At 45.4% G+C, this 143,293-nt stretch overlaps 2 protein-coding genes and 2 non-coding genes across 4 annotated transcripts; all 4 read right to left on the bottom strand.

Annotated features, from left to right (window-relative positions):
- Window positions 1-42,148: 42,148 nt before the first annotated feature.
- BMS1 (BMS1 ribosome biogenesis factor) lies at window positions 42,149-104,672 on the bottom strand. Its single transcript, XM_088456351.1, has 23 exons — window positions 104,509-104,672; window positions 96,079-96,274; window positions 88,119-88,309; window positions 78,444-78,523; window positions 77,618-77,806; window positions 74,450-74,592; window positions 69,238-69,359; window positions 68,815-69,011; window positions 68,298-68,437; window positions 67,424-68,094; window positions 66,947-67,048; window positions 66,051-66,208; window positions 64,628-64,709; window positions 62,585-62,658; window positions 62,293-62,466; window positions 61,861-62,049; window positions 60,528-60,708; window positions 44,548-44,606; window positions 44,234-44,356; window positions 43,800-43,947; window positions 43,084-43,259; window positions 42,829-42,990; window positions 42,149-42,678 (listed from the first exon to the last, which is right to left on the bottom strand). The coding sequence occupies exons 2-23, from the start codon at window positions 96,252-96,254 to the stop codon at window positions 42,451-42,453; spliced, it is 3,765 nt and encodes a 1,254-aa protein (XP_088312477.1). The 5' UTR covers window positions 96,255-96,274; window positions 104,509-104,672; the 3' UTR covers window positions 42,149-42,450.
- LOC148477699 (U6 spliceosomal RNA) lies at window positions 55,652-55,757 on the bottom strand. Its single transcript, XR_015872487.1, has one exon. It is a non-coding gene; the product is annotated as a U6 spliceosomal RNA (small nuclear RNA).
- Window positions 56,226-56,388, bottom strand: LOC148477698 (U1 spliceosomal RNA). The gene has a single exon (XR_015872486.1). It is a non-coding gene; the product is annotated as a U1 spliceosomal RNA (small nuclear RNA).
- Window positions 104,673-134,047: 29,375 nt separating the features above from the next.
- On the bottom strand, window positions 134,048-139,521 carry LOC148477696 (uncharacterized). Its single transcript, XM_088456347.1, has 3 exons — window positions 139,516-139,521; window positions 134,262-134,761; window positions 134,048-134,219 (listed from the first exon to the last, which is right to left on the bottom strand). The coding sequence occupies exons 1-3, from the start codon at window positions 139,519-139,521 to the stop codon at window positions 134,048-134,050; spliced, it is 678 nt and encodes a 225-aa protein (XP_088312473.1).
- Between the last annotated feature and the right edge of the window lie 3,772 nt (window positions 139,522-143,293).

Raw genomic sequence — 143,293 nt, 5'->3', positions numbered from 1 at the left:
TCAGTAGCTTGTGTTAGCTGTATAGCTATTCCCTGTCTGATGACCCAGCTACATCACAGTCCCTAGATATTCTACATCTGAGATCATAACCATCTATCGCTGCTAGAATACTGTGTCTTGTACCTGTAGTTCCACCTTCGTGATTTGTGATTTTCTGTCCATGCGGTTTATACTAGATCGGTAAAACCGAATGTCAATTTAATATCTGCATGGCACAGCACCAGTCTGCTATTATGACTGCCCTACAGACCGGGGTTAGTGAACAACCAGTTGCCAGACATTTTGTTGCGTGTCGCCATACATTGGCAACTGTAAAATATAGGGGGGTATTCAATTAGGCTGTGAAAATGTCATTTTTGCCTATTTCAATTATCCCCGTATTCATTTACAAAGACTTTTGCAGGTTCGAAAAGTATTTGAAAAAAAAATGGGGATAACTTTACACCATGTTTTACATGGTAAAAAAAAAGTGCAGAATTGGGGTTTAGGGGTGCAGGCTTTAAAAAAAAGTAGCCTGCATCCCTGGGAATAGACCCTAAAAACAAACTGTGTCAAGAAAAGTAAAAAAAAAAAAATAGGGACACCCCAAAAAAATTATTTGAGTTTTGGGGTAAAAAAATATAAAAATGGGGAACAGTGTTTAACAATAGGGAAATAGGTTCAGGGGTATTCTGTATGCGGCAGGTGTTTTCTAGAATAGGCTATTAGCTGCAGATGCTTTTTTGCAGAATTAAAAAATTTGTTTAGAGACTTAAAAACATGCTAGTACCCATTTTCATGTACCCCAAATTTGATGGGACCACTTAAAAAACAAAAAAAAAGAACTTCCGGTTGGCGGACCTTGAAGACGGCCGCTTTTTAGTGAGCTTTCGCTCCCTCTCCACAACAGCGCTGCGCCGGGAGCAGTGACGCGCAAACACCTACGCGGTCACCGGAGATAACGGTGGGCAAGAGGGTCTAATCCCCGCCTCTCTACCGCGCACAAACTTCCGTAATCTAGGTGCGTAACATAGCACCATTGCCCGCTGCCGCCATCTTGGATTCGGCCGGGCCGCATCTCTGCCTTCCCTGCAATCCCTCCTCACAAGGTGCTACCCTTAAGGTGTTGCAGTTAAGAAGCCCCTTACCATTCTGGCTTCACCAGTTCCCCACAGTGCAAGTGCCGCCGAAGTTTAGAGTGGGCAGTACAGTAACACTACCAGCGGCTGCCATCTTTGGTTTGGCAAGGTGCCGTTTCTACCCTCCCGGTAATCCCCTTTCATACGGGGCTATAGTTGAGAGAATTTTGAACCTCTAGAAGTTATCTGCACATAAAAAGGGCTACTGCAGCAATAGATGTCCAAGGATTGAATTTTCCATTACTTGAGCTTCAGTTATCTATATTTGCTCCCCCTGCTGGTCGGGATTGCTCAGTACTTGTCACATTAAATATAAACAGCTCTCCCAGCAAAGTCTGCTGTCTGCGATTTATACATGGATAGACACGTGACTAAAAAACAGAAAGGTAGTAGGGGAGGTTCACATGTCAGAAATAGAGAGACCAGACCCACAGCATCTACCACCTCTAGTCCTCCTTCTTCCCCGGCTGGGGATGATGTTATGGATGGTGTGCCTGATCCCTCCAAATACAGTGCTGCGTCTGTGGCCAAAGCACGGGAAGTCTCTGAACTTCTTTTGCCATTGCTTGATAAAAAGTTGGCTGGCTTGAAAGAGGCGATAGACTCGGCTATAACTCAGCTCCGCGAGCACAGTGTGCGGTTTGATGAAGCAGAGCAACGCATTTCAAATCTTGAAGATGACCTTACCACTGCCAAGTCATTAATTGATACTCAAGAAGCTTCCATTGCCACTATGCAAATAAAGCTGGAAGACTTGGAGAATCACAATCGCCGCAATAATTGACGTCTGATTGGCTTGCCTGAATCTGTCAAACAAAGGGAACTTATGGACTTTCCACCTGGCTTCCTCAAGAATTGGGCTGCAACCCTGCGTCAGGCTCTATATTGATCGAACGTGCACACAGAATTGGTCCGGATCGTCAGGCAGACCGCCGCAGACCTAGGCCTGTCATCTTCAAATTTCTCAATTTTATGGATAAAGTCAGAATGATGGAGGCCTATCGCAAATCTCAAAATCTATCCTATCAAGGGGACAGGTTACTCCTATTTCAAGATTCTTCTTATCAGGTGGCCATGAAACGAAAAGAATTCTCACCGATATGCAAGCTGCTCTTTGATGCTGGAATCTGATTTGCTCTCATTTATCCAGCCAAGCTTCGAGTACAACATGATGGGAAGTAGTATTTCTTTGACTCTGTGTCTTTGGCAAAGACATTTGTTACCTCTCTTTCAGAATCGAATGTAATTTCATCTGCTGATGGACATTGAGCCAATACTTGAATCGCAAGTATTATATCATTCACGTGATATTCATCATGCCACTGTTATTCGTTAATGTGAGATTGATTACTGTATGTTTTTCTGTACTCTGTGCACTTTTCTTTATTGATTACATTTTTCTTTTTACTATTTTTCTGGCAGTTTTTTTTCTCTCTAATCCGTTCCCCTTCTTTATTTGTTTTGCTCCTATTTTTTCACTTCTGGAATAATTATGTTGGTTGCTACTGGCCACATGTTTGGGTTCTTATGAAAACACAAAATGGTAGAACTGCATAATTCTGGTGTAAACAATTTTGTTAAATGTAATGTCAATGGGGTTGAGAGACAGCACGTTTATATTAACAGTAGCGTCCCTACTCGCTTGGATATGGGGTGCTATGTTAAATGTATTTCAGCGATTTAGTATCTTTATGAAACAGGGTATTGGTTGATAAATTAAATTCCTCGGCTACATCCATTAACTATAAAGAACGTATAAAATTCCTTACTTGGAATGTAGAGGGTCTTAAAACGCCGCTCAAACGGCAGAAAGTTTCACATCACCTTTAAAGGCTCAAACCAGATGTGGCTGTGCTTCAAGAAACGCACTGGAGGGAGGGGGATTCGAATACGTTTAGGAGCACTTGGTTGAATGAATACATAGCAGCTTCATATACATCCAAACGTAGAGGGGTGGTTTTTCTTCTACACAAGTCTCTTAACTACACGATCCTTGGTAAATTGTGTGATCCTGAGGGTCGCTTTTTATTTGTTAAGTTACAATTGGAAGGGGTATAATAGTGTTTTTTTTACTGATTTATATGTTCAAATACAGGAATGGGTCAAAGGGACTATTATTTTGGGGGGAGATTTCAATACTACGCTCAACCCTTTATTAGATAGGTCAGGTGATGGGGGGCGGAGCAACACACCCTCGGCCTTGAATTTTCTCATATCCTCTCTTCAACTCTCAGATCCCTGGAGGTAGCAGCATCCTGTGGAGCGTGATTACACATTCTATTCATACCCACATCACATGTCCTCTAGAACTGATTACTGGCTTCTTCCCACAAATCTCATTTCTAAAGTTTATGATTCCAAGGTGGAAAATATAGCCATCTCTGACCACGCCCCAACATGGTTATCCTCATCTATTCCTACTCCAAAACCCTCCTCCTTTAACTGGAGATTTCCCTCCTATCTATGTAATTGTCCTGATTTCAAACAATATTTGGAACAACATTATGTGAATTATGCTCATGACAATAGCCAACATATAGCAGATATTAATTTATTTTGGGCAGCATCAAAGCCAGTTTTACGTGGTTCTATAGCTTATGTTGCCGGAAAAAGGAAGAAACTCTCTTAAAAATTTCAAGATATTAGTCTAGCACTTTCTACATCTTATACAAATTTATTAAGGTTTAATACCCCAGAAAATTACCAGATTTATACTGACACCAAAAATCTATATGATACCTTATGCACAGAAAAGGCCCAATGCTCTTTAGACTACCAAAAATACCATTATTTTAAGTGGGTTAATAAGGCAGGGAAATTATTAGCTAATGTGGTTCGGAATCAGCTCCCTCAGGTTAATATCTCAAAAATTATCTCGGAAAACCATGTCCGGACCTCTACCTCTGATATAACTATTTCCTTTTTGGAATATTTCAAAGATTTATACACTGCGCCGCCAGATAATCTGATTCTAGGCATGGAATTTCTTCAGGTCAGCAGGTTCTCCTATATTGACTGAGGAGGAACGTGATTCACTGACTGAATTGATCTCTGAGCAAGAAATCTTAGCAGCTATTGGACGTTCGGCTATTGGCAAGGCCCTGGGCCCAGATGGGCTTAGCGCAGAATATTATAAATGATTAGCTCCATCTTTAACCCCTCATCTTTTAAATTTGTTTAATTATATTCTTTCCGGCACAGCCACCCTATCTGCTTTTAATGAGGCTCGTATAATAATGTTACCCAAACCAGGCAAAGATCCAACATTGGTAAAATCTTACTGTCCTATATCCTTAATAAATCAGGATTTAAAGTTATTATCCTCTATTATGGCACAAAGATTACAGAACCTCTTACCTAAATTACTTCATACCTCACAAACTGGTTTTGTGAAAAACAGATCGTCTGTACACAACATTTGTCAGGTAATAGCAGCTATAACTCATTCTTCAAAATATTCAGGGGGTACATCTCTCCTGGTCAGTTGTGATGCTGATAAAGCATTTCACGGAGTGTCTTGGGCACATTTGTTACGCGTTTTTCAATTTCAAAATTCTGGTCCAAGTTTTACACAATTTTTTTGCTCATTATACAATACCCCTACTGCGTTCCTCACTATTAATGGATTAAATACAGAGAGTTTTCATCTACAGTATATCGTGGTACTAGACAGGGGTGTCCTTTATTACCCCTCTTTTTTAATTTAGCAATAGACCCCCTTATTCAACACTTCTATTTGCTAAAGGAATAGAGTGGGATTCAAATAGGTGACCAAGTATTAAAAGTGTCAGCTTACGCTGGCGACTTGCTACTGTATTTTAATAACCCACAAGCTGCTTTCCCAGGTTTTCTACAACTCCACCAAGAATTTGAAATTATATCAGGATTTATGATTAATAAATCCAAGACAGAAGCTTTAGCCCTACATGGTGGTGCTCAGGCTGACATGGTCTTTTTCCTTTTAGATGGGCGAATATTTCATTGACTTATTTAGAATTACATATCCATTTTAATCCCTCTGATCTTTACATGGCTAATTTCCCCGCTGTTATTTCCCGCATTATTGCTGATTTTCAAGCTCGGAAACACCTACCATTATCTTATATAGGCAGATGTCATCTGATAAAAATGATTTCTTTTCTCAGGTTGTTATACCCAATACAAATGCTGCCCTTACTTTTAAAAGATTCAGATTTTAAAGCTATTATATAAAGCCATTAGCAAATTCATCTGAGCGGATAAAAAACCTAGAATATCTTTATTTAAACTAAGTCAATCTCCAGATTTGGGAGGCATTAATCTTCCTTTTATAAAAAGTTATTCCTTAGCTGCAAATTATCGTTATGCAGTTGCCTGGCTACAGAGTTCTGAAGAATTTGCTAATACTAGTCTAGAACAAGCTTTTTGACCTGACATTTCACTCCCCAGTTTATTGCATATGAGGCCAACAACATTTCCCTCTTCGGCTGCTGATAACTTGTTAATAACTACCACATGCACAGCCTGGTGTTTATCCCGACACAAGATGGGTATATCGACACATAACACCATTTTCCTCCCTATATATCATAATATTGGATCTCAAAGACTCCCTATTTTACACTCAAATTTAACACGCTCCTGAGGCTCGAAGGGTCCCAGATTGGTTTATCAAGTTTTAGATGAACAGACACTTAAAATTCTTCCATATGAAAGGTTACATGAGGTGTTTCCTCAGATAACTATTCCTTTATTTGCATATTATTAACTCCGGAGTTATGTGAATAACATACTCTCCAAACTAACAGAATCTGACAAAATGCATATGCTAGATGGTGTGTTGCGTCGTTGCCCAGGAAGAAGTTGCTCTACTTCATATCTGTATTCTCAAATGAAACGCTCTGTAGATTTGGAATAATTACAAACTGGTATCACTAAGTGGAAGATCGATTTTCCTAATATTTCGCTCAAAGACATTCTTCTTACCTTTACTCATCTTAAAAAAATACTTATTTCTGCATCTTATACAGAGATGCATTATAAGCTTTTACGCAGTGCGTATTATACACCCAAATTACACTCTCTGATGGGAGCCTCCACTGGTTCTAACTGCTTTAAGTGTCATGCACCAGAAGCGGATCTTTATCACTGTATGTGGAACTGTCCTTAAGTTTTGTGTGGAATAGGATGCCAACGCTGGTCATATAATGTGTGGCATTATAGGTATATTTTCATTAACATGAGGCATTTTGGGCAAAGGACAACCACATTTGCAAAAAATCCCACACCGTAATGCACTTATATGTATTTACACGTATAATGCCACACATTATATGCCCAGCTTTGGCATCTTATTCCACACAATACTGCACTAAACAACAACATGTCACACAAAATAAGATGTGATTCTAAAATACCTTTTGCATCATCAGTTTAACTGACCTACTTGCTATTTATTTTTAAATATATGAATGTGTCAAGTATGAGACTGCAAATGTGTTTTATCACTTAAATCATGTAATTTTTTACATTTGCAGACTCATATGTAACACATTCATATATTTAAAATAAATCGCAAGTAGGTCAGATAAACTGGTGATGCAAAAGGTATTTTAGAATCACATCTTATTTTGTGTGACATGTTGTTGTTGAGTGCAGTATTGTGTGGAATAAGATGCCAAAGCTGGGCATATAATGTGTGGCATTATACATATAAGTGTATTACGGTGTGGAATTTTGGACAAAGGTGGTTGTCCTTCGCCCAAAATGCCTCACAATATTGCACTTACAGTGTGGCATTTTGAGCAAAGAAAATATGTATAATGCCACACATTATATGCTCAGCTTTGGCATCTTACTTCACACAATACTCAAATGGGAGATTTTTTTAAAGGGACACCTCTAATGGAGGCACTGGATAAGGGATCTCCCTATTTGGGACACTAACTAAGGGACACCACTACTGAGGACAATTTTTAAACGCCACTAACATATGAACATCTAAGGGTTGATACCCTACTGGGAGCATTATTTAAAATTCCTCAAATACTGAGGACACTGTATAAGGGCTCTACCTATTAGAAAATACTATCTAAGGACCGTCCCTAAAGGGAAAACAGTTTAAGTGGGCACAAACAGTAGCACTGCTAAGGGGTGATACCCTACTCCCATAACTCCGCTCCCCTTGTTATCTATCTTGTAGGGGCCCAGCTTATTTTGTCTATCTTTGCCCCCTAAATATTAGAATGCACCCCTGGCCTAGTGATGTCTAGTGAGAGTAATATATGTGAAAATGTATTTGTGTGTGTAAAAATACAGTACCTCTGATGGTTGACCTCCACGGTCCTGTGTAGAAGATGCCCCCACCGCACTCTACTCCCCCCCATCGTGACCCCTCTTCCTGTGACGCCTGCCACTCGTCACCGGTGTCTAGAGACAGATCAGAGGATGAGGGCGAACGAGGTGGTTGGGGTCTCTTCTCCCTAGGCATTTCTTCTTATTAAACCTAAAAAGAAAAAGTATTAAAATAAATTTTAATTAAAAAAAAAAGATTGAGGTGTTGCGATGCATAAGTGAGTACATTTGAAAAGGCGCTCTTAGCGTGCAACCTTAAAAAGGGTTACATGGACCTATAGAGATGCATAACTCCTTATTTGATAGCATTCGTCAGTGTATTAAGGGTGGGATGTACTAAAGGTAAAAATGCGATAAGACCCACAAAAATTCAGTTTTCAGGGATTTTTCAGCATTCCCAGAATGAACTACGTTCTGGTGTTTCGTCCCGTTAGGTAACGCCACATCCAGGTTGGCGTTACCCAATATAAGCCTGCAGGCTTCTTATCGGGATGCTCCTGACTGGGAGGGATCCGATCAGATCCCTCCCTTGAGCCGCTGAGGCCCACGTCCTTCTGCGCATGCACAGAGGGACTTCTGGGTGTTAAATCCGGAAATCCTTCCTCCCTGCAGCATCACAAAGGACATCTCATATCGGCAGAGGTGTGCTTTGAAAATTCTTGTTACATACCGCGGTAAGGAGCCATGGTAAGTACCTGAAGTCTGGCCGGATGTACCGCATCGCAGAACTGATGCTTAGTGCATCCCACCCTAATAATGTGAATGTTTTTTACAAAGGGAAAAAAAATATATGTTATTTACATTTTGCCTATGTATGCATGATTTAGGATCTGGATGCTGTTAGTCTGCATGTATTTACAGGCGATATGGCATTATAGGTGTTCTGCACTTGCTATGTGAGTGTATGGGGCAAGTGCTTACAGGGAAGAGGGCATTATAGGTAAGTGGCGTAACTTCATCCCAGGTGCCCGGAAGCAAGATAAATGTTGGTGCCCCGCCCCCCAATTAAAATTAACCACCCACCCCCCAGCACCTATGCCAGCCCCAGCTGCCGCCGCCCCCCTGTCCGGTTCCCCCAGTAGTGGTACCCCTGTGCAGTGCCCTCTGTAGAGGTCCCCCTATGCAGTGCCTGCCTATGTAGAGTCCCCCAGTAATGGTCCCCCTATGCAGTACCTCCAGTAGTTGTCCCCCCCTGTAGTGCCCCCAGTTGTAATGCCCTTGTAGTGCCCCCAATAGTAATGCTCCCTGCAGTGCCCCAGTAGTAATGCCCCTTGAAGTGACCCCCAGTAGTAAGGGCCCCCAGTAGTAAGCCCCCTGTAATGTCCCCAGTAGTAAGCCCCTGTAGCGCCCCCAGTAGTAAGCTCCCTGTAATGCCCCTTGTAGTGCCCCCAGTAGTAAGCCCCTGTAATTCCCTCAGTAGTAAGCCCCCTGTAGTGCCCCCAGTAGTAAGCCCCCTGTAATTCCCTCAGTAGTAAGCCCCCTGTAGTGCCCCCAGTAATGCCCCCTATAGTGCCCCAAGTAGTAAGCTCCCATAGTGCCCGCAGTAGTAAGCCCCGGTAGGGCCCCCAGTAGTAAGCCCCCGTAGTGCCCACAGTAGTAAGCCCCCTGTAGGGCCCCCAGTAGTAAGCCCTCTGTAGGGCCCCCAGTAATGCCCCCTCTAGTAAGCACCGCGCACGCACACAAACACACAAAAATACTTACCTTAATCCCCGCTCCAGTGCTGCTGCATTCCGGCCCAGACGCCCGCTCCTCGGAACTATGGGAGTGACATCATGACGTCACTCCCATAGTGCATTGTGGGACCAGAGCTCAGGAGTGAGCTCTGGCTGGCGCCGGGGGGAGGGGAGAAGGAGCCGGCGCCCGCTGGTAACAGATTCAGCGGGTGCCCGGCAAATGGAGGGTACAGGGGGTGCAACTGTACTGCCTGCACCACCCGTAGTTATGCCACTGGAGGTGGAGCACCAATCAGCGGCGCTCCTTCTCCATGCAGTACCCGGAGAGCAATGGAGCCAGGTGCCCCCCTTCAGGGCGGCAAATGACTCCATTGTCTCCGAGAGTTCCGCCACTGTTATAGGTGTTCTGCACTTGCTATGTGATTGTATGGGGCAAGTGCTTACAGGGGAGAGGGCATTATAGGTGTTTTGCACTTGCTATGTGAGTGTATGGGGCAAGTGCTTACAGGGGAGAGGGCATTATAGGTGTTCTGCACTTGCTATGTGAGTGTATGGGGCAAGGGCATTATAGGTGTTCTGCACTTGCTATGTGTTGGTATGGGGCAAGTGCTTACAGGGGAGAGGGAGGGCATTATAGGTGTTCTGCACTTGCTATGTGAGTGTATGGGGCAAGTGCTAACAGGGGAGAGGGCAATACCGGTGTTCTGCACTTGATATGTGAGTGCATGGGGCAGGTTGATGTTACTGTGCAATGTGCTTACGGGGGACAAGGGCACAATAGGTGTTTAGCACTGGCTATGTAAGTGCATGGGGCAGGATGGGCTTACAGGGGAGGGGGCTCTATTGGTTTTCAGTATTTGTTATGTGAGGGCATGGGTCAGGGTGGTGTTATTGTGCATGGGCTTACAGAGTGGGGTGTGGTTGGGCGCTATAATAGTGCAGGAGGTGTATGGGTCAGGGGAGGAAATGTAAGAAGCTCAGAAGCGGTATCAGCGCACATTATGTACTACAAGAAAGCGTCGATAGCCTGGGCCATGTATGAATGGTCAGATCGCCTGACCATTCGGCCTTCTGTAGCTGTCACTATCGACAGCTACAGCCTGGCGCTGCCGTATCCCCACAGCAGGGACAGTGCTGTCCCTGCTGCAGCGGCTGCCGGCTCCAGGTTGCACGCGGGGATCTTGCGATACTTGCAAGATCCCTCACAAGCTCAGTGGAGCCGACCGGGACTGAGACATAGCGCATCAGCCTATGGTCTGTAGCGGGTAGCGCCGGAGGGGGTAGTTATCGCTCCCCCGCTCCGGCTGATGAGATGTTTATACATCTCAGCAGTAGTGCTTCCTGCTTCACCTCGATAAAGAGGCGAAGCAGGAAGCGATATAGCAGCACATTAAGTGCTGCTATATTACATCTACTCCAGGGTCTGGGCGAGGGTAGGGTACAGGGACAGATTGCACTTACCTGGAAAAATAGAATTAGGACCAGATATCTTCCCCCACAGGCTGGATCCTCTTGCTGGAATACATACGATTTACCGCCGGCCGCATGCAGAGGAGGAAATCTAAATTGTCTGAGGTAAGTATTTTCTAACCTAACCCCCCCTAACCATCCCCCCCCTTTCCCGCCGCCCAAACCTAAGTCTCCCGGAGGGTGCCTAACCTCCCCCTGGGTGTTCCTAACCCTCCCTTCCCCTAGCCTAACCCTAAACTCCTGGGGGGGCCTGACCCTAACCTCTCCCCCGGGGGTGCCTAACCCTCCCTTCACCTAGCCTAAACCTAATCTCCCGGGGGGGGGGGTGCCTAACCCTAAGTCCCCCCCCGGGAACCCTAAATCTAACCCTCCCCCCGCGCGGTTGTCCGCGCCCGGCATCCCTTCGATCGGGCGTAGGTAGAATTACAGGCTTCGAGATTTTGATGACTGTCATTTAACCCTTGCCGGGATTAGACAGTCGGGAAGCCGGCGGTCGGGATTCCCTCCGTCAACTTCTCGACTGCATCCCCTCTTGCTGACCTTATTCACCAAAAGGTGCCCTTGCCAGCAAGCCAAAATGATCAGGGAAACTGCACTCTCTCCACACTGTAGGTTGATCAAAATGGTGGATGACCAACAGCCAATCACAGCCTTATATACCCAGGAGAAAAGAGCGCCAATCTGCCGATAAGTTTCCGAACCTTTCAAAATCCCCACCTCCGGAATCGTGTCATTGGACAGTTTACGCATGTTTCGGAGTTTCGCCTATTTCAAATTGAAATAGGCGGAAACAGACATGGGGAAAGGTTTTTGCGAGATGCGATGACGGCAAAAACGGGACTTCGCCGTCATTGGCGAATACATCTCACCTAATTGAATACAGCCCTAAGTCCCTGAGGTTACTATTTGTATGGAAGTTGCCTCAATGTTTTACACGCTCCCGCTGCTGCTATGCCGGCTCCTGCAGTCTGACAATGTGCTGCCTGTCTGATAATACAATGGGGCAGCATCGGTGAGGCAACTGCACAGACATCGATGGCTTCTCCTTGCTCCTGCCAGCGGGTCACTTCCTCGGACAGACATACCTCCCAACTTTTAAGTCTATCTATTCGGGACATTCAGGCGCCATAGGAGAGTGGGCCCAAAAAAGGGGTGGAGCTTCATGTAAAGGGGACAGCTGCAATGAAAAGAGGCGGAGCCTCAGAGCACCCCTCGCTGGCGTCACTATGGGGGGGGGTTCCCACCACTCTCCAAGATGCTGAGCAACCCCCAGGATCTCACTACACTAGTGAATAGATGCCATGCACATATGCACAGCATCTATTCTACGTCTTCCTGCCTACTGCTCTGCTCCCCCCAACTTCCCTCACACCGCAGGACACTGCAGCCCGCGGCAGGACAGCAGGATAGTCCCCGAAAAACAGGACTGTTCCCTGGATGTGGACAGGCAGCACATAGCTCACCAATAAGAGCATGCATCAGCGAGAGGGGCAGATGCAGTGTGTTAGGTGACTGGCAGGAGAAACAGTGTGACAGCCCACAGAAAGTAAGCTCTGGGGATGAGGTTACAGGTAGGGAATTATCCTGTTAGCTTTCTGTAAAAGCTGGAAATATTCCCATGGCCAACTCTGCCTCTGACTTCTGGGGAAGCCGATATTTGTACAGCACAGTATGTGGACAGATCACCACAGCTTTATCTCCGTTTTTAATGTATGTATGCACCAGCGCTCTAAGAGCAAACAATCTTGTGGTGGGGGCAGCTGTAGGTATATGAGGTAACCACCCTCGATTTACACGTGGATCTTTGATTTTGATATTTTGATCCGCGACGCCAAAAGAGAGACCGGAGTCTCTGCAGCCCTGGAAGGGTAAGTCACCCACGGGGCTAACAATGGCCGGACCCCAGCGGCTTTACTAACTTTCAAATAAGCCATTATTTCACTGCTTCAGCAACGACCATCCCGGGTCCCCATACAGGACAATTTTTTGGTCCAAGTTCATTGGACACCATCGGGACATCATACAGACCCATCCCTCCCCCCCTAATACCCCCATTACCCACACATAGCACTATTGTATTTGTCTATCACATTCCCACACACTCACCCATCCCAATGTCAGTTTGTGTTGTATACGTACTGTGATGTTTTATGTGGACGTCCTAAAATTGCTCAGTGCCAGCAGATTTTGTAGTATCAATTATATGTTATGCAACAATTAGCTTATATTCTGATACAATTATTCAATCATTTACATGTTAACAGTATATTTATATCCTGTGTATAGCATAGAATTGTCACTTTACTTACCTGCCAATAGACACTGTAGGTGTCTGATAAACAGTTTATATTAACTTTTGATAGTGGTAACACATATTGATAAATAAAAGATTTTAAAGAAACAAAAGATAAACATCTATTCATTTATTTAGACCAATATATTACATACAGGTTGAGCGCTGAGGTATTAATATCAAAATCAAAGATCACCACAGGTGCAACATTGTGCTCTCAGCAACCTGGCACCGAGTCCTGACAATGGGCCTGATTCAGCAAGGATCGGCAGATTGTTGCGTACTGCACATGCATTAGTGTGTGTGCGTGAACCAGCCACTATGATCAAGACTGCGATCGCAGAGACTACACAGACCCATTGCAGAGTGATTGACAAGAAGTGCCGTTTGTGAGTGGTCGGCCGAACGCAGGCGTGCCAGTGTGTTCACATGCCTTTTTAGGGGCGTGCATAAATTATCCACTGTGATCCCATAAGCAGTATGAAGTCTCTTAGAGCGTGCGTGGCTGTTAGCAATTTCTAAGTAGGGTCAGGGCTTGTGCAACTGTGTGTAAGGGCTGCGATGGTACTCCATTGTACTGATGGTTTCACTATTCTGCTAAGTATTATTATTGAGCACAGGGGCGTATCTATAATGGGTGCAGGATGTGCGGGGCACGCGGGCCCCCAGGTCCAGGCTCACACCCATAGGTAATTATACTTACCTCTCTAACAATTCCCGAAGTGCTGCTCCGCAGTGCCGGACCGGCGCTGTAGTGTACAATAGGTCCTCCGTATGTTGGGAAAGGCAACTCGCACCCCTGACATGAGCGGGGAGTGTAATATTACTGCTGCACATTTGTAGCGGGTGGCCAGGTCAACTGCAGCTACAGTCCCAATACTCTGCCCATACAGGATGATATTTTCTGCAGGGACTCCGTATCTGTACAGATAAAGCGGATAATGTAGAACAATCTAATTGCATCACTTCTAATGTAGTTCCTTACAAGATACTACTATATAAAGGCTTTATATATGAACTAGATATGTGAATGGGTCACTAATAAGAACCTGCCAGTGATACACCGTATATGTGTGGAACAATACAAGACTACATAGGTTATGCACATGTACCTAGTTACAGCCAGCAAGGACCTCTAAGGAGCTGGGGGCAGCGTGTGTCCATTCACATCGGGAGGAAAACTCCCAAACGTTGGGTGCCAGCAGCATGTTTTACATACAAAGGCAGAAAACAGAATGGGGCAGGGTCTGCTTGGGATTAGGTGGGAAGAAGTTATAGTATTATTGTGAGACTGATGACTAGTGAAATAATATGACAAGGAGAGGAAAACATCCCAGTAATACAGGGCTTGGCAGAAGCCACAACCCGGCCACAGCTACTTTTGGGCATATTTTTCACATAATGACAAATGTCTGCTCACTGAGGAAACCAGTACTGTGTATTTGTCTGAAGACCCTATAAATGGTGTCAGACCCTAAGTAAACTCAACATCTTATCACAATAGTCAGGAAAAGTAGCAAAGTACATTTTGTGGTATAGTTCCAGGCCTGTACACATTGTGTTACTGGCAGTAGATTTCCTATTGTGACTGTATTTACCTTGTACCAGGGCTGCACAAAACCCACTCACAGCCCGGATCCAGGCGTCCTGGTGATTTTACCCATAACCCCTTTATGCTGCTAGATAGAGGGGGGAGCCAATGATGCAACATTTTTCTACAATACAATACAATACATATAGCGCTTCACATTAGGCAGGAGAGCAGCTCCTCAGAGATAAAATGCTGGAGTCTCTTTAGGTATTGCCCGTATTCCTCTAAGTCATTGTGCCCTCCTCCTACCACCCAGAGTGGCCACACAGCCTGTGGGCAGCGTTCGTAGAGTGCCAGTCCATGGGAGAAGCCCACAATGTTGTCATCAGTGCCGTGTATGATGAGCACAGGACAGGTCACCTTGGCGATTTTGTCAATGCTGCAAAGGACATGGTACAAAGGAATTATACAACAGAAACAACATGTAATAGGGCCACTAAATATATAGACTGGAAAATTGCCAAAATACATCATATAACATTCAAAGCTGCTCATGTAGAAGATCACAAAAGATCCCAACAATAGGTCCTCCGTATGTTGGGAAAGGCAACTCGCACCCCTGACATGAGCGGGGAGTGTAATATTACTGCTGCACATTTGTAGCGGGTGGCCAGGTCAACTGCAGCTACAGTCCCAATATTCTGCCCATACAGGATAATATTTTCTGCAGGGGCTCCATATCTGTACAGATAAAGCAGATAACATAGGACAATTTAATTGCATCACTTCTAATGTAGTTCCTTACAAGATACTACTATATAAAGGCTTTATATATGAACTAGATAAGTGAATGGGTCACTTATAAGAACCTGCAAGTGATACACCGTATATGTGTGGAACAATATAAGACTACATAGTGTGACTAGGTCACTGGCATCATAGTGGAAGGCAGGTATATTGACCCTAGATTCCTGCTCTATGGGCCTGATTCAGACCCGTACACTATTTGCGGCCGCTCACAGGTTAAAAGGGGCCGGCTATTTAAATCATGCTTTCACACTGAGTCGCTTAAAGTCGCCCACTAAGTAACAGCGAGTGGCCGCACTATGCGCTCGTACCTGTATAAAGACGTCCCTTTGCCACTCGCAACACACGTCATCTCTGGCAGTGCAAGGATTAATCGGGAACATCGAGAGCCATCGCAGCTGCTCGCAGCGCTTGTGGTAGCCTTTTCCCACCACAACACTGCGAGCAGTACAGGCTAAAATACAACCCAGTCACGTGTGTAATGACGCTACTTTGCTAATTATGCACACCCATTAAACGCCGTTCTGAAGGTCAGGCACGCCTGCATTCGCAGGTCCACACCCCCGTTTACAAGCACCTTCCCCTGTTACCACCCACAAACGGCGCAATCTGTCACTCAAAATAGTGGCCAGGATGTGTACTACAAGCGGACGATTTCACATCGCAGACGCTAGTTTGCGCACTGCGACTTATATGCATGCGCAGTTGTTCGAAAATCGCTCAGAGCAAGCGAGCGCAGCTTTGAATCTGAGTCTGTAGCAGGCCCTATGTCTTTTGAAACCTTAGGAAGCTGTTTTGTGTAAGGAGCTTTTTGGGCTATTAACTTAACAGGAGGCTAATTAGGGCTTTCAGCTGTGTGACTGTTTTTTAGGGCTGTGAGGCTGATCATTACAGAGACACTGCCTGTGGAAAGTAGAGTCTTTTGTGTGTCTATGAGAGAAACAGGTTGCTGAAACCAGGTAACCCAAGCCTAGTAAAAACTTCTTGTACTTTGTTTATTAGTGAGCTAGGAACACTTCTGCGTTTAGTTAGTGCCAGATAGCAAGGAGTTTATTTCTGTTTATTTTGTTTTGCTGCATAATAATAAAACTGTCTGAGGCCAGTTGCATCAGACCAACAGACTTTGTGTGATTTCTCAGCTGCTGCACAGTGCCATCTACCCAAGGAGATGGTACCAGTTCCTCGACCCTGTTACAATAGGTTATGCACAAGTACCTAGTTACAGCCAGCAAGGACCTCTAAGGAGCTGGGGGGTAGTGTGTGTCCATTCACATCGGGATGGAAACTCCCAAACATTGGGTGCCAGCAGAATTACATGGCTCCTGGGGTTTTGCCAGCCCAGATTAATCAGCAACATGGAGCACAGAAAACAAAATGAGGCAGGGTCTGCATGGGATTAGATGGCAAGAAGTTATTATGAGACTGAATGACTAATGAAATAATATGACAATTAAGAAGAGGAAAACCTCCAAGTAATACAGGGCTTGGCAGAAACAAGACAAAAATGAGTGGGAGCGCTGTCCCTCCTATATCCAGTCTTCTCTTATTCAATCATGGATAGTACAGTGATCTCAACATGAGGAGAGAAGATAATATATAGTTATATTCCAAACGATGAATAATATTTCCAATGGTCAACAATCGGTAATGACGCCACTCACCTAAAATAGGTGGGATGCGTTCACATAAAGGTATCTTTTGACACTCTTACTCTGGTTATAGATAGAACACTTCTCAGCACTTGTTCCCCTCTGGGAATACACTCACCTGAAATCAGGTATAGGTGTTCACACAAAGGTATCTTTTCCCAGAAGACAATTAAAACTCCATCCTCAGCGAAGATAACATTTATAATAATCAGAACCAAAAAATAGTCCAACTTCCAAGGGATAAAATAGTACTTGTTTTTAATCCAAGAATAAAAATATACGTCCTTGGGTTACATGAAACCCAATAGGAGCCCCAAACATAAAAATTACATACAAAAATCTACATAAAAACTAAAGAGGGCTACACGGTGAAAGGCAAAAGTACCAACCCGACAGACACCAAAATTATCCGGAATAATTAGGGATCTTGGTAAGGTGCACCCAGCTGTCTAAAGTGCCAAGGTAAGTTCCAATTCAACCGAGGAATGACCCTCAATTAACCACCAACGCGTTTCTGACTTTCAAGTCCTTCCTCAGGGTGTACTGGAACTAAAACACATCCATCTTTTTATACCCCTCCACATCCATATGGGGCAGGGCTATATCCTACCTCAACAATCAGCAATAGGTAAAACCTGGCACGGAAGTGGAGGTGTTACATATACAAAACCTATCGTTATCTATACATGAAATCACTAGACCCCCTACATAACAAGCCTATATATACATACATGTAGTAATAATGGAAAATCCGGTATAGTCACTAAGCTGAATGTGACTTCCGGTGGGCGGGCCTCGTATGTGGCCGCATTTTATTAGGGCTCCTCAGCTTTGACTCCCGTTAGACCCTTAAGAGGCAAGATATCTGGAGGCCCATCTACCCTGACTGGCGCAGGAGGCTTTGGTGGCCCGGCGGGGAGTGGGATGCAGGCCATTTCACTCACCCAGCTGTTACTTATCCCCGGAGTCGGCTCACGCTGTTGAGCGCTCAGCTTATCCGCCATCTTGTTGACGTGGGAGCTCCTGCGCGGGAGTTGGAGAACCCATAGAACTGCGCCTGTTTCCTGCAAGCGGGCTGGTCGGAGACTGGACGGGTCGTCTTCAGCTTGGTCTCAGCCCTGGGGAATACTCCCCACGAAATTCTAGCGGAGGAGTGACTAACCAACGCCTGCGGTAGCGGCCCCTGTGGTGTGGACTTACCTGGCTTGCCTGGATCGTGGGCGAGGAGGCTGAATTCTTCCTGACCTCGCAGACGGGACCCGGAGACTGGGACATTCTTACTGCCCCATTGAGCGGAACGGCCTTCTCCTCCTGTCGGGGAGCTGTCGGCGGCCGTGGAGACGCGGAGGGGATCTGCCTGTGAATTTGGCGGCCATTTTTGACCACACCTGGTCTCCCTCAGTGGTGCTTGATTGCCTGAACTGCTGGAGGTCTGCTGTCGGCTGTGCCGCTGGAGGGTTCAGTGTCTGCTGTGCCTGGCGTTCTGTGAAGGGGCTGTCCGGGGTGACCGCTCCTGGGTCCAGAGTCCCACAGAATTGAGATCTGCATACTCGGCCTCGTGACTTTAGCTGAGGTTGAGCTGTTAGGCTGCACCTGATTGTGGATGTCCTGCCTGCCCTGATCGAAGTGCTTGACACCTATCTAAGCGGTGGAGGAGGGAGATTTCCTCTGGGACACATACAGGCGGACTTGTTATCCCTCTGTCAATTTGTCCTGATACACCGCTAAAATAAGCAAGTGTTTATTCTGTGGTTGTTGACCTCATGCCTCTCCCTTGTCTGTGATTTTTCTCCCCCCTATACCCCTTTCTTTCCTCAATCTTGGGCCCACTTTTCCCTAAATCTGCCAATCCTATGTCTCCTTCTTAATATCTCTATATAGTGGATTATACTTCCACAGTTTAGGAGGCTTATTTTATTGATTTATGTGATCTTACTGCCATCTAGTGGCGAATGTTGCAATTCACGTTATAATGCATATTGTGTATTATCTGTATTTTTGAGATATTTCTCTATTCTCAAGATACATCATGTCATGATGTATGATTTTTGATTATATGTAGTAGTCCCTCTACAACCAATATATATATACACGTGTGTATAAGTAGATATAGGAATATATACGTTACTATCTTTCATTTTTACTGTGGCTGTTTTGGGTATGCAAAAATATTTTACAATGACCAGGAAGTCAGCGAAGGGTACTATGTCTCAGGCGAAGCCATCTGCTTCCACGGTGTCTTCCCCCTCTAATTCCCCTGGTCCTTCTATCACTCCCCCATCGTCACCTATTTTGGCCTTAGAGGGAGATACACAGCACTCAGTGCTTTTGGCAGCTCCTACTGCTACAGCAGCGGCTCAGGAGATGCTTTTGGTCATTAAGCCCCTAATGGAACAACAATTTAAGGAATTCAGTTCCACTTTGGTGTCCATGACTTCACAAATAGAGTCTCATGAAAAGAGACTTGACGCAGTGGAACAACGCACAAGCTATGTGGAGGACACTATGTCGGCTCTACAATCGTCTTCTACCTCACAGGGAGATACTATTAAGGCTCTCCTAGATAAGATAGATGATTTGGAGAATAGAAATCGAAGGAATAACCTCAGGTTTCTGGGAATTCCGGAAACGGTGAAATGGTTCGCCTTAATTGAATATCTGCAAAATGATCTCAATAATGCCTTAGGTATAACCCAGATGTCTCCTCCCATGAACGTGCACATCGACTGGGACCAGAGAGATCTACCAACGTTTCTAGACCCCGCCCTGTACTAGCTAAATATTTAAATTTCAGAGACAGGGAGTTAGCGCTTCCTTCCTATAGACGACAGGGGTCTCTGGTTATTGAGGGTCACAGACTCTTGATGGTCCAGGATTTCTCGGCCGCAGTGTCTCAAAAAAGAAAAGAATTCACTCCACTTTGCAAAATACTGATAACCATATCCAATTTGCTCTGTTATTCCCTGCGAAACTGAAAGTTACTGTGGACGGAGTATGAGTATGATGACCTAGATAAGGCCAAAACATACGTGAATCCCTACCTATTAGATTTGCTAACTCAACGGGACCTAATGCTTGATACCCTGATATTTCTGTGTCTTTATTTACAAAAGAGGGACACACATAGTGTACTGTTCTATTTCATACAAAATATGTTATGGGAGGTTGGGTTCCCTCGGTTTTGGGTTCTGACTTTTCTCATTTCTGTTGTATTATTTTTATGTGCCATGGAAATATGTAATGTAATACATGTTTCCTTGTTTATATGTTTGGAGGAAAATAGAAAATGGAGTTTGTCAGAGCAAAATGATGTTCTAATGGTAATATATGGAATTCTTCTCATCCTGAGTAGTTTGGGCGTGGCAAACGGCACCCCCCTTTTTTGTTTTTCTAGTTTGGCTCCCCACTCGCTGGGATGGGGGGCGGACATGGTGGTTCATAATATCTGCATGGGTTCAGTCTCTAGACTGGGGTTAGATAATATAAATGTCTTCAGCTGCTAATCCTACTTTAGTTTCCACAGTACATAATTCTATCCGTATGGTCTCTTGGAACGTGAGGGGATTAAACTCTCCAATTAAACGTAGACGAGTGGCTACACACTTTAAACAATTAGGATCGGATATAGCATTTTTGCAGGAGACACATTGGGCGCATTCGGATGATATGTGTCTGCGTAGCTCCTAGATTAAGGAATGCATTTAGTCTTCCTTTGTCACTAAGAAAAGAGGTGTGGCCGTAGTGTTTCACAAACGCTTAGATTATTCTATAATTAGCTCAGAATGTGACCCGGAGGACCGATATATTTTACTAGATGTGCTTTTGCGGGGGGAACCCTATACTCTCCTGAATATTTATGCTCCCAACTCTCCTATAACTTGGAATTTTTTCGAACAATTTCTAATTTGCTTTTGGGTCGATCCACTCCGAACCTGCTGGTGGGGGGAGACTTTAATGGGGTGGCTGATGAGACACTCGATAGACTTGGATCTTCAGCCTCTTTATCATCATCGGGACCAGGGGGTGTGGGGCTATTACTTTCGCTTCACAATCTATGTGACGTGTGGCGACTTTTTAATCCCACTGACAGGACACACTCTTATCACTCTCGAGTACACAGATCATTCTCCCGAATTGATTACATATTAGTGGATGATCAATTGATTCCTTCTGTACGTTCTAGTGATATCCATAGCATAGTCATATCAGATCATGCTCCGGTTTCTTTAGATATCCGAACTAAGTCGTCTGAGGTGTCACGTAAATTTTGGAGGCTCCCATTTTTTCTTAGCCGGTCATATCACTTTAAACAATATCTCCAATCCAAATGGATGGACTTCGTTGATGACAATATAGAGCATTGGGAGGACTCAGTCCTTTTTTGGGAAACTTCCAAGGCGGTCATTAGAGGTCATATATTGGCTTATCAGGCTGGGAGGAAGCGGGAATATCGGAGTAAATATGGCGTATTACATGATGCTGTGCATACGGCTTATATTAAATATGAGGCTGACCCCTCTGATGACAATATTGAGGTCTACAAACAACATCGTCAATTATTAGAGGGTTTTCTGTTGACCAATGCTCGGACTCAGATAGATTATGCAAAAAATCGTTATTATAGATGGGGCAATAGATCGGGACGCCTATTAGCTAATATGGTGAAGGTGCACAATACTCGACACACTATTAAAACAATAAGACACCCTATTATAACTGCTCGTTTGATATCTACACCTGAAATAGTATCCACATTCCAAGATTATTATAAGTCTCTATATACAGCTCCCCCAGAATTCCCTGAGGTACGTAGAGATCTGCTGAATGAAGCGGAGCTTCCAAAACTCACTTCAACCCAAAGGGATATTTTACTTCAAGATATTACAGAAACAGAGATTTCAGAGGTTATTTCTCACCTTCATAATAACAAATCTCCAGGCCCTGATGGTTTTGCAGGGGAATATTACAAGATGTTGCAACCCCAACTAGTTCCATTTCTTACTACCTTATTCAAGGGAATATTGGAAGGTCAATTTCATTATCCAAATTTTAATGATGCATTTACCATAGTCATACCTAAGCCTTCTAAAAACCCGGAATTAGTTACATCCTATAGACCTATTACACTTCTGAACCAAGACTTCAAAATACTGACCAAAATTATGGCCAATCGTCTTCAATTAATTTTGCCTGACATCCTAACACACCATCAATTGGGTTTCACAAGAGGTAGGTTTTCGGTAAAGGGGGTTAGAACGGCCTTAGCAGCTATAGTGTCTCACTCTAGCTCCCGATCCCATTTGGAAGAAATGCTTTTGAGCTTAGATGCTGAAAAGGCATTTGATACAGTGTCGTGGAATCACTTGCTTAAAATTTTTGAACTACGAGATTTTGGTAGATCCTTTTCGGATTTATTTAGATTTCTATATCATGAACCGACCACTACATTGATGATCAATGGCACTTGTAGCTCCTCCTTTACAATGATGAGGGGCACTAGACAAGGATGCCCTTTGTCACCAGTGTTATTTAACATTGCCCTAGACCCAATGTTGCGTGTTCTCCAGTCTTGGCCAGATTTTACAGGTATTCGGATGGGTTCTCACGAACTTAAAGTTCAGGCTTTTGCTGATGATTTATTACTCTATATCTCGGATCCAGAACAAACTCTACCAAAAATTTTTGATAAAATGTCAGATTTTGCCAAGGTTTCAGGTTTTAGTATTAACTCAGACAAATCAGAAGCACTGTTCTTGGGTCCTATAGTGAGACCGCATTGGGGGGATTTATACACGGTAGTATGGGTCCCTATTTCACTTAGATATTTGGGAATTGAATTACCTCGAAATATGGGGGATTTATATGATCTTAATATGAAATCACTTATTCGGGAGGTGGTGGGGGATTTGTCTAAATGGCGACACCTCATGCTATCATACTTGGGTAGAATCCATTTACCAAAAATGATATCTTTCCCGAAATTGTTATATCCCTTACAGATGTTGCCAATTTTGCTTTCCAAGGAAGATGAAAAATCCCTGTATAAAACATTTAGGGAATTTATCTGGAAGAACAAACGACCTCGTATTGGCTTAGTGAAACTTCAGCAAACTAGGGCCAACGGAGGGGTTAATTTACCTAACCTAAAATTATATAGTCATGCTGGAATTATGAGATACATACGAGATTGGATACACAAGACTGATCTATATACTGACTCACAGATGGTCAGGTAAAAAAAATTGGTCCAACACATAATGGCATTCCTTCATTTCAATAGACAGGAGATTTCTGAGGATATTATTAATAATCCCTTACTGATGGTTACATGGAGAGTTTGGCAATACACTAGAAAACAAAGAAATTTAAAATTCTCACCATTCTCTTTTCCTCCCACTACTACTAAATCCCGAGTTTCAAAACAGAGGCTTCCGCGCCTTTCTCGTCATGGCCAGATAGGGGAATACCTTTCCCATTGAGAACCATAGACCCTATGGAGTGGCAGAACTGGTGAATACATATAATTTGCCTCATTCCCACTCTTTGGCAATGTATCAGGCGCAGCATTATGTGCGCTCTATGATACGCGTCTTTTCTCCAGTAGACTGGTCCAACTCTTTGGACCTGCTATTAAATAGACCTATGGGGGGCAGGGGAGTAATTTCCCTCCATTACAAAATTCTTCAGATTCCTTTAGATCATTTAAAAATTTCTACAGGATTATCTACTTGGTGTAGGGTCTTTCCCCATATCACTGTGGAGGGTCTATTGCGCTCATTCCTCTATTCTCAATCAGTACTCTCATCAAGCATGTACAAAGAAATGTTTTACAACATTTATCATAATGGGTATTTCTCCCCTCATCGCAGGTTCTTGATGGGATTGTCTGATGATAGTAACTGTGCTAAATGTGGGGCCTCTGAAGCAACTTTCACTCACTGTATGTGGGAATGTCCCCTTATACATAGATTCTGGTCATCGGTTAATAGATTTGCATCAAGATGTCTGGTTAGTTACCTCCCATTGTCGGCGGAGTGGGCGATTTTGGGTATTTTACCACCATATGTTTCGGGCACGAGAGATAGTAAAAAATTAATAATGATTGTATCAGCGGTGGCTCGTAAATGTATATTACAGAGGTGGACACATGCAGATCCCCCATCGGTTTCTTTATTTAGGGCTAAATTATTTTTTGCTTTTCAAATGGATTGGCTAGAGACTACCTTACGGTGGAACTACGTAGCCAAATATATTTATGCTTTAGACATACCTCTTGGTATGAAACAAGAATTTTACAAGACGATCCGCCTATTGTGCTTCCTATCACGGGTTAAGAGGAAACCTGTCTCTGGTTGGATTTCGGATATCTTGTTATTTTTGAGGGGTGTGCCGGCCGGGTCTAGATTATTTAAGGAATATATGTTAATTCTGGTTCTACTCAACGAAGAAAATGTTATACATATTATTGATTTTACATTATTTGTATGTTACTGCCATTAATGACTCTTTATTCCATGTATTGCTTGCTAATACTGTCAACAGTCGTACCTTTGTTGTATTATTGCTCTGATGAATAAAAGAAATTTAAAACACTAAGCTGAAAGAAATATAGGAACAAATATAATCATAATCCAGTCCTCTGTTTACATAAGTCCCCTTAGCGCTCTGATGAACTATGTGAATTGGCGCCAATCCTCTCAGGCGTCAGCCACCGCACGCCTCAGAATAGAGCAAGACTTCCGGCTTGCGGGTCACCGGAAAGTCTGGAGCTTCCGGCGTGTGAAACGCTGACGATGTAAGTAGGCGCCAATCTTCTCATGCTTCAGCCGCCGCTTGCCTCAGGAGACAACAAGACTTCCGGCTTGCGGGGCGCCAAACCATATCGGGCTTCCGCAATTTGGAGCGCGAACCACTTTCGGTTTGCGGCTTCTAGGAATATACGATATTTCCGCTGTTTGGAACTCAACCCGGAAGTCAGAATTTCAATCCATCAGAGCTGCCCAATCTGCCCCAATGGGTGGCTTCCCATAAAAATAAATCCTTACAGTGGGAAGGTCACAAGCCACATCTGTTTCAGGATTACTCGGCAGAAGTCACCAGAGCGAGGAAGGAATTTTTGACGATTTGCAGCAAGTTGATCAGGAATAACAAGAGATATGGTAAGAACTTACCTTTATCATCTCTGTTTCTACGAAGTCCATAGGGTCCACAGGGTTGACCTTGGGGTATAGGTTGGGAACCAAATCCGGGCACCACGCAGTTAAAGCTTTTAGCTCCCAGGATGCACTTGGGTCCACTCTCCCTATAACAACACCCCCAAGCCAGAGGCGCCTCAGTTTGTAAGTAGCCAAAGGCCGGAGGAGAGAAAAAGAGAGAAAACTGGAGCACTCAATAACCATACTCACAGAAATGGGAGATGGAAAACCGGTAACCAGCCACACAGCCCATATGAAGCCAGGTGCGTCAGGGCGGGCGCCCTGTGGACCCTATGGACTTCATAGAAACAGAGATAACAAAGGTAAGTTCTTACCATATCTCTTGTTTTCTACTTCAAGGTCCACAGGGTTGACCTTGGGGATGTCCCAAAGCAGTTCAACCAAGGGTGGGGACGCTCCTGTGCTGAGAGGAGAATCAGTCGCCAAAAAGGAAGCATCCTGAGAGGCAAAGGAAACCAATGCCTAGAACCTTAAAAAGGTGTGGACAGAAGACGACGTGGTCACCTAGGAAGGCAAAACAGCCAAGGCTCCACAGCGAGCCGCCCAGGAGGGTTACATGGCCCGAGAAAAAACAAGCCGCAACGACAGAAAGGCCTACCCATGGGTAGGCCCCCGAGGAAGACATATGAGGCCATCCAGCCAACATTTGGTTATATGCCGGCCATCCTTTCCTGTGAAAACCAGAAATCGCAGACCACCAATAAGGAGTCCGATTTCCGTAAGAAACTTGAACGGATCACATAAATCCAAAGAGGCCGGACCACAGTCAATGAGGCCACACCAGCCGAGAGGACTGGGGACTGAATGGCCGTACTAGAAGTTCCAGAATAATATGGAACCTAAAAACCACTTTAAGAAGAAACACAGGGCGAGAGCAACTCACACCCTGACATGATGTCCTCCAGAAGAGGGAGCCACATGAGAACGCTCCCAATTCAGACACTCTCCTGGGTGATATAAACACCCTCGGACAAAGAGAGAGCCTAAGCAATAGACCATGTAATGGCTATCACCACCAGCAGTTCCATTGACTGTCCCCGGAGGGAACGAAGAACCACTACTAACTCCCAAGGAGTCCCTAGGAAGGACAAATGGAGGCATAAACCAGAAAAACGCTCTAAAGGATGAACTGGATACCAGAGTGGAGCAATTCCATATCTTAATCATACTGACAGTGTATAGATCCGCACAGTCAGGAAGGCCAGGCCGAGGGTGAAACCCAAGCCAGCCGGAAGGAATGCCAGAATATCTGGAAATCCTGGACACTGGAGGATCGTATTGACAGGTACAATACCATAAGAATGATGGCTGCCACAGTTTGTGGTAGGTCCCAGCAAAAGCTGATCCATGTGCTCTAATCATTCCAACGATGACAAAGCCAGGGAAGCCGTAAGACCACTGTAGGGACACAGTCAAAGACAAACGACCCAGGTCCAAGGCAAAACCAAGGACCCCGAGACAACAGGTCTGGGCAGTGAAGCATCGGGAATGGAGTATCGATGGAGAGACTCCGAAAACCCAAGTACCCATGCCATGAGGGTCACCTCAGGGGAGCCCCCCCTGCTCACCAGGAGATGAAACCTCTCTTGGGGAAGAGACTAGTCCCCGAGATGCACGTCGTGACGGCTGAGGACTCCCGCCTCCCCATGAAGAGCTCCTGAAATGAACGCTGCCGAGATGGTCGGGAGGAGACCCTCGGACTACGTCCGAATGTGTGACATACCTGTCATTGCCACCCAACGAACAGTGTTGCTAAAAAGGAAGCCACTGTCCTGACCCTGTCGGACTGAACTTTTTCAGGTTCACCGGGAAACGAGAGTTATGCCAGAGTGAAGGCCCAAGACAGGCTAAAGTTCCAACAAGTTAATTGACAGGGTGGAATCGACAGACGTCCAACTGCACTGAAATGGATGCGAACCAGACACTGTCCATAGCAAAGAATACCCTGGACGAGGAGGCCATAGCCACCCGGAAAGGGACCGACTTGCCTCCAGAGAGAGCATCATCGTTTGAACAGTGATCCGATAGAAAAAAACTCGTTCCATCTGGAGATAAGCCAATTATGGAAAGGCCTGGAAAGGAACTGAGCCCATTCCACCCTTCCAAAGGCAGACACTGAATATTTGACCATGCATCCCAGAGTGTAAAGACATGTGTCGACTGCGCAGACATCCATGTACTCTTAATGGAAGAGCAGAGATTCCGTCTTACGCCAGAAGAATTCTCAGCTTCTGAGAATCCAGCAGGGCTCCTAGATGAAGAATACCCAGATAGGGATGCAGGGAGGACTTTTTTTTTTTACCCGTAGATTAAACGTCTGCACCCCGAAGAAGCCACGGTCATCCTGACCTGGCTGTAAAATACCCCAGTGATCCTGCTAAGAGCAGGAGGCTGTCCAGGTACAGGAGCATTGGGATATACTGAACAGGAGAACTGTCAGAAAATCCAAAATGCTGAAAAACCCCTGTGGGGCTGAGGACAGTCCCAACAGGCAGAGCCCGAAAAATTGTAAGTGTTGCTGTGATACAGCAAACCGCAGTCCCTGCTGAGGAAAGGTCTCTGTAAGTACCCGTAGGCACGCGTCCTGTATAACCAGTGATACCATAAAGTCCCCAGGTTCCAAACATAGTATGATGGAGCATAGGGATTGCCCCCTGAGCCCAGGTAGCTTTAGGAACTGGTTCAGGGAATTGAGACAGAGAATAGGCCAAAGAGGACCATTCAGCCACCGCACCAGAAAGAAAGCAGAACAACCAGTCCCTCGCTGAGAAAGTGGGGATGGCCCAATTAGCTCCGCTTATCGCAACAACTGTATAGCTTTCTGGATTTGTAAGGCTCTGTTCGGGTCTGAATAAGGGCCCACGTACCATCACATGTAAAGAGGCCGCCTGAGCAAAGAGAGGGCGTACCCTCCTACCCACGTAGCAGCGCAACTTGACACTAGTACCGGGCGAACTGAGAAAATCGCTATCTCCCAGTGGTAGGCCTGTCTCGTCAGGCTGAAGATATATCCGTAGGTTCAGAAGCAGGATCGGCTGGCAGTCCAGGCCTGCTTGGTACTGGATATGTCGGCCCTTGTAGAGGCCAATAGTCTACGAAGAAACAGACCTTTAGGCTGACCCAGAGGACAAAAAGACTTAACAGACTTAGTCTGAAGCCTTGTAGTGGGCATAGCTGAAGGCGGTAAACTTGTCGTTAGTAATACTGCCAATGTAACTACAATCTTGTCAAGGTCAGGACCAAACAAGATCTACCCTATAGACGGTATCTGCACCTCTGCATTCCCAGAGCGCCGCCATAGGGTATTACGGAGGATACAGTCGCAGCCGGAACTCTGAAAGTTAGGAGACTGGTATCCAATATAGGCATTTCCACCTATGACAACTGCATATATTACGTGAGTAACCAAATACATTTAAACCCCAGACGTGTTGGAGGGGAAAAAACATTATAAATGCATCAGCTCAGTATGCAATAGTATTAACCAACCATGCTATAGCCATGGTATGATGACAACAACCCCTGAAAGCGAGTATACTGATTTAAGGCAGAGTTACCACCTACGGATCCGAAGAATCCGACCACGCAGGAATGGGAGGCGTAGTAACGTCTGTAATCAGATGAGTAACACGCCCATCCACCCCAGGAGGGGATCGTAATGACCCTCAGGGAATTTGGGACAGGTGGCCAAACACTGTTGTAATACCTCGTATCTGGCAACAGCCAGAGTCCCGCCATGCGATCCACCCGCTAGCCAGCAACAGGGAACCCGAAGGCACGTAAGACTGAGGGTGTATGATACAGGTGCAGGTCAACATTCACTCTAACCAGAATGGACCTGCTACCAGCCCTAAAGCAGGGATAATAATACCTGAAATAGGCTTCCCCCCCGTGTAAGAGGGAAAGAGCCCAAAACAGCATCCAGTTCACGGCAGAGCCAACTAGGAAGTAACCACAGGGAGTATACCACGCCATTTTGCGTTTTGTAGAAAAAACTACATCCACCCAGGGTGGCAGTTGCGGTAATCCCTGCAAGGGGAATGACAGACCGTTGTGGCACCTGTAAGGAGCAATAGTCTGTGTCACAGGAGTAGAGTGCAAGGAACTGCAAGATACCCTGAGATGAAAAGGGCAGTATGGTAAAGTAACCCCAAGTGAGGTACAACAAAGGGGCCCGCCCGGCGATCCGCAATCGAGAGGATCCCAAGAAACAAACCGCCCAAGGGGGTTGTGTAAGGGGCCCGGCACAAGATGGCGCCGCATACATAACCCTTTATGAGTCATATCCTCTGCACTAACACCTGCAGCACATGACTTGCAGAATCGCAAAAATGGGTGCAGTACAACGCTCTATCTCCTGGTCAGACCTATCTGACCATGGCGGAAATATCAAGCAGCGCTATACTGGTCCTGACAGATGCTAAAATTAGCTGCAGGGACCCATTTTCCGCGTATGCAACACACAGTTCCACCTAAAAACAGGATTTTGGTACTTACCGATAAATCCCTTTCACCGATTCCACAGGGGACACTGGAGTTCAAGACAGTGGGGTATAGACGGTGGTAGAGCAGAGCCTGGCACTTTAAATAATTTAGAAGTGTGACTGGCTCCTCCCCCTCTATGCCCCATCAGCCCCAGTTTAAGAACTGAGCCCGAGAGGAGACGGAAGACAACAGAAAAAATGAGAAGGAGAAGACCACAGAACGGAACAAGACCGACTGAAAGAGAACAGAGGAACCCATTGAAGGGATCCCATGCAGTCACACAACCATAGAAGGAGCCCAACAAAACGGCAGATACACAGCGCTGGGCGGGCATCCAGTGTCCCCTGTGGAATCGGAGAAAGGGATTTATCAGTAAGTACCAAAAACAAGAGATATGGTAAGAACTTACCTTTGTTATCTCTGTTTCTACGAAGTCCATAGGGTCCACAGGGTTGACCTTGGGGTATAGGTTGGGAACCAAATCCGGGCACCACGCAGTTAAAGCTTTTAGCTCCCAGGATGCACTTGGGTCCACTCTCATTATAACCCCACCCCCCAAGCCAGGGGCACCTCAGTTTGTAAGTAGCCAAAGGCCGGAGGAGGAGAGAAAATGAGAGAGAAAACTGGAACACTGAATAACCATACTCACAGAAATGGGAGACGGAAAACCGGTGACCAGCCACACAGCCCATATGAAGCAAGGTGCGTCAGGGCGGGCGCCCTGTGGACCCTATGGACTTCGTAGAAACAGAGATAAAGGTAAGTTCTTACCATATCTCTTGTTTTCTACTTCAGGGTCCATAGGGGGTCCACAGGGTTGACCTTGGGAATGTCCCAAAGCAGTTCAACCAAGGGTGGGGACGCTCCTATGCTGAGAGGAGAATCCGTAGCCAAAAAGGAAGCATCCTGAGAGGCAAAGGAAACCGATGCCTAGAACCTTAAAAAGGTGTGGACAGAAGACCACGTGGCCGCCTAGTAAGGCAACACAGCCAAGGCGCCACTGCGAGCCGCCCACGAGGGTTACATGGCCCGAGAAAAAACAAGCATCAACAACAGAAAGGCCTACCCCTGGGTAGGCCCCTGAAGAAGACATACGAGGCCATCCAGCCAACATCTGGCTATAGTCTGGCCATCCTTTCCTGTTAAAACCAGAAATCTCAGACCACCAATAAGGAGTCCGATTTCCGTAAGGAACCTGAACGGATCACATAAATCCACAGAGTCCGGACTACAGTCAATGAGGCCACACCAGTCGAGAGGACTGGGGACTGAATGGCCGTACCATAAGTTCCAGAATAATATGGAACCTAAAAATCACTAAGAAGAAACACAGGGTGAGAGCAACTCACACCCTGACATGATGCCCTCCAGAAGAGGGAGCCACATGAGAACGCTCCCAATTCCGACATTCACCTGGTTGATATAAACACCCTGAGAGAAAGAGAGAGAGCCAAAGCAATAGACCCTGTAATGGCTATCACAACCAGCGGTACCATGGACTGTCCCCGGAGGGAACGAAGAACCACTACTAACTCCCAAGGAGTCCCTAGGGAGGACAAATGGAGGCATAATCCAGAAAACACTCCAAAGGATGAACTGGATACCAGAGCGGAGCAATTCCATATCTTAATCATACTGACAGTGTAGAGATCTGCACTGTCAGGAAGGCCAGGCCGAGGGTGCAGCCCAAGCCAGCCGGAAGGAATGCCAGAATATCAGGAAATCATGGACACCGGAGGATTGTATCGACAGGTACAATACCATAAAAATTATGGCTGCCACAGTTTGTGGTAGGTCCCAGCAAAAGCTGATCCATGTGCTCTAATCATTTCAACGATGACAAAGCCAGGGAAGCAGTAAGACCACTATAGGGACGCAGTCAAAGACAAACGACCCAGGTCCAAGGCAAAACCAAGGACCCTGAGATAACAGGTCCGGGCAGTGAAGCATCAGGAATGGAGTATCGATGGAGAGACTCCGAAAATCCAAGTACCCCTGACATCTGGGGCAATCAGGAGCCACCAGCAGGAAAGCATCTCCGTCACGATTGAAACACAGCCCTCGAGGAAGAAGGGAGACCGGAGAACACAGGTACTCAAATTGGAAGGACCACTTCACCGACAAAGAGTCACTGAAGGTTGCTTCAGAATCCCCAGAGTTGGACTGTAACACCATAGTGTGATAAAGTTAGAAGGCCAGGAGGGTCACCTCAGGGGGTCCCCCCTGCTCACCAGGAGATGAAACCTCTCTTGGGGAAGAGACTAGTCCCCGGGATGCACGTCGTGACGGCTGAGGACTTGAAATGAACGCTGCCGAGATGGTCGGGAGGAGACCCTCAGACTATGTCCGAATGTGTGACATACCTGTCATTGCCACCCAACGAACAGTGTTGCTAAAAAGGAAGCCACTGCCCTGACCCTGTTGGACTGAACTTTTTCAGGTTCACCGGGAAACAAGAGTTATGCCAGAGTGAAGGCCCAAGACAGGCTAAAGTTCCAACAAGTTAATTGACAGGGTGGAATCGACAGACGTCCAACTGCACTGAAATGGATGCGAACCAGACACTGTCCATAGCAAAGAATACCCTGAACGAGATTACCATAGCCACCCGGAAAGGGACCGACTTGCCTCCGGAGAGAGCATCATCGTTTGAACAGTGATCCGACAGAAAAAAACTCGTTCCATCTGGAGATAAGCCAATTATGGAAAGGCCTGGAAAGGAACTGAGCCCATTCCACCCTTCCAAAGGCAGACACTGAATAGTGGACCATGCATCCCAGAGTGTAAAGACATATGTCGACTGCGTAGACATCCATGTACTCCTAATGGAAGAGTGGAGATGCCGTCTTACGCCAGAAGAATTCTCAGATTCTGAGAATCCAGCAGGGCTCCTAGGTGAAGAATACCCAGAGAGGGATGCAGGGAGGACTTTTTCCCCGTTGATTAAACGTCTGCACCATGAAGAAGCCATGGTCATCTTGACCTGGCTGTAAAGTACCCGGCGATCCTGCTAAGAGCAGGAGGCCGTCCAGGTACAGGAGCATTGGGATATACTGAACAGGAGAACTGTCAGAAAATCCAAAACGCTGGTAAACCCCTGTGGGGCTGAGGACAGTCCCAACAGGCAGAGCCCGAAAAATTGTAAGTGCTGTGATACAGCAAACCTCAGTCCATGCTGAGGCATGGTCTCTGTAAGTACCCGTAGGCACGCGTCCTGTATATCCAGTGATACAATAAAGTCCCCAGGTTCCAAACATAGTATGATGGAGCCTAGGGATTGCCCCCTGAGCCCAGGTAGCTTTAGGAACTGGTTCAGGGAATTGAGACAGAGAATAGGCCAAAGAGGACCATTCAGCCACCGCACCAGAAAGAAAGTAGAACAACCAGTCCTTCGCTGAGAAAATGGGGATGGCCTAATGAGCTCCGCTTACCGCAACAACTGTATAGCTTTCTGGATTTGTTTGGCCCTGTTCGGGTCTGAATAAGGGCCTGCGTACCATCACCTGGAAAGAGGCCGCCTGAGCAAAGAGAGGGCGTACCCTCCTACCACATAGCCGTGGCAACTTGACACTAGTACCGGGCGAACTGAGAAAATCGCCATCTCCCAGTGGTAGGCATGTCTCGTCAGGCTGAAGATATATCCATAGGCTCAGAAGCAGGATCAGCTGGCAGTCCAGGCCTGCTCGGTACTGGATATGTCGGCCCTTGTAGAGGCTGACAGTCTATGAAGAAACAGACCTTTAGGCTGACCCAGAGGACAAAAAGACTTAACAGACTTAGTCTGAAGCCTTGTAGTGGGCATAGCTGAAGGCGGTAAACTTGTACTGCCAATGTTACTATAATCCTGTCAAGGTCAGGACCGAACAAGATCTACCCTATAGATGGTATCTGCACCTCTGCATTCCCAGAGCGCAGCCATAGGGTATTACGGAGGATACAGTCGCAGCCGGAACTCTGAAAGTTAGGAGACTGATATCCAATATAGGCATTTCCACCTATGACAACTGCATATATTACGTGAGCGACCAAATACATTTGAACCCCAGACGTGTTGGAGGGGAAAAACATTACAAATGCATCAGCTCAGTATGCAATAGTATTAACCAACAATGCTATAACCATGGTAGGATGGGTAACAAGCCCTGAAAGCGAGTATACTGATTTCAGGCAGAGTTACCCCCTACGGATCCGAAAAATCCGACCACGCAGGAATGGGAGGCGTCAACGTCTGTAATCAGACGAGTAACACGCCCATCCACCCCAGGAGGGACTCCCTCAGGGAAATTGGGACAGGAGGCCAAACACTTTGCAATACCTCGAATCTGGCAACAGCCAGAGTCCCGCCATGCGATCCACCCGCTAGTCAGCAACAGGGAACCCGAAGGCACGTAAGACTGAGGGTGTATGATACAGGTGCAGGTCAACATTCACTCTAACCAGAATGGACCTGCTACCAGCCCCAAAGCAGGGATAATAATACCTGAAATAGGCTTCCCCCCGTGTAAGAGGGAAAGAGCCCAAAACAGTATCCAGTTCACGGCAGAGCCAACTGGGAAGTAACCACAGGGCGTCAACCACGCCACTTTGCGTTTCGTAGAAAACGACATCCACCCAGGGTGGCTGTGGTAATCCCTGTAAGGGGAATGACAGACTATGGTGGCACCAGGGGGAATTCATATACTGCGGAAAAATCCCTGCCGGGAGCGGTAGTCTGTGTCACAGGGGAAGAGTGCAAGAAACTGCAAGATACCCTGAGATGAAAAAGGGTAGCATGGTGAAGTAACCCCAACTGAGGTACAACAATGGGGCCCGCCCGGCGATCCGCAATTGAGAGGATCCCGAGAAAACAAACCGCCCAAGGGGGTCGTGAAAGGGGCCGGCACCAGATGACGCCACACACAGAACCCTTTATGAAACAAATCCTCCGCACTAACACCTGCAGCACATGACTTGCAGGATAGTAAAAAATGGGTGTAGTATAATGCTCTATCTCCTGGTTAGACATATCTGACCAATCTTGCGGAAATATCTAGCAGCTCTATACTGGTCCTGACTGATGCCAAAATTAGCCGCAGGGACCCATTTTCAGCTTATGCAACACACAGTTCCATCTAAAATGTGGCAACGTGCAGCACGCAACAGTATATGACAAACCTCACAAATATTAACGAGTATATAAATGTGAGGTCTCAGAACCACCCTAAGTACAGCTGTATCAGGGCAGATAAAGAAAAGGGATAGATATATACTGACAGGTGAGAGAATTAAGTACAGACAGTCAGCACTAGCATAAGTCACATACAATGCAGATTATATATATATATATACACATATACACACACACACACACACACACACACACACATAAGCATGACATACAATATACTGCATCATGTCACTGCATTCAACTTACCCAGATTCGGTGTCTGGGAAGGCTACAGCGCTGTGTACACTGACCTGATGGTGAGGTACGCAGGGGGACTGGACCAACTACCAACTCCGGAGATTTCTGCTGCACCACAGAGAAGATGGCCGCCAGGAGACCTCAGAGGAAGCGTGGCCCGCGGAGGAAGCAGCTCAGCGACGCCAGACAATAGTTACTGAAAGGCGCGCTGAGCTGAGGGGAGGAGCCGCTGTAACAGGGAAAGCTTCCTCCCCTGGCCGGCTATTAACCCCCCGGGACGCCGGCTCCCAGCGCCGATCAGTAAGTCCCTGGTGGTCTAGTGGACACACGGGGTATGGGGGGGCCCGCCGCCACTGCCGGCGCCTCCGGTCTGTCCCCAGAGACCAGAGGCACAGGACTGCATATTAAATGCGCGGATCACCGCTCCCCGTGGATCCGGCAGCAGTCGTGGGCGCCCGCAGAGTCCGGCTAGTACAGACTCTGGGGTCCCGCTGAGATCCCCAGATCTGTACTGGCGTCTCAGCGCCGGCGGGGTGACGGAGCGGCAGCTTAGACGTCCTATGGACAGTCCGACGCTGCCGCTCTAAAAGTCCAAAGTAAAAATAAAAAACTCTGTTCCTACAAAAAAATATAAAGCTTAGGGGCTGTTAATCAGCTCCCCACTGCACTAAACGGTGACCCGACTCCGGCCGGGCACCAACTTAAACTGAGGTGCCTCTGGCTTGGGGGTGGGGTTATAGGGAGAGTGGACCCAAGTGCATCCTGGGAGCTAAAAGCTTTAACTGCGTGGTGCCCGGATTTGGTTCCCAACCTATACCCCAAGGTCAACCCTGTGGACCCCCTATGGACCCTGAAGTAGAAAACCGAAAATTTGTGATTTGCAGCAAGATGATCAGGAATAACCATAATTTTGCACTCCTATATCCCGCGAGATTACGCATTTTTGAAGGGGACTCCCTATAAGGATTTCTCGACGTTAGATGATGGCAGGCCACTTTGCAGATGGACACTGGTTTGTCTTCAGTTTCTGATTGACTCTAATGTTATATAGCTACATCTTTTATTACCAGAGATTTTTTTATGGTGTTTCATAAATCTGAACGTTTATGGTTTGTACACAATTGCCGTTAGGCCTATGATGCTGATTAAGAATTTATAAAATTAGAATAGCTCTGTTATTTCAATGTCTTTACTATGGGATGATTGGTTCATATTTACCATTTCATCAACACTAATAGGGCATAGTTATGTCTTTCGCCAATATTTTCTGTTTTTGATAATAATATGGAAGTACTTAGGACTGCATTTAGTTGCTACACAAGGTGTTTCCTTCTGTTTTTCTGTCTTCTTTGTTTATTCTTATTTTTCTTTTTTCCTTTTTGTTTTCTCTTTGTTGTTGATTCAACTCATGTTTATGCTCAGGTCATAAAGACTGTTTTCTGGCTGTGTCCTACTATGTATGTCTCCGATTTAGAAGTTGAACTAGTTTGTAAAGAGGTTCTGAGTCTCGGTGATATATGTGAATATTGTTATGCCAGAATGATATTATGTCATCGTTGAAAGTTTGTTCCTGGAATGTGAGAGGGATTAACTTGCCCATAAAATGTAAAAAGCTTCTTTTATTTCTTAGAAAGCAACAGATAGAAATACCTTTATTGCAATAGACACATTTGACTGATCAAGAGAATGACAAACTGGGCTTAATGGGTTATTTTATAGCAGATTATGGCTCATATACTTCTAAAGCAAAAGGGATGGCGATATTGGTGAAAAAAAATTCTAGATCCTAAAAGTTTACCTATTAACAGAAATTTTGATTTTAAAAGAAAAATGCATTGTTTGCAATTTATATGCACCGGCATTATCCCAATGTTTTTTAATTAAAAAATTGTTAACCAAGTTGTATATTTATATGGATTCTCAATTATTAGTTGGGGTAATTTAATATAGTCGCTATGCCTTCTATGGATAAACCAGCTTGCCCCAAACGAAAACCCTCTATAACTGCGATAGGAATCAAATATTTGACAGAACAATTAGATCTGAAAGATTGCTGGAGAGTTTTACATCCTACTGGCAGAGAGTATGTATACGTGACTTTCAGCAGCGCACGGTACACTTTCCAGAAAAGATTTACTCCGCTCTAACATTATTTTTACTAAGCTATTAGATTCTGGAATTGGTTCTGTTTCCATTTCAGATCATGCACAAATGTGGTGTACCATAGCTACTGCAGTAGATGTAGGAACTTATTGCGTTTTCCTTACTATTTTGCTTTTTCTATAAATTTTATACACGTCTTAGAGGGAAAATGGATGGAATATTTACATAGTAGTCAGGATCACTCGTCAGACAGCCAAAACTGTTGAGAGGGGAAATAATATCTTTTGTAAGTAAATACCATAGACAGCTTTATTTTTATAGGCCCAAGCTTATTTGGCCACTACTTATGCTACTTTTAAATCATCCCCCACCCCAAATAATAAACTGCTTTATCTTCAAGCTAAGGCACATTTCCAAGCTATTTTAGATCCACAATCTACTGAGTATCGCTAATGCAGAGACTGGTCGCCTGTTGTCCAATCTAATTCGAGGCATCAGATCGGCCATGCATGTTACGACAATTAACAAACCCTCAGGTGAGAAAGCACATAAGGTAGAAGATATTATTGCAGTATATCGTGATTTTTATGCACAAGAACCCATAGATCAAGCACAAAAATACATTTTAGGGACAATCTTTTGTGTCATCCTGGCTAAGGATTATGGGAAGAATCTGTGCTATCTTGTGACAGAGCTCTGAACAGGTTAGGAATAACTAGCTCTGGATATTCGGAATAACGAGAGAGAGAGAGAAAGAGAGATGATATTATCAACCTAAACTGTAAAGATGAACGTGAACTGTTATTGCAGATGAGCCAATAAACATAGTGGAAAATTATTATACTGAATTACTTATACCAGGTTAATGCTCAGAGGTGTTTCTTATTAATCATGTATTATTACAACCAATAGAGAACCACTGTGTATTACTGCTAATGTTATAACTTTACCAACTATTTATTTGCAACTAAATGTTGTGTATTATTCCTATCTATGATTGTCCACATCAATAAATATATTCAATTATTCCTGCATTTCCTAACAAACACATTATATTCACAACATGCCCTTCTGCCCCGTTATATATGGGATATACCTGGTGTCTATGACAAATTATACACGTACTATATATGGGGCCTAACTAAGAGGTGTCAGTATAGGTAAAGGCACATGTTATGTTTTGTGTCTGGTTTGCTGGAAGATTACATCTCTACAGCCTGCAGCCAGGTGAACAGCAATGGTCCTCACATGGCAGGATATCCCTGCCATATCCAGCTATATGTCCCTGGACAACGTCGTTCATAGACATATTGCATCGACTGTGCTGCACAGCTGATGCCCAATATATCTGTAGACGACTGCCCGTATGTACACTTACTGCATGGGGCGGTGGTGATCGACAGCTCAACAAGGCGGGCACATTTAAATGCCCGCCCAGTTGTGACGTCCATTGTGATGAATCGGGCAGTCTGTATGCAGAACATATGTTCTGCACAGACCACAGATATATTTGCAGATCAGTTAATCTGTAGATATATCGTTGTGGTGTGTACCCAGCTTTAGCTAGGAAAGCCAGTGAAAGGGAAACCCAATTTACATACCACAAAAAGATAGTCAGGAGGAGCAGGAGATAACGACAATAATAACAATATAAAAAAAAAAAGTATAAATAAAATACAATGTAAAAAAAATTAAGGCCCTCATTCAGAGCCGTACGCTCTGAGCAGAGCGCACGCTCTGAATGAGGGCCGGGCTCCATTTTCATGGAGCGTCCTCCTGGACGCTCGTATAGCTGTGGGTCACCACCCACAGGCTATACGAGCGTGCTTTGTGATGGCCGCGATGGTCGAGACCATCGCGACCATCGAAATTGCGAGCCGGAGCCTGCGGTTGAGGTTTTCAACCGCAAGCTCCGAAGTAATTTTGGCTCTATCAGAGCCAAAATCACTCCCACTGACATCACTAGTGATGTCAGTGGGCCGGCTTCTGACGGGAGGCGTTCCCGTGGGAACGCCCCCGTCAGGGAGGCACGCCCCCGGCACGCCCACCAAAGGGGGCGTGCTGTCAATCAACATTGACAGCACGCCCCCTTTGATCGGACACAACGAGCGAAGGACTTTCCTTCGCTCGTCGCGTCTGGCGCATGCGCACGACGGAGCTCCCTCCGTCGTGCGCATGCTCAGTGCATAACATCGACCCACTTGCGAGCGGACAGCCGCTCGCGAGTGGGTCTGAATCAGGCCCTAAGTGTGAGGTAATAACGTATATAAGAAAAGTATAAAATCACAGAGTAACCTGTTCTGTGCAGCTGTAGATCCAAAGGCTCATCCTGTATCCGATATACAGCTAGTAACTATGAGGAAAGACACACGGTGCAGACAGTCCTTAATAAATTGCTTCCAACTACATGACCTACAAATATCCCCTCATAGTACTGATAGCAAAACATTTGTGCCTCCCCTGTAATCTTGAAGTGTTATTTTTCAATAAAACTATTGCCATGTTGGAGTTTCATTTCAGTATTAAAATACACATGGTGACATGTGGGAGTGATTCAATTCAGCGCGATGTTGAAGAGCCCCGGGAAGGAATTCCCGAAGTTAATCAACTAACCGCGCTGTTAAGTCCGACTAGAGGATTTCTATCTGCACCCTCCTGAGGTGTGAGCAGAAATCCGACTTAAGTGCCGCAGCAATGCTGTTTTTCAGCTTAGCGCAGCGCTAATAGTCTCACGGCCAGCACTTTAGAATGCCGGTTAGTGCAACTAAACACCCAGCTTAATGCACGGTAACCGGCATTCTATACTTAAATGGTTCTAGTTGGACTTAACAGCGGTCAATTGAAAAGATACGGGACCCTGAAATGTAAAATTTCAAAATGATATGAAAATGAGACTGTAAACATCACACAGGCCACAAAACTCGCAAAGAATCTAGCTACACCATTCGTGACAGTTCCTACATTAATCCCAAATGAGCCAACTAAATTTTTGCTCTACACTGTACGCCACTGCTTACAACTGTTAAGTCAGATCTTGCTAGATAAGATCTCCCGTTCTATCTGGGCTGCATGCTTGCTATATACTTTCAAAATAGCCAGCATTAATGTACTGTACTTTCTACCCCTTACTGTCATTATCAAACTGCTAAAATAGTAGCATGGGATGTTAATAGTCAAAGCAAGCTCTGTGTCCCCATCATGCACAGATTTACATTTCCCTTTGCACATACACCTCTGTTTTTACTTTGACTTATACAGTAAAAAGTTATACTATGCTTGCTAAATGCTGCCATGATTTTGACACAGCAAACTGGAGTTCTGCTGATGTCGTAGCCTCGAAAGTAGCTAATGTCTATCCTGGAATTGAGGTTTATGGAAAATATAACAATAGAAATTAATGGAAAATATAACCAACAGGTCAGGGGGAGTGAGTGATCAAAGTCCCTGTAGTTTTTAACCTTGCAGTGTTAAGACCAGAATTCCATTACACTTTGTATAATGAAAACATGTACCCAATCTAAAATGTTCTACCTATTATGTTAAATTTCGGTATACCTATGCACTTTTCTAGTTTCAATGTGGCCTTACCAATCATGCTGTGTTTCTTGTATCCCCTTTTTACTTCCGTATCCCCATCGTGCTTACAAAAAATAATGAATTAAAAAATACCTGGCAAAAGATGGGTGGTAATCTGTGTCGAGTCCATAGCTATACTAGTGCCAAACCATGAAGTGTACAGCTGCATACACACGGGACGATTTTCCTGAACGATAAAGGTATCATTCATTTTTATGCAGTGAACGATCGACCAAGGATGCGCGTTCCCGCATGAAAGATAACGATATCTATGGTCTTTCATGCATGCAGGCCAAGTTGGACGAGTTTGTAATGATTTGCCTGTAAAAAGATAGCTTCACTGTGTACAACCAAAATTGTTTGCCCTGCACTACAGAAAGTTGGAGAGAAATATATCAACAATATCTATGGTTGTTCAGGTTGTACCGTGTATATGCACCATACTAAAACTTGTGATTTATCTCCAACCTTTAGTAATGTCTGAAAGAACCAACCACTAAGAACAGTAATGATTAATGATGTACACTGACACGCTGCCCTCAGACTTTACATGGTCTGTTTAAACTCAAGTTGCACAACTTCTCCAATAATGTACTCTCTTCTCCAACTTCTCCAATGGGTGATCAACAGTCTAATGCTGCATACACATCTAAAGATTATCTGTCCAACCAGCCAACTAGTTGATTGGTTGGAATGAAAATCTGGTAAGGTTTGAAACCAAACGAAAATCAGCAATTTGCTCCCAAACGCTGGAAAATGGACTAAAAACTGTTGTTTGAACAAATTGTTTAGATCAAACATTTAATAAACTTGTCTGATGACCATTTTCATCCTGTTTCTGGCATTTAGGAGCAAATTGATGATCATCAGTTACTCCCATACGTTACCAGATTTTCATTCCAACCAATCAACTAGTTGGATGGTTGGACAGAAAATCTTTACGTGTGTACCTAAGCCTTAGATGTTTTACAAATCAGAATATAAGCATATGTGGAAGGAAGGAATGGACAGAACCATAGGAGGGAGAAGAAACAAGGTTAAATAATTTCCATAGACTGTGGCCTGCTCCTTTTGCACGTCCTACATACCAATAATTATTGCTTGGTCGGGGAAATACACTGTTAAATTATCAGCCCGATCAGCTGAATATCGGGCCAATATTTGCCCAGCATTAGATAGCACTGGGTGGATTCAGACAGGTCTTTTTTTTGTCCCAGTTTAAAGTACCCTACTCACCAGTCTATACCCCCAGTGTCCCCTAGTGGACGAAGAAGAAATCAAGGAAAGGTTTACAAACCACCACCGTATATTTCCCAGAAATTAATATTTCAAATATAGTTTATATTTACACATTGTGCATTTTTAACACTATCAGTAATGTAGAATCAAAATAGCACATTAAACAATGTATTGAAAACAAAAAATGTAAAAGAATAATAACACGTCTTCTGTTACATAGCCTCCATTGTGGAATTGAGAGAACAAAGCAAGTAGAGAAGATAAATGTCTTTAATTTTTGTATATATGGTCTGTATATAACAGCAGCTTTCATTTACAAATGTACTAACAGAACTTGCAAGAATGGAAAATTGCCCAAAAGGCATTTAAAAAGGCCTGATACTTAATCCGTTGTGTTCTGAAAACATTTTAGGTTTAAAAATCTACTGTATTAAAAAAAAAAAAAGCCACATAATAGGCGCATACCAAGTAATTGCTGACTTCGGGGAGCTTTCTAATAAAAATCCTGCAGCAATATTTACATTCACCTGTACATATGCAGAGGTCAGTGCTATCAACTTGGCTCCTTATTGCCTTTGAGACTTGACTTCTGCTTTTTCTTTTCTTTTTGTCCAATTACACGGAATAGCTTTTTCCGTGCCTCCTTCTGTTTCTTCAGCTTCTGCTCCTCCTCTTTCTGCTTGTGGTGTACAAACTCCTTACGCTGCTGTTTGCGCTTCGTCTTGGCCTTCAACTTCTTGTAGTTATTCACTGTACCCAGAGCAGTGAGAAGAGCAGATATCTACGGGATGCAGAACACACACAATAAACATTGTACCCTATTTATAATAAGAAATCACTATGCTTCTGCTTTGATGTTCCAGATGTCAACGCTCAAACCCTTGAAAACGAACCTTTCTAAGAACAGTGACCACATGGTAGTTGTGCCTACCTTCCGCTCGTGAGGCTCCCGAATAACAGCTGGCCGCTTCATGTCTCTGGTCACCTTACCCTTCTTATCCATCATTTTGGGCTTACTCTTAAATGGCAAGGCTTTCTGCAGAGCTTTGGGAATGTGGATTGGATTAAAGTGTCTCTCTTGTCTCACAATGGGCTGCAAGAGAAGTACAGATTATAGAAAAAAACAGAAAACATTTAATTGTCAGCATTGTATCTATTTATAACTATACATCTCTCTCTCACACACCTTGTACAGGGAATCTTTAGGTGGTTTCTTTCTGATGCCAAGCTCATACTTCAGCTGCCCCATGGTCTTCATGCCAGTCCAGGTGTCCTTCTGCCCCACAGGTTTCAGAAGCGAGGTGACAGGGTTATAGAAAGTGGGCACAGTAACTGAGTACCAGGTTCGCAGAAACACAATATCTGAAAATAAAAGTGGGTATAACAAAAAAAAACAAACAATATGATTCCCACAAATCTAAAAGGAAACATTTATAAAGGAAAGAGGGTTTTTAAGCGCACACATGTGAGTCTTCATGTCACATACACCATCTTACAGTATATATCATAATTTCCCAAATGACCATGCTAACTAGATAAGAAATAGCCTTTGGTATGTTATCAAAGAAGCTTAGCACTTTTTTTAGGGCATGATGTAAATGCCCAGTACTGGAAGGCAATCTTTTCATGCTCAGATTTGCAGCTGTGAGGAAATCTGTTCTTTGTACCAAATTGGAGAGCACCCATTAGTGATAGGGGAGCAGGGGAACACACATGTGGGTCATCTGATTCATTAAGCTGTGCAAAGTACACACCCAAAGAGTATGACATGTGGCGACTAGCTGAAATACACTAAGAATAACTGTACGTTTAACACAAAGAATAAAGAGCTGGGAAGCTCATCTACTATAACGTCTATACAGTCATAGTAAACCCATCCCGGTTGTTTAAATGAATCCTCACCACTCATTAGTAGTTTGTCCTCAAATGTCGCCCGAAACGCCCCCTCAGGTGTCCGTAGGGCTTTCTTTATCTGCCCACGGATGCCGCTCACTGTGCGCACTGAGGCCCCTTCAAACTTGGCCACTTCCAGGATAGAGGAAAACATCCCCTGGTGAGTTTACAAAAAGAAGAAGAAAAAGAAAAAAAGCTTGTAATAAGTTTAATACATACTGTATGTTTAAAGTAAAACGTATATGTAAATTAATAAACAAATCACAACTTTGAAGAAATCTTTTAAGAGAACTAAGTTACATAACTTCACAGTTCAAACACAAAAATGCTTTTGTAAATGACAAGTAACAAAGCATTGTGCTAATTTTGCTAACAAATGTCGTGCTAATTTTTAAAGCAGACATCAAATATGATACTTTTATAGAAGTTGTAAAATAAATTACCTTTATAAAAGCGGTATTCTTGTAGATTTTGCAGGGATAGCCAATCAGTTTTAACTTTTTCACTGCGGAGATAGATTTGTCCAGATCTAGCACAACGCCTGTAGCAGCTATCCGAAAATCCGCCTGTGGGAGAGAAGAAACCTGGTTGACTGCACTGCAGCGGCAATAAAAGCTTATGAGTTCTAGTAGTGCCAGGTCAAACATGCTGAATCCCTTCTTGATTAGAAATAAATATAAAGAACGCAACATAATTTTCCCCCTGAAATCTATATAGTGGTAATTAACACTCGTAAAAGGTCAAGCAATTCACTCACTGTGGTGCTGCTGACAGACTGGACAGCCAGGAAGCCTGTTCCTTGAGGAGTGATGGGTCCTGTACAGAAACAAGAAACATCAATTACCCACAACATACAGGGGGTTAAAACTAGTGTATAGAAGACAGATACCCTTTGAATAGCTTGTTTAGTCATGTTTTTTTACAAAGCACTGCTGGGTTTAAGCAGAAGTACCAATCATAAAGCGGAGATAAGAGTACAGCTTGTATTGGTTCTCCTAAACACACCTTCCCACTACAGCACACATGGCCATTAGTTACAGGAAAAATAACTGTATGGAGCAGTAACCCGTGGCTCTGGCTAGGTGAAGGGCCACATTAGGAAAAGATTTTCATAGGTGGAAATGTATATGTTAACTGAGTGAATTTGTAGGCAATTAGCATGATGTCTCAGGAGGAACAGGATAAAGAGTCAGTGTACAGCAATAGTAACAATCTGCATGTAACCAGGGCTTATCTGTACTTTCCGGTTACTGATTCATTAATTGATGTGTCACTTTTCACACTAAGGGATGTATTCAATTAGATGCAAAAGTTGCGTTTGACAATAAGCGTTCGCCGGTGCAAATTTCTTGCGCATATGCGCATGTCGCGCTGTCCAGTTGGTGGAGTTTTTGCATGTGAGAAAACTCCATAGGCGGAAACCGCCAAAAAGTTTTCACCACCTCAGAGGCAGGTGATAAAATGGGCAAAATCTCTATTTTTGACTAAAAATATGGGGACTTGGTTCAGAACAATAAGCTCACAGACCAATGTGTTCTCGCCATTTAGGTGGTGAAAAAATGGCATTATCGTGGATTATTTTTCAGGACACATCAGGTCCTGAAAAAAGGAGTGTTATCGTAAAACTTACCCTTGTTAACTCTCTTTCTTCGAAGTCTATAGGGTCCACAGGGAAACAATGGGAGGTGTAGGTGGGACTTGGAGGACCTAACAGCAAAGCTTTTTCAATCCCAGGATGCTCCGGTCCTTCCCCCCTATACCCTGCACACAGCCTGACGGCAACTCAGTTTTGTTAACAAGCCCAAGGCAGGAGCAGGATAGGAGAGAAGGAAACAAGTAACCAAGAGAAGAAACCCATAGAAGCCAGGAGCGTCTGGGCATGTGCCCTGTGGACCCTATGGACTTCGAAGAAAGAGTTAACAAGGGTAAGAGTTACCATAACTCTCCTTTTTTTCTTCAGTGTCCGTAGGGCTACATAGGGAGACAACAAGAGATATGGTAAGAACTTACCTTTGTTATCTCTGTTTCTACGAAGTCCATAGGGTCCACAGGGTTGACCTTGGGGTATAGGTTGGGAACCAAATCCGGGCACCACGCAGTTAAAGCTCTTAGCTCCCAGGATGCACTGGGTCCACTCTCCCTATAACCCCACCCCCAAGCCAGAGGCACCTCAGTTTGTAAGTAGCCAAAGGCCGGAGGAGGAGAGAAAGAGAGAGAGAAAACTGGAACACTCAATAACCATACTCACAGAAATGGGAGACGGAAAACCGGTGACCAGCCCCAAGCCCATATGAAGCCAGGTGCGTCAGGGCGGGCACCCTGTGGACCCTATGGACTTCGTAGAAACAGAGATAACAAAGGTAAGTTCTTACCATATCTCTTGTTTTCTACTTCAGGGTCCATAGGGGGTCCACAGGGTTGACCTTGGGGATGTCCCAAAGCAGTTCAACCAAGGGTGGGGACGCTCCTGTGCTGAGAGGAGAATCCGTCGCCAAAAAGGAAGCATCCTGAGAGGCAAAGGAAACCAATGCCTAGAACCTTAAAAAGGTGTGGACAGAAGACCACGTGGCCACCTAGTAAGGCAAAACAGCCGAGGCGCCACAGCGAGCCGCCCACGAGGGTTACATGGCCCGAGAAAAAACAAGCATCAACAACAGAAAGGCCTACCCATGGGTAGGCCCCTGAGGAAGACCTACGAGGCCATCCACCAACATTTGGTTATAGGCCGGCCATCCTTTCCTGTGATAACCAGAAATCTCAGACCACCAATAAGGAGTCCGATTTCCGTAAGGAACCTGAACGGATCACATAAATCCAAAGAGGCCGGACCACAGTCAATAAGGCCACACCAGCCGAGAGGACTGGGGACAGAATGGCCGTACCATAAGTTCCAGAATAAAATGGAACCTGAAAACCACTAAGAAGAAACACAGGGCGAGAGCAACTCACACCCTGACATGATGCCCTCCAGAAGAGGGAGCCACCTGAGAACGCTCCCAATTCAGACACTCTCCTGGTTGATATAAACACCCTGAGAGAAAGAGAGAGCCTAAGCAATAGACCATGTAATGGCTATCACAACCAGCGGTTCCATTGACTGTCCCCGGAGGGAACGAAGAACCACTACTAACTCCCAAGGAGTCCCTAGGGAGGACAAATGGAAGCATAATCCAGAAAACACTCCAAAGGATGAACTGGATACCAGAGTGGAGCAATTCCATATCTTAACCATACTGACAGTGTAGAGATACGCATTGTCAGGAAGACCAGGCCAAGTGTGAAACCCAAGCCAGCCAGAAGGAATGCCAGAATATCTGGAAATCCTGGACACCGGAGGATTGTATCGACAGGTACAATACCATAAGATTTATGGTTGCCACAGTTTGTGGTAGGTCCCAGCAAAAGCTGATCCATGTGCTCTAATCATTCCAACGATGACAAAGCCAGGGAAGCCGTAAGACCACTGTAGGGACACAGTCAAAGACAAACGACCCAGGTCCAAGGCAAAACCAAGGACCCTGAGACAACAGGTCCGGGCAGCGAAGCATCAGGAATGGAGTATCGATGGAGAGACTCCGAAAATCCAAGTACCCCTGACATCTGGGGCAATCAGGAGCCACCAGCAGGAAAGCATCTCCGTCTCAATTGAAACACTTCCAAAGACCTCGAGGAAGAAGGGAGACCGGAGAACAGAGGTACACAAAGTGAAAGGACCACTTCATCGACAAAGAGTCGCTGAAGGTTGCTTCAGAATCCTCAGAGCTGGACTGTAACACCATAGTGTGATAAAGTCAGAAGGCCCTGAGGGTCACCTCAGGGGGGCCCCCCCTGCTCACCAGGAGATGAAACCTCTCTTGGGGAAGAGACTAGTCCCCGGGATGCACGTCGTGACGGCTGAGGACTCCCGCTTCCCAATGGAGAGCTCCTGAAATGAACGCTGCCGAGATGGTCGGGAGGAGACCCTCGGACTATGTCCGAATATGTGACATACCTGTCATTGCCACCCAACGAAGTGTTGCTAAAAAGGAATCCACTGTCCTGACCCTGTCGGACTGAACCTTTTCAGGTTCACCGGGAAACAAGAGTTATGCCAGAGTAAGTTAATTGACAGGGTGGAATCGACAGACGTCCAACTGCACTGAAAAGGATGCGAACCAGACACTGTCCATAGCAAAGAATACCCTGGATGAGATGGCCATAGCCACCCGGACAGGGACCGACTTGCCTCCGGAGAGAGCATCATCGTTTGAACAGTGATCCGACAGAAAAAACTCGTTCCATCTGGAGATGAGCCAATTATGGAAAGGTCTGGAATGGAACTGAGCCCATTCCACCATGCATCCCAGAGTGTAAAGACATATGTCGACTGCGCAGACAACCACGTACTCCTAATGGAAGAGTGGAGATTCCGTCTTACGCCAGAAGAATTCTCAGATTCTGAGAATCCAGCAGGGATCCTAGATGAAGAATACCCAGAGAGGGATGCAGGGAGGACTTTTTCCCCGTTGATTAAACGTCTGCACCCTGAAGCCACAGTCATCCTGACCTGGCTGTAAAGTACCCCGGTGATCCCGCTAAGAGCAGGAGGCCGTCCAGGTACAGGAGCATTGGGATATACTGAACAGGAGAACTGTCAGAAAATCCAAAACACTGGTAAACCCCTGTGGGGCTGAGGACAGTCCCAACAGGCAGAGCCCGAAAAATTGCAAGTGTTGCTGTGATACAGCAAACCTCAGCCCATGCTGAGGAAAGGTCTCTGTAAGTACCCGTAGGCACGCGTCCTGTATATCCAGTGATACCCTAAAGTCCCCAGGTTCCAAACATCGTATGATGGAGCATAGGGATTTCCTCCTGAGCCCAGGTAGCTTTAGGAACTGGTTCAGGGAATTGAGACAGAGAATAGGCCAAAGAGGACCATTCAGCCACCGCACCAGAAAGAAAGCAGAACAACCAGTCCCTCACTGAGATAGTGGGGATGGCCTAATTAGCTCCGCTTACCGCAACAACTGCATAGCTTTCTGGATCTGTAAGGCCCTTGTAAAGAGGCCGCCTGAGCAAAGAGAGGGCGTACCCTCCTACCCACGTAGCCACGGCAACTTGACACTAGTACCGGGCGAACTGAGAAAATCGGTATCTCCCAGTTGTAGGCCTGTCCCGTCAGGCTGAAGAGATATCCGTAGGTTCAGAAGCAGGATCGGCTGGCAGTCCAGGCCTGCTCGGTACTGGATATGTCGGCCCTTGTAGAAGCAGACAGTCTACGAAGAAACAGACCTTTAGGCTGACCCAGAGGACAAAAAGACTTTACAGACTTAGTCTGAGGCCTTGTAGAGGGCATAGCTGAAAGCGGTAAACTTGTCGTTAGTAATACTGCCAATGTTACTACAATCTTGTCAAGGTCAGGACCAACCAAGATCAACCCTAAAGATGGTATCTGCACCTCTGCATCCCCAGAGCGCAGCCATAGGGTATTACGGAGGATACAGTCGCAGCCGGAACTCTGAAAGTTAGGAGACTGGTATCCAATATAGGCATTTCCACCTATGACAACTGCATATATTACGAGAGCGACCAAATACATTTGAACCCCCGACGTGTTGGAGGGGAAAAAATGTTACAAATGCATCAGCCCAATATGCAATAGTATTAACCAACCATGCTATAGCCATGGTAGGATGGGTAACAACCCCTGAAAGCAAGTATACCGATTTCAGGCAGAGTTACCACCTACGGACCACGCAGGAATGGGAGGCGTAGTAACGTCTGTAATCAGACGAGTAACACGCCCATCCACCCCAGGAGGGGCTCGTGATGACCCTCAGGGAATTTGGGACAGGAGGCCAAACACTGTTGTAACACCTCCTATCTGGCAACAGCCAGAGTCCCGCTATGCGATCCACCCGCTAGTCAGCAACAGGGAACCCGAAGGCATGTAAGACTGAGGGTGTATGATACAGGTGCAGGTCAACATTCACTCTAACCAGAATGGACCTGCTACCAGCCCTAAAGCAGGGATAATAATACCTGAAATAGGCTTCCACCCGTAAGAGGGAAAGAGCCCAAAACAGTATCCAGTACATGCAGAGCCAACTGGGAAGTAACCACAGGGCGTCAACCACGCCAATTTGCGTTTCGTAGAAAACGACACCACCCAGGGTGGCTGTTGTGGTAATCCCTGCAAGGGGCATGACAGACTATTGTGGCACCAGGGGGAATTCATATACTGCGAAAAACCCCTGCAGGGAGCGATAGTCTGTGTCACAGGGGAAGAGTGCAAGAAACTGCGAGATACCCTGAGATGAAAAGGGCAGTATGGTGGAGTAACCCCAAGTGAGGTACAACAATGGGGCCCACCCGGCAATCCGCAATTGAGAGGATCCCGAGAAAACAAACCTCCCAAGGGGGTCGTGAAAGGGGCCGGCACCAGATGACGTCACATACAGAACCACCCTTTATGAGTCAAATCCTCCGCACTAACACCTGCAGCACATGGCTTGCAGGCTAGGAAAAATGGGTGTAGTATAATGCTCTATCTCCTGGTCAGACATATCTGACCAACCCTCTTGGCGGAAATATTAAGCAGCGCTATACTGGTCCTGACTGATGCCAAAAATTAGCTGCAGGGACCCATTTTCAGCGTATGCAACACACAGTTCCATCTAAAATATGGCAACGTGCAGCACGCAACAGTATGTGACAAACCTCACAAATATTAACAAGTATATAAATGTGAGGTCACAGAACCACCCCAAGTACAGCTGTATTAGGGCAGATAAAGAAAAGGGATAGATATACACTGACAGGTGAGAGAATTAAATACAGACAGTCAGCACTAGCATAAGTCACATACCATGCAGATATATACATAAACATGTCATATAAGATACTGCACTATTACACTGCATTCAACTTACCCAGATTCAGTGTCTGGGAAGGCTACAGCGCTGTGTACACTGACCTGATGGTGAGGTACGCAGGGGGACTGGACTCACTGCCATCTCCGGAGCTCTGCTGCTGCACCACAAGAAAATGGCCGCTGGAGACCTCAGAAGAAGAGTGGCCCGCGGAGGAAGCAGCTCAGCGACGCCAGACTATAATACTGAAAGGCGCGCTGAGCTGAGGGGAGGAGCCGCTGTAACAGGGAAAGCTTCCTCCCCTGGCCGGCTATTAACCTCCCGGGACGCCGGCTCCCAGCGCCGATCAGTAAGTCCCTGGTGGTCTAGTGGACACACGGGGTATGGGGGGCCCGCCGCCACTGCCGGCGCCTCCGGTCTGTCCCCGGAGACCGGAGGCACAGGACTGCATATTAAATGCGCGGATCACCGCAAGCAGTGATCCGCGACCTTACCTGCTCCCCGTGGATCCGGCAGCAGTCCTGGGCGCCCGCAGAGTCCGGCTAGTACAGACTCTGGGGTCCCGCTGAGATCCCCAGATCTGTACTGGCGTCTCAGCGCCGGCGGGGTGACGGAGCGGCAGCTTAGACGTCCTATGGACAGTCCGACGCTGCCGCTCTGATAGTCCAAAGTAAAAATAAAGAAACTCTGTATTTAGAAAAAATAAAGCTTAGGGGCTGCTAATCAGCTCCCCACTGCACTAAACGGTGACCCGACTCCGGCCGGGCACAACTTAAACTGAGGTGCCTCTGGCTTGGGGGTGGGGTTATAGGGAGAGTGGACCCAGTGCATCCTGGGAGCTAAAAGCTTTAACTGCGTGGTGCCCGGATTTGGTTCCCAACCTATACCCCAAGGTCAACCCTGTGGACCCCCTATGGACCCTGAAGTAGAAAATGGTGTTTGTCCCAAAGCAGTTGTTCAAGGACAGGGACGCTCCTGAGCTGAGAAGAGAACCCGGCACCTGAAGGAAGCATCCTGAGAGGCAAATGTATCAAAGGCATAGAACCTAAGAAAGGTGTGGACAGAAGACCACGCAGCCGCCTTGCATAGTTGTTCAGCAGAGGCGCCACAGCAGGCTGCCCACGAGGAATCCACAGAGCGAGTAGAATGAGCAGATACTGTAGATGGCACAGGAAGGCCAGTCTGCGTAAAAGCCAGTGAGATAGTCTGCGAATCCATCTGGCCAGAGTGTTTGTTAGCTGGCCATCCCCTCTTATGGACTCCATATAAAATAAAGAGGGAGCCTGATTTCCTGATAGAACTAGTACGGTCCACATAGATCTTCAAAGCACGTACCACATAGAAAGAAAACTCACCTGCCAAGAGGTCTGGTGATTGAAAGGCCAGAACCACAATTTCCTCATTAAGGTGGAAACGAGAAACCACCTTGGGAAGGAAGCCAGGATGTGTTCTAAGAACAGCCCTGTCCTAATGAAAGAATAAAAAGGAGGAGTGACATGAAAGCGCCTCTAAAACCGATACCCTACGGGCAGATGCTATAGCCAGAAGAAACAGAGTCTTTGCAGTGAGCCACTTGACATCAGATAACTGATCAGAGTGAGGAAATTCTGGCAAAGCTACCTTCTGTCGTTTAAATAGTGGCTCTTTTGCCTTAGGAGTGGGTTCTTCATCTTCTATCTGATGAATAGATTTTACAGCTCTCACAAGTGCAGGAATATTCAATTTTGAAGGAGGTTCCTCGTCTCCCGAGGGGGAGTCAGAGTGAGAGAGGTCTGCATCTTCTGCCTCCCCACATGATAAATCAGAATCTGATAGCTGGGTGGACTGCGAAGATAACAGCACGCTTAGTAGGTTTACTAGGTAAGGGTCTCTCCTTTTGCAGCAATTGTTGAAATGTTGTAGAGGTATCCGCCAGACTCTGCACTGAGGTAGAAAGTACGTCTACCCAGGCAAAGGATTTGCAAGGGGTACCTGTTGTGGCCATTCCATAGGGGGAGCTACCACAGGGACAGCTATTTTTGCCAGCACCTGTGAAAACGTAGCCCAGCGTAGGTCCTGAGGAGAGGACACAGGTGCTGATGGGCCCGGGGCAGTATAACAAGATGCACAAAGACCATCCTGAATGAGGTCCTCTGAAGCTAAACCCGCTGAGCAGGACTTACAAGACACCAGAGTAGGAGCAGCAGGCTGCTTGTTGTTCTTGCCTCTGCCAGACATAGCTGTAAGAAAAATATGGAACAGTGCAGTGAGCAACTCAGATGTATGTGCAATATGGCACAGTGTAGTGAGCAACAGCAGGTGTGATAGCCCTCACCTCAGTATGCCAATGTTATAGTGGAATAAAGGGAAAGATAAAAGCTGACTGTTATGAAAAAACAGGAAACAGACAGCAGTGCTAGCACAAGTCACATACACTGTAGAATATGCAATATAACTGCAGTGAGCACAAAAATCAACTACACAGACCGCAGTGGCTGGTAGGATATAGCACTGTATAACCTGGCCCTTGGGAGCGGTATACAGGGAGGCTGGACCTAGCATTCCGAGAGACCTGAATGCAGATAATGGCTGCAGAAAGTCTTAGAGGGGGCGGAGGGTGAGGGAAGAGCAGCAAGACCGTAGTGGAATGGCGCCCTGAGCTGGGGGAGTGGCTGCAGGGAGAGCACCTTCTCCTCTGAGCAGACATTAAACCACCGGGTCCCGTGGCCTTAAATTGTGCCCTGCGCCAGTGCTTTCATTGGCCTGGTGGTCTAGTAGAGTCTCGGACGAACCGGTGTCCACATCAGCGCCTCCTGTCTGTCTCCCAAGACCGGAGGCAAGATGGGCCCAGGGCCCTGTAAGCATCCCCTTGAATCCCGGCTGCAGTCAGGGGTGCCTTGCTAGCTAGGTCCCTCTCAGAGACCCGCCGGGAGTACCTAGCAGAGGGCTGGTGTTACGGCGCCACAGGGGGGGGATGGAGCAGCAGTGCAGACGTCCAAAGGACTGTCTTGCGCTGCTGCTCTTGAAGTAAATTAAATGAAAGATAAATCATAAAAATAAGCTTAATATCAGCTCCACTGTTAAAACAGTGATCCAGCTCCTGCCAGACACCAACAAAACGGAGTTGCCCTCAGGCTGTGGGCGGGGTATAGTGGGAAGGACCGAAGCATCCTGGGATTGAAAAAGCTTTGCTGTTGGTGTCCGATCCTCCAAGTCCCACCTACAGCCCCCATAGTCTCCCTGTGGAGCCCTATGGGCCCTGAAGAAGAAATATCCACAATAAGTGCCGCCATCGGACGGCACTTTGCAGCTAATAGGATTGCCTTGCCGTGTTGAATTAGCAGCGCTACTGAACCATCCATGCATCTGTGTCTTATCACAGGTGCTTGTCACATAGATCGCACTGATCAGTGCGGGCATCTGTGACTTAATGCATGCATCATGGATCTCCCTGATCCGTGCATGCAGCATTATGCAGATCTGAACAACATATCGTTCAGGCATACACACTGAACGATATGCCGCCGGATTGTGGGCGAAATCGAGAGATCTTTCCTGGAGCAGGACAGATCTGTCGAGATGATGAACGACCCACGAGTACGCGCATCATCGTGAGTGGTACTTACCGGTGAATCCATTTCTCCAATTCCATAGGCGACACTGGAGTTGAAGACACTGGGGTATAGATGGTTGTAGAGTAGAGCCTGGCACTTTAAATAATTCAGAAGTGTAACTGGCTCCTCCCCCTCTATGCCCCATCAGCCCTCCATGTCCCATCAACCACAGTTAAGAAACTAAGCCCTAGAAGAGACGGAGGACAACAGGAAGATCAAGAGCAGGATAAGTCCACAGAACGGAACAAGACCGACTGAAGGAGAACAGAGTGACCCACTGCAGGGAACACATGCAGTCACACAAACATATAATGCAAACAATTGCAATAGAACTAGAAGAAACCAAACAAAGAGGCAAGGAGCGATGCTGGGCGGGCGTCCAGTGTCCCCTGTGGAATCGGAGAAATGGATTTACCAAAATCCTATTTTCTCCTTCATCCACTAGGGGACACTGGAGTGAAGACACTGGGGACATCTGAAAGCGAACCTTCCGGGTGGGAAGCGATGATAACTAGCCGACCCCTCGACTATTGGTATCAAGAACCCAGCAAGAATCCATAGGAGCTGGGAAGTAACACGTGTACAACACACGAGAAAACCACGACCAGATTAGTAAAAAAGAAGATGCAACAGCCGCTGTCATGAAACCAAGCACTGGTGGCCATCAAACGTTACATAGAGATATGTATAATCATACATATATCTATACAATAATAGAAAATTCCACAGACCTCTCCAACCAGAGAACACAGGAAGTCCAGAGCCAAGGACAGAACAATTGTCCAGGACCCAACATGAGGCCCATAGAATATGGGGATTGCAACCAGCAGAAGGGATAGGCCGTAGAAGACTCAATAAGTCCAGAGGACATGAGGCAGAGGCAGTACAAGAGAGATGGAGATAACACCTCGCAGAGGATCAAATAGCTGGACAACCCATGCTGGAAAAGAGAGATAAGAGACAAATTTGACCCCTTCAGCGAGCCCAGACGAAGATTAGCGTCTACCTCACCTGAACAATAAAACCACCCCAGCATAAACTCCAAACGACAGACAACCTCCGATGTGAAGGGAGAATGTGGTGGGTACCAGCCAATATGGTGGTCGCAATCACTTGGGCAGGTCCCGAAGCATTGTATACGGCGTCCCAGACGGGAGCTGAAGGCACACACTACTGTGCCCACCGTCCCATAGGTACCTTAGGTAAGGTGAAGATCTGTGTCTACGAGCTGTGTCCCCGTTAGGGATAGAAGAGGAGAATAACCGCCCTTGTCCCAAAGAAGCAAGGGGAGACAAAGGAAAACAAGACAGTAAAACTCAGCAAGGTCTTCGCGTGAAAGCTGTGCCATCAAGAACTTGTGCTCTCACACATAATACCATAGCACCTGTGTAGTGAAAAGAGGCATTTCCCTGCTGATGAAAAAGTAGAACACTTCACGAACAGCGTGTCATCCCAGCGCAGGGGCCATGCTGATTTTCTCTGTAACGTACCAAGTTTAGTTCATATGCTGCAGAAGTGAGCACGTCCATTCCTTCAATCGTACCACACATGCCTGTGACTGTATTACACTATTGTACTTTTTTATTGTTTCTTCCATGTACTGTGGATCATCTGTATCGGAGCAACTTTAACATTACATTGTATGAACCTTTGGAACAACTCATAAGCGCAAGTGAGGTTGTATTTTTCTGTTTGTACGTTCATCCTAGTAGACAAGAAACGCTAATCTCTAGTCCTGCCTAAGAGATGAAACAGGAGAGTCCTCAAACAAGCAACAGTCCTCATGAAGCAGACGTGAGTGCTAACCTCCCGCTTCGAAGAGAGAACTACCGTTTTTCGATTAATATTCCCCATCCAAGACCATTGGCAGCGGGACGGCCTCTTACCGCTACCCTGCCTGCCTATGCTGTGGTCGGGTTAGCTTGGGGCTAGAGGCAGAAAGTTGAAGTTTATGAATTCCTAACAGAGAATGACGGCGCCCTAAAATTGTTCAGGGGAAAGCGCAAACGCAGTCCCCCCACTACCACAATTATGCAGTCGAGTTTCCAGCATATGGGGAATCGCAGGGGTCAGTACACCCGAAGTGCAATGAATGAGCCTCGCCCTGGAAGAACCACCTTCGTAATTATGGAATCTCCCTTCCCAGGTAAGTATATTATTAACGCTCCAGGAAGAAGCCTGACAAAAGCAGGAAAATACTTTCCCGAAACTGGACCTGGAACCAACGACTCTTATGTGTTTTAAAGTCTCAACCAACAATGCTCACACCTATCCGTGTCAATCTCTGGTTAGATGTTAGGGAGGTACGAACGACATCCATGGAGACAGACAGCCTATCTCTCTGGGAGGAGGAGTACAGCTCGTGGGAACTATGGACCCACACGCTGGAAAGCTCTAAAGTGGATAGCCAATGGATGTAAACTGGTATCTTACCTGAACGGGAGACTACATATGCTATTAGAATTTTACCTGACTGAACCCAGGTAGTGTACATGAGTGGAATAGGAGCTCTGTCAACTGAGTCCCTGGTCAGGCCATTTGTATAGTACCTCCTTTCCTGCCTGGCAGTGTAACACTAACACCTAGGATGGTGAAGTGTAAATTAGCTAAGAATATCACAGAATTGACACTGGATCCTGACAGTGAAACAGTGGTTAACAATGAAAAGGATTGAAAACAAGCAAAATAACTGCACCCTTTTATTTCAACCAGACCTTCTGTAGTAAATTAACTAATCAAAGTTCTGAAGATGGATTAGATTTATAATATAAATACATATACACACGTACATACATCATAGGGCAGATTACTGCAAAATAAAATGATAAAGGGCCCCAGATAAGGGCATATCATATATGAACATAAGAACAGTGGCCCTCATTCAGAGCCACTCGCTAGCGGCAGTACGCTCGTTCCGAGCGATGTTCGCACATCTGCGCATGCGTACGGTTTTTAGTACGCATGCGCGAACCAGTCAGTGCGGCCGAAAATCATTTGTACGCAATATAGCGAGTGCCTGCTATTTTGAGTGACAGGAGGAGGCGTATGTGGGTGGTAACAGGGGAAGGTGCTTGAAAACGGGGAGTGGAGATCTGATCGCAGGCGTGCTTAAAGGTCAAAACGGGCGTTTTATGGGTGTGCATAATTAATACAGCAGCGTCAATGACCACGTCACTTGGTTTTTTTTAACTCAGAACTGCTCGCAAAATAGCGGTTGAAAAAACCAACCACAAGAATAACGAGCAGTTCATATCCTGTTCGATGTACTCGATTAATCTAATAAATAGCGGACATGACGTATGGTGCGTGCGGCCAGGGGGCGTTTTTATTAAATAAACGAGCGTATGTTTTGCTCGCTCGTTCAGACTTAGAGGTGTGAACAGACTGCAATGTGCGAACGGATCATTTGCATAGCCACCCCTCGTTTTTGAACGAACGAACGCAAATAGCGAACGGCTCTGAATGAGGGCCCGTATTACCCTAGATTTAGTCAAAGTCCGCCCAATTGCATGGAAGGCCTATTTCATATAGCTATTCAGGCTCCGCTTTTCACCATTCGGACAGCCTGGTAATCTGTACTCGGAGTTACAGTGTCACAGGAATACACCTGTAAATTACATATCCTTATATACATGTATACAAGATGTTTATCTTACCATCCAGCTTGTTTCCATAAAGAGGAACAGGTAATGTAACAGCCTCACTGAAGATCTTGTTGGAATCTTATTTGTGACTATCACCATGTGGAGTTGTAGAGACTAGCACCTAGTGCCAAGAATCTTGGCTCACTGGGCTGTTTAAACTAGGGATGTGCAGGCTCGGATTAGTTTGGATTTTCCCGCCAAAAATCGGGACTCAGACAGAGGCAAAACGTTATCTTTCATGGACAAACATCATCATTCCTGGCCAAAAATCCACACACATACACCGTAACAGAAGTTTTGGAGGGTTGCCCCTTGGGTCTAGCTATAACTACTAAACCCTCACAAGCGCAGGGAGAACAATCAAACTCCACACAATCAGCCCAGTGGGAACTTTTAACCCACGACCTTCGGGTAGTGATGCAGCAATGCCAACCACCATGCCATCTGTGCTGCATATTTCAAAGTGTTTAATAGAATGCACCCACACATGGAAGGAGTGCTTGCTTCTTAAAGTGAGCTATCTAGTGAAACCTATAGAGAGTCATGAGCCTGATCACACAATCATCTGAAGAAAAATACAATGAAGTAATATATTGTACTAAAGGTATATGACCACAGTGCTATAAAATGGCACCTACAGAGAGAGAGTGCCTCAGGAAGTGCACCCAGCTCCCCCTCAGCAAGAATCCTCATAGTAAGCCGTGTGTTATACTGTATAGATATACAATTTAGGCAGGGTAGCAGCGACTTAGTGTCGGAAATCAGATTAAGGCCTGGCACCCTATTGTTAATGAACTAAGGGGAAGCCTGACAGGGGGTCATGTATGGCGCTGCAAAATGGCGGGACCGTAGCGCAGAGCTGCTAGCCGGGAACGGGCACTAGCTGAAACAAACTGCCCCCTCATAATGCGGTGAACTGTGCACCCGGAATCTAGCATAAAATACTGCCCTTAATAAGGAAGCGGGGGACAGTCACGCTGCAGGTGGCTGGTCCGAGCTGCATACTGCCAAAGGTCCGGTTGGCACCAGGAACATAGGGAGGGGGGGAGCGATCACAAGAATGACCGCTCAGCAGCACCATCATAAGACCAGCTGAAATCAGCACCTCTCATGCTAGACAGGAGAGGTGATATCTGTGCTGCTGCGCCAGTGTTGTGGGGGAAGAGGCGGGAGACCCTGAACCAGCCGGTGCAGCTGCGGCAGGCATGCTGAGTTGGAGGACTTTCTTTGAGCTCCCCTGTCAACGTCTACCACCTGCGGGAGCTGCATAAATAGAAACGCCCAATGCGGATATATACCTCCCGTTAACCGCTTCCGCAGTGATGGACATAAACCTCGGCGCACTCCAACTACTAGTTTAGGCGGGGAGGGAGTTATAAACAGCCATTAGAGCCAAGCTAAAGCTGAACCAACTCTCCCCCACCCACTAGTATTGGGTGGAAGGAGGAAGCATGGTACCCCCGCCTGTGACAGGCACTGAAGGCATGGGCTCGCTTCGCTCGTCACGCTTCGAGCACGGTGGCTCGCTACGCTCGCCACATGGTTATATTCCCCCTCTATGCCCACTTGGATTGTAGGGAATGACGTTGGACACTGCTGATGACGTCATGATCAATCTACGGGAGGGGATCTAGCTGTTACCCTGAAGGGGGGGGCATGTCACCAAGCCCAGTCTTTCTACTACTCAGGAGTGGTGGTATACTTACAGCTTACTGCTGCGGCCAGGATGCTGGACCCAGGGGGCAGGTGACACAAGCAGTTTCCAGCTGTGGTCGGGCCTCGCAGAGACAGGTGACTCAAAGCAGGGGCCACCTGTCAGGGTACCGAACACAGGCAGCAGTAGCCGTGGCGGTTCCCTTCCCGGCGGCTCCCACGTAGCAGGCAGACTGCCGCAGTGCGCAGTCTGCCTGTCCTCACAGCAAAAAGGATTAGAAATAAAATTTTAAATAAATAAAATACTAAAGGGCTGGAGACAGCCCACAGTGCACCGGCTCTCTTGGGCACAATTTCTAAACTAGGGTTGATGGGACTTGGAGGGCTGATGGGGCATAGCGGTGGAGGAGCCAGTCACATTTCTGAATTATTTAAAGTGCCAGGCTCTACTCTACCACGTCTATACCCCAGTGCCTTCAGCTCTAGTGTCCCCTAGTGGATTAAAGAGAGATATGCACAATCTGTCGTTCCTATCCGTCGAAAACGGCCAGTTCGTGCGTAATATCGTACTGTGTGTGGGGCCCTTTACTCTCACTCACTGTGTACAGTCTGCAAGACTATCCCTAACCAGTGTTAGGCATCCAGAACCTTATGGGCTTGTGCTACTATAGTTCAGTACATTTCTAGTTACTAAGACACCATTATATATCTATTATACATAATGTCATACTATGGTGAGACCAGCACCGCTACAATATACACACATTGCAATAACATCTCCCTTCAACCTGACAATTTCCCCATCTCCATACCCAATAGTAAATAAGTATTACATGTATAACAGTAGGATTTTTAATAGAATAAATCATATGCAATCCCTGAAGTTTCTTAAACGAATAACAGAATTGCGCTAAAGTCTTGCAGCCAGTTATAGTGAAGAAGTCGCCCTCATTTGTGCCATTAAGTCACAGTATTGGTAAAGGTTGAAGAACTTACCCCAAATAGTGGCCCCACAGTGCATATGCTCAGGTGTGTACTTTAGAAGCCGATGACGCCCATTGTGATCCTCAATGTAATATAGAGGGATAGTCTGGAATCTCCTCCAACCCAAGGAAAAGATCAAAGGGTCTCTTGTCTTTAGAATTCTCTTGTGCCAACGATGCTTCTTCAACCGCATCTAGGGATAGCCACCAAGAGCACTGTAATGATCAGACCACTCCCCACCATGGATGAGTAACCTCACTCTCTTATGAACAAGTGCAGTTACTCGTTTTTTCCTGTGTTCTCGCAATAGACATTTTATTAAGCAATAGAAACACTATTATATAAAAACACGTACAGGGTGCAAATCAGTGGTTAATATCTGGGTCACTTCCTTGTTGCAACCAAAACATTTTGTTTGTGTATTACTCATGTAATTATTTTCCTAGAAGCTGTAGAATCTGGGCTATGTTTATACCAAGGAAACAGGGCACTAGGACTGAATGACTTCTCCTGTCACCTCTGATGCTCTTCAGTTTACTACCAGCCAAAGCGAGGAGGCATTACCAGAAAGAGAAGCAGAGTAGAAAATAAATCACACTTCTTCTGTGGACTGGTTTATATCTCCCCACAGTCATGGAGAAAAGGAAATACACACACAAATCTCTGAGTAAATGGACAGACAGTGTGCTATCCCAGAGACACCACGACTGGGAGGGGTGACATGCCTAAGAATACTCTTCTATGACTGAGGAACAGTCTACTACAGTCGTTTAAGATATTGGGGAGCATAAATCTTGAAGCATTTAAACCTTGAAATGAATACCCTGTACAAAGTGGATCAAAAACCTTGGCTAGACAGTCCCTGTCATGACCCTACCTAGTTCATACTGAGAGGTATGAACTAGGTGTGTTCCTCACCTATGTCCTTTGTGTGCCAAAACAATAAAAGACTGCCCCCTACTACATACACACCCCATCACCCCCAGCAGACACCCAGTGGATAGGAGAGTCCTGTGCCAGAAGCAGACAGGGTTGTATTAAACCCCATTGCCACACTCATAAGAACAGCAATGCTGTCCATACAAAAAAATAAAAGGCCAATATGGCACAGCCATAGACAGCTAAGCAAATTCATTCCTGGTGGTATAAGTGTATATCCAGGTCTCCAAGTCATTTGCCTACTTCCTTTGAATGACACTAGAATAGATGGGCAACAGAAGACAGGAGTCTATGTTTTCCCAGTCTCCATCTTCCTGGGGAAAGGACGCTATGTACAGCACTGACTAAAATTATGTGTGTCATATACAAATATGGTAAATAAACAATCACTAGTGCTTTGCATTACCTGGATATAGCCAACATTCCCCTCGCTGTTGCCAAGCCCACCGAGGATCATTGGGTAATGGGGGTCAAAGTTCACAACAAACTCGCAGGGGGTATTTTCAATCTCCATGCGCAGATACATGCCAGGCCTGAAACCTTCATACTGTACACGGATTTCATCATCCTGGTCTTCAAATTCTGCCCGGTTAAGCTAGAAGAGATAGTTACTGAGTGGGTAACAGTCGACTGCATACACATGATTTACTTAATATCTGTACAATAGTTAAAATAAGCAGACTGAATCTAGGCAGTTTATTGTATAAAACAAAGCAGCCGAGTCAATTGATGTAGAAGACAAAGCAAACAAACAAAAAACACACAAACATGAAGTACCACTTAGGATCAGTCGGAAAGAAGATCCATGTAGAAAGACATGGTTCTAATAATGACAAACCTCTGCCTGCTTCTGCATTTCTCCCTTCAGGTCATCAAAATACGTAGCGTCAGCATCTCCATCATCATATTCCATATCAAACCGTTCCTTCAGCTTACGCTTCTTCTCTATGCGCTGTTTCTTTTCATCTTCCTCTGCTGGAGCAGCCTCTCCAGCTTCCTCCTCATCATCAGACTGTATAACACAAGATAAATAAGCAATACTGACTAATACTCTCCATGGCAGTTTGCTCTGGTAAGTTTGGCCTCTAGCAGCTTATTGGGAAAGCAGTAAAGTATTGTAATATATTTACCTCCTCCTGGGACTCTGGCTTGCCCTTGTGCACCTGACCTGTCTCCAGATCTTCAAAATCACCATACAGCTCATCTGAGAACACAGAATACAACAACCCGAACATAGAATCAATAGCTGCAATTCATCATCACCATCATTTACAGGTGCAGCCTCACTAAGACAATTGCCCAAAACACAAACGAATAAGCTCCACAAACAGTTTGGCATGATGAAGCAGAGTTACTGCGATCAGCACACAATAATATGACTATTGGCTAGCTGGGTTTTCTGCAGTCCTGAATAACCCTTTATCATAACTACCATGGGAGAGCTGGATCCATGGGATATAGGATCTCAGCAGGAGATTGACCACTTATACACCTTTTACACTGGCCAAAAAACCCGAGTTATTGTCTTTCAACCCAGGTCGCGGCTCAGTGTAAAAGGGTCCCCGAATAACAACCCGGGTCCAGTGACCCGGTAATCCAACCTAGGTAGCGAGCAGGATTGCACCTAGGTTACAGGCAATCTAAACAGGTGGCCCGGGTCATCCGATCTGGGTCCCGTTTACAGCACAGGAACAGCTGGCTTACAAGCACTTGGAGAGGTCATCTCGAAGCACCGGCAGAAAACTTGACACTGCACCATTACAATTACCCGGGTTGTAGATGCAATGTTGTGATCGGGGTCTGGCCTGAGTTGGAACAGCGGGCCTGATTCAGACCCGTTTGCTAGGATGCGTTCACTCGTAGTGAGCCGATGTTAGCAAGCTACGCATGCGTATAAGTCCATTCAATCGGGAAGGGCTCACGCTGCACATAGCCGCCTCGCTAGAATGAGTGACAGGACTAGCCGTTTGTGGGTGGTGACAGGGGATGGTCGATAGAAACGGGGTTGTGGTGGTGCGAATGCAGAAGTGCCTACGTGTCTTAACGCAGTCACATGGCTGATTTACACACTGAAGCTCTCGCAGTGCGAGCGGAAGGGTATGGTCAGCCACAAGTGCTGCGAATGGGTCCAATGCCACTCAATGTTTCCGATTGTTGAATACACTTCCTGGAGATGACAGGCTGGTGGGCGTCTAAATACACACCGCGATCGCATGCCAAGACATAGTGGGCATGCTTAATGCCTTGCCGTGCGATCGCGGGATAAGCATACTTTGGCAGCAGACGCTGTGTGCGAACGCATCTAGCGAGCGGGTCTGAATCGGGCCCAATGTTCCAAATCCTGGGTCAAACATGGGATTTTGGTGTAATAGGGGTATTACTCTAACCCAGGGGTTCAAAACTCTAGTCCTCAAGTACAACCAATGCGTCATGTTTGTGCATCTCTTTAATCATGCACAGGGGAGTTCATTTATTCTGCTGGGTCAGTAATCATCCCACCTGCTTCCACAGACTGAGATCCTTAAAACATGACCTGTTGGGATAACCTGAGGGTTAAGGTTGAGAACCTCTGCTCTAAGCTCAGTTTATGTTCCCAGTGCCCTTTATTTGTGGGCTACTACAACATCAAATTTTATTTTATTTATTTTTCTTTTTCTTTCATGAAATGACATTTAACTTTAAAAAAAAAACCAAGTGTATTGCGACTGGACTTTAGACAGGGCACAATGTAGCATACACTAGATTCTGTCATAGCCAAAGTAGCAATCGTATAATTTAAATTACAAATGTGCATTTGTAAGTGTTCGTTACTAATCTTAAACAGTGGAACGCCTCCATCATGCTAGTAAAATGTGCTGAGGTATGTGTAATGTCATGGTGATGTAGTGGGGGCAGTACCGTGACACAGCATATAGAATTTGTAATGCCTTGTCATCTTTTGCAACTTCCTTAGTCAAGTTGACTCATGTTTGGCAGATCTTATACATACATATATTTCTACCAAACTGTCAGCTGTAGGAGTAGTATTCTTTTAACAAACTTAAAAAAGAAAAAAAAGAAAAAATAACAAAACAGTGACCCACTCTTTATCCTACATAAATAAGTTATTTAGTTTGCATAATATGCTAGAATAGCAAAAGTCATTATTTTATGCAGAGTAAAGATCTATTCACCATCTTCTTGTAGCAATTTCTCTGCATCTTTATCAGATTCCCATTTTCCAGTGACAAAGCAATCAAGGATGTAGTCCATAACCTAAGACAACATATAAATTACATAAATTAAAACAAGCTGCAATGTATGTGAGACTAGATTACTTTGTACACACTCGCCTACAAAGCCAGAAACACCACAGCTGGCTTCATGCACCTCAAACATAACCTCTAAACACCCTCTTAGATCTGCCACTGGCCTTCTCCCCAAAACCCCTGGCAGCTAGTTTTAAACGTAAGGCTTCATCGTCTGTGCTGCTACCAGCCTATTTAATCTGTGACCAAACCTGATCAAACTCTCATCAGCCTTCAAATATTTAAACCCACCTTTTATAAGAGTCTACCATGCTCACAATGATGCACCTGCACTACTGTCCTATTCACTCTAATCCTATCCTTTGTTTCTATGTCTACATTCAGTGGCGGATTTTGCGTAGGGGCTGCTAGGCTGGAGCCCCCCCCAGTAAAATCCACCATTTAAGTGTAGTCAGTGCAGTCCGTGACTGCACTGGCTACACTGTGTGACTGGCAGTGGCTTCCTATTGGAAGCGCCACCTGCCAGTCACATACACAACAGGCAGCCCCAGGGGAAGAGGTCTCCTCCCCTGGGACTGCCAGTCCGGGCTGCTATTAGCAGCATTTCTGCCAGCCCTAACCGGCTCCTATTGGCTGCAGACGATGCAGCCCTTTGGATGCCGGTGGCATGCGCGGCTACCCTTCGCTAGTGCGCATGCGCTGGTCCCGGCGCCTGACAGATCGATTGCACAGGCGCCGGGACCAGGCCAGGAGGATCGGGTGAGTAATAGCACCCTCCCGTTCTCAGCGGCGGCAGCCCCCCTCATCTAAGAGGGTAGGAGCCGCCGGTGTCTACATTTATTGTATGGTATGTTCCTATTTCATGTGTCACTGTCCAGCGCTGCAGAGCACTGTGGAACCTAACTAATTAACTACAATAATGATATTATGTAGTACCCACTTGCACATGTTGATAATGAACTGAAAAACTGCGTTCTCATTAATATAGTTAAAACAGCTGCCTGCAATATGGGTATGATCAGGGGCACTGTAATGGGCGATTACCACCATGCTGACAGCTCTGCTCAACTTAAATCTCATCCATATACTTCTAAGTTTCCCCATTATAACTAATTATCATTAATTAAAGGGGGACAAGCAAACAAATATCTTTAAACATCCTTTAGAATGGGTTGTCCCTGTAACAGGGGAATGCCCATATTTTTATTCTGCATGAAGAACTGAATATACATTTTTAAAAAGGAACATACATGTTACGTAAATGCTTATTTTAGAACATTCTCATATCTGCCTAAGGCACCCTTTAATAGGTGGTTAGAAAGGAAACATTACTCCACACTCTGATTACCTCTTCATCATCCCAGTCCTGAGGGCTTTCAACCACGAATTTGGAGCAATCCAATGCATTAGCTGCTCTCTTAGATTCCTTGTCTGGACGACTGACGTGGAAGAGGCCACCCAGCTCTTCTCCAGTATCTTCTAACTCATCTACCTCATTCTCAGCAACTATGCAGAATATAGACAAAGTTATTATTATTATCCTTTACTTATATGGCGCCACAAGTGTACTGCAGCGCTTTACAAAGTACATAGACAAATAAGTGAACAAGCAACAAGTGACTTACAATACAATGCAGGACAAGGACATGGTTTATATACATTGCTGCATTAGAGATCATAACACTCAAATAAGCAACAGGGCATAAGCAACCAGGTGTTAGGCGCCCGAGTGAGAAGTAGATGACAGTATAAGGAGTAGCACAAGAGGGTAGAGGGCCCTGCTCGTGAGAACATTCTAAATGAGCAGGGCAGACAAATAGGTGTGACACAGATGGGGTAGACAGGGTGGAAGAAACAAGTAGAGGCAGAGAGTTCCAGAGGTAGGGAGCAGCACGGACAAAATCTTGGAGAAAGTAATCAGTTGGCAGGAGAGGCGACATGCATTTGTTGAGCAAAGAAGGCGTTAACAATGAGCTTACGTTAAACATTAAAACTACCTGTTCATAAGATAATCATTCATAATAAGCTATTATGGCAAATAACTGCAGAGGTATAATTACATTTATCATACAATTTCTCCTCTGCACTACAGTATGTTGGGTAGGAGTCCTTTTAATTTGCACTCTGGCATGTGAATTAAAACAATGCCTGATTTTACAGCATACAGTGTAATATGTTAGCGCTATAAACTGTGCCTTAGCACATATATCTATTAAACACAGCTCACCAGAGCCTGCCCCATACCTGTTCCATACACAAATTTCCGGAGATTAGGCACAGCCTGCTGTTGCCGGAGGAAAACTTCAGCAGCCTTCTTCTTCAGGTCTTCCTTCCACTTTAAGTTGCCTGAAAAACAGAAAAAAAATATAATTAGCTCTAGAAATAGTTATGAATCAAACTTGATAATTGCTCTGGAAGATATTCAGAAGAACAATTTTGCCAGCTACCGAGTCTAAAGCTAGGTACACACTGGAGGGTGTGTATCGGGACAATATGTCGGCCTAACATAACTTACCGCAGGTACACATTACAGCAATGTTATGAAAAACGGAATGACCAACGCAGCACATCAAACCTGACATCGCGGCCGCAGTAGCGCTCATATTGTGCATACACACTGCATGATATATTGTTACAATTTGGCCAAATCGTAACCACATCGCTCCAGTGTGTACCTAGCTTCAGATAAGACACTTTTACGGAGTCAGTGGAGTAACTCACCTGCTGTGTCTTCAAAGGCATCATAATCTTCGTTAAAGTCAACATCTTCCTTTAGTAAGTCATCTTCATCATCAGTCTCCTCTTCAGGTGTTTCCCCAGATTCATCTTCCCTTTCCTTAGATGCTGCCTCATCGGCATCCATTTCCTCTACTTGATCAGAATCAGATGACTGCCCGTCCTCCCCGCTGCAATTCCCACTGTCCAATGGTGGTGTTGCTTTCCTATCAGTGTCCCCTCTCTGTGCTCGTTTTGCAGGACCACTCTTTTTCAGCACACTTACTTCAGTTTCCTCATCACGATCAGAAGCAGTTTCCTCCTCCACATCATCATCTTCTGGCACGTCATTCTCTTCATCCCCACTGTGCTCAAGTTCATCATCACTGTCAGCAAAGACTGGCATCTCTAATAACGGTGGTTTACTTATCTTCTCTATTTTTATTCTTTTAGCAGGCTGGGTTGGGTGCGGTCCTTCTTCACCATCACTCTCCTCAGCTGATGTTACATCATCCTCACCTTCATCATCAACTTCATCTTCAGTCCCATCCTCCTCATCATCATCCTCCCCACTATCATCCTCATCCTCCTCATCTTGGACTCCTTTAAACACTGCTCTGCGGCGCACGCGGCCAGTTTCAGCATCCACCACCTGCTCCTCAGTGGGCATTTCAATCCTAATTACCAGTATAAAAAAAAAGTGATAAGAGTCAGATTGTAGATAGTCACATAAAACAGGGACAAACAGAATATTTTTAGTCTTCTGGTTCATGTTATTGTCTGTTACTTATATTGACTTTGTGGTGTTCAGCAGGAGAGGCTTTTTTTTTTAATTTATTTATTGTTATTAAAGCACCCAGCAGTACGCATTGGAACTTACTCTCTTTTTTCAACATAGTCAATGCCCAGAGGCTTGGAGTCGGTAAACAAAGACACTTTGCTGGTGGACATCTTTGAATCAATGGTGACATTGGTGGAGATGAGGCTCTGGACCAGCTCATGTGAGGGCTTTGCAGCTCGCTGTAATGAGAAAACAAACTTTTTGGGTCTATCATTACAGGTGCTAATCAGTATGATTTCATAGTATAATGAACTGTGAGTAGTGCTGTCGGCTCGTAGGGGTGTACACAAAATATAGAAACAGCCCACCATTTACCAGAGACGGACACTATACAACATTACTTGTGATAAGTATAAAATAGTTATCACTATAGATCTACAGATGTATGATGACGTATTTTTAGACAGGCTGATTGTATAATTAATTTTCTTAGCTAATCTACATTTACCATATGTGGTAACGTCCCATTGTGGGTGCCATGAGTAAATTAGCTTGAACAACGATGACACCCCCCCTTCCCCCCATTCACATGTAAATGAGTGCTTTTACACCTTACCTGCTGCTGCTGTTGCATATGATGTGGCCCCAGATCAATGTATACAGCATCTTTATCATACACAACACCTCCCACACCGGAGAGGGGAGCATATATGGTTTTTTCCTTCTCATTCAGAGAACGTTTTTTCATTTGGGTTGGGAGTGGACATGGGTCAGGCAGGAAGCTCACCTCAGAGAGAGCAAAATCCCCCATGCCTAAAAACAGACATCTTAATATAAACTTGTGATGTGATGATGTATTATATCAAAGAGTGAAAAGCAGAAAGGATACTATGTGTAATTGTACGCTAAATAATGTAAAAATCGAATTCATTAGAAACAAACATTCAAAGTACCATAAATATCAGGAAAAAAAAAAACTTAACATAACCAAAAACAAAGCAACATCGCTAACAATATAGTGTAAAGTGAATGGAATAACCTGGTATGTGAACTTGACTTTTATTCTTTAAATGTGCTCCCCTCAGGTAACCATACAGTGATACTTTACGGTCACACTTAGCATTCAGTCTAATGTCTTCAGGGTTAGTCAAGTCTTCCATCCTAAGTATCAAAAGAGACATGCTGTGTAAAATAGACATTTAACAGTATAAAGCAACATTATTTTTACTTATTTATATAGTACCAATCATATTACACTGTGCTATACATATCACATATGTACTTTTTCACACAAGTCCCTTTATCACAGTAGTTTACAGTCTCTTGGGGGGTCTCAATTACCCACAAAGGGCGCAATACGTCCTTGCATTGGCGTTTCCACACTGTTGCTGGTGCCACAAGCTGGCTCCTTCATAGCCTGGACTTGTACATTTTTGCTCGCAGCCATTTAGGGCTGCACACAAAAATCCATGAGTGAAAATATACTATACGTGCGGCATATACCTGATGAAGGTATGAGCAGATGACCATGTGGCAGCCATACAGAGCTGTTCAGCAGAAGTCCCACAACATGCTGCCCATGAAGTCCCCACTGACCAGGTGGAATGAGAAGTCACCAGGCCAAGGAGAAAGCTTGGCGAATGGTAAAGCGAAGCCAGCGGGCCAAGGTCTGCTTAGTAGCCAGCCACTCATATGAACCTCAAACAAAACAATAGAGAGTTCAACTTGCGGCTCTTCGGTCCTCCTGACAGAAAGCCGGAGAGCCCTCACCACATCCAACAAAACCTCCAGCTGAGGTGTAACCGTAGTCTGAAATGCAGGAACTACTATGTCTTCATTAATATGGAAGCGGAATACCACCTTGGGAATGCAGCCCAAGCGAGTCCTCAATACAGACCTGTCAGTCCATGTAAGCCAACACAATACCACCGTCTGCAACAGTGCAAATGGAGCCGACTGGAGAGCTCGGAAACCTAAAGAAAGATCCCAGGGATCCACAGGAGAAACGAATGGTGGCTGAACATGGAGACCTCCAAGAAAAAGCTTGCACTTCCGGCAGTAGAGCTATCTGGCTTTGAAAAAGGACAGACAAGCCGAAACCTGGAGGAAGGCGACTTTAAATAGTAAAGGCGTTGGTTATGTGTTGCTGCTCCAAGCGGCTGCTATAAGAAAGTAGTCTCCTAAACAGTGAATAAAAGCGATAAGCCATAACCTGGACCTTAAACCCCTAGTCGAACACCAAGAAAATGGGGTACGCCGGTATGCAGTAGGGAGACTGGCTGCCTCAATACCAACAGCCGGCTTCCCGGCTGCTTTATACCGGCGTGGGATAAATGACCGGCGTCTATATCTAGACGCCTGTCATTTACCCGACGCCGGGAGAACGGCGCCCGGCATCCCGATCGAAGGGATGCCAGGCGCCGCGAGCAGACAGCCACGGGGTTAGGTTTAGGGCACCCGGGAGGGGGACTTAGGGTTAGGCACCCCCCCCCCCCGGGAGGGTTAGGCTAGGGGAAGATGGGGTTAGGGTTAGGCACCCCTGGGGGGAGGTTAGGGTTAGGCACCCCCCCCAGAGGACAGGTTTAGGCAGCGGGGAAGGGGGGGTTAGGGTTAGGCACCCCTAAGGAGGATTAGGGTTAGGGGGGTTAGGTTAGTTTATACTTACCTTAGGGATAATCAGGATTTCCAGATCTGTCGGGCTTCCGCTGCCGGGCTCTGCTGATCTGTCGAGCTGCCGCTGCCGGAAATCGAACTGCCGGCCATGCGGCAGCCAGGATTCCATACCGATTCCGGTACGCCACACCCTATGATAAATACATGCCGATGAAGGCTTTCTAGCGTGCAGCACGGTCCGAACACCGCTCCTGGAGAATCCTTTAGCTCTTAGGATGACGTCTCAAGAGCCACCCCGTCAAAGTGAGACGGGCTACATCCGAATGGAAGCAGGGGCCGTGAGACAGCAGAGGCCCAGCAGATCTGCATACCACAACCACTGTGGCCAATCCGGGGCCACTAGGATCAGAGTGCCTCCTTCCAGCTTCAACTTGCGAATGACACGAGGAATCATTGAGATTGGAGGGAATACATAAATCAGAGGGAAGGTCCAAGGAACCGCCGCCAGTGCCTCTACCAGGAGAGCTTCCGGATCCCTGGTGCGAGAGCAATAACTTGGAAGCTGATGATCGTAGCGAGACACCATCATGTTGATGTACGGTAGGCCCCACGACAGACTAATAGCTGGAAGACATTTGGATGCAGCGCCCACTCGCCTGCATGGACGTCATGACCACCTAGGAAGTCCATTTCCCAATCTTGGATGCCCGGGATGAAAATGGCGGACAGTGCTGAAAGTTGACATTCCGCCCAGCAAAGAATTCGGCAGACTTCTTACATGGCTACCTGACTGCAAATGCTGCCTTGGTGGTTTATGTAAGGCACCGTGGTTGCACCATTGACCAGTACCATCACCAGACATCTCTGAAGGAGGTGCTGTGCATGACACAGAGCCCTGTATACGGCACGAAGTGCCAGGATGTTGAAGGAAAGCTGCCTCTCCTCACGTGTCCAACGGCCCTGAAGATTAAATAACAAATTACGGCCCCCCACCCCCGACGGCTTGCCTCAGTGGTAAGTAGGACCCAGTCCTGGATCCAAAAGGGGCATCCCTTGTTCACATGAGCACTGGAACCAACACAAGAGAGAGATGTACCTCCTGGAGAAGAATAAGAATCTGAGTCAGGAGAGTCGGGCAAGACTTAATCCAGCGCTTCAGAAAGACTGTTTGGAAAGGTTGGGAGTGGAACTGACCGTACTCCACTACTTGAGACCAATGACCCCAGAATGTGCATGCATAAATGTATGAATACTCAACACTGACTGAGAAAGGTGCGTATTCTGGCTTGTAAGATCAAAATGTTGTCCGGAGGGAGGAAGTCTCTCTGAGCTCTGGAATCCAAGAAGGTTCCCAGGAGGAGCGTCTCCTGATGGAGATAGCGTGGATTTCCTCCAATTGATTACCCAGCCATGGGACTGTAGGAGCTCTACTGTCAGACGGATATGATCTGAGAGAATTGTCAGAAACTGAGCCGAGAGAAGCAAACCATCCAGATAAGGTAAGATTCTGACACCCTTGCGTCGAATACATGCTGCCACTACCGCCATGACCTTCGTGAACACACGAGGGGCCGTGGACAGACCAAAGGGTAACACCCGAAGCTGACAATGGCTGGTTTGTATTGCAAACCCGAGGAAGCGATGGTAACTGGAGCGTATTTGTAAATAGGCCTCCGGGATATCCAATGATGTCATAAAGTCCCCAGGTTCCAATGCTATAATGATGGACTGAAGGGACTCCATGTGGAACTTGGTAATCCGGATAAATTTGTTCAAGTGATTCAAATTGAGAATGGGTAGAATAGAGCCGTCAGACTTCTGAAGCAGAAACAAACTGACGTAAAAGCCTAACCTTCTTTGGGATGGGGGAATCGAATGATGACCCCCGAGGCCACGAGAGCGCGAAAAGACGCCTCGAGAGCCTCTGCCTTTTCTGGCTGTGTAGTAAGGCTGGTGGAAAAGAATCGGGAAGGTGGACGCTGTTGAAAGATATTGTAGCCCTAAGGTACGACATTTCTGACCCAAGTGCCTATATGCATTCGCACTGCTGAAAAATGAAGAAGCCTCCTAAGTAGTCTTATTTCTGGACATCCTGAGTCACAGAAATATATTAGTTGTAATAATTATAATTTATCATTCACATATAAGTTTGATCTAGAGAAGATAGAATATCTAGATCTAACCGTCTTGTAAAGGATAATAATATAATCTCCAATAACTATATTAAAAGTGTGGATTCAAACAGCTACCTCCACTTTAGAAGTGACCATGCAAATTACTGGAAACAAAATATTCCTTATTCCCAATTTTGCCGCATAAAAAGAAACTGTAGTGAGAATCACATTTGCGAAGAGCAATTCGAAATATATGCAAATCGTTTTAAAGAGAGGAAGTATCATTCTGAATTAATTGATCAAGCCTTACAAAAACCAAAGCTATTGATCAGAATGTACTATTGCAATATAAAAAGAAGGAAAGTAAAGAAACAGGTCTCAGTTTTGTGACTATATATAATGATCAAGAAAAACGGATAAAGAAGTCTAACAAAACATTGAGATATTTTGAAGATTGACCTGATACTAAGTAAGGTGTTACCTGAGAGGCCACAAATTATTTTCAAGAAAAATAGAAATTTAAAGGACACATTGGCACCAAGAGGGGTATTCAATATGAAACGTTAACTTCTCTGTCGAAGTTAACGTTTCATATCGGAGTTTTTACCTGCGTTAAAGAATCGGGCGCGCTCCCGCTTATCCCTGTATTCAATATAAAATTAACGAAAACGGGAAACTCTGAAGTTGCATTTGCGTAAAGTTACGAATTTTTCCTTAAAAAAATTGTAAGACCCCCCCCTAAAGTTGTAAAAACATGGGGGATCACTATGGGTTCCCCCGTTTTAGCCTTTAATTGAAAGTCGGGGATTTAAATAGCCGCAGCAGGTGTTTTTTTCCCGAAGAAGTGATGCAGTAGAGCACTTAGGTTATTTTTTTCGTTTTTTTAAGTGGTCCCATCAAATTTGGGGTACATGAAAATGGGTACTAGCATATTTTTATGTCCCTAAAGTAAGTTTTTAAAATTCTGCATTTGTGCACCTGCCGCTATAATTCTATTCTTCAAAACACCTGCCGCATAGTTGCAGAATAGCCCTGAACCTATTTCCCTGGCCGGGTTTAGAGGAGAGGAGCCTGGGCTTGGGGGTAATTTCATTAACTATGTGGTGCCCAGACTCTCCTCTCCAGGCTATAACCAGAGTTGTCCCTATGCCCCCTAGTGGAGGAAGAAGAAATACCATTTATAAAAATCATTCGGCAAGTACATTTTGGTTTCTGTCTATGTGCTCCAAAAAAAAAGAAATAAAAAAACTTTGTAAAAAACAGTTTATATACATCGCCAAACACTATCTTTTAGCTGCACACCAAGCCAGAGATTACCGTAATACACTTCCTAGTTATGTTATCTCTATACCCTTTCCTGTTAGCTTTTGGGTCTCTATCGCTGTAGGAAGACATGAAGCACCCTAGAAAGGTGATCACCTTGACATGCAGAAACTGGATTTAGTGACCTCTTGCTAAATTTAGGTTAGGTACTTGTTCCTTTAGGGACACAGACTTTTTGATGAACAAGAACCTGGACCTCACCTGTCTGCCAGAACGTAAGGATGTGAGGTCTGCCAGACAAGAGGGCGAAATTTCATAACAGAGATGAACCTCCCCAGGTTACGTATTTCTTGCTTCTGATACTCTGCATACACCATTCCAGACAGGTAGAAAAGCTTGGCGCCCTGCAGTCGACAGAAATCCCAATGTTAGACTGGTACAAAAGGACTAATCATAAAATGTACTAAAGATTCTACAGTAAACAGTGAATGTGAAAGGTGCAGATCATAATGAATCAGATGTGATTATGCCCAATGCCTATTCTATACATTAAGCCAAACTTGAAATCTATATGCTTGTATAGTAAATGAAAAACCACAACACTGCGGGGCACCTGGATTCCTGTCTGCTGTCGTCAGTTTTTGTTACCAAGATAAACAGTACATACTAATGACTTAGTTCTGCTTATTATCTACAAAAGTGTTACACAATATCCCCTATAGCATAATATATTCATCACTTTATGAAATAAAGCTTTAATACATCTAATATACTTTAAGGGATTCAAATAATAAGAAAATAGTGACATAACTTCCACCATTTGTACATGATTCTTTCAGATATATCTATATGTATTCTTTTACTAAGCTTCCTTCTTACTATACTGTATTTTCACTGTTAGTTACTTAATGTCCATTTCTCTATGTTCTACGTTTCCTAGATAATTTAAATATGTCTAAAAAACTTGAAATCAGATATTAAGGGGGAATGCAGTCAGGATACTGGCAGGCACTATCCCGCCCGCCGATATACCGACACTGACAGCCAGACAGGGGACTAAAGATAGACACCCCCCTGGGAAGGTTAGGGTAGGGAAAGTGGGGGGTTAGGCACCACTAGGGGAAGGGTTAGGCACCCCCCGGGAGAGTTTGGTTTAGGGTGCGGGGAGGGGAATTAGGTTTAGGCACTAACGGGGGGAGGGTAGGGTTAGGCACTACTAAGGGAGGGTTAGGATACTTACCAGCCCCAGTCGGGAATCAGGTCCATCAATATTCCGCTGACGGCATTTGATCCGGCAGCATTAAATACTGATTCCATTAAGGGAGTGGTATGATATGTCAAAACTCAATGTCAACAATCATGTAGCCACTGATGAAATGTCGGCACATCTTCCCTGGTGGCCCAGCAGGTCACTTACCTGCTCCTGACGTCTGCAGCAGCTTCCAGGTCCTGGAGATCAGGTGACCGTCACTTTCGGGTCAGACCTGTGATACTCCAGCGTTCCGATAAGTATTATTCTGCTCTCCCTACCCCTAAACTTTAGTGCCTAACCCTAACTGGCCCCTCCAGCCTAAGTCTCCCACCCACTGCCTAACCCAAATGTCAACATTCTGACAATGTCGACACATTGCAGTTCGACATTTTAACAGTCGACTTAATGACTACATTCTGCTATAGAAGACTACTGTAACAGTTATAGATTTTAAAAAATACATACAGTGCCTTGGAAAATGCAAAGGGGGGTGAATACTTTTGCATGTTTTGTTGCCTCACAACCTGGAATTAAAATGGCTTGTTTGAAGGTGTGCATCATTTCATTCACAGAACATGCCTATAACTGTGAAGTTGTGTTTTTTTTAATATTGTGAATCAAACAACATTAAGGAGAACATAACAGAAAACTTCACCCCCATAAAGTCAGCACTTTGCCGAGCCACCTTTTGCGGCAATTACAGCTGTAAGTCGCTTTGGATAAGTCTCTATGAGCTTTCCACATCTTGCCCCTGTGATTTTTGCCCATTCCTCAAGGTAAAACTGCTCCAGCTCCTTCATGTTGGATGGTTTCCGCTTGTGAGCAGCAATCTTCAAGTCTGACCTCAGATTCTCAATTGAATTGAGATCTGGGCTTTGACTAGGCCATTCCAACACATTTAAATGTTTCCCCTTAAACCACTCGAGTGTTGCTTTAGCAGTATGCTTCGGGTCATTGTCCTGTTGGAAGGTGAACCTCCGTCCCAGTCTCAAATCACAGGCAGACAAACAGGTTTTGCTCAAGAATATCCCTGTATTTAGCACCATCCATCTTTCCCTCGACTCAAATCAGTTTCCCAGGCCCTGCTGCTGAAAAACATCCCCACAGCATGATGCTGCCACCACGTTTCACTGCTGTGGGGATGGTGTTCTTGGGGTGATGGGATGTGTTGGGTTTGCGCCAGACATGGCGTTTTCCTTGGTGGCCGAAAAGTTCAATTTTAGTATCATCTGATCAGAGCACCTTCCTCCATACATTTGGGGAGTCGACCACGTCTTTTGGCAAACTCAAATCGTGTCTTATTTTTATCACTAAGTAATATCTTTTTTTCTGGCCTCTCTTCCATAAAGCCCAGCTCTACGGAGTGTACGGCTTACTGTGGTCACATGCACAGATACACAAGTCTCTACTGTGCAACTCTGCAGCTCCTTCAGGGTTACCTTTGGTCTCTTCTGTGCTGCCTCTCTGATTAATGCTCTCCTTGCCCGGTCTGTGAGTTTTGGTGGGCGGCCCTCTCTTGGCAGGTTTGTTGTGGTACCATGTTCTTTCCATTTGATTATGGATTTGATGGTGCTACGGGAGATCAAAGATTTGGATATTTTTTTTTTATAACCCAACCCAGAATTGTACTTCTCAACAACTTTGTCCCTGACTTGTTTGGAGAGCTCCTTGGTCTTCATGGTGTGATGCCTCGAGCTTAGTGGTGTTGCAGCCTCTGGGGCCTTTCAGAAAAGGTGTGTTTATACTGACAGATCATGTGACACTTAGATTTCACACTGGTGGACTTAATTTCACTAATTATGTGCCTTCTGAAGGTAATTGGTTGCACCAGAACTTTTGAGGGGCTTCATAGCAAAGGGGGTGATTACACACGCACATGCCAAATTTCAGAATTTTATTTATTAAGATTCATTTTTAAATATATTTTTCTCATTTCACTTCGCCAAATTAGACTATTTTGTGCAGATCCATCACATAAAACGTATGTAAAAAAAAAAATAAAAAAAAATTACAGGTTGTAATGTAACAAAAAAGGTAAAAAGCCAAGGGGGGGGGGGGGGGGTTTAATAGTTTTGCAAGGCACTGTATACACAATCTGTGGCATTTCAGTATAATGCCTAGATGTAAAAAAAACGAACAAAAAAAGAAGGTATTTAATTAATAAATTTAAAAATCACCTGATAGACTTCCGTCCAGAACCTGTGCTTCAGTCTTTTCTTGACCTTACGCAGCTGCTTGTTGTTCTTGAAGGAGTCCAGGTGGGTTAGAACACCCATTATTTTTGGGAAACCGTGAACCTGGCAGATGTTGAGAAACTCAAAGGTCTCCATCTCAAAACCAAAACTTGCATCTATAAGCATTAGGACCTGTGTGAGTAGGTAGATGGTTGGTATAAGAATATTAAGAATCACTACAATAATTGTTATAAGCTTAAATCATAGTTATAAGCTTAACAAACTAATAGTCACTATTTTGGGTCGATAAACACAAAAAACTAATGCCATAATCTCTTAGCTACACTAAATTTTGAGTATGAGAAAGGTTGCTTGTCAACACGAGACATCACTTTTTTCTTAATGATATTTGTTACCTATGAAAAATACAAAAAATTTCTTTATTTCAGGATTTCACTACTTATAACATGCTTCCTACAGTGAAACACTAGTGTAGACATGTGACTGGCAGCCACTAGTAACTCCTCACATAAGAAAAGCAAGTTAGAACTGTTACTCACGTTACTGACTGCTGGTTACATGGATTGTGTTTATGCACAAATCAAGTATTGATACATGTGCACCTAAGTATGGAGGGTAACTGTAGCTACACTACAGAGGGTAAAAGCAGTCGCTGGCCACTATACATATTGTAAGAAGGAGGGGAGCCGCTGACTGCCACGCACCCTGCAGGGAGCCGCCTATAAACAAGAACAGGTATAATTGCCAAAGTAACAGCTGCAGTCGCATAGAAGAATTTTCTTGTTATTCTAGAAACTTTTTTCCTTACCAGGTCTGCGACTTTGGCAAGATCAATCATTGTATTGATATCACAACCACATTCTATGATGGTCAGACGTCGTTTCTTTCCTGAAGAAAAAAAATGTAGTGTCAGGGGAAGAAAAACAGAGAAGTTATAGACACACTAGCATCTGCCCAGACCACTGTCCATTCCTGCCAGTTTGCCATGTTTACAATTCCTTACATTTCTGGGGGAAGAGCAAAACATAATAATTGCTGTTTCTAACCTATCTGGTGTGTGTTTGAACAGACAGCCTTGCACACTCATACGGCCCCTCTGTTCCCTATCCAAAACAAAAACACTGGAAGTAACAACTGCAGTTAATTTATTATTCATTGTATTTTGTTATGGTGTGGCAGCTCTCCTTCAGACTGTCACACAGCCGCTTTTCTCCGTCATCCAGCAGGGGACACTGGAGTTACGGACACTGGGGTATAGACGTGAGTCGAGTAGAGCCTGGCACTTTAAACTTTCTAAGTATGACTGGCTCCACCCCCTCTATGCCCCATCAGTCCCAGTTTTTAAAATGTGCCCGAGAGAGCAGGAGCACAATGGGTTGTCTCCAGCCCTGTTTGGATTTTATTTTAAAATGACCAGTTTCAGGCCTTGCTGTTTGGCCTATTGTCGGCTCCCAGAGTCTTCACCAAGTTAATGGCGGCGAGGATTTCCAATTTTCGCTCACAGGGAGTAAACATTGTTCCTTAGTTAGACGACCTTCTAATCAAGGCCTTGTCGAGGGAGAGTCTTTAGCATCATGTAGCTCCTCATTCTTGGTACACTCTCAGCGACTTAAAATTTCTGGGAATGATTCTGGACACTGTGTTATTGCTAATTTTCGTTCCTCTAGATAAAGCTCATGCCATCAAAGAGTTGGTCCAGTTAGTCCTAAAACTTCAAGCGTGTGTCAAAACACCTCTGCATCAGACTCCTAGGAAAGATGGTAGTGTCCTTCAAGGCCATCCAGTTTGGCAGGTTTCACTCCAGGACATTCCAGTTGGATCTTCTGTCCCAATGGTCCGGGTCTCATCTCCAGATGCATCATCTGGTGACCTAGTCTCCGCAGACTCGAATTTCCCTGCTTTGGTGGCTCCGGATGGATCACCTGCTGGCGGGGCGTCGTTTTGGCATCTGGGACTGCACTCTGCTGACCACGGACGCCAGTCTTCGCGGTTGGGGAGCGGTGACTTTGTACAAACCACTTCCAGGGGCTTTGGACACTCCAGGAGTCTCTTACCAATTTATGTCCTCGAACTCAGAGCCATTTACAATGCATTACTAGCAGCGGCTCCCATCCTGCAAGACACCGGCCGAGTTCAATCGGACAATGCCACAGCCGTGGAATACAACAATCAACAAGGGGGCACTCGCAGCCACATGGGAATGCGAGGGGTCAGGGGCATTCTTCTATGGGCAGAAAGGCACGTCCCGGCCATCTCCGCAATCTTTATACCAGGAGTGGACAACTGGAAAGCATACTAACTCAGTCGTCAGGAACTTCATCTGGGGGAAAGGGCTCTTCGTCCCAAAGTCTTTCGGCAGTTGGTGTTTAGGTGGGGCGAACCACAGATAGACCTCATGGCCTCCAGAACAATCGTCAACTACCTCTATACTGCTCCAGGACAAGAGATCCGCAGGCAGTCGGAGCAGATGCGTTGCGTCTTCCTTGGCCGTACGACCTGGTGTACCAGTTTCCTCTGTTCCTTCCGATTCCGCAAATACTCAAGCGCATTAAGTGCGAAACTGCGAGAGTCATCTTGGTGGCACCGGACTGGCACCGTCGAGCGTGGTACTCGGATCTTCTATCCCTCCTGGCAGACGATCATAGGCCTCTTCCACTTTCGATTGGACCTACTCCAACAAGGGCCTTTCGTGTACCCCGACCTGAATCCGCTTTGTTTGATGGTGTGGCTGTTGAAACCGCCATTTTAAAAGGAGTCGTGGTATTTCGAGGAAGGTGCTTCCTACCATGCTTAGAGCTTATAAGCCAGTTACTTCGGCGCATTACCATAGAATATGGAAATCTTGTGTGTCCTGGTGCAAGTTACATGGTTCTTCCACCTCTTCTACTTCTCTTGCTGCAAAGAGGCTTGGACGCTGGACTTCGATTGGGTTCACTTAAGGTGCAAGTATCTGCCTTGTCAGTTTTCTTTCAGCATCGTCTCGCGCTGCTACCAGAAGTCCAGACCTTTTTGCAAGCGGTGCTTCGAGTGCAACCTCCCATTGTTCCTTCTACATCATGGGATCTTTATATTGTGCTTACCTTCCTTCAGTCTGCGTTTTTTGAACCTTTAGACAAGGTGGATTTAAAGTGTCTTACCTGGAACATGGCTCTGCTACTGGCGCTTGCATAGGCTAGACGAGTCTCTGAATTGGGAGCTCTGTCTTGTTCTTGCCTAAGGTAGTGTCGGCCTTCCATATGAATCAGCCTATTGTCGTTACGGCACTGCAGAACCCGTTTGGAGCTACACACCCTTTGGATTTAGTGCGGGTCCTACGGATTTATATGGCTCGCACGGAAGGGATCCGTAAATCGGATGCCCTTTTTTGTCCTTTATGAGGCGGCCAGGAGGGGCTGGCCAGCGTCAATACAGACTTCAGCTAGATTGATTCATTTGACTATTCGTTATGCGTATTTGTCAAACTCTCAGACGCCACCCGTATATATTCCAGCACATTATACGCACTCGGTGGGGTACTTCTTTTGCTGCGTGCAGGGGGGCATCCGCTTCTCTACTTTGTTGTGCAGCTACTTGGTCCTTTGGATACTTTTGTAAGGTTTTACCGGTTTGATACCCTTGCGGCCTCTAATGCTAGTTTTGGCCGTAGGGCAGAGGCTCCAAAACTTTTTTGAATCACGACGACCTAGTGTAACAGCATTGTTTTCACGGCACCACTAAGCCAAAAGTTTGTAATTGAGAAATTCAGAAAAAAATGTAGTGAAGTAGCAAAGTGAAGTAAATTGTGCTACTTGTCATCCTTAGGCTCAGTTATGTGGTCGTGGACAGTTTTGCGCTTCTGTTTCTCCACATATTTACATTACATTTACCATAAAGGATTTGTTTTGGTGCTGGACCACCAACCTAAGGCACCCCCCTGCAAGTGTCCCGAGGCACCCAGGGTGCCGCGGCGTACAGTGTGGGAACCACTGCCGTAAGGTGTTGCAAGTTTCTCAGCGCTCTCCCTCCCACGAGGGGGGCTTTGGGACGTCTCCAGTGTCGTAACTATAGTGTCCCCTGCTGGATGAAGGAGAAAACAGGATTTTGGTACTTACCGGTAAATCTGTTTCTCAGATTCCACAGGGGACACTGGACACCCACACAACGCTGCTTGCCTGTTTTGTTTAGTTATCTGTTGAAGTTTCTTGCACCGGTTTGCTGCAGTTGTTATTGTAGTGTGACTGCCTGTGTGAGGTGCAGTACGTTTGGTCCGCAGGTGTGCTAATTTTTCCTTAGTTTCTCCTTTGGTTATGTTGTTTCCTCAGTTTTCTGGGGCATGATGGGACATAGAGGGGCAGGAGCCAGTCTCACTTTAAGAAATTTTAAAGTGCCAGGCCACGTCTATACCCCAATGTCGTAACTCCAGTGTCCCCTGTGAAATCGGAGAAACAGATTTACCGGTAAGTACCAAAATCCTGTTAAACAATAGCATTTTGTTTGCTACAAAAAGTCAACAGCACCCATGGTGATAGGTTAAACCTGGCTAATATTAGGCTCAGGACATAAAACGTTTTCCAAACTTATGGTGCATACACACGATCAGATTTTTCCTTCAGATATGAACGATAACGATTTAAAAATCGTTCAGTCGTTCATATCTGAAGGAAAATCGTTCATATCTGACATGCCTGAACGATGGACGATCAACGATGCGCGTTCCCGTTTGTCAGATAACGATATCTGACATCTGATGTGTTTGCAGTCAGACTTGGACGATTCCATTCATTTTAATGCAGTCAAAAATCGTTCAAATCGTTCAAAACTTTGGTAAAATCGTTCAAATCGTTTAATCGTTCAATCGTTCATCTGACAAATCTGACAAGTCTGACAAATCTGACCGTGTGTACGCTCCATTAATCGCTCATGACAGAGCAGGAGATACACCTTCACTTCAACCTGTAGCCATTGAGCCCTTAGTAATGATGACATTTTCCAAGGTAAAAAAACGTAATGTTTAAAATGCCCAACTGATAGCAGTCATTGTGCTGAAGCAAAACTGATCAGCTTTGTTTTACATGGTGTATGACAGCAGAAACATGAATAAATATGGTTCCAGATAATCCTATTGTGAATTAGGCACCTAATACTAAATATTGAGAGGACATCTCATTTTATTATCTCTCATGTATGGCCCTCTTCCCTCATGTGCTTGTCCTTCCCTCACTTATGCCATTATCTCCTCCCCATTGCCTACAATGACACCAAACCCTCGTGTCTTGCCACCCTGCTGCTTATTTGGGTCTTATGACTGTTGATGCAGCAAAGTTTATAAACCGTGTCTATGTCCTGCAATGCTACCCTTTTCTTATTTTGTGAACTACTTTGTAAGGGGCTGTGGACACCTAGTGGCACCATATAAAACAGGATTTTGGTACTTACAGGTAAATCCATTTCTCCGATTCCACAGGTGACAACTGGAGCTAAGGCACTGGGGTATAGACGGTGCTTGAGTAGAGCCTAGCACTTTAATAATCTGAAAGTGTGACTGGCTCCTCCCCCTCTATGCCCCATCAGCCCCAGTTAAGAAACTGAGCCCAAGAGGAGACTGAAAACAGAGAGGCGAACATTCCCAACAGAACAAAAGAACACACTGCAATCAACGCAGGCAGTCACACAACAAACACAAAACAGCAACAGAACTGGAGCAGAACAATTCCAACCGGAAACCCCTAAAGCAGATAAGCAGCGCTGGGTGAGCGTCCAGTGTCCCTTGTAGTATCGGAGAAATGGATTTACCAATAAGTACCAAAATCCTGTTTTCTCCTTCATCCACTAGGGGACACTGGATTTAAGACACTGGGGACGTCCCAAAGCTTCCCTCCCCGGTGGGAGAGTGCCGAGAAACCTGCGACCAAAACTAGAAACCGAGGCCGCATAGGTATCAAATCTGTAAAACCGAACAAAAGTGTGTAGCCACGTGGAAATGCTGAAAAGCAGAAGCTCCCCTGCAAGCGGCCCAAGAAGTACCCACCCAGCATGTAGAATGCGCCGAGATGGATACAGGCAAAGGTCAAACATTGGCGACATAAGCCTGCCGAATAGCCAGATGGATCAATGGGTTTTGACGCAAGCCAACCGTGCTGAGCAGCATCATAAAGGACAAAAATAGCGTCAGATTTACGTAAGCTCGCAGTATGGACCACGTAAATACGGAGGACACTTACCAGATCAAAGGAGTGCGAAGCACCAAAGGAATCCAACAAAGCAGGAACCACAATCGGCTGGATGATGTGGAAAGCCTATGCCACCATAGGCAAAAAGGAAGGGCAAGTACGAAGTTCTGTCCGGTCATCATGAAAAACCAGATACAGTAAAGCGACAAGATAAGGCCCCCCAGCTCAGACACACGCCTGGTCGAAGTCAGGGCCAACAACAGGACTAGCTTTCAAGTGAGAAACTTCAAATCTACCTCATCCAAGGGTTCAAAAACCTCGGACCAAAGAAAAGAGGACGAGGTTGAGATCCCAGGGGGAAGTAGGCGGATCAAAAGGAAGCTGGATTCAAAGCACCACCTGAAGAAAAGTTTGACCTTCTGAAGGGTCAAGCGCCGCTGAAAAAACACCAGTAAGGCAGAAACCTGTACCTTAAACGAGCCCATGTGAAGTCCAGCACCTAGACCCCTTTGAAGAAAAAGAAGACAAAGAGGAGTGGAAAGAGGAGGTGGAGGCACCATGCCCCTCACATCAGGTCACATAGGATTTCCAAACGCGATTATAATGAGCAGACGTAACTGGCTTCCTAGCTATGAGCATAGTCGGAATAAACACCCCCGGAATACCAGGTCTTCTTAAGATGTTGGTTTCAACAGCCACGCCGTCAAATATAGACGACGCAAGTCGGGGTACACAAATGGACCTTGCTGAAGAAGATCCGACCGTAGCAGAAGTGGCCACGGATCATCTGCCAGAAGGAGCAAAAGATCAGAGTACCAATCTCAATGATGCCAGTCCGGCGCCACTAGGATGACTGACGTGGATTCACGCTTGATGTAGAAATGGCGGATACAGATACACTAGGCCGTATAGCCAAGGAATTGACAGTGCATCCACTCCAACGGCCTCTGGGTCTCTTGTTCTTGAGCAGTACAGAGGCCGTTGACGATTGTTCCTGGAGGCCATGAGATATATCTGCAGTCTGTCCCAATAGCGGATCAACTGTAGGAAGATCTCTGGATGCAGTACCCATTCCCCGGGAAGAAGATCCTGATGACTGAGGTAATCCTCTTCCCAGTTGTCCACCTCTGGGATGAAGAATGCGGAGATTTCCTCGACGTGACTTTCTGCCCACTGTAGAATGCGGTTGGCCTCGCGCATTGCCGTGCAACTGTGTGCCCCCCCTCACCTCTTTCGGTTTAAGTACGCCACCGCTGTGTCATTGTCGGCTTGCACTCGAACCGGTAACACCATTAGAAGGGGAGCCGCCACTAGCAGCGCATTGTAAACCGCCCGCATTTCAAGAACGTTGATCGGCAAGAGCCACTCCTGACGAGACCAATGCCCCTGGAATTGAACGTCCAGAACCACTGCTCCCCATCCTCGAACACTAGCATCTGTAGTCACCAGAATCCAATTCCAGATGCTGAAATGGCGACCCACCACAAGCTGGTCTGTCCGGAGCCACCAGATCAGAGATATGTGGGCTTGAGGAGACTTGAGTCTCACAAGGCGGTGCATCTGCAGATGTGATCCCGACCATTGGGATAGAAGATCCAATTGAAAAGGCCTGGAATTAGATTTCCAGAATTGGTTGGCTTCGATGGAGGCCACCATTTTTCCTAGAAGCCGGATGCAAAGATGTACAGATACCAGTTAGAATTGGAGTACTAAGCGAACCAATTCCTGAATGGCTAGCTACTCGTAGTAAGGCCATTTCCAGAATCATCCCTAGGAACTGAAGTCGCTGAAACAGCACCAGCTGTGACTTCTGGAAGTTGACAATCCAGCCGTGCTGTATGAGGATCTGATGAGTCAGCGCCACCTGGTGGAGTCTTTCCGCCGATGGAGCCTTGGTGAGCAGGTCGTCCAAATAAGGGACAAAGTTCACTCCCAGAAAGCGAAAATGAGCAATCATCACCGCCATTGGCTTGGTGAAGACCCGGGGAGGCGTCGACAGGCCGAAAGGAAAAGCTTGAAACTGGTAATGGGAGTCCCCGATGGCAAACCGGAGGAATGCCAGGTGTGGTTCCAAGATGGGGATGTGTAGATACGCATCCTTGATGTCCAGGGATACCATGAATTCCATCGCTTCCAACCCCGCAATGACTTAATGAAGAGATTCCATCTTGAGTCTGTGAAAGGAGAGGTAGAGATTCAAGGATTTTAGATTCAAAATGGGCCTGACTGACCCATCTAGCTTTGGAACCACAAATAGATTGGAGAAGAATCCCCGAGTCCTCTAGGGAGGCGGTACCGGAACCAGGACTTCGGAAAAAAGCTGCCTGTCGCAGAACCAATTGCTTCAAGGGATCGACTAGAAACCCTGTGGTGAAAAAATGAGGGGAGGAAAGGAAAACTATCTAGTAGCCCTGAGACACAAGATTTCGAACACATGTCAGAAAAAGTCTAAAACCAAACTTACTTGATAACTAGAAGGCGGGAACCCACATTGGAATATCCTAGGTGAGACGGGAGCCCATCATGTCAGAGTGGCTTGGGGTCTGGGCGACAGGAACTGGAAGTCTGGAATCCTCTAAAATGACCTCCTCGAACCGTGGAGGACACACCTCCTTGAAGGAGCGACATGGTAGGCAAAAAGGTACTCTTGTCCCCTGTGGCCAAAGTAATCCACTTGTCCAACTCCGGACCTTCGTATAAACGGAAGGGCTTCAACAGCATGTTTGGAATACGGAAGCATTCTGGAACCTACCTGTCTGATAGCGAATGGGGATCTGGAACTTCTTAACGGGTTGCTTCCTAGCTGCCGCCAGCCGCTCATCTAACTGGAGAAGAACAGGAAAAGTAACAGTAGACTTTTGTTTCTTACCAAACAAAGAGGAATCCAGTGATACCGGTTCCTCCGAATCGGAGACATGAAGGACTTCTCAAACCGCCAGGATAAGAGCCTCAGTACCCTGTGTGGCCTCGGGTTTATGTGAAAACACCTCCACGACTGAATTCTCCAGCATCTCTTCTTCCTCCTCCTGATACGAATGGTCTGTGTCCGACTCCTCCTCTGACTGAAGATCCGCTGGAAGGGCTCTTTTCCTCAGAGGCCAACATACCACAGCCTCGGGTGATTTAGAGGGGGCATCCATTAACTTGACTAGACTTTCCATTGAACGGGCTAATACCCGAGCCCAGGCTGGTTCGTTACCTAAAGTAGTAGTGCTGGGACCATCCCTGGCAGCTGCCCGTTCTCTCAGCGAAGCGGCTAACTCAGAGGTTTAATCCGTCATAATCCCTGCTAAACTATTAATCGAGGGTATAACAGTATGGCTAACTTGTCCAGCTACCGTAGAACCCTCTGACTCACACGTCTATCACAGAGAGGAGCCTTCAGAATGAGCATGTGTAAACTTTTTCTTGCATTTAGAACAAACAACAGTTTCTGAGAAGTACCTTTATGTGAAGCCTTAGCAGCCATGGTAAATCTCCACACGCACACCAGCACAGGACAGACAAGGCAAGCCACACAATAGAAATAGGGAGACAGAGCAGTAGAGGAGCAGCAGAATAATAATCTGAATGCTCCCCACCAATAAAGGAACTCACAAGCACCTTGACTCTGTCACAATATTGTGCAACATCTGTAAGGCAGCTGACCTATGTGGTGCAGCTGCAGAGCTGCACCACATAGGTAAACTATAAGCTGCGCCGTTTCAGGGACACACAGCAAGAACGCGGCTGTAGGCAGGGATATGGCTGTAGTGAGGAACCGGACTCAAGCCGGTGTCAGCTGCAATGGGTCCTCACTGAGCTTGATGGTTCAATGAGGGGGTCCCCCCTCCCAGGGTCACTGGACAAAGGCTGCAGTAACCGTGGCGGTACCCTTCCCGGCGGCTCCCTCGTAGCTGCAGACTGCCACAGTAAGCCTGTTCTCAATAAAACATGATTATAAAATAATTAGCTAAAGGTCTGGAAACATGTGCGCCGGCTCATTTCTAAAACTGGTGGCTGAAGTGGCATAGAGGTGGAGGAGCCAGTCACACTTTCAGGTTTTTAAAGTACCAGGCTCTACTCAACCATCGTCTATACCCCAGTGTCTTAGCTCGTGTGTCCCCTAGTGGATGAAGGAGAAATAAAGGATAGTAATATTAATCTAGCAAACATTTTTTCATTCAAAATAATTTTTTCAGCATGTGCTTTTATCACATACATCTAGCACATACATGTCGCGCAAGATGCCTGCCGTGAGTGAGCACTTAATAATAATAATAATATTAACAGTTTCTTATATAGCGCAGCATATTACATTGTGCACATATGAAATTAACCCTTTTAAGTCTCACCAGAAACAATGGTCACAGGTCCTCGGATCTCACTCAGCTTCTGCTTGGTGAAGTTTTTAATTAGGCAGCGGATCAGGGTGCTCTTTCCAACTTTTGGGGGTCCAACAACAACCACAACTACAGGAGGGGGCTCTAAGGGTGTGCGATCCACCACTGGGATGTGATGCTTTTTTGTCTTCAGATCCTGTGTTCTGCGATGGGAAAGTAATTAGTCACAATCCTACACTGTCTTTACATCCATAAAACACAGCTATGGAAACATGTCCAAGCCATGCTCAAAACCAGACAAAAATAAATTTAACTATATCATTACAGCAACTTTCAAAATCCAGAATAACGGGTTGAGTGCTAACATATACTTTGCTTGAGTTCATTTACTACTAGTTGATAACATACTTTTTCCTTAATCCCACTTATAGGGTTGAACTTTCCAACAAACCCGGTTGTGCCAAACAGATAAACATGATAACAAGAGATATGGTAAGAACTTACCTTTGTTATCTCTGTTTCTACGAAGTCCATAGGGTCCACAGGGTTGACCTTGGGGTATAGGTTGGGAACCAAATCCGGGCACCACGCAGTTAAAGCTTTTAGCTCCCAGGATGCACTGGGTCCACTCTCCCTATAACCCTACCCCCAAGCCAGAGGCACCTCAGTTTGTAAGTAGCCAAAGGCCGGAGGAGGAGAGAAAAAGAGAGAGAAAACTGGAACACTCAATAACCATACTCACCGAAATGGGAGACGGAAAACCGGTGACCAGTCACACAGCCCATTTGAAGCCAGGTGCGTCAGGGCGGGCGCCCTGTGGACCCTATGGACTTCGTAGAAACAGAGATAACAAAGGTAAGTTCTTACCATATCTCTTGTTTTCTACTTCAGGGTCCATAGGGGGTCCACAGGGTTGACCTTGGGGATGTCCCAAAGCAGTTCAACCAAGGGTGGGGACGCTCCTGTGCTGAGAGGAGAATCCGTCGCCAAAAAGGAAGCATCCTGAGAGGCAAAGGAAACCAATGCTTAGAACCTTAAAAAGGTGTGGACAGAAGACCACGTGGCCACCTAGTAAGGCAAAACAGCCGAGGCGCCACAGCGAGCCGCACACGAGGGTCACATGGCCCGAGAAAAAACAAGCATCAACAACAGGAAGGCCTACCCATGGGTAGGCCCCTGAGGAAGACCTACGAGGCCATCCAAGCCAACATTTGGTTATAGGCCGGCCATCCTTTCCTGTGAAAACCAGAAATCTCAGACCACCAATAAGGAGTCCGATTTCCGTAAGGAACCTGAACGGATCACATAAATCCAAAGAGGCCAGACCACAGTCAATGAGGCCACACCAGCCGAGAGGACTGGGGACAGAATGGCCGTACCATAAGTTCCAGAATAATATGGAACCTGAAAACCACTAAGAAGAAACACAGGGCGAGAGCAACTCCCACCCTGACATGATGCCCTCCAGAAGAGGGAGCCACATGAGAACGCTCCCAATTCAGACACTCTCCTGGTTGATATAAACACCCTGAGAGAAAGAGAGAGCCTAAGCAATAGACCATGTAATGGCTATCACAACCAGCGGTTCCATTGACTGTCCCCGGAGGTAACGAAGAACCACTACTTACTCCCAAGGAGTCCCTAGGGAGGACAAATGGAGGCATAATCAAGAAAACACTCCAAAGGATGAACTGGATACCAGAGTGAAGCAATTCCATATCTTAACCATACTGACAGTGTAGAGATCCGCACTGTCAGGAAGACCAGGCCAAGTGTGAAACCCAAGCCAGCCGGAAGGAATGCCAGAATATCTGGAAATCCTGGACACCGGAGGATTGTATCGACAGGTACAATACCATAAGATTTATGGCTGCCACAGTTTGTGGTAGGTCCCAGCAAAAGCTGATCCATGTGCTCTAATCATTCCAACGATGACAAAGCCAGGGAAGCCGTAAGACCACTGTAAGGACACAGTCAAAGACAAACGACCCAGGTCCAAGGCAAAACCAAGGACCCTGAGACAACAGGTCCGGGCAGTGAAGCATCAGGGATGGAGTATCGATGTAGAGACTCCGAAGATCCAAGTACCCCTGACATCTGGGGCAATCAGGAGCCACCAGCAGGAAAGCATCTCCGTCTCGATTGAAAACACTTCCAAAGACCTCGAGGAAGAAGGGAGACCGGAGAACACAGGTACACAAAGTGGAAGGACCACTTCACCGACTAAGAGTCGCTGAAGTTTGCTTCAGAATCCCCAGAGCTGAACTGTAACACCATAGTGTGATAAAGTCAGAAGGCCATGAGGGTCACCTCAGGGGGTCCCCCCTGCTCACCAGGAGATGAAACCTCTCTTGGGGAAGAGACTAGTCCCCGGGATGCACGTCGTGACGGCTGAGGACTCCCGCTTCCCAATGGAGAGCTCCTGAAATGAACGCTGCCGAGATGGTCGGGAGGAGACCCTCGGACTATGTCCGAATATGTGACATACCTGTCATTGCCACCCAACGAACAGTGTTGCTAAAAAGGAAGCCACTGTCCTGACCCTGTCGGACTGAACCTTTTCAGGTTCACCGGGAAACAAGAGTTATGCCAGAGTAAGTTAATTGACAGGGTGGAATCGACAGACGTCCAACTGCACTGAAAAGGATTCGATCCAGACACTGTCCCTAGCAAAGAAAACCCTGGACGAGATGGCCATAGCCACCCGGACAGGGACCGACTTGCCTCCGGAGAGAGCATCATCGTTTGAACAGTTATCCGACAGAAAAAACTCATTCCATCTGGAGATAAGGCAATTATGGAAAGTCCTGGAATGGAACTGAGCCCATTCCACCATGCATCCCAGAGTGTAAAGACATCTGTCGACTGCGCAGACAACCATGTACTCCTAATGGAAGAGAGGAGATTCCGTCTTACGCCAGAAGAATTCTCAGATTCTGAGAATCCAGCAGGGATCCTAGATGAAGAATACCCAGAGAGGGATGCAGGGAGGACTTTTTCCCCGTTGATTAAACGTCTGCACCCTGAAGAAGCCACAGTCATCCTGACCTGGCCGTAAAGTACCCCGGTGATCCCGCTAAGAGCAGGAGGCCGTCCAGGTACAGGAGCATTGGGATATACTTAACAGAAGAACTGTCAGAAAATCCAAACCGCTGGTAAACCCCTGTGGGGCTGAGGACAGTCCCAACAGGCAGAGCCCGAAAAATTGTAAGTGTTGCTGTGATACAGCAAACCTCAGCCCATGCTGAGGAAAGGTCTCTGTAAGTACCCGTAGGCACGCGTCCTGTATATCCAGTGATACCCTAAAGTCCCCAGGTTCCAAACATCGTATGATGGAGCATAGGGATTTCCTCCTGAGCCCAGGTAGCTTTAGGAACTGGTTCAGGGAATTGAGACAGAGAATAGGCCAAAGAGGACCATTCAGCCACCGCACCAGAAAGAAAACAGAACAACCAGTCCCTCACTGAGATAGTGGGGATGGCCTAATTAGCTCCGCTTACAGCAACAACTGCATAGCTTTCTGGATCTGTAAGGCCCTTGTAAAGAGGGCGTACCCTCCTACCCACGTAGCCGCGGCAACTTGACACTAATACCGGGCGAACTGAGAAAATCGGTATCTCCCAGTTGTAGGCCTGTCCCGTCAGACTGAAGAGATATCCGTAGATTCAGAAGCAGGATCGGCTGGCAGTCCAGGCCTGCTCGGTACTGGATATGTCGGCCCTTGTAGATGCCGACAGTCTACGAAGAAACAGACCTTTAGGCTGACCCAGAGGACAAAAAAGACTTAACAGACTTAGTCTGAGGCCTTGTAGTGGGCATAGCTGAAAGCGGTAAACTTGTCGTTAGTAATACTGCCAATGTTACTACAATCTTGTCAAGGTCAGGACCAAACAATATCAACCCTAAAGATGGTATCTGCACCTCTGCATTCCCAGAGCGCAGCCATAGGGTATTACGGAGGATACAGTCGCAGCCGGAACTCTGAAAGTTAGGAGACTGGTATCCAATATAGGCATTTCCACCTATGACAACAGCATATATTACGTGAGCGACCAAATACATTTGAACCCCCGACGTGTTGGAGGGGAAAAAACGTTACAAATGCATCAACCCAATATGCAATAGTATTAACCAACCATGCTATAGCCATGGTAGGATGGGTAACAACTCCTGAAAGCAAGTATACTGATTTCAGGCAGAGTTACCACCTACGGATCCGAAGAATCCGACCACGCAGGAATGGGAGGCGTAGTAACGTCTGTAAATCAGACGAGTAACACGCCCATCCCCCCCAGGAGGGGCTCGTGATGACCCTCAGGGAATTTGGGACAGGAGGCCAAACACTGTTGTAACACCTCCTATCTGGCAACAGCCAGAGTCCCGCTATGCGATCCACCCGCTAGTCAGCAACAGGTAACCCGAAGGCACGCAATACTGAGGGTGTATGATACAGGTGCAGGTCAACATTCACTCTAACCAGAATGGACCTGCTACCAGCCCTAAAGCAGGGATAATAATACCTGAAATAGGCTTCCCCCCGTGTAAGAGGGAAAGAGCCCCGAACAGTACCCAATTCACGGCAGAGCCAACTGGGAAGTAACCACAGGGCGTCAACCACGCCAATTAGCGTTTCGTAGAAAACGACATCCACCCAGGGTGGCTGTTGTGGTAATCCCTGCAAGGGGAATGACAGACTATTGTGGCACCAGGGGGAATTCATATACTGCGAAAAACCCCTGCAGGGAGCGGTAGTCTGTGTCACAGGGGAAGAGTGCAAGAAGCTGCGAGATACCCTGAGATGAAAAGGGCAGTATGGTGAAGTAACCCCAAGTGAGGTACAACAATGGGGCCCGCCCGGCGATCCGCAATTGAGAGGATCCCGAGAAAACAAACCGCCCAAGGGGGTCGTGAAAGAGGCCGGCACCAGATGACGCCACATACAGAACCCTTTATGAGTCAAATCCTCCGCACTAACACCTGCAGCACATGACTTGCAGGATAGTAAAAATGGGTGCAGTATAACGCTCTATCTCCTGGTCAGACATATCTGACCAATCTTGGCGGAAATATTAAGCAGCACTATACTGGCCCTGACTGATGCCAAAAATTAGCTGCAGGGACCCATTTTCAGCGTATGCAACACACAGTTCCATCTAAAATATGGCAACGTGCAGCACGCAACAGTATGTGACAAACCACACAAATATTAACAAGTATATAAATGTGAGGTCTCAGAACCACCCTAAGTACAGCTGTATTAGGGCAGATAAAGAAAAGGGATAGATATACACTGACAGGTGAGAGAATAAAGTACAGTCAGCACTAGCATAAGTCACATACAATGCAGATATATACATATATACATAAACATGTCATATAATATACTGCACTATTACACTGCATTCAACTGCCCAGATTCAGTGTCTGGGAAGGCTACAGCGCTGTGTACACTGACCTGATGGTGAGGTACGCAGGGGGACTGGACTCACTGCCATCCTGAGAGATTTCTGCTGCACCACAGAGATAAAATGGCCGCTGGAGACCTCAGAGGAAGCGTGGCCCGCGGAGGAAGCAGCTCAGCGACGCCAGACTATGGATACTGAAAGGCGCGCTGAGCTGAGGGGAGGAGCCGCTGTAACAGGGAAGGCTGCCTCCCCTGGCCGGCTATTAACCCCCGGGACGCCGGCTCCCTGCACCAATCGTTAAGTCCCTGGTGGTCTAGTGGACACACGGGGTATGGGGGGCCCGCCGCCACTGCCGGCGCCTCCGGTCTGTCCCCTGAGACCGGAGGCACAGGACTGCATTTGAAATGCGCGGATCACCGCAAGCAGTGATCCGCGACCTTACCTGCTCCCCGTGGATCCGGCAGCAGTCCTGGGCGCCCGCAGAGTCCGGCTAGTACAGACTCTGGGGTCCCGCTGAGATCCCCAGATCTGTACTGGCGTCTCAGCGCCAGCGGGGTGACGGAGCGGCAGCTTAGACGTCCTATGGACAGTCCGACGCTGCCGCTCTGAAGAGTCCAAAGTCCATGAAAAAACTTTGTCCCTAAAAAAATAAAATAAGCTTAGGGGCTGCTAATCAGCTCCCCCTGCGCTAACGGTGACCCGACTCCGGCCGGGCACCAACTTAAACTGAGGTGCCTCTGGCTTGGGGGTGGGGTTATAGGGAGAGTGGACCCAGTGCATCCTGGGAGCTAAAAGCTTTAACTGCGTGGTGCCCGGATTTGGTTCCCAACCTATACCCCAAGGTCAACCCTGTGGACCCCCTATGGACCCTGAAGTAGAAAAAATGGCTTTGTAATTTTACTTATTAGGGTGTTAATATGCTGTGATTTGGCAAGCCAATTAGTTTGCCTTACACAGAATTATTTTCAGGCCAACTGGATATACTGTAGACACTGTTTGATGTCCTAAAGCAAATCCCAATAATCCCATTCATCCTCATCAGATGAAAATGTGTCATAAAATACAGAGACTCTGCCATCATTACTCTTAAATTGGGTACACACTATAGGATGTGTGTACCCAGTGACGGAACGAAGCGATGTAACAATATATTACGCCGGCCGAAGACACTGCACAATCCGGGGTACAACTGCGCAATGTATCGTTCCATGCTGCATGGCATCTTTCACTGTATCATCCCATCTGCTGTGCAGCGGTGGAACGGTTCTCCCCTACATCTCAAATCCCAGACACTCGTTCTATACATAGAAGTCCAACACTCTCTCCCAGTCGTCTCACCTCGACAAGGGTCACCCATTCTTGATCCATGATTGGGTTCTTCTAACCACAGACAGGTCTCTTACATAAATCAGGGCAGTACCTAGCCTTGCGGAGCCCTTAAGCAAGTAAGTTGCATCCTCCACTAGATGGAAAGCTTTCTCCCAGCCCTATCCGAGCTCTACATTCCGGGAGGGATGTAGTTAGTATGCCAGCAGACAGGATGCAGGCCGTCGAAATGCCAACGTCGGAAGCCCGACCCGGAACTAAAGGAAGGTAGGCATCGAAATCCCAACACCAGTATCTCGACAGCCGTCATCATGAACTAACAAAGGTACACTGAGGCGTCTTAGCCGTTAGCCGTGGGGGGAGGCGGGGTTAGGCACTAAGGTGGGACGGTTAGGTTTAGACACCAAGGGGGAAAGGTTAGTTAGGTGCAAGAATGGAGGGTTAGGGGGAGGGTTAGTATACAGAGCATCGGGATGCCGCTGTCGGCATTCTGACAGCGGGCATCCTGACTGCTGGTATTTCATACCCAACCCATTCCGGGAGTCCAAAATTGGGAGGCGGACTTCCTCAGCAGGCAAGACATTCACTATGGGGAGAGGTCTCTGCTTTCCAAGGTTTTCAAAATGCTGATCCATCCTGGGGCAGTGCAAACATCAACTTGATGGTCTCCTAGCACAATCACAAGCTTCCATGCTACAGCTCCTGCACTAGGGATCCAGAGCTTTCTTAGTGGACGCACTTGCGGTACCGCGGAACTTTCCACTCTTGTAGCTCTTTCCTCCAATTGCTTCACAAGTTAAAACAGGAAAGAGTCACCGCCAATGCCATTTCACCAGATTGGCCACGAAGCCAGGTATGCCGACCTTCACAGTCTGTTCATCGCACCCCCATGCCGTTTGGATCTTCTCTCCCAGGGCCCATGTCATCATCTCGACCGTCTGGCTTTGACAGGGTGACTATTGAAACCTCAATCCTAAAGTCTAAGGGTTTCTCTGATTCAGTTATCCAGACCATGATCTGCGCCCAGAAGCCTTCCTTGGTGAGGATCTATTATTATGTACGGCAGACATATTTTGAGTAAAATAATGGGCACCTGCGACACTCGCATTCATTAGAATAAACAATTGAACAGCTCCCAATCTCTTTAGACGAGAGACCGGACACCCAAAAACAATTGAATTTACCCCAAAGGAATCTTCGGATTGGAAAAGGATGAATTAGCATACCAATAACTATTTTACCTGTGGAAGTTTCTTGCCATGCGCACAGCAGACTGTACTGCAAATGCTTTGGGATTCCTTTTCCTGGCATCTTGCTCAGTAGCGACTCCACCCTCTGCCTGATGTCTATTCCGCTTCTTGTTCGCTTTGGTTCCACTGGCTTTCTTGCGATGTGGTTTTTTGTCCTTTTCCTCCATCTTTATTTAGCTGTTTATACCTGCAAAATACAGAATAGCTGTACATTTAGTTTGTACTAGTCATCTATTCATGGACGGACTAAACACTGCAGAAATTAAAATCATAATTAAAAAAACGGCCTCTAAATGAGTATGTTTCACTTAATGGGACCACTAAACCAATCGTGTGTACACTATATGAAATGACATTTTGTGAAATTCCAAAATGCATTAAGGACAAGAGTTCACACCAGTGGTTCCTAAACTGTGTGCCATAGGCTGGTTAGTCCATTACCAAATCAAATTATTTTATGGTCAATGTGATAGGCAAAATCAGTGCTGGTTTATGCTCATCACAAAGTATGTGGACAAACATTGGCACGTCCTGTACTCAACCACATAACTTAACCTAAGGAAGCACAATTTACTTAATCTAATAATTTTTGCTGAATTACTCAACAAGAAACTTTTGGCCTAGGGGTGCCGTGAAAAATATTCTGATACTTGAGGGGGCTATGACTCAAGTAAGTTTGGGAACCACTGATTTATACCATAAGATAGCTTAATAATCAGTCTTCATTTTCTTAATAGCACTACATGCTGTAAGATCTTTCAGTTCCACTGTCAATGCTACAGCAACTCATTCTCTGCTGTACTTTAACTGGATATTATCAGCAACTGAAGTTATAACTGAATGAGATGTAGAGAGATTTTAAAGCATTAAAAAACATCAACTCCAACTGGTGTGGAAAGGCCAAATAAGACACACAACATATTAACCTGTCAATTACCATATCCCCAAGACAATGGATTGTAAATATTCCCTCCTAAACATCAAAATAAGTTTTGTGCATTTTTATCAGTTATTTCAAATACATATTTTTTGTTTTTTACTTTATTTGACTTTGTTCATAACCTTTTTTCATGATGATAGAGGTTTTCCTGAAGCAAAAACAGGATTTTGGTACTTACCGATAAATCCCTTTCTCCGATTCCACAGGGGACACTGGAGTACAAGACAGTGGGGTATAGACGGTGGTAGAGCAGAGCTTGGCACTTTAAATAATTTAAAAGTGTGACTGGCTCCTCCCCCTCTATACCCCATCAGCCCCAGTTTAAGAACTGAGCCCGAGAGGAGACGGAGGACAAGAGAAAAGAAAACGAGGAGAAGGAGAAGACCACAGAACGGAACAAGACCGACTGAATGAGAACAGTGGAACCCATAACAGGGAACCATGCAGTCACACAACCATATAATGAACCCAACAAAACGTCAGGTACGCAGCGCTGGGCGGGCGTCCAGTGTCCCCTGTGGAATCGGAGAAAGGGATTTATCGGTAAGTACCAAAATCCTGTTTTCTCCTTCATCCACTAGGGGACACTGGAGTACAAGACAGTGGGGACGTCCCAAAGCCAACCTCCTGGGTGGGAAGCGCGGAGAACTTGCTGACCCCTCGGCCAAACCGAAATAGGGACTGCCAAGAACAATAGGCCCAGCAGAGGCAGAGGATCAAGTGTCGTAGAGCACAGTAGACAAACACTACTCCTCAGGAGACAGTCACAGAAGAACTTCCACAGCGTACGCACAGCGGAAGCCAAAATGAACAGAACGGCTGGCGAGAAAACAATCACAGTTGAGAAGCGGCTGAAAATAGACCAAACCAGACAGCTGGTAGCAGAGAGCCCCAACAAGAATCCATAGGAGAAGGGCAGAAAACGAGAAAAACTCGTGAATCGTACTAGAGTCTGCACAGGAAACTGCAACAGCTGCAGACAGCAGAATCCCAGCACCGCTGGTCATAATCATATAGATAGAAGTATGACAATACCAATCAACAGATACAAAGTTGATCCTGTCCACAGACTCCCAATAAAGAGTATACTGGGAGGTCAAAGACAAGACCGAACAATCGCTTGGAACGATAATTGAGGTCCCACTACAACAAAGTTGTGAACCAGCGGAAAGGTTACACCATAGAAGTCTCCAACGTGTGGAGATCCCACGGGACATGAGGCAGAGGCGAATACGAGAGGATGGAGACTACAATTCCTTTCAGAGGGTCAGACAGCAGTATAACCCATACTGAAAACAGGGATAAAAAGACAACTTCCAACCTGATGGAAGTGCGTAGTCAGTACCAACTGCCGGCCCGAACATAGTGTGAAAACAACCAGGAACTTAGCAGTAAAGGAGCACGAATGTAACCCCACCCAGGGAGAGCTACCAATATAGGGAAGCATCCCACACAGCAAGGCCAGGGCAGCAGGACAACCATGCAAGTACCCGTCAGGTACCTATTAGTGTGATAAAATATAAACATATACTGAACAGGAAAACCCAACCAGGCCCCCTGCGTGGAACATAGTGACTGTCACACTTATGTAAAGATGTGCACTAGCCCAGAGATGCGCTTTGGTCCATAACCCCAACAGATTCTAGTAGAATAGTGTCGCTAATCTCAATGTACAAACTATGCACCCACACACCAGGGAAACTCTAAAGTGTAGAGCCAACTGATTAAAAGAGCAGAGGGCTGCTAGGACAGCCGCTAGGCTCCGTATGGGAGATTAACGTTATGTATGTCAGGTTGCATGAAATAGGAGCATCTTCCTAGGCATTAGTGAGGTAAGCTCTTACCTGTGAGCGACCAGAAGCACTCTGGACGCTATGTAGAATGTCACTGACCTTTTATCACACAGCAACCCGCCATGTTAGGTATAAAGAGTAGCTTCAGTGGGCGAAGACCAATGCTCCACAGCACGGACCTTAGTCTGGAGAAGTGCAGTAGAAATTACTGTGGAAACTAATAAAATGTTAGTGGAGACAAGGTGGTCGTATAACAGGACTCTAAATTGAGCCTGTTCTGTGGGCGGCCCAAGGCCTCATGGTATGAATTGTACCTAAGGCCCTTTTGAGACTCATTTTATTGAGATATGCAACAAAAATATGGAGTACCAGAATAGATACTGAGAAGGGTACCTCTTCGGAAATATTAATACAAGTGCACCACTGTAGTTGTAATGAGAATAGATCCCCCGAATGGGGCGCGCCCCAGGACATGTATAGGGACCATACTGGAAGCAATGCCCAGGGAATTGTGACTATCACTATGTAAGCTGCAGAACATGATTCTAGTTTATAGAACCACCATATAATAGGAATGGATATAGCCTACAGCTTATGGTAAACCCAGACGGCTACGCATCCGTGGAATAATAGGTAAACCTAATGAATGTGGAAGTATAAACATTATATATTCACACACACACACACAACCCAATTTCTAGGGAGAGATAGTGTAAAGCGGAGTCATTGTACCAACTACCGCATCAGGAGCGTCCAGCCTCCAATCGTAGCATCTTTAATTATGCTAGTATGTTATGGTAAGGATAAGACGCGATATCCACATATGCATACGTGTACCTACATACAAGTTTAGTAGGCGACGATAAAATTTAAAATAGAACCTGAGCATAATTAGCGCCATGGATGGACAAATTCACTCCAGCATGTATATATTCTAAAGCAGGGCTGGTATAAAATACTCTATATATATATATATATATATATATATATATATATATATATATATATATATATATATACACATATATATATACATACATACACACATATATATATACCGTGGCTTACCTCCACGCCGGGAGGCTGCTCATGTGGCCGTCATTCTGTTATGGCGTAGAGGCAAGATGTGTTAGCAGCGTGCTGTCCCAGACTGGTGTCGTTCCTGGGACTTCTGTTACTGGTGTACTCGCCTTATATATTATGAGCGTGCGTGCTTCAGGTGAGCTATTTTAGCTCCAGAATAACCCGTTTTTTGAAGAGGGAATCAAAAAAAAAACGATCTCAGTTTAGGCAGAGTAGCTAGTACACCATGGAGTAACCTTCACAGGCTATGATATCAGGCCATTAGATTAAGCTAGGCACCCTTTGTTATAAAGCCAAGGGGAAGCCTGACAGTGGGTAATACCCTGCGCTGCAATGGCGGCACTGTGTCCCGTCAGCCCAGCGCCTCTAGCCGGGAATGTGCACCGGCTGAGTAACTGGCCCCTCTCAGAACCGCATAACGCGGTGTTATAGTGCAAACAGGGGTTTACGCTAGTTCCCATTCTGCTAACAACTAGCTATGCACAGTAGCTAGTACTATACAGAACTGGAAGGTTTTAAAACCAGCCTATAATGTAGTATATGTGCTGGCACCTATATAAGCCTACAGTACCTGGTATTCCCAGGTGGTCTCCCATCGAAGTACTAACCAGGCCTGACCCTGCTTAGCTTCCAAAAACAGACGAGATAGAGCGTGTTCAGGGTTATGAGGCATAAGCCTGGGGATGGGACGCAATAATGTGCTAACCCTGGTTACGGGTAAGCTATAACCATAAGTTCTGGCCCCAGCAACCCGAACAATGACTAGTACAAGTACTATACATACTATATATCTTTAATTAGGTTAAGCCAGGTGCCCTTTATAGAACCAAGGGGAAGCCATGACAGGGGGTAACACCCGTTGCTTGCAAACTCCACACAGCTAGGACCACGGTGGGAAGAGAACCCACGACCTCACTGCTGCGAGGCAGCAACGCTAACCACTACACTGTCTGGCAAAATGGCGGGACCGTGTCCCGTCAGCACAGCGTATTTAGCTGGGAATACTCCTGTCATACAGTGACGGACATCCTATTATTTACTGAAGCACTCCCAAAAAGGGAGGGGTCTCGTAGGAAACCAGTGCTAAAGCACTCCCTGCTGCAGGTAGTGCACTGAGCTATACTGCTTGTGTGCAGGTAGATACTGCTGCCCATAATAGGGAAGCAGGGGCACTGTTGCAGTCGCTGGACTGTATGCATTCCTGAATTACCACACTGTGTGAGCCACTGATATACTCCAGTCAACACAGCGCTACTTGCCCCCGCAGTAGAACCGCATAAAAGCGGAGTAGTTGAAGGTCCAGCCAATGCCGATAACACGGGAGGAGCGATCATGGCTCCTACACAAGCGAGGGGGGCTTAATCATCATTTGGAGGAGCGGGCATGTAAAGTTGCTCAGCACAGCCAGGAACTGCGTAACGCAGCGTCTCCTCCTGTTAATAGATGAGAGCTGCTAATCGCTAAGGCAGTGCTGTATTATGCCTAGCCCGAATACTGAAATGGAGGGCCCAGGTCTGTAGCGCGTGGAGTGCGCGCCACCGGAAAGCCTTCTCCCTGTACAAGCACTGCAACAGCGCCCGCACCTCCCTGCAAGTGACAACGCAGCATACAGGGCGGGAGGGTGCGCGGTGCAACGCAGACCTCACCGCTGTCAGCCTACTAACAGCCATGCTGGGGAAGGGGCAGGAGACCCGGACTCTGCCGATTTCAGCTATGGCAGGTCCTGTCTTCCAGCCTCTCTCCTGAGCAGAGGGGGCGGGGGGAGGGCGGGGGGGGGGGTGGGGGGGGAGTCAGCGCTTGCCCATCTGTGTTGGAACTGACTGCTGGCATTGCTCAGGCAGGATGTTCCAGAGCGTTGAACAGGGAAGCGCCATTATTACAGTGAGCCGCTTACTAACCTCAGGGATGCTGCTGCAGTGCAGACTACATGAGGGGGGATCCCGTACAAAGGCGCAGCTGTGCTCATTAGCTCTAACCGCAGCGTGGCACGCGCTGTCCTTGAGCCCAGCGTTTTGGCCTTGGCCGGGTCGCCGCTAAGCCCCGCCCCCAACGCCACATTAATGGCGGTAAATCAACCCCGTCCCGCTAACGGGGACTCTGCACTACAAGCGCTGTTATTTTCCAGCCTCTCTCTCTAGGCAGGCATAGCGCTGTGAGAGCCAGCGTCGGTGCTTCTTCAAATAAGCACCGGCACAGCAACCAACCGCTAAGAGCGCTGTACCGCGCTCTACAGCGGCTAATGAGCATAAGCCAGCGCCGGTGCTTTCATACAAGCACCAGCGCGGCAACTTAGAGCCGCGTTGAGCGGCTCCTTAAGCCCCGCCCCAGCCTCGTTATGCAGGGCTATAATAGCGGGGCTGCAGACTCCCGTTATGGTAGCAGTGGGACGCAGCAGTCTTGCTTTATCCATCCCCTCATTTAAATAGGATAGGGGGAACAGTGGCTAGGATAAGCCAGAGACCCGGACGCTGACTGCCGAGTGCAGCAGCGGGTCTCATCAGCAGCTCCGACACTGCCTGTTTACTGGCAGGGGAAGGAGGCTGTGTAACAGCCGCGCAGCACGCGCTGTCCTGAGCCCAGCATTTTCGCCCACCACTCCAGCTAGTCAGGAGTGGTGGGATATACTTACGGGCTGTTGCGGCCGGGATGCTGGGCTGAGGGGGCGGCGAGGAACCCGGACACATGCCGGTGTCAGCAGTGGCGGGTCCTCGCAGGGTCCGATGACTCCATCTGCTGGTGCCCCCTCCTCAGGGTCACCGGACACAGGCTGCAGTAGCCGTGTGGTGCCCTCCCGGCGGCTCCCCCGTAGCAGGCAGACTGTCACAGCAAGCAGTCTGCCTGTCCTCAATGCTTGAAAAATAAAAAATATGAAAAAGGCTGGAGACAGCCAGATGTGCGACCGGCTCTCTCGGGCACATTCTAAAAACTGGGGCTGATGGGGCATAGAGGGGGAGGAGCCAGTCACACTTTTAAATTATTTAAAGTGCCAAGCTCTGCTCTACCACCGTCTATACCCCACTGTCTTGTACTCCAGTGTCCCCTAGTGGATGAAGGAGAAAGGACTATTATTCACAATTATGTAATGTACTGTATTATAATGTATTGTGAAGGATTGTATGCACAGGAATGCTGGTGAGGTGTATTTACTATCATAATGGTATATTTACATTCAGAGAGGCCCTAGTGCTGAGATGCAGTTGACACACATTACAACTAGAACCAGGCTGTCACTAACCAAATAGTTAGGTCTAAAGTGAAGTGGTTTACAGGACCTTTGACCCATGTGACTCGCAACAACAGGGGGACAAAAGTGTTCGCTCGCCACGCTTCGGGCACTGTGGCTCGCTTTGCTCACGAAAGGTTTATATTCCACCTCTATGCCCACGTGGATAGTAACACGGGTAGCGGACCGGCCCTGTAGTTGTGGTCACATGGTTTCTCCAACTTAGGGCGGTATTCAATTAGTTTTGAGTACGCGATAAAGTTTCCCCTGTCGGACTTTTCGCCTACATCGCATATTTCAGCCGCGGAATCTTATCGTGCGCGTACCCGCAATTCACCCCATTAAATTCCAAAAGACGCGAAAACAGAGATACGTGATGTTAGAACAGGTGAAAAGTGGTGTCAGAATTGGGGAAATCAGCCTGATCCCCCCAAAAAGCATGCGGAAACATTGGGGATCAATGTAGTAGTGCCCGAATAGCCCTAATGAAACTGTTTGGGGTACTTAAGTTGGTACAATTGACTCTAATTAGCGTCTTTGCACAATTGCACAAGTGGTGAAGAATAGCATTAAGCAGGTTTTTTTGGAGAGAATAAGTATTCCTGTCAAATTTCGGGTACTTGAAAATGGGTGCTAGCATATTTAAAAGTCTCTAAAGTGCAGTCTTAATAAATGTAAAAACGCACCTTAAGCAAGCGCCTACAATACAAAAACCACCTCACCCATACTTGCAGACTCCCCAAAAGTCTATTTCGCTACTTTTCCAGTTTGTACCCCCACTTTGTACTTATTCACCCCCAAATTCAAAGTGTTTTTTTTTTTTGTGTGTCCCTCACTTGTTTTTAGGGGATTTTTGGCACAGTTATCCTTTGGGGGGCTGCCCAAGGGTCCTGAGTGGTTTCCCCACCTTTGCACCCCAAAATAATAAAATGCATGTCTTTTCTCCTGCCATTCAGAGTCGAATCTTTTTCGCCTATTACACTGCATTGCGTTTCTGCGTACACGAAAAGCGGATGGGATTGAATACGGAGATAAGTTTCCGCCTAGCGAAAAGTCGCAATCAGCGATACTTTTTCGTGGATCTCCGCTTTCCGCTTCTAATTGAATACAGACCTTACATCTAGCAACAACCCTTACCAAATCCCTGTAATGTAATGTAAGCACTGTTGCTGGCTGCCAAGCTGCTGAACATAAAGTTCAAAATTATTATTATGTGCCTCAGCTTTCCTACATGCGGCAAAATGCACCAGCTGCTGAGGAACTAATAATGTAAGTGATGCTGTTAGTCACACACACTCTGCCAGAGACACTATATATATATATTCAGCTAGCAGGACGCAGGTCCCCCGCATAGTATCACAGCCTGCCCTCCTCTAACTCACCTGTACCGCCAGCTACACAACACACCCTGCCCGTGCTCTACTCAGCCACACTGCTCTCGCCAGCCTGCCAGCCAACAAGCACTACTGCAGACACATGGCCGCTACATCCGCCGGAAGTGTCCCGCCCGGAACGGAGACGTCTGGAAAATGCTTCCAGGCGGAACCCAATACAAGAGAAAATGAGTCAGTCACACAGTCACCTTCTACAGACTGAGAAACAGTGGTTGATTTATGTGTCACTAATCATAGCCAGGCTCTGCTGTCATTTTTATCAGATATAGATAGATAGATATATATATATATATATATATATATATATATACACATATATACACATACACAACAGCGCAGCTGTACACACTGCTGTACATAGACATGAGCCAGTAGTAAGACAACTGCGTCCGGCTCTGTCTGAGGTTCATTAGTGTAGGATGGGGATAGGAAGTCTACTCAGCGTGTGAAGCACAGTTGGGATAACATGGCTGAGTAAATGAACACGGTAGTGGCAGTAATAGACTTAGGGCCGTATTCAATTCGGTGCGAAAAGCCGTTTTCGCGTGTTTTTTAGCGAAAATTTTGCCTGTTTTTTATCTCCGTATCTAATTCTAGTCCGTTGTCGCCTATGCGAAAAGCCAATGCACTGAAATAGGAGATACTTTTCTCCACATAATAGCAGGTGAAAAAAAGTGCAAAATCTATATTTTGGGGTGCAGATGTTGGGAAACCACTCAAAACCCTTGGTACACCCCCCCAATGGACAAATCACCCCCCATAAAATAAAATTCCAAGAACACCCCAAAACACGCCTTTGATATTTGGGCACAAATGAAAAAAGTGGGGGGACAACTTCAAAAACTAGCGAAATAAGTTTCTGGGGGTGCTCTAAGAAGGGGCCAAGTGTTTTGGGAATTGCAGGTGCTTGTATGATGGGGGAATTTCACTTTTATAAAACTACACATTAGAGACATTAAAATATGCTAGTACTCATTTACAAGCACCCCAAATTTGATGGAACTACTTATTTGCTCCAAAAAACACTGCTTTATGCCATTCTTCACCACTTTTACCAAGACGCTAATAGCAAACAATTACCACCACTTAAGTACCCTAACTAGTTCAATTAGGGCTAATACTAAACTACCATAATGATTTCCGAAGTCAGCCCATCTTTTTCTGGGGTACAGAGTGATTCCCCCAATTCATCCTGCAGTTTTCGAATGTTTCACATTCGCCGGGTTCGACTGTTTGGGAATTGAATACGGAGTAAATCGGGAGCGCGCACAAAAAGTTTTCACGTCCAAAACACATGCTAAGGCGGCGAAAAAGCAGGCAGGCGAAACTAATTGAATACGGCCCTTAGTGGTCAATGGGGCAGATGTACTAAGCTCTGGAAAGTGATAAATTGGAGAGTGATCAACTAAAAACCACTCAGCTCCTAACTGTTATGTTATAGGCTGTGTTTAAACAATTACAGGAGTGGTTGGTAGTTTATCACTCTCCAATTTATCACTTTCCAGAGCTTAGTACATCGCCCCCAATGTATCAAGCGGTGATAACAAATGGGTTGATACCGCTTCTCTATATGTATTAAAATGCAGTCTAGAGAATTCAGAGATTTCTCCAGCTGTGCCTTTGTTTTCCCTTAATTATGCAGCCACCATAGTCAGTGATAGCAGCTAATAACCCTATCACACTGCCAGCAATAAGGTAAATTAATAACTTGCGCAGTCCCATGACTAGGGGTGTGTGTGCGATGCCATCGCTGCCCCACAGCACCTGCATTTGACTTGCAGGGTGTCTGGAAGGGGAGACTGTAGCATTGCTGTGGAGCTGCCCAGAGCGTCCTTTGGCACATACCCTGTAGCCTGTACAGCCGCCTGGAGCGTCCTAAGGATGCTCAGTATAGTGCTGTACTTTCTGGTGCTGGCGCCCTGCTCATGCACTGATATCGACTATTTTAGTATATTTGGGCCACTACCTAGCAATTACATATTACATCAGCAATATGCTAATGCTATACAGAGGGATAGAGATCTTTAAGTGGGTTTCCAGAACACCTTTCCAGGGACTCTTCATTTTACATACATTGCAGTGCAAAGACGTCTTGCATCGCTGCAATAAGTTGAATTACAAGGTGTCTCTCAGTGCTGAGAAAGGGTTATTTTATGCTACTATACATTTTCCTGTTAAAGTGTTACAAAACCTTTTCAGTCATAAATGGAGATGTATACAAAAGAAAAACCAGGCACTCCTGTGGAGCATCTATAAATCCAACTGGTGCTCACTCTAGATTAGGGGACACTGATCCCAATATTTTTGTCACAATATGAATCATAAAACCATGTAAATAGACAGTCTAGTACATAGAAAAATAATCACAGATAAAATACAAATTATAAAATGACCATAAGCGCATATATACCAGCAAATAATATAATATCACTTGGAAAACGTGAAAAAAATTGTAACAATGAGTTCCCACAATAAAGATTCTATATATGAATAAAAATATCTATTTTTCAGTCAGTGAAGGAAGGCAAATAATTGTGACAATAGGAAGCTTCCTACCCACAACAAATAGGGATAATCTGAAACAATTGTAAGAGTGTATTGTTAATGTATCCAATGTTGGTTACACTATTTCCAGATTTATTGTGTATAGAGTATAATGAGTTTTTTGCCCTATCACCTGGGCTGATGGTGAGTATATAGAGCCAAGGTGGAGACACAAATGCAGATTAATGCTCAATAGTACGTGTACTCACAGTTACTGGTATGAAGTAACCACCTTTGGGCCTGATTCATCACGGATCACAACTGAAACAGCGTACGCAGATTGACCGATGGTGCGTACTGTGCATGTACCGCAGTGCGCGTGCGTGACTTAGCATTGCGATGGCACTGCGATCAATTATGCAAATACAAAGCCATCGCAGACCGAGGGACAGGACGTCAGCGTTTGGGGGTGGTAACGGGGGAGTGGTTGGAGAAACGCAGGCTTGTCAGTCTGTTTGAACGCCGTGGCATAGGCATGGATAGATTAGCGACGGCATACACAGCTTGAGTACTCACTGCATGCGACGAGATTAGAAATTTTTTTTTCTTTCATCAATACATTTTTATTAAGTATATTCAAAAAATTATAGGGATACAGAAAAAAGAAAAGGAATATCATGGGGTTCGGATAAGGAGGCAAATAAGGGTAGGGTAACAGGACATCTATAGACATCAAATATTACATCTGTAAGTACATAAGAAATTAGTAAATTAAACATCCGAATCTCCCAAAGGAGGATCGTTTAGGTTAAAAGGGGAAGGCTGACTCTGTGGAGTAGGGGGTGCACCCTTGTCATCTGTGACATATAAGTGGCATGGATACCACTTCATAATGGGGGAAGAGGGAGCCATAGAATAAGCAGCTTCTCTCGTCTCCATTTCCAAATGGAATTGCATTTTTGTTCTAACTTTGGCAAATGGAGAGGGGGAGGGAGATTTCCAATGTTGAGCTATAGTAGCCCTAGTAGATATTAAAATGTGACCGAGGACATAATGGGCAGATTTAGAAACAGTGATGGGGTACCAGTGTAAAAGGGCTTATTTTATAAGAGTAAATACTTCCGTCCAGAAAGGAAGTAAAGCAGGGCATTCCCAAAAAATATGAAAAACAGTACCATCAGAGTGGCAAAGACGCCAGCAGAGTTTAGAAACTGTGGGCTATATCTTATGCAGTCTAGAAGGAGTCAAATACAATCTGTTTGAAAGTTTGAGGTTAGCAAATTCTGAGACAGGTCACACCTTTGGTAATTGTGCATGAGGTGCCGATGTTACTCGATGTTCCCGATATATACGCAGGACCCTAAGGTATTATGGATGTGAGATAGCGGTAGTGAGCGTCTCTATGATGGCTGTGTGACAGCTTTGCGATTGCAGCGTGCTTAATTGCAGCTGTGATTGCAATAGCGATTTGTAGTGAATCAGGTCCTTAGTACTTAAGCAGGTAGAAATACTGGCTTAAGAGCTGGCAGGGCAGAAAGATGTCCTCTGTATTATCTATGTCTACGGGGAGATGACATCCTGTAATCTTGCATGAACCGAGGTTGTGGGGTCAAACGAGTTGCCGGCAGCCAGCGGCGGTTGAGATCGGTGCTTCTAATCACTGAACTGTTGTGCTGCACGTTCCCCTTGGAGAGAATGCTGCGGGTTGCTGCCGGCTATCTTTACATATACTCGATGCCGCTAGTCAGTGCTTAGGGCTGCCAGTCGCAGAGTGCCACAGCAGGCACTCTGCAATATTATTATTATGTCTCCAATTGCACTCTCATAGCTATAGCAGAGTTCCAAGAGCAGTGACCCCTTGGGCCAGATGCATAGGCCCTATTTGTTAGACTTTTTCAACAGGGGGAGCTGCTGAGATCCCTCTTGTATTTGGAGATATGCATGGGTGGCCAAATTGGAATATCAATTATGTATTAAATATTTTCACTGATTAGTAAATAACAATAAAAGTACATTGTCCACTAACATCATACTTGCCAACTATACATGAATGTCAGGGAGACTCTCAGAAATAGTAGCAATCTCCCTGACTCCCTGAAGAGAGTAGCTAATCTCCCTAATTGCACAATGATCCCCAATGGCCCCATGCGTTTTCTTGGTAACTTATATGGAACCACTTGTGAGTAAAACACAATACATAACCATATATAATAATGCAGGTAGCACTTATAGGTGAAAATAAATCACGTTATTATAATACAGTTGGATAAGACATTGATGTCCCAGATAAGGGTCACTATGATGTTTCCCTAAGGCTTACGCAATGAGGTCTATTTACTAAGCAGTGTTAGGAGACAGAGTGAAAAGTGATAAGGTGCCAGCCAATCAGCTCCTAACTGCCATCTCGCAGGCTGTGTGTGAAAAATGACAGTTGGGAGCTGATTGGCTGGCACCTTATCACTTTCTTATCACTTTTCACTCTGTCTCTTAACACTGCTTAGTAAATAGACCCTTTAGTTCTCTGGTGTCTGCACATGAATAACTTTAGGGCTGTTTCTCAAGAATAAAGCTGATTCAGCTGAAATACACATGGGACTTCTGCCTCATAGTTAAAGTAACATCCAAATCCAAATATATCTGTAAAGAGAAACTGTTTGTCACTGCAAGTTCCAGTAACATACAACTGTGGCCTTTATTACATAGTAGCTTCCATTAAATAATGAATGTAAAAATAATCAAAATGAGAAACATGCAGTTTAATGGATGTAAAGTAACTGTCCAGTTTCCCGCACATGATGAACTTATGGACCCATAAAGTTAACTTCTGGGAATGGCTGAAGGGCTACAAGACATGGAGGACAAAACAAAATACAATCTCTGCATTACTGTCATTAGCTCTATTGTTTGTTTACATCACTGCCCTGTTTTCTAGTCTTGTTCTCAGAATACCTATTGGCAAAAATGTACCTGCCCAAGTACCTCATGGTATAATAGTAACATCTGTTATGTTGTAGTTTCTGATATGTGTTTAAGGGCAGCAAAAATAAAAAATAGTCATCATTTACCATAGTCCAAATGAATTAATTTGTTATTATTGTTATTACATAATTAACTAATGAAGTATATAAAAACAGTCTTTATGTGTAAATGGCAAGAACTTATAAGACCAATTTTACTTGTACTGCGCATGCGCAAATAACGGGAAAATGGCAACGGCGGCCATTTTCCAGCCATTTTTACAGCACCACGTCCCCCCCTGCGCCGATGTGGGACTCCAGAGAGGTAAGTATACTATGGGTGCTGGGTGTGCGGTTCGGGGCCCCCCTTGACCAAGGGTCCCGTCCTGCTCCCATTACAGATACGCCCCTGATGGTACCAATGTGTACGCAGAAGTGCGACATTGGACCGAATTGAGAAGGCAGCAGTGGGCGTTTCGTGCGATATCGCATCTGCAATCGCATCATCCACTGCTGAATCAGGCCCTATGTGCAGGTAGTGCCTACAGAATAGCAGTCGAGTGCACTACGTGACCATTTATTTTCACTGATTTTCCTTTGCACTTGATAGAGGTGCACAGTAAACTCAGCAAAGATTAGCTACTGTAGTACATGGTAATATCAGCAGTGGGACATCACGGCCTTATCTGGCAGCACATTGACGAGAGTTGATTCTCCCCCTTAGAGCATATTACCTCTAGAATTCTAGATAGATGTAGAAAATTAATTGACTACATTACCAAGGTCTCAAAAAAGAATTGGGAATTGTGGACATGAAAACTTCTTTATAGATTTCTCCTCATACACCTAGTAGCTATACGCCGTATGGCTCAAGATGCCAGGCACGACTAAGCCGCTCCCAGAGGTCTGTCATATTATTTTTCTCTTTCAATGTTGTGTCTATTTGCATCGTAGATGCAGCAAAACACAACTCACAGTGCACTAGAGATGCTGGACTGCGATTAGAACCACAAGGGAATTCGTTTTCAATCTACAAAGTTGCAGATGAAGAACAATCGAACTAGGTGTGAGAAAAAGCTGCGGTCGCCGCATCACAGCACTTCCTAAGTACAGTAGTTATTTTTGCTTCCAGTTTTTTCATTAATGCTAATAATATTCACATTTTGGGGTAAATTTACTAAAGTGAGAGATGTTGCCCATAGCAACCAATTAGACTCTAGCTATTATCTCCTAGAAGGTGCTACTTAAATATTACGTAGAATCGGATTGGTTGCTATGGGCAACATCTCCACTTCTAAAAACTCTCACTTTTGTAAATATACCCTATTGAGCGGGAAAGACGAGGTGCCCGGGACCTGGTGCACCAAAAGGAGCTGTTTGGTAGGACTGAAGCCACAGTGTATGAGGACACATCTGTATTGCACTGAAGGCATGCTCCCCTGGGCTATCCATGCTTTAATCACAGCAGGAACTGCACTGCAAGCTAGAGAAAAGAAGATGGAGGTGGAGTCTGTAATCCTCGCTTTAAATCATATTTTTTTTAATGTTTAAACAATGATTTTGTTGAAAGTACCACTAAATCTAAAGATTTATTTTATTGACTGCTTATATTTTTATTCCCGTGATCGGCTGGGTAGGGGCCCCGATGCAACGCTTTGCCCAGGGCCTACAATTCTGTTAAGATGGCCCTGGGTTTTGTATCTGTATTATTTCTAAAAAAAAATCATAAAAACAGCTAAAATCACATAATTTTGGGCATGTTTTTGTTCCTACAGTATTATTAACCTCAATAACATTTATTTTCAGTAATTAAGTAAGCGACAGCAGTGGGCGGCACTAACATGTGGCAGTTCAGCTTCGAACATGGGACAGAATGGCATTGCAGTGGTAGACAGGATGGCAGTTTAATAAACTATATGACCCCTAGGAATTTAAAAAACCAAGAATGTATACCTTAACTAGGTCAGAGGCCCGACGGAGTTGGAATATGTTTATGGACTGAAGACAGGGAAAGGATGGAAGGATTGATTAGTTTTTACTTTATTTATATTAATGTTTTGATTCTTAAAAAAAATGATCAGGGAAGATCAATCTAGGATCAAGTTCTTTAGTTAATAAAATACATCTTTGATCTTTTTTTAATTTTTTATACATCTAAGAAAAAAATGAGGTGACCTTGCTTGTGGTGGTGCTGCTAGAACCTACTGTAAACAGACATTTACAAGTTTGTACTCAGGGAGGTTGTTAGGGATAATGGGACCAAGACTTGCTGTTTACATCAGAGGATGCAGCCTATAGTTCTCCGGCTGAATTAGAATTCCCAGCATCTGTGATGTTTGCTGGGCCTACTGGAAGTAATTTGTAAACAACAGGTGGCGTGCTTCAGGTTACCTTAGCCTGCTTTACGCACTATATGTACCATGTAAATATGTATGTATGCGACCAATATACACAACTAATTTTTGTATTAAACGTATTTGCACTTTATTGCACACATCCTGGCAGGAAGATGTTCTGTGCTGCTGCTCATATTTGCCCACCCCATCAATTTGGTGGTTTAGAATTTTCTTTAAAAAAATGAAAGGGGCATAGAGGAGATGCTGTCTGTGGCTGTTACAATTTCTGGACATTCATAAACCATAAAATTAAAAATGTCAGGCAGCAATGCCCCAAACAGCACATAATGCAAAGAAAAGAGGTGCAAGATGGAATTGTCCTTGTGCCATCCAACCCAGCCTTATGTTGTATATATGAAACAGGACATTCACAGTTTAACAAACCAATCACTTCAGCAACAGGGACTGCCACTTGTGGCTGAAATGATTGGTTTGTTTGGGCCCCCACAAAACAAGCTGCCAATGCGCAGTGGACATTGGTGGCAATGATCCCATACACAAACTGGCTTTACAACAAAGGTAAGATCAGATGTTGTTATCATCATCGTCATCATCATCCGTGTGTACATCCTCTTCTTCACACAATATTAATTCGTCCCCGCTGGAATCCACCATTACAAGATTTTCTGTAATTTTTTTACTTAATTGATGGGAAAGGTCTTCCTCATGGAATTTGTAATTCATTTTGATGAACACCATCTTTTCCACATTTTGGGGAAGTAACCTTTTACACCGATCACTGACAAGGTTCCTGGCTGCGCTGAAAACTCTTTCAAAGTACACGCTGGAGGGTGGGCAACTTAAGTAAAGCAAAGCCAGTTTGTGTAAGGGACTCCAACTTGCCTCTTTTTCCTGCCAGTAGTGAAACGAACTGTCTGACTTGCCTATTTGGATGCTATCCCTAAAATATTTATCCACCATTCTGTGAATGGTGACCGTATCAGACAAAGTCACGGTAGACATGTCACTCATTGTAGGCAGTTCTTTCAGACCCAACCAGATGTCATTAGGTTTTGCTGACTGATCTGCATCACCACCAGCAGTGGGTCTCTTAGGAAAATTTTGTTTTCTCCTGGCAGCTGCAGAAACGGAAGATGTTGCCGTGTCACATGCCTCTTGAGCTGACAATTTTTTCACCAACAGCTCTTTGCATCTTTTCAGATTTATGTCCATTGGAAAGAAATACACAAGGTATGACTTAAACCTAGGATCAAGTATGGTCGCCAAAATATAGTGATCTGATTTCAACAGATTGTCGACTCTTGGATCCTGGCGAAGCGAATGAAGGGCTTGATCCACACATCCGACATACTTAGCGGAATCACTCTGTTTCAGCTCCTCCTTCAGTTTTTCCAGCTGCTTTTGCAAAAGTCTAATTTGGGGAATGACCTGACTCAAGCTGACAGTGTCTGAACTAGCTTCAGATGTGGCAAGTTCAAAGGGTTTGAGAACCTTGCACAACATGGAAATTATTCTCTACTGTGCTTGACTAAGGTGCATTCCTGCTCCTTTCCCTATGTCATAGGCCATTGTGTAGCCTTGGATTGCCTTTTGCTGCTCCTCCATCCGCTGAAGCATATAGAGGGTAAAATTCCACCTGGTTAATTCCTCTTGCTTCAGCTGATGGCAGGGCAAATTTAACAGTACTTGCTGGTGCTGCAATCTTCGACACACAGTTGCTGAATGTCGAAAATGTCCCAAAATCTTTCGGGCCACCGAGAGCATCTCCTGCACGCCCCTGTCATGTTTAAAATATTTTGCCCCACCAAATTAATTGTCTGAGCAAAACATAGGACACGTTTGAATTCGTCCACACGTAAGGCTCGCACAATATTGGTGGCATTGTCAGAAATCACAAATCCCGAGGAGAGTCCAAGTGGGGTAAGTCATTTTGCAGTTTTTCTTAGAGGTTCTCAGTGATATGCTATTAGTGAAACTGGTGTTATACAGAGTAGCCTGCCTCTGAATGAGCTGGCATTTGTTAGATGCTGCTGCTGTTGCTGTTTGAACTGTTGGAGGCAATACACCTATCCAGTGGGCTGTAATTCATGTAATCTTTAGTTTGCCCTGTCCCACTTGTCCACATATCTGTGGTTAAGTGGACAGTGGGCACAACTGCATTTTGGAGGACACTAATAAGGTTTTTTTTAATGTCCTTGTACAGACTGGGAATTGCTATTTTAGTGAAGTGGAATCTAGAAGGGACATGGTAGCGGGGACACAGGACCTCAATTAACTGTCTAAAACCCACTGCATTAATGGTGGATACTGGACGCACATCTAATACCAGCATAGTTAATATGGCGTCAGTAATCCGCTGTGCAACTGGGTGTCTGCTGTCAAACTTGTTCCCCATTGCAAAGGATTGTTTGACAGTCAATTGTTTTGTTAAACTACTAAAAGTAGGCTTCTTCCTGGTCCCCTTCTGGGATGAAGATCCACTCACAGCAGCAGCAACATGCGTAGCACTCAAGGATCCTTCTGAGAAATCACAGATATTAGAAGAGTCAGTTATTCTTATGAAATTGGATGCAGGACTACTTCTGATCACAATTGAGGATGTTGATGATGATGCAGGTGTTGGTGGTGGATATTGCAGGCGCTAGGATCTAACAGAGAGAAGCGAGCAGCTAAGTGACACTGGACAGATTGTTATGTTTATTTTAGCCAAAGTTTCTACATTTGAAAAACGATTTTCAATTTGAAGAATGCGCTGCAAGTGACTTAACAGGGAGGAGGTTCCTAGATGGTTAAGGTCCTTACCTCTACTCACTTTTACTTGGCAAACTTTACAGATGGCTTGACCGGATTTGGGTGGAAATAATTCCACACAAGAGAAGAGTATTCTTTTGCCTTTTGCCCCGGCATGACAACAATGGGTTTTTCCTACCGTGGGCAATAACTGTTGCCTGATTTACACAAACAACATCCTCGGCATCAACATCCTCATCATCCTTGTTAGCACCAACTACAGAAATATCCTCCTCATCCTCCTGGTGCAATTCCACAGAAGCAACATTTCTACATCAGCATGTTTACTTGTGCTGATCCCCACATTTGCAGAGGGCACACAAATGGTGGAAGGAGGATCCTCTTCAAGTACAATATTAGAAAGGTCAGGCTCACACATGGCAACCGTGGACACATTTGGACTGTCCTCAGGGATCTGTAGCTTTTCTGAGCACACAGTTGGTTCATGTGCCTTAGCAATTTTAATTTTTTTACACTTCTACAGGGAGAAGGGCTTACATCATCATAAGATGCAGAACCACCAGTCATAAATAAAGGCCAAGGCCTTATCCTGTCCTTGCCACTTCGTGCAGTAAATGGCATATTGCTAATTTTTTGTTTCTCTGCAGATAACTTAGCTTTTATTTTTTTTTTAACACTGTAAAACATTGCTTGCTTGATTGTAGTTAGATGCCCTGACTTAAGCCCTGTATGCCCTTGGGCATCGTCTTTAGTAGATGATCTAGATGGACTAGTATTGTCATGACTGGTGGCACTGGCAGCAGCTCAACCACTAGTATGTGGTTCCTGCTCTCCTCTCAACTGCTCGTTCTCCATATTAACAAACACGAATTAAGTGGGGTACAGCACACACGTCAATTTGTACCAATTTTAAATATTTCACGGCAGTATCAATGACCTACAGTGTCACAAGATTTTTTATGAATAAGAAAAACATAATACACTGTGCTACTACTTAGTGTCACAATATTTTTTACGAATACACTGCATTTCCACTAACAGTGTAAATATTTTTTATGAATACACTGCGTTTTTCACTTAGTTTCACAATATTTTTTACAAATACACTGCGTTTCCACTAACAGCGTAAATATGTTTTATGAATACACATGTGTTTTCCACTTAGTTTGACAATATTTTTACAAATACACTGTGTTTCCACTAACAGTGTGACAATATTTTTTATGAATACACTGCATTTCCGCTAACAGTGTGACAATATTTTTTACGAATACAGTGCGTTTTCCACTTACAGTGTCAGAATATTTTTTAGAAATACACAGCATTTTCCACTTACAGTGTCACAAACAACACATGTATGAATATTACACTGCGGTCTGACAGGCAGTGTCACAGTAAAAAAAATAATAATAATATAGGGTACAGCACAAAAAAAATATATATTATTTTTTTATTAATTATATAATTAATAGCTTTTATTTTTTTATATACTGGGCACCCTTGGATGGAGAGAGCACCCCTGGACGGACACAGCAGCCCCTGCCCTGAATGGACACAGCAGCCCTTGTCCTGGATGGACACAGCAGCCCCTGGATGGACACAGCAGTGTAAGGGCTCTATTTATTAACATTATTTTTACTAAAATAAAGTGAAAAAGGATGTTCACACCCTTTTTGTGAAAATACCATGATAAATGTGCGGAGGGGATTCGCAGGGACAGAGCTTTATCGCAAGCTCTGTCCATGCAAGGGATTTTTAGTAGATCCCTGTAATATCACACTACAATCTGCATTCAATCTGCGGATTGTAGTAAATAGAGCCCTAAGTGAGCACTGTCTGTGTCTTAAGGTGCCCACACACATACCGATGTCCTCACGATACGATTTTATGGCCAATTTCCTCATGAACTTTCACGGGAGCTCCTTTGCCGTCGTGATCACGATTTTGGAAAAAAGACACCCAATCTGTCTTACGATCTCACGATCTATCGGATTGTACGCATCGTGAGTTTGGCCATAACAAATCGTGAGTTTAAAAAATAAATAAAACAGGCTCTTGACTATTGGTGGGAAATTTAAATAGCCACCCTTTAAACTCTGTGTACAGTTTGCTCTTCTACTAGATGAGGCTAGGTGTATTCCTGCTGAATCCTGTACATTGCTACTGTGCCTTTTACAAAGTGTATTCTACCTGCAAGTGTGTGCTACCTACCTGCATTCTATCCTGTTCCTGAATTCTGTACTGATGCGTCCCTATCAGTATAGAGTGTTGGTCGCTGAAGCTGGGGTCCGGGAGATTAGGAAGAGGGCTCAGCGAAGAAGGACGAGAGCATGCTGGACCAAGGAGTGGCTGCTACAAAGGGATACCCGCTCTCACATGTCCCTGCTGATGGAGATCAAGGAGAACAACCCGGACGACTATCGGAACTACCTGCGCATGGATGATGCCAGCTTCCAAGAATTGCTGCATCTGTTGACCCACCACATCCAGAGACAGGACACAAGGTGGCGGAGGGCAATCCCTGCTGAAGACAGACTGGTGGCTACCCTAAGGTACCTGGCTACAGGAAGGTCACTGGAAGACCTAAAGTTTGGGACACTCATCTCACCTCAGTCCTTGGGCGTTATCATTCCAGAGACCTGCAAAGCCATCGTAAAAGTGCTACAGTACCATTATTGCAAGGTAAGTTAAAAAGAAACACCACACATTGTTTTCTTGTGTAAAGAAAAACATTTTTTTTTTTTTTTCTCAACATAAAGCAAAAAATAGCCTTCATTTAGTACAATGTGCACTGACCTGCAGGCAACTGAAAGTGTGCACTAAACTGTGTGCAATATCCTTTTTTTATAACAATTTTACAAAAGAACATTATCACCAAATTTTATGAATCCCAATAGGTAGCCGGCTGTATGTGATAGGGTGGGTCAGACGCCAGTTTGAACAGGCCAATACATATATAGCACAAGTATACATTGTGGTGACTAAATTGGACATTTGGGATTTAGCAACAAAAACATTAAGGATTTTGGTTTAAACTGCGTCACTACTTACCAAGACTTCTGCAACCTCCTCATCTCCCTCACGCTCAGACATCAAGATGATTGATTCCCTTTGAGGCTCTTGTTCACTGATGAATGACATCATATGGTAGTACCACAGTGCAGGAGTATATATTTCATCTGTGCCTGCTCCTGATTTTTTGGAGTCATCCACCTTCTTTTTTTCTTTGATGTACACTGTCCTGAGATTTTGAATCTTGTGGCATACAGTTTTCAGGTCTGCATCAGATATGTATTTTTTCGTATACACCAAAAGTTCCTCTAGTGCGGCCAACTTGTGCGACTTATTGTGGTACTTCCGAGAACTGATCTTCCACAGACACTCTTTCGAGTGCAGGATTTCAATGAATCCTGTAATGAATTCACGTTCAGAATCCATGGACATTATCTATGAATAAGAAAAAAAAGGACATTTAAATATTTGTGTATATAGTTTTGTTAAATGTAATGTTGTTATAGTTCACATTTTTAATGTTTTAATATTATCTTTTTTACAGGTTTTTAAAGGTTTGTTATGGTATTCTGATCATGTTTTCTTTTACAGGAATGTCATGTGTTTATTACTTGGTAATATAATGTTTTTCTTTGTTTGACAGTATGAGTTTTCCACCTTTGGGCCTGTCGTTGTGGTAGAACTACAGATCCCAGGATGCCCTAAAAACAGTTTCAAAGGTGGGTGGCAGGTCATCCTGGGATCTGTAGTTCCACAACAGCTGGAGACCGTAAGGTAGAAGACCCCCAGCTTTAAATAATGTGTGTTTTTAAATGTAATGTATGGTGATTTTTTTGTAAAATACGTATTTAATTATTTATTTTTTTTACACACATTGGTGGGCAGTGGGAGCTTAATGCATGACCCAGCCACCGCGCACCTCAATATGGCAGGCGGTGGCTGGGTCATGCATTTATTACCTGGGGGCACACATTGGTGGGCAGTGGGAGCTTAATGCATGACCCAGCCACCGCCCGCCTCAATACGGCGGGCGGTGGCTGGGTCATGCATTTATTACCTGGGGGCACACATTGGTGGGCAGTGGGAGCTTAATGCATGACCCAGCCACCGCCCGCCTCAATACGGTGGGCGGTGGCTGGGTCATGCATTTATTACCTGGGGGCACACATTGGTGGGCAGTGGGAGCTTAATGCATGACCCAGCCACCGCCCACCTCAATACGGCGGGCGGTGCCTGGGTCATGCATTTATTACCTGGGGGCACACATTGGTGGGCAGTGGGGAGCACATATTGGTGGTCAGTGTGGTTGTATTTAAACTGTACCAAAACTTGTCCAAAACAAGAATCCAGTGTGCAGGCTCCTCAATGTGCGACTGTCTTGCTCCATACACGATGCTGCACAAGATGGCGATGGGGCGTGTCCAGGCTTCTGTCAGTCAAATTCCGCATTGTGTGATGAATCGTACGCTTCATCATGAGGGAAAAAACCCTCACGATCTGCTTCCATCGTGTTCATGGTTGGCTAATCTGCCCTACAGCACGGCAGATCAGAAAATGCGATGTAGGACAAGCGGGGACGCGCATCGGCATCGTGCTTGTGAGTATAAACTCACGATTTGTACTTTTTTTTACCCGATTCGTCGTCACGATTCGTAGAAATCGGCCAGATCGTGTAAAATGTCGCTATATGTGTGGGCACCTTAAGTCACTGTGCTGAGACAGGCAGCTAAGCTGCCGGATGTCTGTCTCCATCTGATCCTGCTTCTTTATTCTGGACAGCAGCGGTGTCCATTGTAGTGGCAATAGGGTCTGTAGTATGAAGGGGTACCCTCCAGGGTTGTGTCATGCCTGGTTTAGCCGGAAGTTCGGCACTGGTGCAGCGTGTAGTCATCTGCCGGACTTGGTAACTTAGCAGCATGGCAGCGTGCGGGCAGTTGGGCATGTCTGTATCAGGTCTGCCAATCACAGCTTCAACTGGGATTTTAGGTGACACTGTATCTAACAATCTGGACTAAGGCCCTCATTCAGAGCCGTACGCAAACAGCAGTACGCTCGTTGCGTTCCGATGTTGACTAACCGCGCCTGCGTCGGTGTAACACTGCGCATGTGCGTATGGCAGATTGCGAGCTTTTTTGGTCTCGTTCGTCAAATAGCGTACAGGAAGTGACATGTCAAATGTGATTGACAGAACAGGGCGTTTTTGGGTGTTGACGGGGGTGGAGATGGAAAAACGCAGGCGTGGCGAGGCATTTTTGGGGCGTACATACATTAGCAGATGCGAGCGTAAAATGTGTACGGACCGACTCATACGTCACTGGATGATCATCTTTCCCTTCAAAATGCTCGCACAGCTTAGGGTCTGGATTACTCGACCACATTGGCGATGGCCTTCTCCTCCATCCCGGCACTCCACGATGTTGCTGCGATTAATCGCGGGTGGTCAGAACAGCAATTAGTGTTGGATTGAAAACCGGCTTGGTATGTGTTTTGAAAGCAGTTTTTTGTGTAAGCACAAAAGCGTACGCTGGTGGAAATCATAGCTGCTAATGTGATGATTACACAATCAATTTACGTACATTTGTGGTTGTTTCTTTTGGGCTCAATTTGTTGGTTAGGGCCTATTGTAACAATAATGTCATCATGTTTTTTTGGTTTTTACCTTTTTCTTTTGGCCTGTTGAATTTGCATCGTTATGTTCAATTTGAAACGTTTCTTAAAGAGCCCTTTTTTTTTTGGGCATGTAAAATGTGGTTTTTGCCAGTTTGTGCCTTTTGGCCCCGGATTAAATGAAATCCATTTTGACAATAATGTGAGAATACAATGTCAGTTTTTTACTTTTTTTTTATTGCTCAAACAAAAAAACAAAAAAAAAAACAATTTGTGGCAAAGTTTTTTTGCAGGGTTCATTCCCAAAGTTACAATAATTGGGCCAACATAAAAGATTTATGAAATGTAGAACACAAAATTAAAAACAATTCACAAGAAAGGAGAGGGAAGTTTTGACCAGAAAGGAATATGAGCCAAGCACAGAAGGAGTGTGGGAAAAGTCGCCATTGCTGTCACCGTTTTTTCACCCGTTTGGCTGGGGGAGGGAGGGCGCCAGACCGGGTCCGGGATGTCATCGGGCTGGCCTGTCCAGAGGCAGATGTTGTGGCCTCTGGACTAGGCACAGGGCTAGGCACATTTGGAGGATTGGCTGATGTTGTGCCAGAGGTGGAGGATCCTGATGTTCCGGCAGGAAGGGAGGTCGGCTCCACCATGTGCTGGCGAACGAGCTGCTCCAGGGCATTGGCGATGCGGATGTTGGCCCTGGTATTTTCCGCCAGGGCCTGACCAATGGTCACGTTGGCCGCAGTATTTTGCTCCAGGGCCTCAGCCACCCGTAGCAGACTGGCGTCCATCCTCTGCAGAATCTCCGTATGGAAATCCGATTTGAAATTGAGTTCTGTGAGGAGGGCCACTGCCTGCGAGGGGGATTGCCCTGGACTGGCTTCTGCAGGGTCCTCAGCCGGATGTACTGGTTCCTCCCCTGCAGAGCCAGCAGAAATTCAGCGGCCAAGGCTCCCCTCTGGAGCAGACTCATCCGCCTGTGTCTCTGTTAGGAAAAATGAGAAAAGACTCACATTAGAATCTACATATTGGCCCACTAACATTTCAGAGTTGGTGACATCACAAGATTTACCTGGGACAACATGAGGAGCCGCAAAGTCTGGCATGTCCGTATCCATGTTGGACACGCCAAACACCTCCACAGGCTGCACACACCCCTGTGCCAGCTATTCTAAATCCGTCAACTCCAATGACACAGGGGTGGGACCCCCACCTGTCCCCCTTGCATGCCTAGCCCTGTCCGCGAGTTTTTGCTTTAGGCGATATTTGAAGTCGCCCCATCTGTGGGATAAAATGGGAACCATTATCCTTTTGTTTAAAATGTGGTTTGTTTATAGGGGGGGCAAGTGTTTACTTACCGCCGTTTGACATCCCGGGCTAGAGGGACATAATCACCCACCCTATTGACAGCAACGGCTACCTCTTCCCACATTCTCCACTTCTGGCTTGTACTCATATTCCTGTCTGCCTGTGGCAGGATGTCCACACACTTCTGAATCAAAACCTCCATCTCCTTTCTTGTGAAATGTGGCTGCCTTTTCTTTTTGGCAGCTTTGGCCGGAATACTGGGCCCAGCAGCCTCTTCCATGTCATCCTCCTCACCTATTTGTGTAAATATGCAGATTTCTCAAATTCACAACTTGCCCAATCTTATGTTTCAAATTAATCATTGAGACAAAATGCATGAAAGACTTACCGCCTGACTCTTGTCCATTGTTTCCCTGGTCTGTAGCCATGTCTGAGGTCCAAACAAGAAATACACCAGAATTTAAATGTGGTTTCGTGACGTATTTATTAGGGGTGAGCGGGTTCGGATTTCTGAAATCCGAACCCCCCGAGCCCCCCCGATCCGAGTCCGATCCGAGTCAGGCTCGACTTTTCCCGCCTGACTCGGATCTGAAATCGAGGCAAAACGTCATCATCCCGCCTTCCGAGTCTCGCGGGTTTTGGATCCTATATAAGGTACCCGCGTCGGCGCCATTTTCTCACTCGGCTGTGGACAGTGAAGAGGGAGGGTGGGAGTTAGGGCTGTGTAGTGTAGTGTAGTGTAGTGTAGTGTAGTGCTGCTGTTGTCCACTACTTCAAAGTCCATAGGGGCTGGCTGTGTTGTGCTGTGCTGCTGTTGTTAATAGGGGCTGTGTCCACTACTTCAAAGTCCATAGGGGCTGGCTGGACTGTGTTGTGCAGTCAGTTCTCCATAGGGGCTGTGTCCACTCCAAAGTCCTGTGCAGTGTCCCAGTCCTAAAGGAGTGCTGTAGTGTTGTCCAGGGGGTGCTCTGTCCATCAGGGGTGCTCCCCCCAAGTGCTAAAAAAATAATATATTTTCTGTGTTTGTGAATTGTGTGCGCAGTAGCCGCACGTGCATCAACAAAGTAGTGCCAAGCGTGCGCCTGTGTCATAAGTAAAGGGCCGGCTGGCTTGACCGTTAAAGGGTGCTGTAACCCCCGAAAGTACACTCCAGTCCAAACCAAAAAAAAATTATTTTCTGTGTTTGTGAATTGTGTGCGCAGTAGCCGCACGTGCATCAACAAAGTAGTGCCAAGCGTGCACCTGTGTCATAAGTAAAGGGCCGGCTGGCTTGACCGTTAAGGGTGCTGTAACCCCCGAAAGTACACTCCAGTCCAAACCAAAAAAAAAATTATTTTCTGTGTTTGTGAATTGTGTGCGCAGTAGCCGCACGTGCATCAACAAAGTAGTGCCAAGCGTGCGCCTGTGTCATAAGTAAAGGGCCGGCTGGCTTGACCGTTAAGGGTGCTGTAACCCCCGAAAGTACACTCCAGTCCAAACCAAAAAAAAATTATTTTCTGTGTTTGTGAATTGTGTGCGCAGTAGCCGCACGTGCATCAACAAAGTAGTGCCAAGCGTGCGCCTGTGTCATAAGTAAAGGGCCGGCTGGCTTGACCGTTAAGGGTGCTGTAACCCCCGAAAGTACACTCCAGTCCAAACCAAAAAAAAAATTATTTTCTGTGTTTGTGAATTGTGTGCGCAGTAGCCGCACGTGCATCAACAAAGTAGTGCCAAGCGTGCACCTGTGTCATAAGTAAAGGGCCGGCTGGCTTGACCGTTAAGGGTGCTGTAACCCCCGAAAGTACACTCCAGTCCAAACCAAAAAAAAAATTATTTTCTGTGTTTGTGAATTGTGTGCGCAGTAGCCGCACGTGCATCAACAAAGTAGTGCCAAGCGTGCGCCTGTGTCATAAGTAAAGGGCCGGCTGGCTTGACCGTTAAAGGGTGCTGTAACCCCCAAAGTACACTCCAGTCCAAACCCAAAAAAAAATTATTTTCTGTGTTTGTGAATTGTGTGCGCAGTAGCCGCACGTGCATCAACAAAGTAGTGCCAAGCGTGCGCCTGTGTCATAAGTAAAGGGCCGGCTGGCTTGACCGTTAAAGGGTGCTGTAACCCCCGAAAGTACACTCCAGTCCAAACCAAAAAAAAATTATTTTCTGTGTTTGTGAATTGTGTGCGCAGTAGCCGCACGTGCATCAACAAAGTAGTGCCAAGCGTGCGCCTGTGTCATAAGTAAAGGGCCGGCTGGCTTGACCGTTAAGGGTGCTGTAACCCCCGAAAGTACACTCCAGTCCAAACCAAAAAAAAAATTATTTTCTGTGTTTGTGAATTGTGTGCGCAGTAGCCGCACGTGCATCAACAAAGTAGTGCCAAGCGTGCGCCTGTGTCATAAGTAAAGGGCCGGCTGGCTTGACCGTTAAAGGGTGCTGTAACCCCCAAAGTACACTCCAGTCCAAACCAAAAAAAAAATTATTTTCTGTGTTTGTGAATTGTGTGCGCAGTAGCCGCACGTGCATCAACAAAGTAGTGTCAAGCGTGCGCCTGTGTCATAAGTAAAGGGCCGGCTGGCTTGACCGTTAAAGGGTGCTGTAACCCCCGAAAGTACACTCCAGTCCAAACCAAAAAAAAATTATTTTCTGTGTTTGTGAATTGTGTGCGCAGTAGCCGCACGTGCATCAACAAAGTAGTGCCAAGCGTGCGCCTGTGTCATAAGTAAAGGGCCGGCTGGCTTGACCGTTAAGGGTGCTGTAACCCCCGAAAGTACACTCCAGTCCAAACCAAAAAAAAAATTATTTTCTGTGTTTGTGAATTGTGTGCGCAGTAGCCGCACGTGCATCAACAAAGTAGTGCCAAGCGTGCGCCTGTGTCATAAGTAAAGGGCCGGCTGGCTTGACCGTTAAAGGGTGCTGTAACCCCCTAAAGTACACTCCAGTCCAAACCAAAAAAAAATTATTTTCTGTGTTTGTGAATTGTGTGCGCAGTAGCCGCACGTGCATCAACAAAGTAGTGCCAAGCGTGCGCCTGTGTCATAAGTAAAGGGCCGGCTGGCTTGACCGTTAAAGGGTGCTGTAACCCACAAAGTACACTCCAGTCCAAACCCAAAAAAAAATTATTTTCTGTGTTTAGCCGCACGTATATATCAAATCGATATAACATAAATGGAGGACCAAACTTTCTCCGATAAAAATAAAATAGAGAAAGATCAAGAACCACTTCCTCCTAGTGCTGAAGCTGCTGCCACTAGTCATGACATAGACGATAACATGCCATCAACGTCGTCTGCCAAGGCCGATGCCCAATGTCATAGTAGAGGGCACATACAATCCCAAATGGCAAAGTTCAGGAAAATGACCTTGAAAAAGACATTTAAATCAGCTGAAGAGAAACGTAAACTTGCCAATATGCCATTTACGACACGGAGTGGCAAGGAACGGCTAAGGTCGATCCCTAGTATGTTCATGACTAGTGGTTCAGCTTCACATGACGATGGAAGCCCTCCTCCCACTAAAAAAATCAAAAGAGTTAAGCTGGCAAAAGCACAGCGAAGAACTGTGCTTTCTAAGAAGATATCACAAATCCCCAAGGAGAGTCCAAGTGTGGTGGTGGTTGCGATGCCTGACCTTCCCAGCACTGGACGGGAAGAGGTGGCTCTTTCCACCATTTGCACGCCCCCTGCAAGTGCTGAAAGGAGCACCCACAGTCCACTTGCTGATATGCAAATTGAAGATGTCACTGTTGAAGTACAACAGGATGAGGATACTGGTGTAGCTGGCGCTGAGGAGGAAGTTGGCGAGGAGGATTCTGATGGTGATGTGGTTTGTTTAAATCAGGCTCCGGGGGAGACAGTTGTTGTCCGTGGGATGAAAAAGCCCATCACGGTCATGCCTGGGCAGAAGACCAAACATTCCACCTCTTTGGTCTGGCAATATTTCTATCCAAATCCGGACAACAACTGTCTTGCCATATGTACCATATGTAAAGGTGAAATAAGTAGGGGTAGGGACGTCAACCACCTAGGAACATCCTCCCTTATACGGCACCTGCAGCGCGTTCATAAAAAGTTACTGTCAAGTTCAGAAACTTTGGCTAAGACCGTAAGCAGTCCAGGGACACCTAAATCCCGTTGTCCTGTTGTATCCAAGCGCCTGCAAACCACACCGTCAACTCCCTCCTCGTCAATTTCCTCCTTAGTTAGGATCGGAAGTAGTCCTGCAGGCCATGTCACTGGCATGACTGACTCTCCTATCCGGGATTCCTCCGGAGGATCCTGCATTGCTACGCCTACTGCTGCCGCTGCTGCTGTTGCTGCTGCTGGGAGTCGTTCATCATCCCAGAGAGGAAGTAGGAACACCACTACTTTTACTAAACAATTGACCCTCCAACAGTCCTTAGCGAGGAGGATGAAGTACGACAGCAGTCATCCTGAAGCAAAACGTATAACTGAGGCCTTGACTGCTATGTTGGTGTTAGACGTGCGTCCGGTATCCGCCATTAGTGCAGTGGGATTTAGACAATTGATGGAGGTAGTGTGTCCCCGGTTCCAAATCCCGTCTAGATTCCACTTCACTAGGCAGGCGATACCGAGACTGTACAGAAACGTCAGAAAAAGTGTCCTCAGTGTCCTGAAAAATGCCGTTGTACACAATGTCCACTTAACCACGGACATGTGGACAAGTGGAACAGGGCAGACTAAGGACTATATGACTGTGACAGCCCACTGGGTAGATGTATCACCTTACGCAGCAACAGCAGCAGCGTCACCAGTAGCAGCATCTCAGAAATGCCAGCTCGTTACAAGGCAGGCTACGCTGTGTATCACCGGTTTCAGTAAGAGGCACACCGCCGACAACCTCTTAGAGAAACTGAGGGAAATCATCGCCCAGTGGCTTACCCCACTTAGACTCTCCTGGGGATTTGTGATATCTGACAACGCCACCAATATTGTGCGGGCATTACATCTGGGCAAATTCCAGCACGTCCCATGTTTTGCTCACACAATAAACTTGGTGGTGCAGAATTTTCTGAAAAGCGACAGGGGCGTGCAGGAGACGCTTTGGGTGGCCCGAAAAATTTCTGGCCACTTTCGCCATTCAGCGACTGCGTGCCGAAGACTGGAGCGCCAGCAAACACTCTTGAACCTGCCCCGCCATCACCTGAAGCAAGAGGTTGTGACGCGGTGGAACTCAACCCTCTATATGCTTCAGAGGATGGAGGAGCAGCAAAAGGCCATACAAGCCTATACATCCACCTATGACATAGGCAAAGGAGGGGGTATGCACCTGACTCAAGCGCAGTGGAGAATGATTTCCGTGTTGTGCAAGGTTCTCCAGCCCTTCGAACTTGCCACACGTGAAGTCAGTTCAGACACTGCCAGCTTGAGTCAGGTCATACCCCTCATCAGGCTTTTGCAGAAGCAGCTGGAGAAAGTGAAGGAGGAGCTAAGACGGAGCGATTCCGCTCGGCATGTGGGACTTGTGGATGAAGCCCTTCATTCGCTTTGCCAGGATTCCAGGGTGGTCAATCTGTTGAAATCAGACCACTACGTTTTGGCCACCGTGCTCGATCCTAGGTTTAAAGCCTATGTGGTGTCTCTCTTTCCGGCCGACACAAGCCTGCAGAGGTGCAAAGACCTGCTGGTGAACACACTGTCAGCTGAAGCGGAACGTGACACGTCAACGGCTCCTTCTTCATTTTCTCCTGCAACTGGGGCTGCCAGGAAAAAACTTAGGTATCCTAAGCAACCCGCTGGCGGTGATGCAGGGCAGGCAGGACCAAGTTTGGACATCTGGTCCGGACTGAAGGACCTGGCAACAATTTCTGACATGTCTACTGTCACTGCATATGATACTGTCACCATTGACAGAATGGTGGAGGATTACATCGGTGACAGCATCCAAGTAGGCATGGCAGACAGTCCATACCTGTACTGGCAGGAAAAAGAGGCAATTTGGAGGCCCCTGTACAAACTGGCTCTATTTTACCTGAGTTGCCCCCCCTCCAGTGTGTACTCCGAAAGAGTGTTTAGTGCAGCCGGGAACCTTGTCAGCGAAAGGCGTAGGAGGTTGCTTCCACAGAATGTGGAGAAGATGATGTTCATCAAAATGAATTATCAGCTCTTCCAGGGAGACCAGCCTCCAGAAGGTACAGAGGGACCTGTGGTGGTGGATTCAAGTGGGGACGAGTTAATACTTTGTGAGGATGAGGATGTACACACTGAAGAGGGTGAGGAATCGGTGGATGAGGAGGATGAGGATGACATCTTGCCTCCATAGAGCCAGTTTGTGCAGGGACACATTAATTGCCAGCTTGTTTTGTGGGGGCCCAAACGAACCAATCATTTCAGCCACAGTTGTGTGGCAGACCCTGGCGCTGAAATGATTGGTTTGTTAAAGTGTGCATGTCCTGTTTATACAACATAAGGGTGGGTGGGAGGGCCCAAGGACAATTCCATCTTGCACCTCTTTTTTTTCTTTGCATTATGTACAGTTTGGGGCCTAGTTTTTCAAACTGCCATCCTGTCTGCCACTGCAGTTTCACGCCTAGATGGGTCACGTGTTTGTGCCGCCCACTCGTGTCGCTTAGCATAGTCATCCAGCTACCTCGGTGCAACGTTTTGGACATAAAAACACTATTGTGAGGTGTGAGGTGTTCAGAATAGACTGGAAATGAGTGGAAATTAAGGTTATTGAGGTTAATAATAGCATAGGAGCAGAAAAACCTACAAATTCTGTGATTTTAGCTGTTTTTATGCTTTTTTAAAAAAAAATACAGATCCAAAACACAAAACCCAGAACCCAAAACACGGAAGGGTGGTTTTGGCAAAACCAATCCAGATCCAAAACACGAAGAAAGATCCAGATCCAAAACCAAAACACAAAACACGAAAAGTGGCCGGTGCACACCCCTAGTATTTATACATGCGTCCTTATTTTGCGGCCGCATCATTGATTGTGCGTTCCTATGATCCCTCCTTAATTTGTGCGGGAAACGAAACACTATTTATGGCTTGGTGTGTCTCGAGTCGAGGTGGCGTTTTTGGATTGTTGGAGGTTACCTTGGTTGGAGTTTCTTGTTTGCGGATTAAGGAGTTGGCGTTTGGAGTTTATTTTGTTTGCTAGATTTGCGTTTTTATTTTCCGTTCGCTTTTTTTTTGGCCTCGTTTCTTGATTTGGTAAGTTTTGTGAAGTCAAACTTTGGTTCAATTGGTGTCTCATTTTGTTTCTTCTTGTTCTTAATTTTTTGATCCATAATTTCATCTCTTTTAGTTTTTTTTTTATTTCGGACCCAAAGACCTTTTGATTGGGAATCTTATATATTTGCTCTTGGTAAGTCCATTTTTTAACTTGTATTTGCGAACTAATTAGCGCATTTTTCTCTGTTTGTTTATTAACTTGTATTTGCGAACTAATTAGCGCATTTTTCTATGTTTGTATAGTGACTTGTATTGGCGAACTAATTAGCGCATTTTTCTATGTTTGTTTTTTAACTTGTATTTGCGAACTAATTAGCGCATTTTTCTCTGTTTGTATAGTGACTTGTATTGGCGAACTAATTAGCGCATTTTTCTATGTTTGTTTTTTAACTTGTATTTGCGAACTAATTAGCGCATTTTTAAATGCTTATTCATCCTGTAAAATTGTTTGTGGTTGCCCTTTAGCATTTTTGGCTTACATTTGACCCCATTTTGATGTACTGTGTGCAATGTCGTTTTGCTCTTTGCCCAAATGTGTGTTTCGCCTAATTTATGTTTTGTCTAGCACCAAATTTAGAAACATAAATGCACAGACTAAACTTTTACAAATTAATATTGGGATTATTTTCAGTTTTGACGTATCATGACAATACCCCGGCATGTAAGCAGCAATGGATGGTATCATCAAGCTAAGTTGTTTTCATTTTCTTTTGGGGTGGGTCCAAAGCTTTACATTCAAATCTTGCCATTTCAGGTTGATCTTGGGCGGATTGTTCTGGCCATGCTCCCGGAAGCCGACCAACCTCAATCTCGTCCCAGGCGTAGGCATCGTAGGCGTGCAAGGCCCCAGATATTTCGAACACGTGTCACCCTTTTTGGAATGCCCGATGATGAGGTTTTAAGATGCTACCGTCTTCCTCCCAAAATCATCATAGACACTCTCTCATTAATAGAGAGTGATCTTGAGCGGCAAATTGACAGTCCAACAGCAATACCACCACTTACGCAATTTATGGCGGTGTTACATTTCTGTGCCTCAGGATCGTTTCAAACAACGGTGGGAATAGTGGCGGGCATCTCACAATCCTCCTTTTCCAGGATCCTGAGGGCAGTGATGGAGGCACTTTTCAAGCACCTCCATCATTTTATTAAAATGCCTTTGGATATGGGTGCCCTTAGTGTGGCCAAGGCCAATTTTTACCAAATAGCTGGCTTCCCACACATCATAGGGGTTGTGGATGGTACTCACATACCACTTCAGCCTCCAGCACGGCTGGAGGCAATATTTCGCAACCGTAAACACTATCACTCCCTGAATGTAATGGTGGTATGTGATGCCTCCCTCCAGATCCTGTCCCTGAATGCAAAATTACCAGGAAGTGCACATGACTCCTTCGTCATCCGGCAATCAGGGATATGGCACAAATTAAACAACCTACAAGCTGGTGATGCGTGGCTTCTGGGTAAGTGGAGACCTTTAGTACATAACAATGTTAAGCTTGATACACAGTGATCCTGATGTTGTCTATTCTTTTTCACAGGAGACAGTGGATACCCTTGCATGCCCTGGCTGCTCACTCCTTATTTGGCTCCCACACCAGGCCCACAAAGTGAGTTTAATACCGCACTTACAGCCACCAGGCAAGTGGTGGAGCGCTGTATCGGCCTTTTAAAAGGCCGATTCAGATGCCTCCACCGCTCTGGTGGCGAGCTCATGTATTTGCCGGATATGGTTTCGAAAATTGTGGTCCTGTGTGGGATATTTCACAACATCGCCATAAGGAGTGGTGTCCCAATGCAGCCAGAGGATGCCTTACCTGAGGATGGCCCCCCCGAGGTTGGTCGGAGGTCAGTATGTGGGGGGGCCATACGCGATGATGTGGTGGCCTGATATTTTAGGTAATTATTGACCAAACAACAGTGTGTATACCCAATGTGTTACGGTTTTTTGGCGTTCATCTTTTTTGATATTAATTCTTGCCCCATCTTCTGTTTGTTTGCATAATCTTTGCCACTCCCACGATGACTACTTCCTGCTACCCTTCAAAAACCTTTATGTGGAAACTTCTGGAATATATTCTGACACCCATATTGCAACGCCATATTTTTGAAATCATGTGGGCATGGACCTTCGTCAACCAGTTCTTGATTTGTTGTGTGTTTGTTTCCTGTTTTTGGTATGTGGTGTATTTCTGATTATCACTGTGTGTTTTGTTTGTGAGTGACCACTTTGTTTTTGGATTTCTGTTGTGAATAAATATTTAGAGAGTGTAATTTGTTTCCTTTTTGGGCACGTTAGAAGCAAGTGTAAACAAACTCCCAAACATTAATTTTACCTAAGGGGTAACCCAGTAATGAAGCAAGTGGAGCTAAAATGTAATATGTTTTCGGGGTACTAACCAACACACCAAGGAATCCTGTACAATCAGTTGCCTTCGTAAGATTGGCCTAAGCAGATTGGGCACCAAATAGGAACCTGTAAAATGTTGTAAACTATCATGTTGTCCACCCCAAAAAAGGAAAATGACATTGGTACTGGGAGGTGTTTCTTGTGCCTGTTTGCCTTCAAAATACAACACACAATCTGTAGTGAGATTCTTTGACAATCCTTGCTTGAAGAGTCTACTTATGTCAGTGTAAAGAATCTTGGATTTACTAAAAACGCATGAGACAGAGCGTGAATTAAAACTGATTTATTTGTAAACAATTTGAAAAAAAAAATAAAAAAAAAACTAATTCCTAAGGAGGACCGCCAGATGGTCAAGGCCCTGCAGAAGCCCGGTGACTTGCTCCCGCATACGTGCCACACACTGACAGATTTCTGCCCGACGCCTCTGTTCCTCTGTGGGTGACAAAAGTTTGGGGATTAATACATCAATAATGAAGCAACATTCAAAAAAAACACTAAACAAGCAAACCAAAACTTAAAAGCTTGTGGCAAAAAAAAACATTACACGGATAAAACCCAGCACCCCAAAATGTCCTAGGCCAAAAATACAAGGGCCCTAAAAAAATGCACACAGGTGTGATATGTGTATGGTGAAATCAGCAGGAACAGGTAAAGACAACCACCAAAAATACCCTAAGGCGACAGAAAGCCAACAAAAATGGGGACGACACATGATTACATACAAACAGTTTGTGGTGCCCAAAACAAAAAAAAAAAACATACCGTTCGGCAAAACGCCAGAGCGAGAAGCCACTCCCTCGACCACCTCGGAGGTGGCTACATTCCCCAAACCTAGGGGCAGGGTGTTTGAAGAATCCTGGGAGGGGGTATTTGGAGGAGGGGCGGATGGAGGAGAGGGTGAATTGGGCTGGAGGGGAAGTAGACCAGAAATCTCGGCCACAGGGTCTGGGGAGGAGGGGGTAACTGAGGAATTGGGGGTTTGAGAGAGGGGCCGGGACCGGCGTCTTGTCTGCCGATGACGCCGTAGTCTTTGCTGTGCCCCTAAAAGATGTAAAAAATATTGTGGTTAGTTTCAACAGGAATCCAAATAAAAAAAATATATATATATAAGTACAATGACTAAATAGGACAGACATGAAAACATGCACATGCAGATTTGACTATAATGACTAAATAGGACAGACATGAAAACATGCACATGCAGATATGACTACAATGACTAAATAGGACAGACATGAAAATATGCACATGCAGATATGACTACAATGACTAAATAGGACAGACATGAAAACATGCACATGCAGATATGACTACAATGACTAAATAGGACAGACATGAAAACATGCACATGCAGATATGACTACAATGACTAAATAGGACAGACATGAAAACATGCACATGCAGATATGACTACAATGACTAAATAGGACAGACATTAAAACATGCACATGCAGATATGACTACAATGACTAAATAGGACAGACATGAAAACATGCACATGCAGATATGACTACAATGACTAAATAGGACAGACATGAAAACATGCACACGCAGTTAGGGCCCACAAGATAAACTTGAAAACCACAGTCCATAAAACTTACTTTCCTCGATCTGCATGCGAAAGCATGCCAGCAAGCGGGGCGTACGCCGGTGCAGGTCCGACCACCAGGCGGCGACGTACCTCCGCATATGCGGAACGCTTTCGGCTATTTGAGATGGGTGGAGGCTGACTGGTGATCCGCCTGTCCATCACCTCCGTGAGCACCAGCAGTTCGCGCCTGGTGAATGCGGCGGATCTCATGATGGCAATGGTGTATTTTTAGTAAATTATTTTTAATAAAGCACCCAAAAAAAATTTCATTGGCTAATGTATTTGGGAAATTAACAGGACAAATTCTATTGGTTAGTGTATGAGTCATGTGTCCGACCGGGCCACAAATCTCTTGAGAGTTATGATAGGCTTGATGCAGTGACATGCGTAAGCAAATTTAAATAAAGAAATGAACCACAGAAAATTTGTGGGGATACAAACAAATAGAACAATTGTTTAATTGTGGCTAACATGTCTTTTGAACAATAAAAGCGAAGGGTTCAGCCGTACGTATTCTGCGAGTAAACACAAACACGGACAAGATTAAAGTTTATTGCATTGTGTTGAAAAAAAAAAAAAATTAAGCTAATTGATACATTGATTGGCATGATACGATTGAGGGAGGTAGGCAGAATAAACGAGCAGGTAATCGGAATCTGACAGGCCCACTTCCGGTTTGTACTTGTGCGTGCGTTCCCTTCAAGCCATTTCGGGGATGTACGCTCGCTATTTGGCACGCTCGTTAGTTAGAGGAGGGGTCGCCTGAGTTTGGGGCGGATTTTTAGCTGCGTACGAAAATACGAGCGAGTGCTTGAATTTAAATATTTTTTTACGTACGCCTAACGTACGTACGCCTACTTGCGAGTGGGTCTGAATCAGGGCCTAAGTCTCCTCCTTTTGTTACTGCCATATTCCTCACACCGTTTTCTCTTCATACTTTTTGGAAATGGTGTAAATATTCCAGTTTCTAGGCATACAGTTTCTAGGCTTGCTGGACTAAGTCTCCTCCTTTTGCAACTACCATACTCTTCACAACGTTTCCTCTTTCTAGTTTTTGGAAATGGTGTAAAGGTTCCAGTTTCTAGGCACTTTATGAGATGTTCCCTCATTAGCTCATAGTTGTAGCTGCAGGTGGGAACATCGTTGTTGAAGAGGATCTCCACAGGAGTTGCTATAGCATATACAGCACATTGATGTGACTTTTGCGGCTGTTGCTCCACGTCCAGGATCTTGATGTTTTTCAGCGTGTTTTTTTTAACAACAATCCGGTAGAGGTCATACAGTTGTTTGAGAGCACATGGGGTTAACTCTGACTTTTGAGCACTGTCTGCAACTTGTATCTGCCTATTACGAAAGCAGGACATGAAACAGTGTCTGCAACGTTTATCTGGGTGGATCTGTACAGCTGGCCCAGTGACAGGCTTGTAGGAGCTATACATTCCTCTCCATGTGCTTTGCAAGCCTTGTATATTAAATTGTTGCCGCAGTATGGTCTGTGCGGCATCAATGATGCTGGCTTCCACAGATCCGCGGCCCTGCAGGGTGAGTCTATGGGTATCTGTTAGCCGTAAATGAGGCAGCCACATGACCTGTAAATGTGCAAGAAAAAACTTGAATTAGGGAAAAATGGCAATATGTTTCTACCTACTAAACCAATGTTACTTAAATGTGCTGTAAAGACACATGCACAGCATTTGCCCATTGCTTAGGACACTAGGTAATGGTATACAAGTGTGGTGTCGTACTACATATGTAATCAATGTAACAGAATATTTGCTGGAAGCCAATGAGAGTAAAATTAATCATTGGTATGTAACAAACAAATAGCATGAAAGAAACATGCTGATATATGATCTCCGGTCCTACGGATGTATTGTAGCAAACCGGGAACTTTTCTTCACATAAGCTGAGCGATCCTGATGCCTGCGACAATGTGTAAGTAGTGTCACAGATTCTGTTGCACTTGGGGAGAGTTAAACAATGAAAAATAAGAGTGGTAAAGAATGATAGCCAAAGCCGTAAGGTCACAAGACTGCTTTTACCCAGTCTGCGCCTTCATGCCACTGTGCACAAATGTCACTGTAAGATGGCAGTCTAGCACGTTTATGTTCTGGCTGATGACAATTTAATTGTGGTTTATTATTCGGTTGCAGTTTTGATAAAGTCAGTGTGGCCTGGCTGTGTTGGCCTAGTAAGGAAAGAATAGCAATGTCACGGTAGCTAACTTTGGCCTACAGTATTTCTGTTTGCAGGGGCTTCACTAGATATCAGCAACCAAGAAAGAGGTTCTGACAGTCAGGCATCTTTCTTCTTAGTCATGTGAGTGTTGATAACATTATGTAACTTATTACGTTTCCAAATGGCGAGATGTGGAGTGTAGAAGGACAGTGTCAGCATGCAGTAGTATACTCTCACAAGAGCACTGACCATTGGCCAGAGAGGGATCCCAAGATCCCTCTCCCATGTCACTGTAGCACATGAAGCATACAGACACTGCCGTTTCCATGTGATGTCATTGCAGAGTGGGAACTGGGCAGTGACAATACGATCACACGTAACCTCCCTGATGTGTGGGAGTGTAATGGGATTGTTGTGGACATGTAGTACTGTAAAAGCCACATGTGATTCTGAGTTGTTCATATGGGGAATGGAAGTCAGTGTCTGAATGTATCTCTCCTCTTGCACCTAGCATGGAGTTGGTGCAAGTGCAAATACTAATGATGATGGTTACGGTGGCGGGCATAATATTAATGGGCGGGCAGGTTTCTACGCACAAACTCCTGCATGAGCTGAATGTATACCCGCATTAGCATAAGTTAGTGAATCTGAATTCAACTACTGTATAGTCACTTCGCATGTGACTCAGAATAAGCTCCTTGATGTATAGGGTAAGGGAGAGGGGATAAGATGGCGTACTAAGCCATTCCTTAGTAGTCTGTATGAGTTTAGCAATGGTTGTTTTTAGTCCGTGACATATGTAATATGCAGAGTATGCTTAGTATATGTATGTGTTTAGGGGCCTATTCATCATTGTGGACCTGGAATCAGCACCAAAAGAATGTTGGCGTTGATATCCGCAGACAAACTCTGAAAAGTTATCAGAGTTTGCTGAACATTAGGCAGCCCATCCGGCACATTACTTGAAAACATGTGGAAATATATAGCGGGCCCATTAGTGGTAATGAATAGGCCCCTAAGTCATACTTGCCAACTCTCGCTCATTGTCAGGGAGACTCCCTGAAATAGCAGCAATCTCCCTGTCTCCCTGAAGAGTCTACCAATCTCCCTCATTTCACCTTACCCCCATTATGACATGGTTATATAAAAAAAATAACAGAGATATATACATTCAAATGGGTTCATTAGTATAATTTCCCTGCATTGGTTATAAGGCACAATGATCCCTATGGCTACATGTATTGTCTGAGAAGTATCAGAGTGTTTTCATCAACAAGTAGATCTTACTAACTGCTTTGGGGCTCATTTACATGTGGATGTAAATCAATTTTATGACACGTCTCTCAGATGTAGCAGTACACGCCCACTTTACCGCCGCGCTCATAGGTGCTGCTTTCACAATGTCTCTGAAATGCTTTTTCAAAAGTAGGCAATATGCCCTAAGTGTGTCAGACACAAAGTAAGGTGAGGTATTAGTAATCTATGTAAGGGTATAAGATTGCCCTACAGTGACTTCTATACAAGTGATTATATTACAGTCATTTATTTGTTTTAAATATCCACATAGAGCTGACTGTGTAGGCCAGGGATATTCAACTTGCGACCCTCCAGTGGTTGTAGAACTACACATCCCAGCATGCTCTGCCTCAGTTTTGCTGTTAGGGCATGCTAAAACTGTGGCAGGGCATGCTGGTATGTGTAGTTCTGCAGCAGCTGGAGAGACGCATGTTGAATCCCCCTGATGTAGGACAAACAAGCCACAGCATGACACAGACAGAACAGGAGAGTACAATAAGAAATTCTAATTCTGAAATTGATGAGATACATTCTAAGGGGTCTATTTACTAAGCAGTGTTAGGAGACAGAGTGAAAAGTGATAAGGTGCCAGCCAATCAGCTCCTAACTGACATCTCACAGGCTGTGTTTGAAAAATGACAGTTGGGAGCTGATTGGCTGGTACCTTATCACTTTTCACTCTGCTAACACTGCTTAATAAATAGACCCCTAAGGTACTTATTTATATTATAAGTGTGGAAAGCCCAATTGCAGAAGAAAATATGATTAATGATTGTTGGCAACAAAATCAAATAGAAATAAAGAAAAGATGACAGGGAAAGAAATATTCCACCCTACTATTATTATAAAATAGCTCTAAGCACAAATGGTCATAGCATGGTCTACTTACAACTAATACACAGGTAGGAACATGGTTGTGAGGTCCCTCTAAAAGCTGCAACCAGCACCAGTCTATGCCAGGCTTAGATGGTCCCACTATAATAGTGCCATGTTATTAAACTATATTTTCAAATAATATTTACTTTCAAATATTCTTACCTTAGACTCTTGTATCAGCAAAACGCGTTAAAGTAATGAAAAAATGCGTATATATAGCTATACCAAAATATAACTAGCATACAACTCTCATCCAATAACTAATTGTCCTGTTCCAAGCAGGGCCTTTTTTCTCACACCTAAGTGACATTACAAAGGCAGCCTATGACATCATCAACCTCAACCTGTCTGCTATCCACCACTGCATGTAATGAATCCATGTGCTTTACTATAAAGTTTGTTTACTAGGGATAGCTGGGCTACAAGAAAATGGCCATTGTTCACCAGCATGCAGATGAAGCCAACAATAAAATTCTAATTCCCATAACAAAATTGTGTAAGGGCCTCTATGTACAACCCAATAGTGAAAAATGTATATAACACACGTAACTTTGACAAGGATGATGGCCCCCCTCAGCTCTGGGCCCCATAGCAGCTGCACCCCTTGCACCCATGGTAGTTACACCCATGTGTACTTAATCAATGCTACCTAAAACCTGATTGGTTGCTATGGGCAAGTGCTCTACTGGTCCATTTCACTGCTTGACACAGTACATCACCAAAGTTTGCACCTAAATCTAATATTACTGAAACAGTTCTAGCATTAGTAATACATTACATCTCTCTGTGAGATTTGGATCTGTATAGGGGAGAGGTCACAGCTCCTGATGTGGATTGCCACAATTAGCAGCAGTAAGGTGAGGTATTAGTGATCTGTGTAAGGTTATAAGATTGCCCTACAGTGAATTCTATACAAGAGATTATATTACAGTCATTTATGTTTTAAAATATCCACATAGAGCTGATTGTGTAGGCCAGGGATATACAACTTGCGGCCCTCCAGTGGCTATAGAACTACATATCCCAGCATGCTCTGCCTCAGTTTTGCTGTTAGGGCATGCTAAAACTGTGGCAGGGCATGCTGGTATGTGTAGTTTTGCAGCAGCTGGAGGGACGCATGTTGAATCCCCCTGATGTAGGACAAACAAGCCACAGCATGAAACAGGCAGAACAGGAGAGAACAATAAGAAATTCTAATTCTGAAATTGATGAGATACATTCTAAGGCACTTATATATATAATTAGTGTGGAAAGCCCAATTGCAGTGCCCAACTGCAGAACTGCAAAATTGAAAAGTCTTCTGGACATACCAGAAAGTATTAATCAAAGTAAAGGTGCACATTCACTACACGAGAGTGGAACGACTGTTCGATTACAACATCGTAATCGTGCAATCGTTCATCATCCTGTGAAGTGGATAATGTGCTATATGTCGTTCAGTGCAGGCACCCTCCCTCATCCCCGAACATGCACAACCTGTTGATATCGGCAGGTTGGCCTGCATGTTCGAACGATGGCAGATGCCGGTAACGACCAGCGGGATCGCGCATCGCTGGTTGTTGCCGGCATACTCACTGCACGATTAATGAATGATAACGATGTCGTAATCGTTCAATCATTTATTTTTATCGTGTAGTGGATATGCACCTTAACAATCAAAATCAGGAACAAAGTAAGAAAATTCCTACTAAGAGCAGCATGTCCAAGTTTTAGGGCTCTATTTACTACAATCCGCATTAGTAATGCAGATTGTTGTGTGATATTACCAACTGAATTCGCATTGCGAATTCAGGCAATATCACAGGGATTTACTAAAAATGCCTTGCAGGGACAGAGCTTGCAAGAAAGCTCTGTCTCTGCGAATCCCTTTCGCACACTTATCACGGTATTTTCGCAAAAACAATTGCCCGCACATGCGCCAACCGGAAGCCGCTGCTGCCTCCCGGGCGCTAAGCCCCTACCCCCACAACCCCTCTCCCTTAATTGCACTTACCTGCATGATCCGGGCTCCGATGATGTCCTCCATGGCTCCGGTCAGCTGACATCCCATACTGCACTGGGACCCGGTCACCTGATGACCGGGCCGCAGTGCAGTACGGGAGACCAGCTGACCAGAGGGAGGACTTGACCGGAGCCCTGAACTCCGGTCCCTGGACTCAGGTAAGTTAATTTTTTCTTTTGCAGTGTATCAGTGTGTGGTCTGTTTAGACCACACAGCTGATTACTGGGGCCTGCTCCGGGCTCTGCTCAGCCCGTTATACCGGAGCAGGAGTCTGGTAACCGGGGGAGACCCTGGATAACGCCACCTCTAGGTGGCGTTATTATCACAGGGCCTCCCCAGGTATTTTTTTCACAATTTATTTTTAGTAACTTGCACACAGATCGCATTTCCCATTACAATTATGGGAAATGCGATTTGATTACTAAAAATATGTGATACTTAGGGGTTGGAGTAGAATTTTCCGAATTCTACTCCAATTGCCCTTTAGTAACTGCAGGTGATACTAATATAATGTGAAAATGATGTGAAAACACCCTTTTTCACATTATTTTAGTAAAAATAATGTTAATAAATAGAGCCCATAGTCATTTTCCTTCCATATAAATCCAATAATGTTACAAAAGTAATTATCAAACAGCTCTCTATGTTGAACTGCAAAGTCATTACATGGCTTCCAGTGCTACTATCAAGAATTCAACAGCGCAGAAAGTACTTTAGGCTATCTATGAATCTATGAACCAAAAAAAAATGCTTGAACTATGACCTTTATTGACTAGCCTACAATTATTTATTTAAATGACAACAGTATGTCTTCAAGCTCTAATATGAAAACATAAAGATCTAATAATTTTATTTTTTTAACACAAAGAAATAATGGTTCTTTCAGAACCCTTTGGACACCCTCCTAATAATAAATTATCCAAAAAAATCTTCTAAGTTGCGCACTTTGGCGAAAAACGACCACACAATTTTTGGTAAAAAAAATAAAAATTTTGAAAATGGTTTTAATGTATTGGGTCTGATTTTTCACGGGGCGGAATGGATGTGTGAAGTGTTTTAAACATCGCACGCGGTCGCAGCAGGCGGTTTTTTTACAGTTTTTACAACATGAAAATATACTTGTACCCATTTTATTGTACCCTCAATTTACGTGGAACAGTAATTTCCTGGAAAAAATATTGCTTTGTATAATTTTCAACGTTTCCCCCCCCCCCCCAAAATTGCGCAGTCGTTTTTCGCCAAAGTGCGCAATTTATGAATTTTTATTGGATTAATTATTATTAGGGGGGGTGTCCAAGAGGTACTGAAAGAAATCCCCACATTTTTAGCCAAAAATAGGGATTTTGCATTTATTTGTCCGCCTGGTCTGGGATGGAGAAAACTTATCTCCAGTTTTTGGCAAAAATATCGCCGTTTTTTGGCGAAAAGCGTCCGTTTTCGCAAATGGCGAAAAAACAACCGTTTTCACCGCTAATTGAATACGGCCCCACAGTGGTATATGTCAGCCATTTAGAACCATACCAACAATATCACATGTAAACATCCCAGCCTGTTTACATGGTGTATTGCTGGCATGGTATATGGGTATAGGAGTCTCGTCTCTGCAGCCGATCTTTGGCCCAGCAAGTACGCTTCTTGCTTCTCTTTTTTGGGGGGTCATTTCTTACAGTACTGTCACCATAGCAACCATACAACAAGCACAAGCTTTTTTTTCGGTTCAAATTCATGATTGGGAAGTTAGCAGAATGTATTCTACACTTGCTCTACTGTAGAAAATGATGATGTGATGCCTCCAGTTCTCCAGTACACTTCCTGGGTGGAATGTACTAAATGGAAAATGCCAAAAAAACCCTGTTCTCTGGAATTTACCGCATTTTCCATATGTACTATTGGGTGGCCGCTGGAGCTCCGGAGGCGGAGGGTTGTGATGCTCTGATAGTTTGTACAGTGCTGCACCACTAGCACCAGGTTCAGGTGTGTTCGGAATGCTTCGGTGGCCGATTTCCCCGTAGCTAAGTTAGGACACACCGTGACAGAGAGGCAAGCCTAATGATATCCCCTTTGCCAGACACAGTTACCAGTCAGGAAGGAGGGTACAACGCAATTTTATTATTGCAAATAAATGAATTACAATTAATAGGAAATGTATACAATAGACAGAATGAAATCTTGCAGAATTCAATAGCAAGCTGATTACTCAACACCTCCCTGTCCTATACCGGTGACCCCAGCTGGCAAAGATGTAGGAATGACCTCAACCAAGAAAATATGACTAACTGCTCTCTGTCCGTTTAACACTTTGGAGATGGACGTATGTGGCACAGCATCATTTCAGGAAAACAGAGAATAATTTACCTGCAGCTTATACTTGGATTACATGTATTTATGTGGTGTATGTTAATCTGGGATGGAAAATACACCATGCCCAATCTATGAAGCCTTTGTAGTGCACCGTCTATGACAGCAAATAGTCTATGCAAAATAATTAGCGCCAAGCAGGGTTATGCACATGCAGGTTGGATAGGTTCTTGTAGTGCACCGGCTATGACAGCAAATAGTCTATGCAAAATAATTAGCGCCAAGCAGGGTTATGCACATGCAGGTTGGATAGGTTCTTGTAGTGCACCGGCTGTAAGAACAAATAGTCTATGCAAAATAATGAGCTCCAAGTAGGGTTATGCCCATGCAGGTTGGATAGGTTCTTGTAGTGCACTGGCTATAACAACAAATAGCCTATGTAAAATAATGAGCTCCAAGCAGGGTTATGCACATGCAGGTTGGATAGGTTCTTGTAGTGCACCGGCTATAACAACAAATAGCCTATGTAAAATAATGAGCTCCAAGCAGGGTTATGCACATGCAGGTTGGATAGGTTTTTGTAGTGCACCGGCTATAACAGTAAACAGTCTAAATACAAACACAATTCACTTATCAAGAGAGTGTTGCCAACTGAGGTCACACAGGGCTAAGAGTTTACTAGCTACCAGAAAGCAATACTAAACAAGTAATGCAATAGTTAAGCAGGTACAGATTTAGCACTCAATCAGTGAATACATTTGAATAATACAGTAGGCAGTAAACAGCATTACAGAATAATATAGCAGACGAATGGCCGCGGCGGGCCACTATCAACCAATTAATTAACACCAATGGCCAACCGTAAACAGAGAAAAATACATTTCAATGGCATGACATTTAGTTTAAAGAGAAACATAGGAAGTATTGTACATCATCCACAGTTGCATCAGACATGAGCTGACACAAATAAATCACGTCCCCTCCCAGACATGAGCTGGAGGTTCACAGGAGAGAAATAACCACCAGTATGACTCTTGGGGGACAGAAGGGGTAACCTATCCCTTACTTCCTCCCCTATTTCAACACTTTACCTAATTTAAAAACACTGTCAACGAGAGTTTAAATGGCAGGCTAGTATAAACTGATAAACCCCCTGTGTGGGCATAAGAGTAGGTACTGGGCACAACTGCACAGCGGCAGCTCCTAGGAGGGGAGAAGGGACCCACTAAAAGGGCTAGGGACACACTAGAAGGCATTATGGGGAGGAGTAAAGGGGTAGACACAGTCTTACCACAGGCAGGGGCTCTTCTGCCCAAACGGATTCCTCGATACTGGAACAGGCACTGCCCGGGATGCAGAGCACCGCACCAGGCTGCTTTTAGTGGCTATGTCCGGAGGCACATGAGCTGGATAATCTGCTCCACAGGGTCCGGCAGCAGGCAACACTGCACAGGTTAAGATAGCGAGGTCT

The sequence above is a fragment of the Taudactylus pleione genome, unplaced genomic scaffold, assembly GCF_031769625.1.
Source record: "Taudactylus pleione unplaced genomic scaffold, aTauple2 ptg000699l, whole genome shotgun sequence".
In the NCBI taxonomy this organism is placed as follows: Eukaryota; Metazoa; Chordata; class Amphibia; order Anura; family Myobatrachidae; genus Taudactylus; species Taudactylus pleione.
This window is presented reverse-complemented; position numbering and strand designations above follow the sequence as displayed.

What these genes read in the sequence shown, in the direction of transcription:
- BMS1 (XM_088456351.1), bottom strand. Translation starts at nt 96,254, where the DNA reads ATGGAGGAAAAGGACAAAAAACCACATCGCAAGAAAGCCAGTGGAACC. An exon ending in TCTGGACGGAAGTCTATCAG is followed by an intron (nt 74,593 to 77,617) that starts GTGATTTTTAAA and finishes TGTCGACTGCAG; the next exon opens with GGCGCCAAGCTTTTCTACCT. An exon ending in TGCCTTTGAAGACACAGCAG is followed by an intron (nt 67,049 to 67,423) that starts GTGAGTTACTCC and finishes TCTGTTTTTCAG; the next exon opens with GCAACTTAAAGTGGAAGGAA.
- LOC148477696 (XM_088456347.1), bottom strand. An exon ending in ATGAGGGAACATCTCATAAA is followed by an intron (nt 134,220 to 134,261) that starts GTGCCTAGAAAC and finishes TCCAAAAACTAG; the next exon opens with AAAGAGGAAACGTTGTGAAG.